The sequence below is a fragment of the Papio anubis genome, chromosome 1 (assembly GCF_008728515.1).
Source record: "Papio anubis isolate 15944 chromosome 1, Panubis1.0, whole genome shotgun sequence".
Taxonomy (NCBI): domain Eukaryota; kingdom Metazoa; phylum Chordata; class Mammalia; order Primates; family Cercopithecidae; genus Papio; species Papio anubis.
In genome coordinates, this window is record NC_044976.1 from 119249850 (window position 1) to 119394028 (window position 144179).

Genomic DNA, 144179 nt, shown 5'->3' on the forward strand with positions numbered 1-144179 from the left:
GGTTTGTTACATATGTATACATGTGCCATGTTGGTGTAGTGCACCCATCAACTCATCAGTACCCATCAACTTGTCATTTACATCAGGTATAACTCCCAGTGCCATCCCTCCCCCCTCCCCACTCCCCACAATAGGCCCAGGTGTGTGATGTTCCCCTTCCCGTGTCCAAGTGATCTTATTGTTCAATTCCCACCTATGAGTGAGTTCAGTTTCCATGTAGTTGTGCGATTTTGAGTTAGTTTCTTAATCCTGAGTTCTAATTTGATTGCACTGTGGTCTGAGAGACAGTTTGTTGTGATTTCTATTCTTTTACATTTGCTGAGGAGTGCTTTATTTTCAACTATGTGGTCTATTTTGGAGTAAGTGTGATGTGGTGCTGAGAAGAATGTATATTCTGTTGATTTGGGGTGGAGAGTTCTATAGATGTCTATTAGGTCTGCTTTCCTGGATATCCTTCTAAACTTTCTGTCTTGTTGATCTAATATTGACAGTGGGGTGTTAAAGTCTCCCATTATGTTTGTGTGGGAGTCTTTAAGTCTCTGTAGGTCTCTAAGGACTTGCTTTATGAATCTGGGTGCTCCTGTATTGGGTGCATATATATTTAGGATAGTTAGCTCTTCTTGTTGAATTGATCCCTTTACCGTTATATAATGGCCTGCTTTGTCTCTTTTGATCTTTGTTGATTTAAAGTCTGTTTTATCAGAGACTAGGATTGCAACCCCTGCTTTTTCTTTTTCTGCTTTCTGTTTGCTTGTTAGATCTTCCTCCATCCCTTTATTTTGAGCCTATGTGTGTCTCTGCACATGAGATGGGTCTCCTGAATGCAGCACACTTATGGGTCTTGACTCTTTATACAATTTTCCAGTCTGTGTCTTTTAATTGGGGCATTTAGCCCATTTATATTTAAGGTTAATATTGTTATGTGTGAATTTGATCCTGTCATTATGATGTTAGCTGGTTATTTTGCTCATTAGTTGATGCAGTTTCTTCCTAGCATCAATGGTCTTTACAATTTGGCATGTTTTTGCAGTGGCTGGTACCAGTTGTTCCTTTCCATGTTTAGTGCTTCCTTCAGGAGCTCTTGTAGGGCATGCCTGGTGGTGACAAAATCTCTCAGCATTTGCTTGTCTGTAAAAGATTTTATTTCTTCTTCACTTATGAAGCTTAGTTTGGCTGGATATGAAATTCTGGGTTGAAAATTCTTTTCTTTAAGAATGTTGAATATTGGCTCCCACTCTCTTCTGGCTCATAGAGTTTCTGCTGATAGATCTGCTGTTAATCTGATGGGCTTCCCTTTGTGGGTAACCTGACCTTTCTCTCTGGCTGCCCTTAATATTTTTTCCTTCATTTCAACCTTGGAAAATCTGACAATTATGTGTCTTGGGGTTGCTCTTCTCAAGGAGTATCTTTGTGGTGTTCTCTGTATTTCCTGAATTTGAATATTGGCCTCTCTTCCTAGGTAGGGAAAGTTCTCCTGGATAATATCCTGCAGACTGTTTTCCAACTTGGTTCCATTCTCCCCGTCACTTTCAGGTCCACCAATCAGATGTAGATTTGGTCTTTTCACATAGTCCCATATTTCTTGGAGGCTTTGTTCATTTCTTTTTACTCTTTTTTCTCTAAACTTCTCTTTTCGCTTCATTTCATTCATTTGATCTTCAATCACTGTTACCCTTTCTTCCACTTGATCGAATCAGCTGTTGAAGCTTGTGCACGCATCACGTAGTTCTCATGTTATGGTTTTCAGCTCCATGAGGTCATTTAAGGTCTTCTCTACACTATTTATTGTAGTTAGCCATTCGTCTAATCTTTTTTCAAGGATTTAGCTTCCTTGCGATGGGTTTGAATATCCTCCTTTTCCTCAGAGAAGTTTGTTATTACCAACCTTCTGAAGTCTACTTTTGCCAGTTCATCAAAGCCATTCTCCATCCAGCTTTGTTCCATTGCTGGCGAGGAGCTGCAATCCTTTGGAGAAGAGGCACTCTGGTTTTTAGAATTTTCAGCTTTTCTGCTCTGGTTTCTCCCCATCTTTGTGGTTTTATCTACCTTTGGTCTTTGATGTTGGTGACCTACAGATGGGGTTTTGGTGTGGATGTCCTTTTTGTTGATGTTGATGCTATTCCTTTCTGTTTGTTAGTTTTCCTTCTGAGAGTCAGAACCCTCAGCTGCAGGTCTGTTGGAGTTTGCTGTAGGTCCACTCCAGACTCTGTTTGCCTGAGTATCACCAGCAGAGGCTTCAGAACAGCAAATATTGGAGAACAACAAATTTTGCTGCCTGATCCTTCCTCTGGAAGCTTCATCCCAGAGAGGCACCCACCTTTATGAAGTGTCAGTTGGCCCCTGCTGGGAGGTGATCAGGCTACTCGGGGGTCAGGGACCCACTTGAGGAGGCAGTCTGTCTGTTCTCCGAGCTCAACCATTGTGCTGGGAGAACCACTGCTCTCTTAGCTGTCAGACAGGGACGTTTAAGTCTGCAGAAGTTTCTGCTGCCTTTTGTACAGCTATGCCCTGCCCCCAGAGGTGGAGCCTACAGAGACACAGGCCTTGCTGAGCTGTGGTGGGCTCCCTTGAGTTGAAGCTTCCCGGCCACTTTGTTTACCTACTCAAGCCTCAGTAATGGCAGGTGCCCCTCCCCCTGCTAGGCTGCTGCCTTGCAGGTGGATCTCAGACTGCTGCACCAGCAGTGAGGAAGGCTGTGTGGGTGTGGGACCTCCGAGCCAGGCACGGGATATAATCTCCTGGTGTGTCATTTGCTAAGACCATTGGAAAAGCACAGTATTTGGGCAGGAATGTCTCGTTTTTCCAGGTATGGTCTTCGGTGAAGGTACAAGTTCCCTTGGCTAGGAAAGGGAAATCCCCCGACCCCTTGTGCTTCCCGGGTGAGGCGATGCCTCGCCCTGGTTCTGCTCACCTTCCATGACCTGCACACACTGTCCAACCAGTCCCAGTGAGATGAACTACGTACCTCAGTTGGAAATGTAGAAATCACCCATCTTCTGTGTCGATCACACTGGGAGCTGCAGACCAGAGCTGTTCCTATTCGGCCATCTTGGAACAGAATCCTTTTTTTTAATTAAAAGGAAAAAAAAGGAAGAAAAGCAGCACTCCAGGGAGCCAGTTCACTGTGGTGTACTGGTCTAGATTTTAATTGATACTGGATGGCAGTGAGTGTGAGACTCTTCTCTCTAACAAGTCTTAAATCTAAGTATCTGTTTCCCTGTAAGTGCAGGACCCTAACCCACAATGGGCCATAGCACTATTTGTAGGGTGATTTGAGTTGGTTCCCCAAGCTCTGCCAACCCAGTGTTCTTTTAATTCTGACCTGGCTCCAGGGATTTCTGCCCACAGCCTGGGATGCTCTCTCCTCTCCTTCCTGTCAATCTTTTTTTTTTTTTTTGGTATGGAGTTTCGCTTTTGTTGCCCAGGCTGGAGTGCAATGGAGCAATCTCAGCTCACTGCAACCTCTGCCTCCCAGATTCAAGCAATTCTCCTGCCTCAGCCTCCCAAGTAGCTGGAATAACAAGTGCCTGCCACCATGCTTGGCTAATTTTTGTATTTTTATTTTAGACAGGGTTTTACCATGTTGGCCAGGATGGTCTGGTCTTGAACTCCTGACCTCAGGTGATCTGTCCACCTTGGCCTTCGAAATTACTGGGATTACAGGCTTGAGCCACTGCACCTGCCCCCTGTCAATCTTTAAAATTCCGTCTTATTCATCTCTTCTCATTGAGAGTGACCACTCCTTCCTTACCATCTATGTAATTTTGGGTGAGTTCCTTGTCCTTTCAAATCCTTACTTTCCTCAACCATAAAAGAGGTCTGAGCTGGGCACAGTGGCTCATGCCTGTAATCCTTGAGTCCAGGAATTCAATACCAGCCTGGGTAACATAGTGAGAACTCATCTCTGCAAAAAGTAAATTTAAAAAAACTGGCCAGGTGTGACACACACCTAAAGTCCTAGCTAATTGGGAGTCTGAGGCAGGAGGATTGCTTGAGCCCAGCAGTTCAAGGCTGCAGTGAACCAAGATTGCACCACTGCACTCAAGCCTGGGCAACAGAGCAAGACCCTGTCTCTAAAGAAATGGGTGAGGTCTGTATCTGTGTCATGTTTTGGAGAGTACATGAGAGATCATATGTGAATCCTCTAGCACAGTGTGCCTGGCAAATAGGAGGCAACTTATAAATCTTAGTTCTCCATCCCTCTCTCTTCCCTTCTCCTTTAACACAATATGGTGTTTATACTTAAAGACTTGTTAAATCTGGTGCTGTACGTATTTCATATATGATTTCTCTTTATAAAGAGACTATTGTCTTCAATTCTTTAAGCCTCTCCTCCTCTCAAATTATAGATCATAGTGCTATGGACATAGTAGGAATGCAGTGCCTATGGAATGAGTGATTCCAATTGGAATGTCATGAAAAGGAGGAGTAGAACAGGATCCTCATGGCAGTCCCTTAAATCTGTGGCAGGACCCCGTTGCCAAGGGCCCCTCGTGCCATTCTCCAAAAGCTATTTCCCCTGTCAGAGTAGGACAGAGAGAGACAGAGAAAGTGAAAGTGACAGCAAGAGAGAGAGAGGGTGGGGGAGAGAGAAGCAACGTAGTGGGTAGGAGGTAGGGGGAAGCTGGAACAGTCTTTTATTTCTCCTCACTCAACTTCAGTAAATAACTCAAATATTTTAATAGCCCAATTTTCTCAGTTCTCTTATAATTTAATTTGAGGACTTTGGTAATGCAGTGTTAGTACAATAAGGATTTTTTCTTAAATAAAGAGAAGCTTTGTATTTGAATGAAAATCACGTACAGAAGGAATCTAAGTTTTTAAGGAAATCTTTTTATTGTAGTACATTTCTCAAACATTAGTCAAACACTCCCTCTGCCACTTTCTCACCAACCTCCCCCAGTGCCACCTAAAGAGACTTGAAAATAACTCATGATGTTTAGGGAAAATCAGCAGGCTATTTAACTTTTCCTAGATGGGTCATAATACATTTTAAAAAAAAAGAAATATTCTCCCCCTCAGTTTATGGAACAAAGGGGAGGTAGGGAGAGCCTAGGGTGGAGGAGCTAAGTCAGTCTTCCTGTTTAGGGAGCTCAAGCATATCAAAGCATGTCGGAGTATGCAGGGTAGCCTGCCACTGGTTCTGTTTGAATAGGGGCTTAATGAGCCTCAAGGGAGATGGGACCAATTGGAGCTAATAATTGCCTGCTGTAATAATTGTAGATAGTAAGAGAGATCCCATTTAAAAAAATTATCCTTTAAGTTCTAGGGTACATCTGCACAACGTGCAGGTTTGTTACATATGTATACATGTGCCATGTTATTGTGCTGCACCCATTAACTCGTCATTTACATTAGGTATATCTCCTAATGCTATCCCTCCCCCTTCCCCTCACCCCACAACAGGCCCCGGTGTGTGATGTTTCCCCACCCTCTGTCCAAGTGTTCTCATTCAATTCCCACCTATGAGTGAGAACATGCGGCGTTTGGTTTTGTAATAGTTTGCTAACCATCATTCCGATCCATCATTCTGAGAGATGCCTTTTAAAGTTCCACACTGAAACATTTTACCTGGAGGGAAGGGACAGATAAGTGTACCAACTCAATTTAGGGACACTGGGTATAAGCGGAGGAATGATTGTGAATATAACATTGAGTGATGATATACAACATAGTATGTCCTCCTGGAAAAGCCTCAAGGGATTCTCTGTCTTTGCTGATTCTGACCACTTTGGGCACCTTTGAACCACTTCGAAAGTTGTGTAAGCTCCATTCAATCCAGATCCCTCTCTATAAGAAAAGTATCTTTTTACCTTGGAACCTTATGAAGATGGCTGAATTAATTAAGAATAATGGAGCCCACATTCTGGAGTTAGAACTTTATATCTTTACCATATGGCTAAGTCACACATAAATGCATACACAAATTATATATATAAAGGATATAAAGTAGACATGCTAAAGAACTGATAAAAATCCTTAGGTCTGGTAAAAGAATTACCCGTGTTCTGGTCAAATTCATAATTCTCTTATTCTAGTTCTATAGATTCCCGTCTGTGTGCCATGCCATTTTTTCTAAACAACAGGCTATGCTGAGGTATGTTTTTCTTCTCCTTGGACTTTTATTTTCTATTTTTCTTATGTATTGGCTAGAGGTTCATTTTATATGCAGTTTTTATCAGTATATTGCCAGGAAAATCTTTGACTTCCTCCAATAAGCAAAGATAAATAATTAGACAAGAAGTGCCATAGCCTTCTATCACTACATCTACTCTCCTACAATATCTGTCCCATATACCCTGCCTTTCTGCTTCTAACACAGATGAACCCTCTGTCTCCTCTCTAAGTCTGACTCTTCTGCCTCTGTCTTCAATCCCATCCCCTTTCACCTACTCAAGGATATTGCTTAGCAGTTTTCCTTATCTTTGTCTCTGTATCATCTATCATCACTGCATCATTCTCATTAGCATGCCCACATGCTATTATTTCTCCCATCTAAAAAATAAATCTTTTCTTGACCCCACTTTCTTGTGTAGCTGCATCTGATTTCTCTTTTCTTCTTTACAGCAAAACTCCTTGAAAGAGTGGCTGCCTTCAATTCCTTTTTTCTGTTATGTTGTAAATCCACTCCAAGCAGGCGTTCATCTCCATCATTTCACTGAAACTACTTTTGTCAAGGTCAACAATGACTTCTTTGGAGCTCAATCCAATAGCCATTTCTCATGATCGGCCACTGTCCTTCCCTTCATGACCTCTTCAGACTTATCTCTGACTTCTCTCCCTCCTTTCTTCACTGCAGCACGCTGTCCTTACTGTTCCTCAAATCTAGGCAGGCTGTCTACTCAGGCCTTTGCACTGGCTTTTTCCTTTGCCTGGGATGCTTTCCCCTGGATATGTGCATGCCTAGCTCCCAGACCTCTTTTAAATCACTGCTCATATCACCTTTTAAGTGAGCACCACTCTGATCATCCAATTTAAAATTTCACCCCCCACCCCACCTTGTTGTCACTCCTGGTCCCTTTTGTATTCATTAACTATTGCTGTGTAGCATATTACCCTCAAACTTAATAGCTTAAATAACAACAGATATTCATTATCTTGCACAGTTTCTGTGGGTTAGGAATTAGGGAGTGCTTTAGCTGAATGGTTCTGGCTTGGGATCTCTTATCAGGTTACAGTCACATGTCAGCCAGGATAGAGGATTGGCTTCCAAGATGGCTTATTCACATGGCTGTTGGCAGAAGGCCTCAGTTCTGCCCACACAGACCTCTCCCAAGAATGCTTGGGTGTGCTTCATGACATGGCAGCTGGCTTCCCCCAGAACAAGCAATCCAAGACAGCTAGGCAGAAGCTACAATATCTTTTAAAATCTAGCCTTGGAAGTCATACACCATTACTTCTGCCATATCCTATTGGTGTCCGTCTCACAGGCCAGCTCCATTAAATGTGGGAAGAAATACAAGGTGTGTTTCCAGGAGGTGAGGAACTGGGGGCCATCTTGGAGGTTGGCTACCACATCTTTGCTTGATTTTCTCCATAGTCCTTATCACCTTCTAATACATTATACAAGTTATTTATTTAAGATTGTAAACCAAAAATATCTGAGACAGGTCTCAATGAATTTAGAAAGTTTTCTTTGCCATGGTTAAGGATGTGTGCCTGGGAGGCAGCTCTGTGCCTTTCTCCAAAGATGACTTTGAGGGCTTCCATATTTAGGGGAAAGGGCAGCTTTTGGGGAAAGAGGAAGAAAATTCTTAAAGGTGTGGGTAGATAAGAGACAAACAGTTGTATTCTTTTGATTTTTTGAGCAGTCTTTCACCGAATACAAAATTTACACATGATGAGGGGGGTGGGTAGAAGAAGAGTCTAGCTCAGTGAATCTGCATTTTTACATCAGAGGAAGCAATCAGATATGCATTTGTCTCAGGTGAGCAGAGGGATGACTTAGAGTTCTGTCCTTTGTCCCGCCTGTGAGGATAAGCTGTCAATTTACATTGTCAAGGTAAAACTCAACAGAACCCTTTTAGGGTAAAGATCTTGAGGCTCACAAGGAATTTCGTAGTGGCCGAATCATGAAGGAAGTATGTGGCTTTTTTATCTTTGTAACTCTCTTATTTAGGAATAAAATGGGAGGCAGGTTTGCCTGATGCAGTTCCCAGCTTGACTTTTCCCTTTGGCTTAGTGATCTTGGGATCCTGAGATTTATTTTTCTTTCACAGGATGTTTATTTTTGGTTTCCTTGTTACTGGAGAGGGGTCCCAGTCCAGACCCCAAGAGAGGGTTCTTGGATCTCACTCAAGAAAGAATTCGAGGCAAATCTGTAGAGTAAGATGAAAGCAAGTTTGTTAAGAAAGTAAAGGAGGGAAGAATGGCTGCTCCATAGGCAGAGCAGCCCCAAGGGCTGCTGGTTGCCCATTTATATGGTTATTTCTTGATTATATGCTAAACAGGGGGTGGACCTAACAATTGGTGACATCAGCAGGATAAGATGAGTGGGTCTTCAGACCCTTAGGGCTCCCGGGTCAGCTATGTGGCCACAGCATGGGCTGTGGTACCCAGTGGCAGTGGTGCTGCTTGGATGGGCCCCGGTGGAAATGTGAGAGGCAACGGACAGGTCCGCCGTGAGTATGGAGAAGGCGCTGAAGTACCTGGAGGTGCACAACACCAATGAGGAACATGCCTTTGCCAGCAGAGTCAGATGGGCGTTTGTGACTGTGCTGCAGGAAGTGCATGCCCAGTCCCTGTGGGACACAGCGCAGGGAAGAAGAAGAACCTCTGTGGCAGGCTTGCCCAGGGGTCTGTCAGAAGGGTGACGGGCCCCAAGGGTGAGCCCAGGGACCCCCCCTTATTGTGGTGGAACACATTTTCTATGCTTCCTGTGCCCCTGCTGAGTTGCGGGAGTTCAGCAAGTAATGTCGGCAGTCATGTACAGACTTAGTATAAGTCATTTGGGAGAAGGACGTTGCTGTGCAACCCAGTCCCACCCAAGCGTTCCAGTTCAAAATTACCTGCTGCAGTCAGGCGAAAGTGTAAAGCCTTTTCTGTTTGATAAGAGAACTGGCCAAAGTGCCCAGCTCTTGGGGGACACTGGACAACCAAAGGCCATATGTGAACTTGGCAATCCACTGGTCCCCGAACCCAGATAAGTTTCTGGGCAAAGCTGCATTCATTGACGGTTATGGGGGCCAGTCAGTGAAAGTGAAACCTGTGTCTTTGCATCTTGGCATTGGCCGCTCAGTTCCCTGCCTATATACTCTGCATGTCTCTCCCACACCTGAATATATTCTGGGAGTGGACATTTTGCATGGTCTGGACTTGCACACCATGGCTGGAGAATTCAGACTCCGAGTTTGTATAGTAAAGCTAATACTGTGGGGACATACACATCACCAGTCCCAAGCTCTGCCACAACCCCAACAGGTTACTTCTACTCATCAATACTGTTTGCCAGGGGAGCAGACAGAGATAACCAAGACTACTAAGAAGTTAGAGGAGGTGCAAATAGTGTGTGGCACCGACAGCCCCTACAATTCTCCAGTATGGCCAATCAGAAAGCCTGATGGGACTTGGCAGATGACAGTGGATTATCGGGAACTGAATAAGGTGACACTCCCTCTGCACGCAGCTGTACCCTCCATCACAGATCTGATGGACTGCTTGACAGTGGAACAGGGATGGTGCCACTGTGTGGTGGACTTGGCCAGTGCATTCCTCTTAATTGACATTGCTCCAGAGAGCCAGGAACAGTTTGCCTTCATAGGAAGGTGACAATAGACTTTCACAGTGTTGCTGCCAGGCTATATGCCTAGCCCTACCGTGTGCCATGGCCTTACTGATGATGTTATATTAACCTCTGATTCTCTTACAGGTTTAGAAGGGATAACACCCCTCTTTCCTGGGATTGGGATGGTGCGGATGAGACAGCCTTCCTGGTAGCCGAGCGGACTATTTAGCAGACACAAACCCTATGGGTAGTTAGCCAAGGGTGCCCATTTGAGCTAAATGTACGTGTGACCACAGATAGTTTCAGTTAGAGCCTATAGCAGCACACGGAGCGCCTGAGAACGCCAACAGGCTTTTGGTGCCAGCTGTGGAAGGGAGCTGAGTTCTGGTATTCCTTAATATAGAAGCAGTAATAGCAGGATGGGTGCATTCATGGGTAACAACCCTTTGGACTGGGAAAGCAGTTAGCAATTACATATGCTGCCCTTTGGGCTCATAAGAGTGTGGCAGGACGGGCTACAGTCATCGTCTGGGTGACTTACCCAATAGTGGGATGGGTGCATTCATGGGTAACCACCCCTGCCAGACAGGGATGGCACAGACATTCACTTTAGTGAAGTGGGGTATCTACTTGGAATAGCAGAGTACGCTGAGTACAAGTCCCTTAGCAGCAGAGTTACAAGAGGTTTTAGGGCCTGTAGTCCCAATGCGAGATAAGGCCATGGGGCCTGAGGCACCCCTAGACCCTGAGCCATCACCATTTAAGGAAGGGTGACCTCCCATTCCTGATAGGGCATGGTACATAGCTAGGTCTAGCCAGGGTGCTACTGCTGCCTGGACTGCTGGTGCAGTCCAGCCTAGTTCTGACACCAATATGGTTTGAAACCAGGTGTAGACAGAGTAGCTAATGAGCAGAACTCAGGGCAATGTAAATGGTAATCACCAAGGAGGTGACACCTAAGGTAGTCTGCACCAATAGCTGGGTAGTTTATCAGGGCCTATGTATGTAATGGGCCTGTGTGCCCAGAAGCCTATGTTTATGTATCAGGCTTGTGTATCAGGCCTGTGTGCCCAGGCTTATGTGTCAAGTCTATGTGTGTATATTGGGCCTGCATGCCTAAAGCTTATGTGCCAGGCTTATGTGTCAAGCATGTGTGTATGTATCAGGCCTGTGGGCTGAAAGCTTATGTGTCAGACCTGTGAGTCTGGGTTAGGGCCTATGTGCCAAACCTATGTATTGGACCTATGTGTCCAAAATCTATGTCTCCCTCAGCTTAGGGGGTGGAGTGTAAAGTACATGGATGTGCTTTGGTCAACAATAGACTGAGGCAGACATCTGGAACAGAATGACTCAGCAGGTTTAGGGCACAGATGCATACTCCACTTCTTTTTTATTATTATACTTCAAGCTCTAGGGTATGTGCACAACGTGCAGGTTTGTTACATAGGTATACATGTGCCATGTGCGTGTGCTGCACCCATTAACTCGTCATTTACATTAGGTATGTCTCCTAATGCTATCCCTCCTCCCTCCCCCCTTCCCCCGCCCCCCCACGACAGGCCACGGTTTGTGATGTTCCCCTTCCTGTGTCCTAGTGTTCTCATTGTTCAGTTCCCACCTATGAGTGAGAACATGCAGTGTTTGGTTTTTTGTCCTTGCGATAGTTTGCTGAGAATGATGGTTTCCAGCTTCATCCATGCCCCTACAAAGGACATGAACTCATCCTTTTTAATGGCTGCACAGTATTCCATGATGTATATGTGCCACATTATCTTAATCCAGTCTATCATTGATGGACATTTGGGTTGGTTCCAAGTCTTTGCTATTGTGAATAGTGTCACAATAAACATACGTGTGCATGTGTCTTTATAGCAGCACGATTTATAATCCTTTGGGTATATACCCAGTAATAGGATGGCTGGGTCAAATGGTATTTCTAGTTCTAGATCCTTGAGGAATCACCACACTGTCTTCCACAATGGTTGAACTAGTTTACAGTCCCACCAACAGTGTGTAAAAGTGTTCCTATTTCTCCACATCCTCTCCAGCATCTGTTGTTTCCTGACTTTTTAATGATCACCGTTCTAACTGGTGTGAGATGGTATCTCATTGTGGTTTTGATTTGCATTTCTCTGATGAGCAGTGATGATGAGCATTTTTTCATGTGTCTGTTGGCTGCATAAATGTCTTCTTTTGAGAAGTGTCTGATCATATCCTTTGCCTACTTTTTGATGGGGTTGTCTGTTTTTTCTTCTAAGTTTGTTTGAGTTCTTTCTAGATTCTGGATATTAGCCCTTTGTCAGATGGGTAGATTGCAAAAATTTTCTCCCATTCTGTAGGTTGCCTGTTCACACTGATGGGAGTTTCTTTTGCTGTGCAGAAGCTCTTTAGTTTAATTAGATCCCATTTGTCTATTATGGCTTTTGTTGCCCTTGCTTTTGGTGTTTTAGTCATGAAGTCCTTGCCCATGCCTATGTCCTGAGTGGTATTGCCTAGGTTTCCTTCTAGGGTTTTTGTGGTTTTAGGTCTAACATTTAAGTCTTTAATCCATCTTGAATTAATTTTCGTGTAAGGAGTAAGGAAAGGATCCAGTTGCAGCTTTCTACATATGGCTAGCCAGTTTTCCCAGCACCATTTATTAAATAGGGAATCCTTTCCCCATTTCTTGTTTTTATCATGTTTGTCAAAGATCAGACAGTTGTAGATGTGTGGTGTTATTTCTGAGGCCTCTGTTCTTTTCCATTGGTCTATATCTCTGTTTTGGTACCAGTAACATGCTGTTTTGGTTACTGTAGCCTTGTAGTATAGTTTGAAGTCAGGTAGCATGATGCCTCCAGCTTTGTTCTTTTGGCTTAGGATTGTCTTGGCAATGTGGGCTCTTTTGTGGTTCTATATGAACTTCAAAGTACTTTTTTCCAATTCTGTGAAGAAAGTCATTGGTAGTTTGATGGGGATGGCATTGAATCTATAAATTACCTTGGGCAGTGTGGCCATTTTCATGATATTGATTCTTCCTATCCATGAGCATGGAATGTTATTCCGTTTGTTTGTGTCATCTTTTATTTCGTTGAACAGTAGCTTGTAGTTCTCCTTGAAGAAGTCCTTCACATCCCTTGTAAGTTGCATTCCTAGGTATTTTATTCTCTTTGAAGCAATTGTGAATGGGAGTTCACTCATGATTTGGCTTTCTGTTTGTCTGTTATTGCTGTATAAGAATGTTTGTGATTTTTGCACATTGATTTTGTATTCTGAGACTTTGCTGAAGTTGCTTATCAGCTTAAGGAGATTTTGGGCTGAGACAATGGGGTTTTCTAAATATACAATCATGTCATCTGCAAACAGGAATAATTTGACTTCCTCTTTTCCTAATTGGATACCCTTTATTTCTTTCTCTTGCCTGATCGCCCTGGCCAGAACTTCCAACACTATGTTGAATAGGAGTGGTGAGAGAGGGCATCCCTGTCTTGTGCCAGTTTTCAAAGGGAATACTTCTCATTTTTGCCCATTCAGTATGATATTGGCTGTGGGTTTGTCATAAATAGCTCCTATTATTTTGAGATACGTCCCATCAATACCTAATTTATTGAGAGTTTTTAGCATGAAGGGCTGTTGAATTTTGTCAAAGGCCTTTTCTGCATCTATTGAGATAATCATGTGTTTTTTTTCTTTGGTTCTGTTTATATGCTGGATTACGTTTATTGATTTGCATATGTTGAACCAGTCTTGCATCCCAGGGATGAAGCCAACTTGATCATGGTGGATAAGCTTTTTGATGTGCTGCTGGATTCAGCTTGCCAGTATTTTATTGAGGATTTTTGCATCGATGTTCATCAGAGATATTGGTCTAAAATTCTCTTTTTTTGTTTTGTCTCTGCCAGGTTTTGGTATCAGGGTGATGTTGGCCTCATAAAATGAGTTAGGGAGGATTCCCTCTTTTTCTATTGATTGGAATTGTTTCATAAGAAATGGTACCAGCTCCTCCTTGTACCTCTGGTAGAATTTGGCTGTGAATCCATCTGGTCCTGGACTTTTTTTGGTTGGTAGGCTATTAATTATTGCCTCAATTTCAGAGCCTGTTATTGGTCTATTTAGGGATTCAACTTCTTCCTCGTTTAGTCTTGGGAGGGTGTATGTGTCCAGGAATTTATCCATTTCTTCTAGATTTTCTAGTTTATTTGCATAGAGGTGTTTATAGTATTCTCTGATAGTAGTTTGTATTTCTGTGGGATCAGCGGTGATATCCCCTTTATCATTTTTTTATTGTATCTGTTGGATTCTTCTCTCTTTTCTTCTTTATTAGTCTTGCTAGCGGTCTATCGATTTTGTTGATCTTTTCAAAAAACCAACTCCTGGGTTCTTTGATTTTTTAAAGGGTTTTTTGTGTCTCTATCTCCTTCAGTTCTGCTCTGATCTTAGTTATTTCTTGCCTTCTGCTAGCTTTTGAATGTGTTTGCTCTTGCTTCTCTAGTTCTTTTGATTGTGATTTTAGAGTGTCAGTTTTAGATCTTTCCAGCTTTCTCTTGCGGGCATTTAGTGCTATAAATTTCCCTCTACACACTGCTTTAAATGTGTCCCAGAGATTCTGGTATGTTGTGTCTTTGTTCTCGTTGTTTTCAAAGAACATCTTTATTTCTGCCTTATTTTGTTATGTACCCAGTAGTCATTCAGGAGCAGGTTGTCCAGTTTCCATGTAGTTGAGCAGTTTGAGTGAGTTTCTTAATCCTGAGTTCTAGTTAGACCGCACTGTGGTCTGAGAGACAGTTTGTTATAATTTCTGTTCTTGTACATTTGCTGAGGAGTGCTTTACTTCCAACTATGTGATCAATTTTGGAATAAGTGTGATGTGGTGCTGAGAAGAATATATATTCTGTTGATTTGGGGTGGAGAGTTCTGTAGATGTCTATTAGGTCTGCTTGGTGCAGAGCTGAGTTCAATTCCTGGATATCCTTGTTAACTTTCTGTCTCGTTGATCTGTCTAATGTTGACAGTGGGCTGTTAAAGTCTCCCATTATTATTGTATGGGAGTCTAAGTCTCTTTGTAGGTCTCTAAGGACTTGCTTTATGAATCTGGGTGCTCCCGTATTGGATGCATATATATTTAGGATAGTTAGCTCTTCTTGTTGAATTGATCTCTTTACCATTATGTAATGGCCTTCTTTGTCTCTTTTGATCTTTGTTGGTTTAAAGTCTGTTTTATCAGAGAGTAGGATTGCAACCCCTGCTTTTTTTTGTTTTCCATTTGCTTGGTAGATTTTCCTCCATCCCTTTATTTTGAGCCTATGTGTGTCTCTGCACGTAAGATGGGTTTCCTGAATACCTCACACTGATGGGTCTTGACTCTTTGTACAATTTTCCAGTCTGTGTCTTTTTATTGGAGCATTTAGCCCATTTACATTTAAGGTTAATATTGTTATTTGTGAATTTGATCCTGTCATTATGATGTTAGGTGGTTATTTTGCTCGTTAGTTGTTGCAGTTTCTTCCTAGCATCAATGGTCTTTACAATTTGGCATGTTTTTACAGTGGCTGGTACCAGTTGTTCCTTTACATATTTAGTGCTTCCTTCAGGATCTCTTGTAGGGCAGGCCTGGTGGTGACAAAATCTCTCAGCATTTGCTTGTCTGTAAAGGATTTTATTTCTCCTTCACTTATGAAACTTAGTTTGGCTGGATATGAAATTCTGGGTTGAAAATTCTTTTCTTTAAGAATGTTGAATATTGGGCCCCACTCTCTTCTGGCTCATAGAGTTTCTGCTGAGAGATCTACTGTTAGTCTGATGGGCTTCCCTTTGTGGGTAACCTGACCTTTCTCTCTGGCTGCCCTTAACATTTTTTCCTTCATTTCAACTTTGGTGAATCTGACTATTATGTGTCTTGGAGTTGCTCTTCTCAAGGAGTATCTTTGTGGCGTTCTGTGTATTTCCTCAATTTGAATGTTGGCCTGCCTTGCCAGGTTGGGGAAGTTCTCCTGGATAATATCCTGCAGACTGTTTTCCAACTTGGTTCCATTCTCCCTGTCACTTTCAGGTCCACCAATCAGACATAGATTTGGTCTTTTCACATAGTCCCATATTTCTTGGAGGCTTTGTTCATTTCTTTTTGCTCTTTTTTCTCTAAACTTCTCTTTTCACTTCATTTCATTCATTTGATCTTCCATCACTGATACCCTTTCTTCCACTTGATCGAATCAGCTACTGAAGCTTGTGCATTCATCATGTCGTTCTTGTGCCATGGTTTTCAGCTCCATCAGGTCATTTAAGGACTTCTTTACATTGGTTATTCCAGTTAGCCATTCGTCTAATCTTTTTTCAAGGTTTTTAGCTTCTTTGTGATGGTTCGAACTTCCTCCTTTAGCTTGGAGAAGTTTGATCGTCTGACGCCTACTTCTATGAACTTGTCAAAGTCATTTTCCATCCAGCTTTGTTTCTTTGCTGGTGAGGAGCTGCATTCCTTTGGAGGGGGAGAGGCGCTCTGATTTTTAGAATTTTCAGCTTTTCTGCTGTTTTTCCCCATCTTTGTGGTTGTATCTACCTTTGGTCTTTGATGATGGTGATGTACAGATGGAGTTTTGGTGTGGCTGTCTTTTCTGTTTGTTAGTTTTCCTTCTAACAGTCAGGACCCTCAGCTGCAGGTCTGTTGGAGTTTGCTGGAGGTCCACTCCAGACCCTGTTTGCCTGGGTATCAGCAGTGAAGGCTGCAGAACAGCAAATATTGCTGAACAGCAAATGTTGCTGCCTGATCATTCCTCTGGAAGCTTCATCTCAGAGGGGTACCTGGCGGTGTGGGCTGTCTGTCTGCCCCTACTGAGGGGTGCCTCCCAGTTAGGCTCCTCAGGGACCCACTTGAGGAGTCAGTCTGTCTGTTCTCAGATCTCAAACTCTGTGCTGGGAGAACCACTACTCTCTTCAAAGCTGTCACACAGGGACATTTAAGTCTGCAGAGGTTTCTGCTGCCGTTTGTTCAGCTATGCACTGCCCCCAGAGGTGGAGTCTACAGAGGCAAGCAGGCCTCTTTGAGCTGAGGTGGGCTCCACCCAGTTAGAGCTTCCTGGGCGGCTTTGTTTACCTACTCAAACCACAGCAATGGCGGGTGCCCCTACCCCAGCCTCACTGCCGCCTTGCTGTTCAATCTCAGACTGCTGTGCTAGCGAGGTTCCATGTGTGTGGGACCCTCTGAGCCAGGTGTGGGATACAATCTCCTGGTGTGCTGTTTGCTAAGACCATTGGAAAAGCACAGTATTAGGGTGAGAGTGACTCAATTTTCCAGGTCTGTCACAGCTTCCCTTGGCTAGGAAAGGGAATTCCCTGACCCCTTGCACTTCCCAGGTGAGGCAGTGCCTCGCCCTGCTTCGGCTCATGCTCACTGGGCTGCACTCACTGTCCTGCACCCACTGTCTGACAAGCCCCAGTGAGATGAACCCGGTACCTCAGTTGGAAATGCAGAAATCACCCATCTTCTGCCTACTCCACTTTTTATACAACCTGTTTGCATAAGTTCATACTTGCCTTGGAGCCACTATTATTTGAAAAGGTATAACTGCCCTGCTGATGCTGTGCATGGGGAACATGGATTGGCTCAGCTTCTGGACATAGGTCGACATGCCTCTGCAAACTGGTGCCCAGAGAGAGAGAGAGAGAGCCAAAGCTGTCTGTCTTGCAGGCAGGCAGGGGAGAGCCAGGAACTGGCTTGTGCCCAGAGAAAGAAAGAGTTAAGATACTGACCCTGAAGACAAAGGAGAGCTGGCTGCACAGCTATGCATGGGAGTGGTTGACTCAAGCAGCCATAACAAAGCAAACAGTGTAAGAGAGCTGCTGATGAGAGAGCTACTGAATAAAGCCATATTTCACCTACCTATGGCCCCCACAAGTGTTCTTCCAGCTATCCACCCGCTCCCCTTGCATAGGCTGGACCCTGAACCCAGATCTAACAGATACAAAAACAAATTTTCCCTCATTGGAACCACCACCACCAACACACACATAAAGTTAGAGTCATTTTTTGTTTGTGTTTTTTTGGACCATTTTGTGCCCAGTATATACAAAAATAATAGAGTCAGAGGCGTTTGAACCAGAGCAACTCCATTTTGAATAGGGGCTAGGTAAAATAAGGCTGAGACCTACTGGGCTGCGGTCCCAGGAGGTTAAGGCATTCTTAGTTACACGATGAGACAGGAGGTTGGCACAAGATGTAGGTCACAAAGACCATGCTGATAAAACAGGTTGCAGTAAAGATGCCAGCCGAAACCCACCAAAACCAAGATGGTGATGAGTGTGATCTCTGGTCATCCTCACTGCTCATTATATGCTAATTATAATGCATCAGTATGCTAAACGACACGCCCACCAGCACTGTGACAGTTTACAAATATTGTACAATGTCAGGAAGTTACCCTCTATGGTCTAAAAAGGGGAGGAACCCTCAGTTCTGGGAATTACCCATCCCTTTTCTAGAAAACTCAGGAAAAATTTACCTTTTGTTTAGCATATAATCAAGAAGTAACAATAAGTATAAGCTACTGAGTGGCCCATGCTGCTGCTCTGCCTATGGAGTATCCATTTTCTATTCCTTTACTTTCTTAATAAACTTGCTATCACTCTACTCTGTGGACCCACCATTAATTCTTTCTTGTGTGAGATCCAAGAACCAAGAGCTCCCTCCTGGGTTCTGGATCGGGACCCATTTCTGGTAACAGCGAGGTCTCACCCACAGTGTCTTCTGGCCCTGCCAGGCCCTCCAGCTAAGCAGGGAATTATACTAAGCAGGAGGAGCAAGTCAGCAAAGAAGCTCTGGAGCTAGGGCTGCTGTAAGGGCTCTAGGGGCACATGGCGGCTCTATGCTGTGGCCTAAGAGAGGCATTTTTAACATCTGGGTGGTGACCCTGCTGCCCTCAGAGTTCAGGAATTACTGAGAGGAGAAGCAGCACCTGTTCCCTGGGTCTCTGCAGTGGCAGCAGCTGAGGTGGTAATGGGTGTGCTGATGCCTGAGGAAGTGGGAATCCCAGCTGAGGGAGTGGTCAAGCGCTGGCAGCAGCTGTGAAGGGCAGGGTCCCAACTGGTTAAGGAGAGAGCCCTTCTCTGCCTTCACAGTAATCCCTTCACCTGTGCTCTTGGGCCCATCCTGACTTTTCCTCACAGACTCTTGCTTCAGCCATTTCCCCCACTCATTCCAGGCTTCCTCCTATTCCATGGTCTTTCCCTCCTCAGCCCGCAAACATGCTTTGCTCTCCCCTTTTCTAAAAACCTCTTCTGTCTGCTGGGACGCCTTCTCTTAGGTCTTAGTCATCCCTCAAACAAAACAAACATACAAAACCATACTCTTCTACCATTTAGTCCTGTTTCCAACCAACAGCTATAGTTGCATTTGTCTTTCCTTAGCAGACATATTAAATGAGCTATCCACATACCTGGCATTCCTCGGCAATTTACTCACTTATGAATTTATGCAATAAGCAATGTATTGAGGACCTACTATGAATAATAGACTGGGAATAGAGGATAGATTATGGGTTCTTCCCTCAGAGGAGTTCTCTGCCTAATAGAGGACATACATGGGTTAAATTTACAGTATAATGTGATAAGTACAGCAAAGAAGGGAAGTACAGTGTTCAGAGGTATAATAACACAAAAGAGAGAGTCACTGAGTAGAGAGAAGAGAGGCAGAAATCGAAGATGGTTTCCTGAGGGATGTGGAGTCTGAACTAGATTTCAAAGGACAACAGGAGAATGTAGGGGAAAACACAGTATCTTGGAAGCTGAATAAGAGATATCAGTCAACTTCATCAACTACCACAGAGAGATGACATAAAATGAGGAAAACACACATATAAATTGGCAGCATGGAGATCATTATGGGACTTTGCCAATACAATCAAAATAGAGAGGATGGGAATGATTGCAATGGGATGAGAAGCAAACAAGGTATGAGAAGGTAGAAAAGGTTTTGGCAGAAGCCTAGCTGAGATGGGAGAGCATTGTAAGGCAGCAGCTAGAGAGAAGTGCAGAGTGGGAGGAGAACTGCCAAGGTTGAGAGAGAGAGAGTGACATACCAGTTGCCAGCCTCTTAGTGTTGGCGCAAGGATTCAGTGAGTTAATACATGTAGAGTGCTAACACAATGCCCAGCACACACTCAGTAGATGATGTGGCCAGAATGCAAATTCTCATGCTTGGGTGCTAATCCCATGCTGATTTCATTGCATCAGGAAGGCCTGGGGGAAAATTTCCGCATTCAGAGAGTTCTTGGGTAATGGGGAGAGATGAAAGAGATTGGGCAGTGCCATTTGAGGCCACTCAGAGGTCTTATGACTCATTCAGGAGACAAGGCTCTGCGCTTCCTATGTTCTGACAGGGTCAAAGTTTCCCTCACCAATTCTCCCCACATGGCTTCTTAGCCAGAGTTCTTCAAAGAGGCTGATTGCGAACCACCTTATCTCACGACAGCCCCCCAGACATCCCTGCATGCCTCCCAGCAGAATATTTCAGGTGGGCAGCTTAGCCATCAGGGGAGGGGACTGGAGCTGCCTAGGACAGCTAAGCTCCAGTCCTTGCAGTTCTGTTGGCTGCCCAGTGAGCGGAGGAGGGGATGGAGGGGGGGAACGTCCTTAGGGAGAAGGGTTGGCTGAAGCTCTCAGGCAGGACATCACCACAGGAGGCCGTGATCACACTGACTGAAGGAAGTAGCAGGTACCACTCAGTCCCTGATCTGGGGACAGTCTCAGAAGGGAACAGGCTCATGAGTCAGATTCTAAAGAATTGCTGGATTGTCTGAAATAATGGAAATAGAATTTTTTCCACTTGGGATAGCAAGTTCCACCAAGAGAGGAAATAACTTATAAATGATTAACATTGGCATAAATTAATATTTCTGATTGCAGGATCTTGTCACATGGAAGGCCCTGTAGGATTTGGAGAGGGGAGAAAGGGAAAAAAGAGATAAATACTCTTGAGTAGGGCACCCTGCTAGTGAGAGAGCAAGCCTGTTGGGTGGCAGGGATTGAAGTGGGGATGGTGGGATGAAATCTATGAGGGCTCAGTGGGCTCCTAGAATCCTAGGAATATGGAGGATCTGAGGGGAAAGAGAATACATTGGTTGAGAACATACCATGTACCAAGTACTCAGCTAAGCAGAGTGGATACCACAATGAGTAAATCTAAGTTCCTGACCTTCAGGAATCTACAGTCTGAGACTGAGGGGAAAAAGGCACGTTTCAGTAGAAGGTGTGAACCACTGTGGTGGTTACAAGCATGGACGCTGAGCCAGGCTGCTTGCATCTGAATCCCAGTTCTGCCACTTATTAGTTGTATGGCTTTGGGCGAGAGTCTTAACCTCTCTGTTTCCATTTCTCCATCTATAAAATAGAGATAATAGTAGTACCTCATCATAGGGTTGCTGTGAGGAAAGAATAAGTTAATATGCATATAAAGTACCTCAACCAGTGCCTGGAATAAAACAAACACTATTGCAGGATCCTCCAACTCCCCCGACTTTTTCTCTGGTCCTGCCAGGAAACACAGAGCACCTGCTCCACTCTCCCAGCCAGATACATGTTCTCTCCTGCAGGCTTGAACCCAAGTGGGGCCCTTGAACATTTTCAGGCACTGATAAAGGTGTTTAAGTTTTTGCCCAAAACACCGAAAGAGACTAGCCCCAGCCCCGAGTCAAACTCCTTAAACCCTCATATAAGCTCCATACCCTGACCTCCTCATTGCAGATGTACCTAGGTAAGACGTCCCTTGTGTCACTGTCCTTCGGGAGGATGCTCTTTGGCCCCCTCTGTAATACAGTTCACCTGATACGGTAAATGCTTTTAACTAATCACCTTGGCATTTTCGTACTTCTTTCTTTGGAATCCGAGCTGGCCCCATCCCGGAATCATTTGGGGAAGTCCCTTGCAGGAACTCCCCTGCCCCTGCTTTTGGGTGACTCCAGCTGTGGGTTCAGCCACAGAGGCTGACATCAGGTTTTGTCACAGAGGCAGGCATCAGGTACTATGGGAGAGGTGACCATGGAAATCTCAAGAGGCAAATTTGTCCCCTACACAACCGGGAGTTTTTCTGTGCCTTTGCCTTTGTTTCCCTTTTTCTTTCCTAGGTCTCTACCAAATCACTTGCTTCCTCACCCCACCCCGCAGGGCCAGTGATATGCCATCACAAGCCAGTGCAGTCAGTGCCTGACACTCTCAATGCCCCTTTGATAAGGAAGGCCTTGCCTCCAGGAAACAAAAGCTGTCTTGATCTTTTATTCCTGTCCAGTGTACTTTCCTTCAGCTGTCTCCATTAGTCATGCACACTGTCCACTTGAGCCCCAGTTCTGAGGTCCTTTGCCTGGGACACTTGCAGTTCTCACACAGTCTGGGCAGTGGGTGTCGCTGGTCTCCAGCTTTTCCTGCTCTTGGCGATCTGCAGTGGTCTCCTTCCTCCTGGGTGCAGTGTGCTCTGGTTCCCTGAGCCATCCAGGGATGTTAGGAAGATCAGGAACCAAAGGCAGATTGAGGGAAGGAAACAGAATGTCTTAGGGCTCTTTAGAAGCCCTAAGAGCACAAGCCTAGGAGATATGGATCCGGCTCACCCTGACTGCCTCTAGCTTGTCGGGTGACCCAGCACCTCACTCCACCTCCGTCTCCTTTCCTAGATATAAAGTGAGAGGGTTGGATGAGGTCAGTAGTTTGCAAACTTTTCTCTACCATGGAACTCCTTTACTATTTCTCTTTGCATGGACTTTATGTTTGAAAAGATTTGATTCTGCTCAAAACACTCTGCCATTTAAATTATTTTTCCATTTTTAAAAATGTATTTTTATTGTGTATATTTAAGGTAAACAACATGATGTTTTGATATACATATACATAGTAAAATGATTATTACAGTCAAACAAATTAGTATATCCACCACTCTCCATAGTTACCCCCACCCTTTTTTTGTGGTAAGAGCCCCTAAAATCTACTCTCAACAAATTTTCAGTATACGGTAAAATAATGCGTTATTACTATAGTCCTCATGCTGTACATTAGGTCTCTTAGTCATTCTACCGAACTGCAAATTTGTACCCTTTGACCTGCTTCTTCCCATTTCCTCCCTCCCCACTCCTGGTAACCACTCATCTACTGTTTCTATTTTTTTGACTTAAAATATTTTTTAGGTTCTGTATATAAGTAAAAGTATACAGTATTTTTCTATGTCTGTCTTATTTTACTTAGCATAATGCCCTCCACATTTATCCATATTGTCACAAATGGCAATATCTTCTTTTAAAGACAGAATAATACTCCATTGTGCGTGTGTGTGTGTGTGTGTGTGTGTGTGTGTGTGTGTATCCATTTAAAAAATCCATTCATCCATCAATGAGCACTTAAGTTGTTTCCATATCTTGGCTCTTGTGAATGAACATGGGAGTGCAGCTATCCCTATGAGGTGCTGATTGCCTTTCCCTTGTGTATATACTCAACAGATGGGTCATTTTCCATCCTTTATTACTCAAAGACTTAAATCAGCAAGAGAAAGGAATTTTGTAACACAGAATTGACAGAACCTTAACTAAAACAAATATAAATAAGCCTGCCTTTTCAAAAGCTTTTGTATAGTTGCTAGTAAATAGATGATTTCCACTAGACTTTTTTGAAATATTGAAAATAGCACTGGCTCTCCCATTGCCCCTTTAGTGTAAACCTGAGCATCTAAGGTCTCTGGGCTGGAACAATTTCACCGGATGATTTCTCACGTCCCTTCCACTGCAAAAATGTTCTAAATCTATGATCTCCTTGTGTCAATAGTGAGTTGAAGTGATCTGGAGGTTGGAGGTCCATACAAAAGTGGCATGTTGGGGCTGGCTGCAACTCTGTGTTCAGTACAATCTACCTTCCTCCATTTTGATGCTATCATTCAAAATTGGGGTTACTTTCACCGGGGTTGAGTTGAAGTCTATCTTTACTGAGTTTATGAAACAAGTTTACCACAGTAAATATGTCAAAACTCCCAGTAGGCTGGATGTGGTAGCTCACGCCTGTAATCCCAGAACTTTGAGAGGCCGAGATGAAAGGATTGCTTGAGCTCAGGAGTTCAAGACCAGCCTGGGCAACATAGTAAGACCCCATCTCTACAAAACAAACAAACAAAACAAACAACAACAACAACAACAAAAAGCAAAACTCTCAGTAGCTTGCGAGGGTTGTTGGTAATGACATGGGAAGCACAGCATTTTCTAGCATTTAACCTCTCCAGCCTCATGTATGTACCTATGAAAATGAGATCCCAATAATGTATCATTTTTGCCATCTGAAATATTTTAACTTCCTTGGAAATTTTATAGCACTGACAAAACCACATATTAATTGATCCCATCTATTTTGAGCGAGGAGCTGTGCTAGGCATTGCTGGGAGGGCTACTGAAGTATATAAGGTAAGCTTAACTGAATTTTTACAAAAACATTTTTTAGCAGATAAATCTTTGCAAATCGTATGCATTACAGAGGTTTTGTTGTCATTCTCGCTTCTAGGGAAACACACAAAGAGATGGAGCAGTAAACAGAGAATCAAAGGGATCTGGGGGAGGTAAAGTCGGCTTGCTGTTGCCAGGGAAGCAGACCTAACAACGAAGTTAGGACAGTCGGCTTCTGCTGTGTGAGGCTGGGGTCCACTTCCACTGTACCGGCTGGGCATCATTAGTTAGTAGAGATATAAAAATATGCTGAATGCAGACCAGAAATGATTCAACAAATCCATGAAAGAAATATTTATTACATACCTACCATATGCCAAGCATGTATAGGAATACAATGGCAAATAAGTCATGGTCCTTGTCTTCAAGGAGTTCTGAAACCAAAGAAGTCACGTAGGGAAATACACATCCCTGGGTGAAAAGTGCCACAGGAATACCAAGCCACACAGGGAAGGGAATGGCTAATTCTGTTTTGGGTTACTGGGGCCACCTCACAGAGGAAGTGACATTGAGGCTGGGCCTTGAAGTAAGTTTTAGCCTAATTACAAAGGGCTTCGAAGGCATGGAGAGCCATATAACAAACTTGTGAGCACTCATTATCAGACGTGGCTGGACTTGAAGAGTGGGGAAAGGTGAAAACGAAGAGAAACTAATACTGGGCCAGAGTGAGAAAAATCTGGCACTGTTACAAGCCATCACTTTACTTAAAATAAAAACATTTATTTTCCCCAGGGTTCAGTGGGGTGCGGTTCTCAGGTGACTATTTAGCCAATGATTGGACAGGTATTCAGTAATCATGAAAAACAAGTTGTTATTTTAGATATTAATAGATAACAGGTAAGAAGTTCTATTTACAAGCATTTTAAATTTGTCTTAAAAAATAATCTTAGAATTTCTATAAATCACCTATTTTTAGTTATGTAAGGCATAAAAGTATTTTTTTAAATTGAATATGCTTCCAATATGCCACAGGAATAGGTTTGATTTGACAAACAGATTTGTCAAGTAGACAAAGGACAAATATTTTCATTTTATACAAACAATTTATGCTGTAAATATATTAATTATTGTTCATAGCTATATGAATTAGTGTTCATAGCTATATGTTGCTCTCTCAAGGCATTGGTCTTGTTAAGCATAGGGGAAAAACAAGATTAATTTTGTTTACAATAAAATATATGAATAAATAAAATCTTTGAATGTTTTATGGTTAACTATTACATTCTGATTAAAAGATATATGTTGAGCTGTCTATAGGAAGTTAAAGTAAAGGAGACTAGATTGTGGGATGTGGGATGTGAGAGTGTGTGTATGTAGAAAAGGGAGGAAGTTGGACAGAGATACATTAAGAAGAGAGACTGGGAATAGTTTCTGGAAAGTTATTTTGTGCAAGCAAATGACAATTAAAAAGCTAAACGAAGAAAGATACCAAAGAGGGAAGATTTTATGAGTTACAGAAATGAAGAAATGAAAGAAAATTTTAGCAATTTAAGAAAGAATGCAATTAAATATACATGAAACATGCATAAGTGTGTGTCTATGGTAGATGTAGTACGCAAAATATACATTACTGAAAGTGTGTACCTATGCAATAATTATTTATTAAGCACTTGTTATGTGCCAGGAACACACATGGCTATTTCTTCCTTTCTTGGCATTTTTACTGGATTTCTATGTATTTGACAAAGAAAAGCTGTAGAACTTTCTACAATGATTTGAACTTTCTTCCACTATATAATAATTGCATGGGGATATATTTTTAAATATGTCAAGTCAGAGCCCAGGTGGAACTATGGGTGAGTTTTCCCAAAATAACCAATGGCTGTCAATTTTGTGAGTGAGTAGTGCCTTTTTTTCCTGTCTCAGTCCAGAGCACTCTCTCAGAATTAAATTCTGAAAGATGTCATGTTATTTATGTATTCATTTTTTAGTTTCTATTGGACCTCAGGTTTTGTGAATTGAGTTGAGCACACTCCTCAGTTCATGGCTCCCTATAATTATTGTCTTATTTGGGAACCTTTTAAAGTTTTTCCCTTTATCCCCTCTCGACCCTTCTCCCTTGCCCATAGGTTCCTACTCCTGTGTTTTTAATGTATGTTCTTTTTATTCACTTTCCATACATTTATTACATAGAGGCGGTCTAGGTTGGAGGAGCTGAACTGTAACCTCAAAGGAGGTCAGAACTGTGGGCTCGCTGCCTTTTATCCCTTTTGAGGCTGGAGGATCAAAGGTTAGAGATAAAGTTGTTTAGAGAAGGATCAAATGTTAGAGATAAAGGTGCTTTCGACACTTTCAGCCCTATCTATATAGATTCCACCACCACCCAGTAAGACAGCTGCGGTGGGACTGGAGTCCAGCCAGTGGAAAGGGGGTTGCAGTTTCACTTTGAAGCAAAAGGTTTGGTAATTGGCAATATTCTTCTTTCTAGATATCTTCCCGGATTGTTATCGTAATGGTCCCTGTTGGGTGGGACGAAATAAACTTTTTTTATTGATACATAATATTTATACATATTTATGGGACACGTGTGAAATGTTCTGGCATGCATACAATGTGTAATGATCAAATGTGGGTATGTAGAATATCCGTTACCTCCAACATTTGCCATTTCTTTCTGTTGGGAACATTTCAAATCTTCTCTTCTAGCTACTTTGAAATATACAATATACTATTGTCACCTATTGGCACTCCATTGTGCTATCAAACACTAGAACTTTCCTTCTATCTGACTGTATATTTGTATCTATTAACCAATCTTTCTTAATCTCCCTCCACCCACCTACTCCCCAACCCCTGGCCTCATCCCTCCAACCCCTGCTCCACTTCCCAGCCTCTGGTATCTATCATTCTACTCTGTACCTCCATGAGACCAAATCAACTTTTTTAGCTCTCATATATGAGCAAGTACATGCAATATTTATCTTTCTGTGCCTGGTTTATTTTGCTTGACATACTAACATCCAACTGTATCCATGTTGCTGCAAATGACATGACTTCATTCTTGTTTTTTTGTGGCTAAATAGTATTCCATTGTGCATACATACCACTTTTTTTATCCATTCACTCACTGGTGAACATTTAGGCTGATTTCATATTTTGGCTATTGGGAATAGTGCTGCAATAAACATCAGGGTGCAGATAACACTTTAATATGCTGATTTCCTTTCCTTTGGATAAATGCCCAGTAGGAGTATTGCTGGATTGTATTGCAATAGAGGATTGCTCTATTTTTAATATTTGAGAAATCTCTATACTGTCTTCTGTAGTGGCTGTACTAATTTACATTCCCATCAACAGTGTATAAGGTTTCTCTTTTCTCCACATCCTTGCCAGCATCTATTTCTTGTCTTTTTAACAATAGCTATTCTAACTGGGGTAAGATGATATGTCATTGTGGTTTGAATTTGCATTTCCCTGATGATTATTAATACTGAGAATTTTTCATATATCTGTTGGCCACTTATTTTATTTTTTGGAGAAGTATCTGTTTTTGTCCTTTATCTGCTTTTTAGTGGAACTATTTTTCTTTTAACCGTTGAGTTGTTTCAGTTGCCAAATGAATAGTTTGTGAATATTTTTTCCCATTCAACAGATTGTCTCTTCACTCTGCTTGCTGTTTCCTTTGCTGTGCAGATGCTTTTTAGGTTAATATAGTCCCATTGTCTATTTTTGGTTTTGCTGCCTATGCTTTTGAGGTATTAGCCATAAAATCTTTGCCTAGACTAATGTCTTGAAGTGTTTCCCCTATGTTTCTTCTTGTAGTTTTATAGTTTTGGATCTTAAGTGTAAGTCTAGAATTCACCTAATTTTTTTTTTTAATATGATGAGATATAGGGGTCTAGTTTCATTCTTCTGCATATAGATATCCAATTTTCCCAGTACCTTATTGAAGAGGGTCACATTTCCCTAATGTACATTCTTGTTGCCTTTTTCAAAAATCAGTTGACTATAAATATGTGGATTTACTTCTGGGATCTCTATTCTGTTTCACTGATCTGTGTGTCTGTTTTCATACTAATACCATGCTGTTTTGGTTGCTATGTCTTTGTAATACATTTTGAAGTCAGGCGGTGTGATGCCTTCAGCTTTGTTCTTTTTGCTCAGGATTGCTTTGGCTATTCAGGCTCTTTTTTTGGTTCCATACAAATTTTAAAATTATTTTTTCTATTTCTATGAAAAAATGGCATTGGTATTTTAATAGGGATTGCATTGAATCTGTAGATTGCTTTGGGTAGTATGGACATTTTAACAATATTAATTATTCTGACCCATGAGCATAAGATGTTTTTTCATTTGTTTGTGTCCTCTTCAATTTATTTCATCAGTGTTTTGTAATTTTCCTTGTAGAAGTCTTTCATTTCTTTGGTTAAATTTATTCCTCGGTATTTTTAAAAGGCTATTGTAAATGAGATTGCCTTTTTTATTTCTTTCTCAGCTAGTTCATTTTTGGTGTATAGAAATGCTACTGATTTTTGTATGTTGATTTTGTACCCTGAAACTTTACCGAATTTATTTGTCAGATCTAAGAGTGCTTTGGTGGAGTCTTTAGGTTTTTCTGAATATAAGATCGCATTATCCACAAACAGGGACAATTTGACCTCTCTTTTTCCAATTTAGATGTCTTTGGCTTCTTTCTCTTGCCTTAACTGCTCTGGCTAGGACTTTCAGTACTATGTTGCATAAGAGTGGTGAAAATAAGCATCCTTGTCTTGTTCCAGTTCTTAGAGGAAAGGTTTTCAGCTTTTCCTCATTTAGTATGATGTTACCTGTGGGATTGTCATATATGGCCTTTATTGTGTTGAGGTGTGTTTATTCTATGCCTAGTTTGTTGAGCTTTTTTATAATGAAGGGATCTTGGATTTTATCAAATGTTTTTCAACATATGCTGAGATGATCATATGAAGGTTTTTGTCCTTCATTCTGTTTATGTGCTGTATCACGTTAATTGATTTGCATATGTTGAACCATCCTTGCATCTCTGGAATAAACCCCATTTGATCATGGTGTACTATCTTTTTCATATGCTGTTGGATTTGGTTTGCTGGGGATTTTCACCTGTATGTTTATCAGGGATATTGGCCTGTAGTTTTCTTTTTCTGTTGTGCCCTTGGCTGGTTTTGGTGTCAGGATAATGCTGGTCTCATAGAATAAGTTAGGGAAAATTCCCTCCTTTTAAATTTGTTTTGAATACCTTGAAGAGAATTGGTATTAGTTCTTCTTTTAAAGTTTGGCAGAATTCAGCAGTGAAGCCATCCAGTCCTGGGCTTTTTCTTTTTGGGGAGACTTTTTATTACTGATTCAATGCTCGTTATTGGTCTATTTAGGTTTTCTATTTGTTTCTGATTCAATCTTGGCAGGTTGTAAGTATCTAGGAATTTACCAATTTCCTCTAGGTTTTCTAGTTTTTCAGTGTATAGTTGTTTATAACAGTCTCTGATGATCTTTTTTAGTTCTGTGATATCATCAGTTGTAATGTCTCCTTTTTCATTTCTGATTTTGTTTGAGTCTTCTTTTTTCTTGGTTAGTCTAACTAGCAGTTTATTGATTTTGTTTATCTCTTCAAAAAAACAGCTTTTTGTTTCGTTAATTTTTGTGGGTTTTTTTTTTTTTGTCTCTATTTCATTTAGTTCTGCTCTGGTCTTTATTATTTCTTTCCATCTACTGATTTTGGGTTTGATTTGTTCTTGCTTTTCTAATACCTTGAAGTGCATGGTTAGATTGTTTATTTGAAATCTTTCTACTTTTCTGATGTAGGCATTTATTACTATAAAGTTCTATCTTAGCATTGCTTTTGTTGTGTTCCATAGATTTTGGTATGTTGTGCTTAAATTTTTATATATTTCAAGAAATTTTGTGATTTCCTTCCCAATTTCTTTCTTGAACCAGTGGTCATTCAGGAACATGTTATTTTGTTTCCATTTGTTTGTACAGTTTCCAAAGTTCCTTTTGTTATTAATTTATAGTTTTACTCTACTGTGGTACAAGTTGGTCTCGAACTCCTGACCTCATGTGATCCGCCCACCTTGGCCTCCCAAAGTGCTGGGATTACAGGCGTGAACCAGCATGTCTGGCCAGATTTGCATTTCTCTAATGATCAGTGGTGTTGAACTTTCTTTCATATGCTCGTTGGATGCATGTCTGTCTTCTTTTGAAATGTGTCTGTTCCAAAAAAACCCCCTTTTCAGTGGGTTTTTTTTGTTTTTTTTTCTTGTATATTTGTTTAAGTTCCATAAGGATTCTGGATATTAGACCTTTGTCAGATGCATAGTTTGCAAAAATTTTCTCCCATTCTGTAGGTTGTCTGTTTATTGATAGTTTCTTTTGCTGTGCAGAATCTCTTTAGTTTGATAAGGCCCCATTTGTCAATTTTTTTTCTGCAGAATAAACATTGCTCTTATCAGCACATGGAACATTCTCCAGGATAAACCATATGTCAGTACACAAAATGAGTTTCAACAAATTTTAAAATATTGAAATCACAGCCAGGCGCGGTGGCTCACTCCTGTAATCCTAGCATTTTGGGAGGCCGAGGTGGGCAGATTACCGGAGGTCAGCAGTTTGAGACCAGCCTGGCCAACATGGTGAAACCCTGTCTCTACTAAAAATACAAAAATTAGTCAGGCGTGGTGGCGGGTGCCTGTAATCCCAGGTACTCGAGAGGCTGAGGCAGGAAAATCACTTGAACTTGGGGCTTCATACATCGTTGATGGGAGTGTAAATTAGTTCAACCATTGTGGAAAGCATTGTGGCAATTCCTTAAAGAGCTAAAAGCAGAACTACTATTCAATCCAGCAATCTCATTACTGGGTATAAAGCCAAAGGAATATAAATCATTCTATCATAAAGACATATGTATGCATGGATTCACTGCAGCACTATTCACAATAGCAAAGACATGGAATCAACCTAATGCCTATCAAGAATAGATTGGATAAAGAAAATGTGGTACATATGCACCTGGAATACTGTGCAGCCATAAAAAAGAATGAGATTATATCCTTTGCAGGAACATGGATGGAGCTGGAGGCCATTGTCCTTAGCAAACTAACAGTAACAGAAAATCAAATACCACATATTCTAACTTATAAGTGGGAGCTAAATGATGAGAACACATGGACACATAGAGGGAAACAACAGACACTGTGCCTACTGGATGGTGGAGGATGGGAGTAGGGAGGGGATCGGGAAAAATAACTAATGGGTGCTAGCCTTAATACCTGGGTGATGAAACAATCTGTATAACAAACCCCCATGACACAGGTTTACCTATATAACAAACCTGCATATGTACCCCTGCCCTTAAAAGTTAAAAAAAATGTGTGAATGTCCGTTAGGTCCATTTGGCTTAAAGCGCAGTTTAAATCCAATGTTTCTTTGCTGATTTTCTGTCCAGATGATCTGTCCAATGCTGAGAGTAGACCATTGAAATTGCCAACTATTACCATATTACAGTCTATCTCTCCCTTTAGATCTAATAATATTTGCTTTATATATCTGGGTGCTCTGGTGTCATATATGTTTAGAATGATCTGTTTTGTTTTGTTTTGTTTTGTTTCTTACAGTTTTTTTTTAACATGCTTTGTGGAATAGTCAATCTTTTTACTGTTTTGACTTAAAGTCTGTTTTATCTGATATAAGTATAGGTACTCTTACTTGCTTTTGATTTCCATTTGCTTGGGATATATTTTTCTATCCTTTTACTTTCAGTCTGTATGTATCTTTACAGGTGACATGAGTTTCTTGTAGGCAACATATGATTGGGTTATGAATTTTTACTTATTCATGGGAAATTTTATCTTTTGAGTTTTAATTTAATCCATTTACATTTATGGTTATTATTGGCAGATGATGACTATCTCTGTCATTTTAATAATTGTTTTCTTACTGATTTGTATATCCTTTGTTTCTTTTTTTCTCTTATTGTTTATCATTGTGGTTTGGTGGTTTTCTGGAGTGGTAACATTTGAGTCCTTTTTCTCATTTATGTGTCTGCTCTACCAGTGAATTTTATAATTTTGTGTTTTCGTGATGATAGATATTGTTCTTTCATTTCCAGGTATAGGGCTCCCTTAAACAGAAGATGAACTTTTATAGATTAGTATTTAATAAGACTCAAAGCTTGACAAAAGCCATGTGACCACCCCATAATCTGTGTAACATGCGCCTATGATCTCCTGGGCTTACTTGTGTATCTGCAACACATGTCTACTGAGATCCTTTCCAGAGAAGTTCTAAAGAACCATCACATTATTACTTCACATGTGTGGTGTCCTTACACTGCATATAACAGCTAGAACATGTACGGATAAGACATAGAAACAGAAGCAGAAAGGGGGAGGGGGGACTGAGCAAGGCATGCAAGGCATAGTCTTTAAACTCTGACTCAGTCAATTTTTTATCGAGTCATTTTTTAATCTGAGTTTTCAGCTCTATCAACATTCCAGGGGGCACTGGGGACAGCCACTTTGACTCTTGGAAACTAGGCTGAGGGTGTGGTTGCTGTGGCAGCTGCTGTCAGAGTGTGACTGGATGGAGCACAGTCTCAGCTGTACTTGTGGTGACAGGGAGACGATCATGGCTCCCACCCACCTCCCTATCCTGACTGCTTCCTACTCACTAAGCATACTAACAAAAAACCTTACCTCAAAGCCTCCTGGAATAGGTGAGGGAGATGGAAGAAACCACAGGAGGAGAGGGTGAAGAAGGGAGTAAGGAGGGTTTACATCTTACATGCAAAATGTTACTTGTGCTGCAATATCCAGTGCTGTTTCTGGCACTGAACCTACAAGTAGCCCATGCCTACAGACTAAATAGGCATCTATGAGAATAAATACAGAAGTGACTTGGGCAGGATGGTGCTATTTGGAACCTTTCCATTTATACATATATATATATAATTATATATATATATAATTTTTTTTTTTTTTTTTTTGAGACAGGGTCTTCCTATGTTGTCCAGGCTGGTCTCGAACACCTGGGCTCAAAAGATACTCCTCCCTCAGCCTCCAAAAGTGCTAGAATTACAGGTGTGAGCCACCACACCCATCCTTCCATAATTTCTTGTTGTTCAGAGTCATGTAATGCTGGGTAGGGGCCCAGCTTTGCCCTCTTGGGGTACCTCAGACTGCCATGCAGAACTTAGTAACCATCTATGGCCTGCTACATGTAAGGTCCTCTCTGGACCACAAGACTCATATGAGATCACAGTAAATGCCTTCCTGGCCTGAAACAATAGCTTAGAACATTTTTCCATTTTATTCACTGAGGAGCACTTTTTATCAACTATGCAATTAAGTGCACCTTTATTTTTATTTTTTTAATTAAACTTTAAATTCTGGGGTACATGTGCAGAATGAGAAGTTTTGTTACATAGGTATACGTGTGCCATGGGGGTTTGCTGCACCCATCAACCTGTCACCTACCTTAGGCATTTCTCCTAATGCTATCCCTCCCCTAGGCCCCCACCCCCGATAGGCCTCAGTGTGTGATGTTCCCCTCCTTGTGTCCATGTGTCCTGGTTGTTGAACTCCCACTTATGAGTGAGAACATGCGGAAGTGCACCTTTATTGTTAAATCAGTTTTAGGATTTCACATACAAAATCCACTGACCTAGATGAACATTACCAAATCCCACCTCCTCTATTTATAAGCTATGAGACTGTCAGCAAGTCACTTAACTTATCTAAGCCTCAGTTTCCTCATTTGTAAAATGCAAATATTTATAATATTAGTCAACCCACCTTAGAAGGTTGTTGTAAGGATTAAATGAAATTATTCAAGTGACATGCTCAGTACTCGGCCTGATATATTCATTGCTTAATAAATGTTATCTCCCATTATGATTTTCACTCACAGCTGTTTTATGCTTTAAAACAGATAACACATTTGACACATGATTTTTCTGTCAGAGTGGTTGCTATGGTGGGCAATCTTGTGAATGTGCTGTGCAGAGAGGTGTTGTAATCAAGTGGACCACAAGGAAAATCGACCAGTCAGCGCTTAGTAAGGCCTTTCTTATAGGAAAGTGCGCCAGGATGTGTGGGCTCACATCAGTAATAGAATGCCATAACTGAATAGTGGTAGTTGATAGGACATTTCTAAAAATGGCACCAAGTAATTTAAAAACAAATAACCCATCAATGGCAAACAATTGCAAAAATATTTTTTTTAACTTATTGCAAAAATATCTGCAAGTGGGAGTGGGTGGAACATGTACATACAACCTAAACCAGAGCATTTGAAGGCACAAAGGTGGCACCTGGGGGAAAGCTCTTGTTTCACGAGGAATTTCTGCTGAGAATCCCTGCTCTCTACAGCTTCCTACTGGGTGAGACCAAAGGGCTCCCAGCATTGCTCTGGCAGGCACGTGGGGATGTTTCTGGTGCTGTCCCATGCAAACACGTCTTCTTTGAAGACTGCTTCAAAGTCTTCAAAGACTGGCCCTCTTTGCTTGAGTAAGAAGGGCAAGCATGTCTTCTGCTGCCTGTCCAAAATATCAGCTTCAGGGGTAGAAAAAAAAGGAAAAATGGGTCAAGTGTTACATAGGCCCCACAGCTCCTTAGGCTGGTGGGCTAGTGGAATTCGGGCTATCTCGGGATCCTGCCATCACACATCCTGGCTCCTGTATTACCTTATTGTACTACTAAGTTTGAAGAGGAGAGTAAGAGGCAGTTGGGAATAGAAGAAGCAGAAGTCGCTTCCATTTGTATGACTTTTTACAATTTATAAAGATTTCATAAGCATGTCCTCATTTGAACCTCCCAACGACCCTGGGAGCTGGGGAGACATGATCATTCCCACTAAACAAATGAAGAAACTGAACTCAGATGAAGTGACCTGCTCCATGGAAGATCTGGGTTCATAGCCTGGTCTTGCCACACATTTTGTATAGCCAGAGGCAAGTCTTCAGTGTCCGTCTCCTCCTCTATAAAGTGTGCAGCTTCGATTAGTTCACCTTAAGTGATCTTTTCAGTTCTTACACTCTCCAATTCAACAAATTAAGTAAATAGACCCTTCCCAGCCTGCAAATCTTGCTCAGTGAATGCCCATTCCACACAAATGACCATTCCAGCCAAGGACTCGCATCCCTGAAGCAAGGAAACATTCACACTCGCCTCTCCTCCTTGCTGCTGGGGACACTTAGGCACCCACTTCAAACACTAGAAACTTCAGGAACTCTCCTCCCCTGCCATTTATACTGGCTGAGGGCACATTCTGCCACTACAGGGGCCCTGTGCAGGGGAGAGGACCTTTAAGCGTATGGCCAGGGCTGTACTTGGAGGAAATGGTATTCATACTGGAATGCAAAATGACTTTTTCTGTTGGAATCAGATTTTAAAAGCTGCTTGAGTTCTATAATGTTAAGATGCTATAGTTAGTTACGTTATGAGTTAAATTGGCTCCTCGCTCCTCTGCAATAGACTAGAAACCTCACTTTCCTATTCATAGGTTTCTCCAAAGTAAACATTTTAAGTTTCCTGTGGTTCAGGAACACAGCCTGTCTGTCTACTGCACATTATCCTGACTTGTACTTAACCATCTTTCTTACCTTTCAGGGTTGTATCACCCAGAGTCTCTGGTCCAGAGCCAGGCACGTAAGCATGCTCAGTAAATTATCTCAGATGGCTGCTTTTCCCCCTGTATAACCATTTGCCTCCCTTGCTAAGTTCCTGTGTTCCTCCATTCCTCACAGACTAAGCAGCAGTGTGTTCACCTCAGATTGATTCAGAGTCGAGTAAAGGGACTAAGGCAGTGTGGTGGATGATGTCCTAATATTTTGATATCAACACCATGCTCTGCCCCAAATCGCCAGCCTGGCTCCACTGTTAGACACAACACTGGGCTGAGAGGGGTGTGGAGGATTCTTGGCCTATCAAGGTGGCATTTCTTATCTAGTGATAACCTACCATAGAACAAGGAGTAGAAATTGTGTGGGTCTTGAAAGATCAGGATGTCCTAGGCTCAGGATGGTTGCTCTTAGTGTTTGGATATCTGTAGAACTATTCCAAAAAGGTTTTTATAAACTCCAATATGAGAAACCCATCAAGTATTTCTTTTGTCAACTCTATTTTTGCCTTCTAAGAGCACGCAACATAATAGGAGAAACAGACATTTATAAATAACTTTGATACTGGGCAGACAGATAAGTGCTAGGGTAGGTACATGATATACAAATACAGTGGCTTGAGAGACTATTTCAAACTAGAAGATCTTAAAAGGAGTTTTGAAGGACATGAGATTAGAACCAGGCCTTAAAGAGTAACAGATCTTCAACAGAAGACCCTGGGAGACGGCAAGGGAGGTTGCAGAGAGGAAGGAGAATGGGTGGAGGACCCAAAATGAGTCAGCCAGAGAGGTGGGGCCTGGAGAAGGACAGGTGCATGAAGGATCATGCTGGAAAGGAGGCTGTGGTATAACGGTGGAGGGCTTTGAAAGACAGGCTTAGGAGTTTGAACTTTACTCCGTAAGGACACATTGAAGGAGCTGAAGGAGGGAGTGCTGGGATAGGCCAAGTTGTGTTTCAGGAAGATCATGACAGCATCAGCGTGGAGGATGGACTCATATTGGGTGATGGAAGGTGGGTGCCAGGAATAAGGTTGAGTGAAAGCCTAGGTGGAATGTTTGGGGCATCTAAACCTAGACAGGGGCAGTGACATCCAGGCTTCCCATACTGACCTTCAAGGGCCCATTACCTGGATCCTTCATGGCTTCCTCTCCAATGTCATCTGCAAATGCTAACACTGTAACCATTTAGTCCCATTTTGGTCACATCAAACTGCTCATGGTCTCTGGCTCTGCCTGGGTTCCTAGCCCAGAGGGCCCCTCTCTTCTCAGCTGAGGTCAACCTGACCCCCCATCTCCACCTATACTCATACCTACAGGGCTTGTATGCTCAGTTTGGCTCAGCTCCCTTGGTGCCATACTGATATGAGCTAGGAAGATCTGCCCCATGTATAGTTTATTTCCAGGTCCTGGCCCTCTTCAGTGTGTCCCAGCCTGCTGGGTCTCACACTGCTCTGCCCTGAGCTATGACAGAAGGGATTTTAGTAGTTCATCCAGGCCCACAGAAAGGAGAGACAGAGATGGAACAGAGTGGGTGGGAACAGAGTGGGTGAGGCTCAGCTACCCACCTTTCCCTGCCTCACAATTGAATTAGGACTGTTCAATCAGCACTGGCCAGTTCTGTGCATGAGCTTATAGGAGACCGTATTCGCAGAGCTTATTACAAAAAGGCTTTAAATGCACCAACCTAGACCAACTTCTTTTCAATGCAAAAATGGAAGATAGGGTTGGAAAGATTTGTTCTTTCTCTTTGCTTCCTGGTCAGGCGCCTACAGGGGCCCAGGGGCAGGAGCTTAAGTGTGAGGGAATAGGAACCTTGTCCCAAGGCTTTGGAATTTCCATTCAGTCTGTTTCTGGGTACAGCAGTTGTTCAGTGCAACTTATTTTGAGAAACTCTATAATCCTTGACTCAGAAGGTGGTGGCTTTGTGAATCTATATTGAGCAGGAGGTGGTAAAGCAACCCAGTAGAGCCAAGACAGGGCTGTGGTATGTGGTGGTATTAGGGATGGGGGTGGGATGGAAGGCTTGGCCAGCCTTCCTTCAGGGCAGCTGGGACAGGAAAACAACCTTCATGCTGCCACCAGGTGTCCATTCTCCCCTTGCAATAGTCCTGTGAGGTACTTTTTATTTTCAGAAGTCAAACTGAAAGTACTTCCTAAAGCACCTGCTCCTGACAAACAATGTCTGTTTCAGGATTTATTTTTAGCCAATTTTAGCTGCCAACCAACCCTGCTCCACCTTTGGCAAAGACATTAAAAAGCTACGGATTAAAGTGGGATCAGGCATCAGGCTCCAGGGTTTACCTTATCAGAGGGAAACACCTAGAACTGGCATATTCCCTTCTCTCCCACATTCTACAGGGATAGTCAGCCTTTCCCTTGCTTGGCCAAAAGAAAGTGTGGCTACTTACACAGAAGAGTGGTAGCTGCTTACAGAGTTCCTCTCCCTATTGACTGTCAGTGGTGGAGCTGCCCCAATCTGATTGCACGCAGTAAGCAAGCCCTCCTTTACCTCATTTCCCCCATTGTGTGTCTTCTGCTTCTCCTAGTCTTAGACACACACCACGTTTATTCACTCAGTGAGAGCTGGGAATGGGCCAACCAGGCAGTTTTCCAAAGTGCCAACCTATGATAGTTGCTAAAGCATTACTGTGCTCTAAAACATCACTGAATGTAGTTAAATGAAGAATAGCTTTACCAGAACATCTGTCAAGGAGAACACTAAATTCATTTCATCTATTCACTAAATAAATGTCAATTTGTGCCTATTCCATTCGCTCATTCATTCAATAGATACTTGTTTAGCACCTTAAATGATTATGTGCTAGACACTGGTCTGGTGTAGGCATTGGGATGTGGTAATAAGCAAGATAGACAAAGTCTTTGCCATGTTAGAACTTATATCCTAATAGGTAGATAGTCAATATACAAGGATCTTGGGTCAAGTTCTTCACAAACAGACACTGAGATGATTTGGGTTTAGTAATCTGTCATGAAATCGAAATTAAAGGTTATAAAGGGAGTAAAGAAATATGGGACCTGGCCGGGCGCGGTGGCTCAAGCCTGTAATCCCAGCACTTTGGGAGGCCGAGACGGGCGGATCACGAGGTCAGGAGATCGAGACCATCCTGGCTAACACAGTGAAACCCCGTCTCTACTAAAAATACAAAAACTTAGCCGGGCGAGGTGGCGGGCGCCTGTAGTCCCAGCTACTCGGGAGGCTGAGGCAGGAGAATGGCGTAAACCCGGGAGGCGGAGCTTGCAGTGAGCTGAGATCCGGCCACTGCACTCCAGCCTGGGTGACAGAGCGAGACTCCGTCTCAAAAAAAAAAAAAAAAAAGAAATATGGGACCTTGTGGGACTGGAAAAGCTGAAACTTCTGGGCCTCAAACAATGGGACTTAAGGTGCAAAGTATATTTGGGCAACAAAGGTTCATTAAGATTTCACAGTTATACAGGAGGACTCAGGCTATGACAAAGATCAGCTTCAAATTATTACCTCCATACTGAACGCTGTGGCCAGATGGTCATAGGGTAGCCTCAGATGAGTTGAGAGAGGCATAAGGGTGAGGAAACAAAGAAATAGAATAGTGCCAAGACATGTATCTAGGAAAGACTTTTGGGCTACTGGCACATGCAATTGACTGGAAGCAAATAGATTAGAAGCCTACTGTCTTTGAGAGAATTGTGTTGGCAGATAAATCATAATCCTGGCTAAAATAAACAATCAAAAAATACCCTGAAATATAAAACAGCTCTCAGGGCTCCAAATTTGCACCAGCAGGGAGCAGGCTGTGAATGTTGTGTAGTTCCAAGGAAGGCCAACTCAATGATGCTCATTTCAGATGAGGCCATGGAAGAAAATGGACACGGAAGAATCTTCTAAAGGTGGAGCCAGGTACCAGGGAGAATAATGGACAAGGAAATTCCCCCAGAGATCAGAATTAAGATCTAATCCAGAAATTTCCCCTCATATTGGCGCAGGTGGTTTTTACTGTGTCTATTCAAGCAAGATTTCATCATTGTGGTGGACAAGAGACTGCTCTGTAGCTCCCATTCTTCCCTTTCTGAAAGAGGATTTTAGAATGTCCTGTACTGTTCCTGTTTCTACCTCCATGTTGTATTTTTGGTGATGATTAGTGGAACACAGATAGTTGTTTTGAGTTTCTAAGTCACCAGACCATAGGGAGGTAGATCCAGACTTGCCAAAAAGAACTGCACATCTCTCAGAGATCCTAGACTTTGAGCTGGATGTGGTGGCTGAGTGGGATTTTTTATTTCTTGGTGTGTGTTTATATTCTAAGTGTTTAAGTAGGGGAAGAAACGTGTCCAATGATATTTGTTGACCAATTTTGTATTTTTTTTTTTTTGTAGAGATGGGGTTTTGCCATGTTGCCTAGGCTGACCTCTAACTCCTAGGCTCAAGCCATCCGCCCGCCTTGGCCTCTCAAAGTGCTGGGATTACAAGTGTGAGCCACCATGCTCAGCTTGTCATGGAGTCTAACATGTAATTGTTTCTAGCATCACCATAATGCTAAACCAAATGCATAATTACCATAATGCATTTGCCTGGCAAACAGATAACATTAGATCTAGATGACTAGCTGTTCGCCAAATATTCATACAGAATTGACATTGGGATTGACTGTTTCCCAGCATCCCTTCCATTTGTGTAACTAGCTATCCCCAATGGAATATGAGTAGAAGTGATGTGTATCACTTCCAGGCTTTGATTTTTAAGAAGCTGATGGGGATTATCCACATTCTCTTCTCCTGTCTGTCATCTGAATGCTGAGAATGCTGAGCTTCTAAGGAATACTAGAGCCAAAATATGGCCCCTAAACACCACATGAAGGGACACTGCAAATCAGAAACATACACTTTGGACAATTTACATGAACAAGAAATAAATTTTCATTTTGTTAAACCACTGAATTTTGTTGTTGTTGTTGTTACAGCATTATGGTAATTATGCAGTTGGTTTAGCATTTTGGTGATGCTTGAAACAATTACATGTAAGACTCCATGACAGGCTGGGCATGGTGGCTCACGCCTGTAATCCCAGCACTTTGAGAGGCCAAGGCAGGCTGATGGCTTGAGCCTAGAAGTTATAGATCAGCTTGGGCAACAGGGCAAAACCCCCCCTCTACAAAAAAAAAAAAAAAAAAAAAAAAAAAATAGCTAGGTATGGTGGTGCACACCTATAGTCCCAGCTACTAGGGAGGCTGAGGTGGGAAGACTGACTGAGCCCAGGAGGTCAAGGCTACAGTGAGTTGTGGTGGTGCCACTGTACTCCAGCCGGGGTGACAGAGTGAGACTCTGTCTCAAAAACAAAACAAAAGATTCCATGATGGTGAATCAAGCATTTGTTAAGCCTGTAAATGATGTTCCTGACAGAAGCATGGTGGACAGAGAAGGCAAATCCATATCCAGATAAATATCTGCTCCAATGAGAATCAAATTGTTGCCTCCTCCATGAAAAGGAATCTAATGTAATCAACCTTCCAGACAAGTGCTAGACTGAGACCTCTAGGCCATGGTACTAGACTAAGGTTTCAAGATTAGTCACTGCCTCTAAGAAATTGAATACTCAGCAGTAGTGTGGTCAGATCAGCCTCAGTAAAGGAAAGTACTTGTTGAGCTTATCTATGATCATAATCCTACCACCATGGTGATGTTCACAAACTCACTGAGAAAAATACTGGGGTGAGTCGGAAAGAGGTTGACTGACATTCATAAGGCATGAAATCTTGTACACTATTTGAGAGTCTCCTGCACTGTGGACACCTTTGGGAGAACATTACCATGGAATAAATATGTTTTCACTCATTATGATTAGTTTGCTTATGTACATTTTCCCCAAAACTCCTTGTCACTAATCCATGAAGTCCATTCCTTCCAAGTTCCTGACTGCTTGAGCAAACCATTAGCCCTTGTCCATGAACTGGCTCAGATCCAGACCTCAGGTCATTTGTCCTTCCACACAAAGTTCACCATGACAAATACCACTCAAAGCTCTGAATAGTGGAAGGATTTCCCTTCTCTACCATCCTGCAGGGTCACCCCTAAAGTAGAGCTGTAACAGCAGTCCACTTACTGCTGGTGCCAGAATATTATACAAATCCCACCTGTAAACCAGATTATTTTAGGCTGGCATTGCAGGTAGGAGATGATGCAATTGAAATGAGCTCCCTGATTTCACAGGAGATGGTTGGATCCTGGAGTGGAAGAGGCAACACTTAGCCACCAGAGGTAGGGCAGGCATGGTTACCATAAAGAACATCAGGGCCGGAGCGGAATCAGCAGGTTTGACCCACAGGACTCACTGGAAGTATTAACCTGATTATGGGTCCCTACGAGCAACATAGAGGGGCAGCTCAGTAAATTCTTTCTTTGCCTGGGTAATCAAAGAAACTGGAGGTCTGACAAACGTAAGCCTGACACAAATCACCACGGTAGAGAATCTAGACCAGAATCAATTCAAAGACCCAGAGCTCCTTGAATAAAAGAAAGGCTGGGCCGGGATTGGTGGCTCACACCTGTAATCCCAGAACTTTGGGAAGCCGAGGCAGGTGGATCACGAGGCCAGGAGTTCAAGACCAGCCTGGCCAACATGGCGAAACCCCGTCCTTAATCAAAATACAAAAAGTAGCCAGGTGTGGTGGCAGGCACCTGTAATTCCAGTTACTTGGGAGGCTGAGGCAGGAGAATCGCTTGAACCCAGGAGGCGGCGGTTACAGGGAGCCAAAATCATGCCATTGCATTCCAGCCTGGGCGACAAAAGCAAGACTCCATCTCAAAAAAAAAAAAGGCTGAAAACACTAGAGAAAGAACTCTGAGATAGTGTCACAAGCATGTACTACAAATCTTTCTATCCTTCCCCATGGAGGCCCTCCTACAGCCATTTCCCAAATAACTGTGCACCCGGGGAGGGGAAATTCACAGACCTTCTCAGAGATTATTGAACACTAGCTCTAAGCTAAATCCTGAGGACACAGAACATCACTGTAACACACCAGTCAGAATGGGGGGATTTGGGGAATGGGTGTTGTGACTTAGAGACTTTTATTTTTTCACTCTCTCAAGGGTATTAAGGTAGGTGGCTTTAGCTCAGGCTTCCTGCCTGACCAAGATAGTGAGGAGGAAATACATGGAATTTACATCTAAGTCCTTATCACAGTAGTCCCAGTAGGTCCACAAACACATCCTATAGTTTCCCCCCAAGTTCCGGAGTGTATATTGGTAATAAAGATACCAAAACAGTAATAGAATCTTCATGTTTCTCCCTGACCTGTAGAATGAGGACTATCACAGTAGAAAGAAAGTAGAATCCTTGGAATTACCCAACCAAAATAGTGGACCAAAGCAATGCCCTATTTATGGTAGAATCACAGAGATTAGAACCACCATCAAAGTCTTGAAAGAGGCAAGAAGGGTGACCTCCACTATATTCCCATTTACTAGGACAAAGTTAAGGGGTAAATAAGTGGGGTTCCACATGATCCATACATTCCAACATTCCTGTCTCCTTAAATCATTGGATTCCTTCCTCTACATTATACCAAAGAATTACCATTGTTGCCAATGAGAAATCTGCTGTACTTTTTTGTCTCTTCCATAACTTTTAGAAATTTTTACTATTTTTAATGTTTTACAGTTTATCTATAGTGTGGAGCTTAGAAATCTATCATTTAACACTTGATGAGCTTTATGAAACTAGATACTAATTTCTTTCTTCAGTTCTAGAAATATTTCCACCATTCTATCTTCAATTATTGACTCTTTCCCATTCCCTTAATTCTCTCTTGAAACTCTTGTTAGACTATATTAGAGTGTCCCCCTGTCTTTCAATTTTTCTTTCAGGTTTTCTATCTTTTAATTCATTGTGCTGAAACTCTAAGAAAATTTCATCAGTTCTACTTCTCAAGTCACTCATTTTCTCTTCAGTTCTGTCAAATCTTAATTTTAACCACTTCATATTTTAATGCTGTTATTTTTCATTTTAAAGATATACTTGTGTTTTTATCTCCATGTTCTTGCTTCATAAATCCTGTTTTTCTTCTGTGGGTGCTACTCCATCCTTTATTTCTTTAAGAATTTTCAACGTATTTTAGTCTTTTTTTCAGATTTTTCTGTTATTTGTATTTTCTCAGGTGTGATTTTCCAGTTGGTTGTATATGGTGACTCATGGTGCTGACTTTCCTCAAATGCTTTGTCAAGCTCAAATTTTGAGCTTGTCTTCCATGGCAGTTTTTAACAGCTTTATTAAGATATACTTCATATACCACACAAATCACCCATTTGAAGTATAATTCAATGGCTCTCAGAATATGTAAATATCTGTGAATCTACCACCACAATCAATTTTTCATGACCCCTTCCATGACTTTTTATCCCACATGTACCCCTGGACTATGATGGCCTCACTGTATATAGCACATTTGCAGTTTCGATGCCCAGCACCAAAGTAGGGATTTTGTTTGAAGCTTGGCTCAAGACTCAGCCTCTGAGAAAATAGAATACTGAGCTCTGAACTCACCACAAAGGTCTATGCCTGAGTATTATGCAGGTGACTTTTCCTTCTTAGCCTCTGGTAGGCACCTTGTTTTTGTGTGCAATTCCAGAAAAGAGAACGGAGCTATTCCAACTTCCTTCTTTAGGTATCCACTTATTCAGGGGTTCTGGGTCAGGCCCTTTGCCAATAATAGGACTCCCAACTAAAACGCTGGCCTCTACCCTTGCTTGGGTGTTGAAACTATGGCCTTGATGATGCTTATGTATTTCCTCTTCCCATGGATCATGATGTTCCAGTCTTTGCCTGTGACTGTAAGTTCTTTCCATATATTTTTTTCTCCTTTTCTTAAGGATAGAAACTTTATTTTTGGTCCATGAAGACATCTCTTCCTAGCGTTTTATGTATGGATGGAGTTTTAAATACTTGATTTATCATATTGTATTAGTCCATTTCATACTGCTATAAAGAAGTGCCTGAGACTGGGTAATTTATAAAGGAAAAGGTTTAATTGACTCACAGCTTAGCATAGCAGGGGAGGCCTCCGGAAACTCACAATCATGATGAAGGGGAAGGGGAAGCAAGGCATCTTCTTCACAAGGTGGCAGGAAGGAGAAGTGCTGAGCAAAGAGGGAAGAGCGCCTTATAAAACTATCAGATCTCATGAGAACTCATTCACTGTCACAAGAACAGCATGAGGGAACCGCCCTCATGATTCAATTACCTCCGCCTGGTCTCTCCCTTGACACATGGGGATTTATGGGGATTACTGGAATCACAATTCAAGATGAGATTTGAGTGGGGACACAAAGCCTAACCATATCACATATATAATGTGGAACAGAAGTGTGAGGTTCAGCCTGTGCTCAATCCACCCCTGTGCTGTAGAATTGGTAAATGCTCTTTTAAACAATCTTCCAGCTGTCCCCTCAGGTGCTCAGGGTACTCATCTTGTCCTTGACTCCCCAGGATGTTTCCACTGGAGTACCCCATACTTTGAGCCATCATCCCTACAAGATAGGCTCTCTGGAAGCAAAATGTGTTCGCAGTTTTGATGCAAGGCCCTCTACAGAGCTAAAGGACCAATCTTACGTCTCCAGTACACTTACAGGTCAGAACTATTCCTGTCCTTTAACCCTGCTTCTGTAGCATGGGAAACTGTGTGCAGGGGACCTCATAGCAGGCTGCTGTCTATCTTCATCTACACATCCTTCTCTCTGGCCTGCTAAGATAGAAGGAGCACAGAGAATCTCATTAAAGCTGCACCTGTGATGGGACAGAACATCAAACTAGGAAGGAGACATGGGATTATAACTGATTCTATCACTAACTAGCTCTGAGGCCTTGGGAAAACCACTTTGTTGTCTCAGCTTCTAAAATGGGAATCACGATAACAGCAGTTTATTATGGCAAATTGCTGTCCATTTCATTCCTGCAGCAAGTATTTCAGAGACAGCCTGCCCTGTGGAATGAACTGGGTTCTGGTCTCATCTCTGTCACCAACTCTAACTCACTGGGTGACTTTGGGCAACTCACACAAGATGGAAACTGTAGGAGCAAAGATTTCAACTAAAAGAAAACTAAAACATTTCTAACAGAGCTACCTAATGATAAGCTGGGCTGTACTGGGAAATGGCATAAGCATATCTAATATTTATTCAGCAATCACTTTACTAAGCTATTATACTAAGTGCTTTACGTGCCTTGCTTCATTTAATCTTCACAGTAATCCTATGTGTTAGATACTTTTACAGATGAGGAAACAAGCTCAAAGAGGTTAAGTAGCAAGGCTAAGATCTGGCCCCAAGATCCATGAAACCAGGCTGAGTACACTTAACCACTCTGCTGCTTTGCCAATGGAAATGCTCAGAAGAAGCTGGAAGACCATTGCCAGGCGGTGGAGAGATCATAGCAATTAGATTAGGCTAGATGACTGCTCAGCCCTGAGATTCTAGGACTCTTGCTCCTTCCAGGCTCAGTTTCCTGGAAAATAAGAGTTAAATGTGATTGCTAGTGGGGGCTCCTCACCATTATGAAATCCTATGACTCATGTGCTAGGGACAGAGGGCAACAGAAAAGTAGTGTCAGATGTACTCTCTGATGTCCCAGAGTATAGTCGGGAGGGCAAGTCATGCACACAACCCCCATGGCCCAGCGCTCTGTTGTATGGGAAGGGAAAGTCAGTGGGGTGGATGGCAAGTGTTGGAAGGAATGAGCATGGGGGCTTGGAATGGCAGGGTCTAAGTAGGTGCCAGGGAAAGGAAGCAGAAAGTGCATGTTTGAAAAGCCAGAGGTGTTTCCCTTTGAAAGCTTAGCTGCTACACAGAGCAGCTCTATCCATGACGTGACAGCTCCCAGACCCAGCTGTCAGAGGGCGCCTTTCACTCTCTCTAACCAGCTGAAGTGCCCTGGCTGTCCTGAACTCAACACCTCCACACTCTCAGCTCTCCTGCCTGAGCCCGACATGGGAGGCAGAGCGAAAGGCCACCATCATTTTAGCTGCCCCCTCCCACTCCCAGAGAACCCACTGGGTTAAAGGCTGCTATACATGTTAAAATAGGGACCTCAACATGTGTGAGTATGTGTGTAGTAATTTTTTATTTTCCTAAAATCTTGGGACTATTGTAGGGGGTAGGGAAGAAGACAGACAAGTTAGTGACAGGGAAGTCCTTGATTAACTGTTTCTTTCCACACTTTAATTTCCTTTCCCATCAAAAATTCAAATAAAACTGGGGGGCCGTCACAGTTTGTCAGCGGTGGTGGGAGGATGGGAGATAGGATGTCTTGGAAACATAGGGGGATATAGGGACATGATAGTAGCAACAAACTTGGATATTTCCCAAGCAGGACCTTCAGAGCCACTGTCTGGGGAGGAAAGCTCTTTGGATAAAGCATTGTGTCTGTTGGAAAGTGGTCATATTTTCATGCTCAGTGTAAGTTTCCATTGGTGCTATATTTCACCACACACAGGCGGCACAAGGAGAGGAAGAACATGCCCTTTTGGAAACTAGTTTGCAGATAAAGTGAATCGGCAAAAGACAAAGTAGAATCCAGAAAAATAAGAAAGAACAACTTCAGTTCAACATGGCAGATGTTTTCCAGCATCTCTTGCCTGCTAACGTTGTCCTAAATGTTGCAGGGCACAAGGTCTTGGAGGTAAAGATCTATCCAGGTAGACAAGACTCACACACAGGAAACCACAGGAATTTTAAAAAATCCCTGTAAATGCTGGAAAGAATGCTATCAAATGTCAGAATGTTTTCCCTACACACATATACTTGTTCTAGCAGTGAAGGATAGCTGCTAACCTTGATGCTCCAGGCTTAGTCGGAATGTCATATGATTGTAGAGTGAGGAAAGCTACATTTCAAACAGGAATCATTGGCTCAGTCTGGATTCTCCAGGAAGCAGAGCCTGAGGCAAAGGCTGATGTACTAACACATCAATAGGGTGTATAGTTTTAGGGGCAACAATAGGGAATGAGGTGAGAAAGGCAGGTAAGGAGGCAGAGTCAATAGGCAGATGTGTCTTCAAGCAGGACACTGCTAAGTGTCGCTGGCTGCTCAAACCACAGGACCGCACCCTTGAGAAGCCCTATCACCCAGATCTCAGAACCACCAGGGGAGTGGGACAGGGAAGGAGACAAGGCTTCTGCCTCCCGCTGATCAGAGGTTTGCCATGTGTTGCATTAGGCTCACACTTCAAGGTTGCCCATGTGTTGGGGAAAGTACTGAGCAGGGTTCTACCACTGCTTCCTTAGGAAATCATGGGGGAAGTCAGATGCAGTCAGCTGCGCCCATGTGAAATCGATCCACATGGTTTCCAGACGGCTGGAAGAAGAGGCAGGTGAGGTGGAGAGGATCTGTAGTAAAGCAGAGAAGAGTCTACTACACCCATGATCCCTCTACTGCATAATAATTGCCTGACCATAGCTTTCCTCTCTGAATCGCCAGGTCCTGGCGCTGTATGAGGCATACAGCAGGCCTGCATCTTATGTTTGCTAAATAAGTGAATGGAATACATTTTGTTGAATAAATGGTCACAGAGACCTGAAGCCTCTTAGTCATTCCTGACTTCTTCCTACCACCATCTCCCACTCCTTACCTGACCAGTCACCAAGTCCTACTGCCTGTGTCCCCAGCTCATGCTGACCCCTCTCCCAGCCTCCGCAGTCTGCCCTGTCTCACGTGCTGCGACTATGAAGTGTAACTCTGAAGTGTAGCCCCGATCATCCCACTCCCAACACACAGGGAAACTCAACAGGTCGCTACCACTACAGAGTGAAAGTGTCCAGCGTCTCCCATTGCACATCCCACCTCTTGGCCTCACTCCCTCAGGGCTTCTCCCAGCTCCTGGAACACACCAGTTCTACATTGATTCTGTTGCTGGTGTGTGTTTGTTTGTTTTAATTTGTGCCATTTTCTTCCACTGGAAAGTCTTCTCCTCTGACATAGGAAAACTTATTCCTCTTTCAAAGGCAATTTCAAGTGCCACCAACTCTGTGAAGCCCTTCCTGAGCTCTTCCTCCTCCCCAGGTTCTCCCCTTCCTCTGAAGACCTTCAGTGCCATTTTTTCCTCTTACCACACTGAGCACTGCTCCCTGGTAATATGGCATTGTTCCCCTCCTCTACAAGGTCCTGAGTGGTTGAGGGCAGGCTTCTCTCTTACTGATATCCTCCCAAACGGTGCCTGCCCGTGGCCCTGACGTGGTGTGCAGTGGGCGCTCACCACACTGGGATGTGTAAGAAGAGTTCATGGGAGAAACCATACCTCCCAATTCACTCTAGTGCTCCGCCATTCCCAGAGGCTGCAGCTGGTGGGCCATCTGCTGTCACACAGTTGGCTGCCAGGACCCTGGCATGGGCACCTCCTGCTAACCATATCCCATTTAAGGGTGACAGTCTGAGCCCAAACAAAACAATTTTCCCAGGCATGAGGATTGCAGAAACTGAAAGGCAGCTCCTGGCAGCCACCCCAGGGGAACACCAAATTTAGCCCAAAAGTTGAATATAAGTGTATTTTAAGTGTGTTAATTTCAAAAATAGCATCTTTACATTAAAATAGTTTACAAAATTAAGAGAATTAAAGCACCCCCACCAATCCACCAAATTGCTTTCATTTTTGTTTGTTTCCCTCAAGTCTTTGCTCTTATAAATGCCTTTTTTTTTTTTTTGAGATAGGGGTCTTGCTATGTTGTCCAGGCTGCCCTAGGACTCCTGGGCTCAAGTGATCCTCCCACCTCAGCTTCCCAAATAACTGGTACTATAGATGTGCAATGGGATACCACACCAAGCATGAATGCCTAATTTTACACATCATAATCATGCTACACATACAATTTTGTGTCTTGCCTTTTTACTTAAGAATATATGATGAGCACTTAAGAGAAGTATAAGGCAGGTTCGAATCCCAGTCCTACTGCCTAGTCGCTGTGCAAGTTACTGAATCTAAGTCTCAGTTTCCTTATCTGTAAAATGGGGTCAAATAACCTCATAGGATTACTGTAAGGATGAAATAGCAATTCATAAAATCTCTTAGCACAATGCCCAGAAAACAGCAAGCACTTAATAATTGAAGGTGTATTTCATTATTACTATTAAAATATGCAAGGGTTTTTAAATTGACTTTTCCCCAGTCAACTACACCCTACACAAGTTTTTATAATGGTTTCAAATGTGCAATTTTACCTCAAACCTTTGTAAATGTAAACCCCTCCAGGTTATATTTTATCACATTGAAAGACAAGTCCCAGGAAGGTATAAAATAACTTTCTACCCTTCCCTGAATCCCCCTGTTGACTGAAGAGCAGCTGCTGCTGGAGGGGATTTAGCCTTGGCCAGGCTGCAGAGCCCAGGGCAATGAACACTCCTGAAAGGATCCTGCATGGTTCTCACTTTCTCTGAGAAACCCTTTGTTCCCAAGTACATGCACACAGTCCCATAAGGGCCTTGAATCCGGGTAATGGAAAATTCAGTCAAGTTGAAGGGACTGACGGGGCTTGAGTCTTGTTTCCAAGCCATGGCCTCCCCGGGGCTGTGCTACCCTTAGCTGAAGGTGGTGATAGATAAAGAAAAGCATTAGCCTCCATCCCCCATATCATCTCCCCACCCGCTGGCTTGAGGAGGTGCTTAGAAGTCTCACAGTTGTCATTCCTTTGGTTTAAGGCTTTGAAGGTACTGTATCTATAAACATCATATATATTGCCACCCATAACTTGACTCAGTTCATTCATCCACACCTCTGTAATTCTGATAATGGGCCCCACAAGAGTACAAGAGCCTGCTTGTACTCTATCCAAGACGCTGTCCTAGTGCCTTGCTTAGCAACCCAGCTACTAGGATGAAGCTCCACTCTGCCCATGTCAGACTCCCTTCCCTGAGTCTGGAAGTCCAGCTCCAAATCCAGATCAGGGTCTGGAGCCTTACTGCCAGCTGAGACATGTCCCCAACAGTGCCTGCCTGCCTGTCTGGTGTCTTACACAACTTCCGTGGCCTGGCTTCCCTGCTATGTCCTCCTCCACCCTCTGCATTCCCCACTTCTCTGTGTACTTGATGTTTTGCTGCTTTGACTTTCCTGATGCTAAGGCTACTCTGGGCCATGCCCTGCTGACTCTCTCCCAGTGCCTTTGGATATAGTCTTCTTCCAACAAGCCTGGACTGGACTCCCTTCTGTACCCGAGCACCCCTGCCTCCCCTCTCCAGTCGTACCCCATGGAATAGGCCAAAGTGTGTTATCAGAATTGATACTAGTGGATTCTGACAGTCTTCCTGATCATGAAAAAAAAAAAAATAGGGCTTTTAGAACTTAACATATATTTTCTTGTTTTAATTCAGATCTTTTACATATGCTCCTTTTGCTTCCTTGAGTGAAAAGATTTCAGTCTTTTGAATTTTTTGTAGAAAGAGGTATGTGTGTTTTGCTACAGTTGGTGCCAAACTGTGCTGTTTTAGTTACTGCTTGAATTCTGTCTTTCAAAAATGTTGGACCAAAGTGAGATAAGGGAAAGCTGTATTCTGGAATTTTCTGGAAGGAATTTAGATTTACTCACCTGGGTTCTTCCCCTGCGCATCAGTGCCTGGCTTCTAAACTGTCACATCTCAGCTTCAATGTTACCTCCTCAGAAAGGACTTTCTGCTGCCCTATCTGAATACTAGAATCTCTCAGCCCACCTTTGTTAACCCCTTGTTTCTTTCATGACACTTGTCACAATTTAAATTATTTTATTTATCCCTGGGTGTAGTGAATCACACCTGTAATCCTAGCACTTTGGGAGGCTGAGGCGAGCATATCACTTGAGGCCAGGAGTTTGAGACCGGCCTTGCCAACATGGCAAAACTCCATCTCTACTAAAAATGGTGGTGCATGCCTGTAATCCCAGCTACTTGGGAGGCTGAGGCACAAGAATCGCTTGAACCCAGGAGGCGGAGTTTGCAGTGAGCCAAGATCGCACCACTGCACTCCAGCCTGGGCAACACAGTGAGCCCTGTCACACACACACACACACACACACACACACACACACACACACAAAATTATTTTATTTGTTTATTTGTGTTAGAGTGCCTTCCCCACCAGACTGTAAGATCCAAAAAGCAGGAACCATGTCTGGTTTCTAAAATTATACTCCTAAAGCCTAACAGAATGCATAGCTGAAAATAGCTGGTCAGTAATTCTTTGTTGAGTGACAGTATTTTCCACTTGAAACAACAATAAAAAACTATAGATCCTACCTATCTCTGATGACCATCAAGTGACCAATGAAAGGAAAAATCCCTAATCATATTCTACTTAAAAATCTAGGATTTAAAAAAATCTGTTTATTATCAAGGACCAATTGCAGGGGCTTCCAGAACTTCCTGAGGATTGGGACATGGGCAGCTCCCTCCAGCCTCGCTGTTTTCCTGATTTCCACATCATGACAGCAATCCTTCAAGATGCCTGCAAGATGCCTACTGTCCTTGTTCTTCTGTTTTTTTCTCTGGTATCGCAATTTGCTATTAGGAAAAAATCTGAAACCCATTCATACTATGATTTTACATAGGAGTATTATTAGCATTTAACCACTTAAACACTTGAGCCATTGGAATGAAACATTCTGGTAGACATTCTGTTCTTATCTGGCACTGGAGGAAGCAATTTAAGGAAATGGGCCTAAAGGGGCCTGCAACTCGGAGTGTGTTCACTCTATTACCAACCAGATTATGCTCTTTAGTGATGAAGCTTTAGAAGGGAGGGAGAAAGAAAGAAAATGAGAGTAGACATACATGAAGTTGAAATCTTACTATAAGTTCCTTAGTTTTTGCAGTCCGGCATAAAATGAACTGTTAAATGTTAATGACTATGTTTTAAAACTGATTTTTATTTTTCTAGGAGAAAAAAAATGGGTTCCAGGTGCTTTCTTTAGTTGGACTACCACGGTATCTCTGGGTGAAGCACCTTATCCTCAGACAGAGGCCAGGGGTACTCCTAAGTCTCCATATTGGTGTCATAATATGCGTTCTATGATCTCTTTGCAAGACCCTTTTAAAAAAGCTTTCCTGCCCTGGTAAAGAAGACTGATTGGTAGGTAAGATTACACTTCTGTCTGTCTTTCCTAATCTTCTCTCGGAAATGACACCCATTTGTTGGTGAAAGGCTAGGTGGTCGGTCCCTTCACCCTTTGTTTGCAGCAACAGTTATTTCTCTTCTTCCAAATAGATGAAATATCAATCAGGGAGCCAGTGAGAAGCAGCCCCACTCTCAGGGAACTCTTCTGGGCGTCAGTTTACGTATCTGTAAAATGGTAATACAAAGACCTTTTTCACAGACTCATCCTTGGGGTCTATACTTCTCTAAAGCCTTCTCATTTTTTAGGTCCAGGTCAGGTCTCCCCTCTTTTCTGTGTAGTTTGTTAGTTTTTTGTTTTGTTTGTTTTTTATGTATCACCTCCTGGAGCCTATGGTTCCTAGAACTGATGATACATTAATTCCTGTTTAATTCTATTCTAATTGTTAGAATAGAATAATGTGAGTTAATCTGATCACATTAGGCAGATTGTGGGCTTGATAAAGAGAAGTTTTGGAATCATCCCTCAACATCCCATTTCCAAATACTGTGTATTCAAAACAATAACAAAAATAATCAGATAATAACAATTACCATGTAATGACTGTTATTTCCCAAGCACTCTGCTGAACTCTTTACAGTCAACTCAGATAACAGCCCTATGAGGTAATTAACAGCTCAGTTAACAGCCCATGAGGTAGATATTAACGGGGCCCAGTTTACAGATGAAGAAACCAAGGCTCAGAGATTGTCTTGCTGGAGTCCAGATGTAAGTTAGCAACTGGAATTTTAACCCTTGCATGCCTGACTTCAAAGCTCTTTGCATTACTGGCTTACTGATGGGTACAGTCCAAGCGCTCCCTTCCCCACCAAGTCTGCCATCCTCTTGTAGTCACAGCATGAAATGGACAACAAAAGAGAGACAGATGTAGAGATAGATTTTATTTAGACAAATGACACATTTTACTTAATTTTTCCTTTCTAAAACCCTCACCATCAAAGATTGATCCCACAGAACTTCCAATTCAAGAACGCTCATTTCATAAAACATTTCAGAGATAGAAGGAGAGAAAATATTAATGCTAGGCAATAGATTAAAAGGTGTCCCCTCCAGGGACCTGGGATGATTAGACATTCCTTCCTAAATGGCATCCTAGTCACTTTCCTCCACTTGCCCACTCCCATTTTTCTTTCCACCCAACAATAGCATCCAAGTATCAGCAGAGGGCCCAGAGACGGGCAGGTGAGTCAGAGGTTGAACCTCCTGAGCCTTTAGCCTCCTCTGTCCCAACCTCTCGTGCCTATCTGTTTAGGTTAATAACACCAAGACAGTGAGGCTTAGCCCCTCTGCGAGGCAGCCGGAGAGGAGAGCAGGAAGACACAAGTTTCTCTGTGGTTTCCTTTCCTTATTTCAGGACTCCCCTAGCCTTTACCCATCCTATCAGCACACACACACACACACACACACACACACACGTGCATTTTAATAATGCAATAATCTCTCTATAAGTCTCAGTATCCAACAATTCTGAGCATCCTTTACCTTCATCCAAAACAACAGTAACCCATTATGGATCCAGTGAATACAGAAACAAGGCCAGTCCCTGGAGAAGGCAAGGCTTTTCTACAGCCCCCACTTGGCAGTCTCATTAGGGGCACTAGGGAGACATAGGAATCTCTGTGCTCTTTAAATAAAGGCCTTGCCAAGAGAGCTGGAGATTCCCCTACTATTTCCATGCCCCTGCTAAAGCCTCCAGGAGAGGGAGATCTGGGGGCCTCCATAGCTGTTATCACACCTTCTCTTGGCACTAAGTTGGCAGTCAGCAAAGGAAGTAAATAGGAGGGGAATATAGTTTTCCAGTGTTTTCTCTCCTATTTTATTTTCATCTTCACAGCAGAATTTTTTTTCCACAAGGGGAATCTGAGAAGTACAATGCTTTCTTTGTTTTAACAAGGCCTGGGGAAATTCCACTGGCCTCAGTGGCTGGGGATCTGGTCAGGGTTCGAGAGAGGACAACGGCTTCTTGGATATCCCTGTCGATAAGGCCTTCAGGGAATGGCTGGGTGAACAGCCAAGGGAGAAAGGGAAGGGATGGTTTCTATCATTGGATTGAACTGTAAAGGAGCTGCAGGATGACAGATGTTGGCAGGAATTCCAGTGGAGTTTGTGTGTACAGTGACTCCCTAGCAGAGCTGACATCTTCACAGGCTAGGTGTACACCCTGGCAGAAGGAAAGGTTGCAACATCACCAAGGTGGGGCATTTGCCAAAGGTATATACCAAGGCATTTGTAAAGTTGAGGCTGCTGGTAAAGTTCCAAGAAACCCTTTTTAAGACTGAGTAGAGGGAGGAGAAGCCAAAGGTAACCCAAAGCCATCTCACCACTACTCTGAGGAATGGTCCATGGAGATAACAGACTCAAGGAGCACATATAATGCAAGTTCCTTGATTCATGCTCTCTGTTGGCTGGGAACTTTGAGCTCTTCCTTGGAGGAGGGAGGGTGATCAGGTCAAGGAGGTAGGAACTTAAAGAATGCATCTGGTATGTTGCTGGTATGTAGAGAGAGAGTCATTCTATCCCTCTGGCTATCCCTTCCAGGCCAGCTTTTGCCATGCTTCCCTTCCCTCCCTCTACCCTGTTTCATGAGTAACCTGAAAGGCTTCATATACTGGGTAGAGGGTGGGGAGGGAACTGCAGTCTGGGTGGATAGTCATGTCTCTTACTATCCCAGAGCCCTGATTACAGTTTCTAGAATTAATGAGCAATGTCATTGAGACCCAGGGTCCAAAGGAGCCAAGCAGTGATGACAGTGAGAAAGCATCAGTTCGGAAGAGAGATATCTTTCCTCTCTCAGCCTCCTTTGTTCCCACCTGGTCCTGGTCCTCCCATAAAGGAGGGTCACACAGATAGGTCATCTGACCTGGCCTTGCTGCTGGCCTTACTAAGACGTCGCTTGTCGCTATGATAGCCATGGGGAAGGCGGTGACCTGGTGAGACTCCATTGGGCACCTCAGGCTTCTGGCCATAACGAACCTGGATGAAACCTTCCCCAGGAGTCTGCTCCTGACCTCGCACTTGCTCAGTGGCCAGGTTGTCTGTGTTTTGTTGGGAGGCCATATTATTGCTGAAGGGATTGAAGAATTTTCCCCCAGGGCCATTCTCCAGGCACTGATTAAAGTCGGGGGGTGGTGTGCAACTCTGGACCATGCTCACAGAGGGGCCAGAAAGCTGGCACTTAGCCACGTGCTGCCGCGGCTTGACAAATCGCTGTCTAATCTTCTTCCAGCCCAGGTGGTAGAGCTCAGCTAGGCTAAGGAGGAGGGACAGTGCAGCCACAGCCAGCATAAAGACAATGAAGACGTTCTTCTCTGTGGGCCGGGATACGTAACAGTTGACCGGGTGGGGACAGGGACTCCTGCGGCAGACGTGCAGGGTGGTCAGGAAGATTCCGTAGATGAGGTACTGGCCCACAATGAAGCCCACCTCCATGGTGGTGCGGATCAGGATGCTGCACACATAGGTGTTGAGCAGAGAGCCCTGGAGGACAATCCTTCCATTCCCTTCCTCCCAGCAGGACAGTTCTGCTTTCTCAGCCACCGGGTACTCGTAAGAGCCAGAGCGCTGGACCTCTTTGGCCCTCTCGGCCTCCCGTAGCTTGCGCTTCTCCTGCATGCGCACAGTGTGCATGGCGTGGCCCATGTACACCAGAGAGGGCGTGGAGACGAAGATGATCTGGAGCACCCAGTAGCGAATGTGGGAGATGGGGAAAGCTTGGTCGTAGCAGACGTTCTGGCAGCCAGGCTGAATCGTATCACACCGGAAATCAGCCTGCTCATCCCCCCAGGAAGACTCAGCAGCTGTGCCCAGCACGAGCATCCGGAATATGAAAAGGACAGTGAGCCAGACCTTGCCTACTACGGTCGAGTGCTTGTGTACTTCCTCCAGGAATTCTCCCAGGAAGCTCCAATCGCCCATCTTGGCACAGCCAGGTCACAGATGGCAAATCTTCTGCAAATGGGGGAGAGAGAAAGAGAGAAAAGGAGAAGGATGTTCTGTGAAGGTCTGGAAGGTCTATCATGTTCTGGGATTCCACTGATCCATCCAGTGGGTTCGTTAAGACAATGCAACTTAGAAGTCAAAGCAACCAAAGAAAAGCTCTCTCTCATTTCCCAGCAAAAATAAAAAGAAAGAGAAGATTCAAAGTAACCATATTAGCAAAATTAGAGCATGGCTCCCACACTTTAACGGATCTAGAAATCGAGGTGTGTTACAATATGGATTCTGCTCTTGCCCCAGTAATTCTACTTCAGGAGGTCTGGGATGGCCCCCAGGAATCTGGATTTACAACAAGTGGCCCAAGTGGTTCTGATGTAGGCAGCGAGGGACCGCACCTGGAGAAACACGATTATTAAAAAGAACACAGGATTGGGATCTGCAAATGTGACTGGGCATTTACCTCACTGAGTCTGTTTCTTCATTTATCAGACAGGGGTGGGAATAGCTACACCAGAGAATTCTGAGGATTAAGTGATATGAGGTATGTGACATTCTGAAAATCATTCCACAACTGTTCCAAATGTTTAAATGGCTGTTGGATGGAAAAGGAATATTTTTATGGCTCCAGAGGGCAGAACTAGGTGGAGGAGGAAAGAGTGAGGATGCAGTCGGCAAATTTGGCCCCTCAGGAAGCACTCTGCAAAAATCAGAACCGTCCAGCATAGACCAGCTGTGTTGGGAGGTGGCAAACAAAAAGTGTGCTTTGGTCACACCAGCTAACCGTATCACAGATAAGTGCTCACTTCCTCTGGCTGGTAAGGCAAAGTTGATCTCCCATGCCTCAGTGCAACACAGCCATTCCAACCACACAGCTCAGCTCGCCCTGCTGCTAAGTTTCTGTGTCTCACTTAAGTAAGGTTCTCACACACACATCTATCCAGCCTTATGTCCAGAATAAATGTCTCAAAACTTTATGTCCCTTACAAAATCCTCCCTCATCTGGCACTTGTCTGCTTTTCCAGCCTCTTCCTGCCTGTCCACATGAGTTCCTTTTGTCCAGCCATGCTAAGTCTTTCCAAATGCCCTCCTTCTGTACCTCTACATGTCCCCTCACTCCTAGCTGAATCCCATTTACCTTTCAAAACTTAACCCAGTCATTGCCTCCTCCAACCCTCCCTCTTCCCTGAAGCTGAGCCTCTTCAGCTCCTGTGATGGTCCCCAGGACACTTACTTGTCTCCCAGTGCTTGCCGCCTTGTGTTGTAATCCTCTGCCTGTCTGTGTTCTCCCAGTAGGGACTGTTTGAAAATGGGGACTGTCTTCTCTTCTGTATCACCAGAGCCTGGCCCACAGTAGGTGTTTAATACATGTTAGTTGAGTGAAGGAAGGAGGGGCTAACAGGCACTGTTGTTTCCTACCCAATAGAAAACCAATTCCCTGTTTCTTGCCTGCCTCCCATTGGCAGGGTGAAAAAGCCAGGTATTGCTTTCTCAATCTCCTCTGCAGTTAGTTCTGGTAGGTGAGGTATGGGGAGAATCTAAAGTAGAGGGAATGCTCCAGAAAAGGTTTTTCTACCTCCCAGTAAATGAAGAGAGCCTCACTCACAGTGCTCCTATCCCCCTGTGACAAGAGGGAACCTCACTCACAGTGCTCCCATCCCCTGGTGAACAGGAGGGAGCCTACTCACAGTGCTCCCATCCCCCAGTGAATAGGAGTGAGCTCCGCTTGCCCCCACCGCTTCCTGCCTGTGGACAGAGTTGTATGAACCAAGATGTCTAAAGCTGTCCAGAGAATCTCAGAAATGTCAACCAGTGCCCTGAGGCCTCTGAAGCAACTCTTGAGGCTCCCTACCTCCAGAATTCTTACTTAGTAAATAATATATGTTCTTACAGTGTAAGTCTCTAATCATTCCTAACCAACAGGATGACAAAGATCTCGGAGGGAATGGAGCATAAGTATTCCTTTCTTAGAATCATAAAACCTCAGATTTGCGTGGGACTTTAGAGGTTTGTCAAATTCAAAATTGACCTTCATATCTTTGCTGCCAACATGCTCCTGGTTTCTGTCTGAACATTCTTCAGCCTTGTGGGGAAAGATGGGGTCAGGGTGGTGCATTTTATAGTCCAGGCTTCCTCAGCTCTTGAGTTGATTGTTGCCTTGACAGGGACCAACCTCCTGGCCCTGTCTTCTCTCAGACCCCAGGTTCCCCACCTTGAGAGTATACAGAGTCCCTGGGAATGAGGGAGTTCCTGAGTGAGCAGAAAGGGTCTTATCTCTGCTCCTCTCTATATCGAAGACCCATCCATGTATTGAGGCCTTTCCTGTCATTTGTGATCAGACATCTGCCCCATTTCCTTAGGTGGCGAAGCACCCCCTCTTTCAGCCTCCAAATGTGGAAAATTGTGGAGCGTGTGCTCAAAAGGAAAATGGCTGATTAGATAAGAGTTTGAATTGTCTGTCCTCTCTTCTGGGCACATATACAGTGTTCAGCATCTTCAGGGTCAGCCACACACGTGCAGTGACTGAGCTATGGTGAGTGTCTGAGAAAAAGAAGGAGGGAGAGAAGGGGAGAAATAAAAAGAAGAGAAGAAAAGGCAAGGACAAGGGGGAGTTGGAAATGGAGAAAAAGACTATGTAAAGGTTAAGAAAAGACAGATGCGGGAGTTAACTTACTGAGGTTTGACAAATTTCTATTACCATCTGCTGGGCTTAGATAAATGATTCAATCTGTGTTTCACTTTCCTCACCTGCAAAATGGACATACTATTAACTCATAGAGTGCTATGAAATGAAGCATACAAAGCACTTAACACAGTGTTCAGCAAATAAGAACTGAATCAAAGGTAGCCATTACTAGCAATGAGAGCGGTGGGGGAGGATGAGAGGTAGAAGAAGGAGGGAGAAAGAGAAATTAGAAAGTAGAGAAAGGTGCATTACAAAGGAGAAAAGAAATGGAAGCAAGAGTAGAAGGGGAGGAAATGAGAAGAAAATGGAAATAGAAAGGAAACAAAAAGAAACAAAGGTCATATTCTTCCAGGATTTGGGGCAAGTTTTCCACACTCAGTCCCTGAAGACTTCTCCCTTGATCTCACTCTGTCACTCATTCCTTGCAAGTCCCCAAGGAAGTATAAAAATAGTTCCAGAAAGGGTCAAAGAATGTGACCCTTTGGTCTAGTCTGCCAAGAGGCTTGACTGCTGACTCCTTCAGTGCTGTCCAAGGAATTCCACCTGGAAGAGGTAAATCACAGGTACAAGAAAGGAACACCTTGGAAAACCAGAAAGGCAGTATTAGGAAGGACGTCTTATTGGCAGGGAACAAGAGATACTATCTGAGGAGGTATGGGGGTGAGGCAGACCTCCTGGGCCCAGGCAGAGGAAATAGGGTGAAGGGTTTTTCATGTATGACTTCCTGCTGACGCTCAGGCAAGGTCAGAGAAACTTAAAATTGCTGCCGTGTACCAGATGCTCAGTTTAGAATGTGAAAGGTCTCTGACTGTAGTTACTTTTCCAGCTACGTTGGCTCCCTTTGGATACCCCTATCTCAGCCACGGAAATTTGTAGATTAGATACTCAGTGAGTTTACTGGGCGTATAGCATATAAACTACTTTGTAGATTATTATCTGCTTCTTGGCAGGAAGTGTGTTAGGAGGGGCATAGGAAGCTGCCCATGCCATGAATAAATGCTATCAAACACAATGGCAATTTACCTCACTGCTTTAGCAGTTCTCCTCACTGGCTTCCTACCACTTAGAAAGTCTAAGCTGCTTAACTTGCCATATGAAACCCTGTACAGTCTCATGCTGTCGTTTTTCCGCTTTTCCACTCACACACTCAATACTTAAGCTACACAGTTTCCCATGTACATATACACATCTCACCATTTCTCACCCACGTATCTTGGCTTCTTACGTTCCCTCTGCCTAGAATGTCCTTTTTTTCATTCATTTAATAAGTTTATTGAGTGACTACAGGGTGCCAGCCATCATTCTAGACAACGAGGGTACAGCAGGAAGGAGGGGAAACAAACAAGGATTCCCTGCCTTCACTGAGTGTAACTGTCTTTATACCCCTTAATTAACAGCAGACAGTAAATACATAATTTCAATAAAACATGATGCGTGTTAACATTAAAGAAGTATAAGGTGTTATGGGAATGTGGGGCAGGAGCCCGAATCTGGTTTATGGGTTTTGGGGAGAGTCCTAGGGAATTGTGTTCTAAAGCCCTCTGCCACTGATACAAGTTCTGAAATCAGCAAGGCAAAAAGAGATGGTCCCTAGAACCTGGAAGAGAACCATCCCAACTCTAAAGGTTCTTCACTCCCGAACCTCCAACATCCTCTTTCAACATGTCCTATCCTGGGATAAAGCAAAATTTGGAGGGGCCACTAGGGAACTTGTTTGGCAATAGTAACATGATGCTAGATAAGAGGAAGAGGGCCAGAGGAAGGATTTTGTGTATAGTGAGCATAAATCATTTTCTGCTTTTATTTTGTGAACTATATGGCCAAATGGCCAGAAATAAAACTCAGGCACCTACATTCTTAATCCAGTGTTCCTTTTTTTTTTTTTTTTTTTTTTTTTTGAGATGAAGTCTTGCTTTGTCACCCAGGCTGGAGTGCAGTGGCACCATCTCAGCTCACTGCAACCTCTGCCTGCCAGTTTCAGGCAATTTTCCCTGCCTTAGCCTCTGGAGTAGCTGGGATTAGAGGCGTGTGCCACCATGCCCGGTTAATTTTTGTATTTTTAGTAGAGAAGGGGTTTCACCATGTTGGCCAGGCTGGTCTCAAATTCCTGACCTCAGTTGGTCCTCCCGCCTTGGCCTCCCAAAGTGCTGGGATTACAAACGTGTGCCACCGCGCCCAGCCCAGTGCTCCTTCTTGTGGTGACATTGTAGTCTCCCTACACGGCCAATGTTTTTCAAAAATCATTTCAGAGCAACCCGGATTAATCATAAACTCATAGCCAGAACCTTTTCCGCTGACTCCGCAAATCTACAGCAAAATGGAGAAGTCTTCTAAAATTGACCTCAGCCCTCTTTGGTGTCTCCTGAACTCCAGAAGACTCTAAATTACCATCCAGCATGCAGGATGCATTCTCACACTTGGTTATATATTTCCTTAGACTTGTTTTCTAAACATTTGTCTGTCAGTCAACCTGCAGATACTTTGCTGAGTCCCCTTTATGTGCTCACCACTGTTCTGAGTAATGAGAACAGTCCCGAAGAGGTGCAAGGCCTGACACACACTGGGCACTCAATGATGTCTATTAAATTAATAAAATTGGCAGGGCGTGGTAGCTCATACCTGTAATTCCAGCACTTTGGAAGGCCAAGACGGGCAGATCATCTGAGGTCAGGAGTTTAAGACCAGTCTAGCCAACATGGCGAAACCCCATCTCGAATAAAATTCAAAAATTGGCCCAGTATGGTGGTGGGCAGCTGTAATCCCAGCTACTCAGGAGGCTGAGGCAGGAGAGTCACTTGAATCTGGGCGGTGGAGGTTGCAATGAGCTGAGATCATGCCAGTGCACTCTGCCTGGGCAACAGAGTGAGACTCCGTCTCAAAAAAAAAAAAAAAAAAGAAAGAAAAATTAATAAAATCAGGCATGATTCCTTCTGTCAAGTATTTAACAGCTTTTTCTCTCAAATGGGTATTATGCTTCTCAAAGTTAAAAGCCCTATGTCTTCTACTTTGTATTCTTATTGCATCAGGTTCTCTCATTTGGTACACAATAAATGCTTTCTTAATGATTGAAGAAAATGTTTGGCTAGCAGAAATATTGAAAAGAGGTCCTAAGGAGGCTCAAATCTTTCTTCTTAAGGTCAGCAGTAAAAATAAAACCTCACAATAAGTAAATAAAAATAAAAGCTTACATACTGTTCAAAATGTGCTTCTACATTCTCTTGTTGGTTCCAAGAGAGCAGGTTCATATTTGTTCTGTTCAAGACCGAATACCTTCAGAATGTTATAGACATTCAATTTTTATTGTTGAATGAATGAATCCTCATAACCACTCTGTGGGGTGATTGTTATTGCCTGTGTTTTGCAGAGGAGGAAACATATAAAAGTGATTCGTTCGAAGAAACAATTAATGGAGGAAGAACCAGGGCTTCATTCCAGAGTTTCTGTTCAAGTCTGGTGCATGCCAGAAAGTTTCATTCCGTCTTCCCTCCAAGAGTGGAGCTCATCAATTTTTAGACCTTCGAGAGGACTTCCCAGTGGAGATAACTCCTGTGGAGGAGTTAGGGGTATGTGATGTTTGTAGGGGTGTGGAGTGGGTGGAGGAGTTACAGAAGAGATGAGGGGATTTCAGACAAAAGCAAGATTGCATGAACAAATTCATTGAAATGAAAGCCAGCATGGTTTTAGAGTACAATGAGCAGAGCATGGAGGGAGAGTGCAGAGCAGGCAGAAACAGATTGTGGAGGGCTTTAACAGCCATGCCTAGGAGTTTGGAGTTATTCTCAACTCACATGATAGGCCATGCTTGGTCCATGATTTGCTCCTGAGGGCCTAATCTGAAGCCTCTAAATGTGGTTGGGGATGTAAAGGACTGCACAATTAGTAACGTCCATGCTTGTAGCAGTCTTTTAGTAGTAGCTGCAGCATCAACTAGGTAGGCTGCCGATGACAGGTACCTCCCAGCACACTTGCTGTGACTGCACTCTCGTCTCTCCTGCTTAAGAAGGTATATTGCTAGTGAGTGAGGTGCTACCACAGGGATGCCTTGAAAATTCTCTTCTTTCTATTGATTCCCATTCTGTCCCATGGAGCCACACATCATAGCCCTTCTAATATAGTATTTTACAATAATTTCTGTGTCCCCCAAGTCAGCAGCCGGGCCTTGGGCTGAACACACCTTTGAGGTCTCACACACCTGAGAATTAGTTGCTCTACAAGCCATGTATTCTCTCTCCCACTCAACCCTGAGCTCTTTGAAAACAAACTGCTTTTCTGTTCATCACTGTATTCGCCTCCTGAAATTCCCCCCACCCCAAACCCCTTAGTGCTCAACACCACACCCTGCACAGTGTGGTATGTACTTTATAAAAACAACAATGGATGAATTGAGAGCATTTAAGTCTCTTAAAACACCTAATGCCAAATTGATCCAGGCAATTCTTTACCAGTTGCTGAAGAAAAGGATGAGAAGGCACACAGAGGCCAAGCAACACGTTGGGGCCATGCTGCACGTCAGTGGAGGGGCCTCCCTGGGAAGCTGGCATAGGGACACCTGCCCAATGACGATGGTGACCAGAACACCAGGCAGATGGAAGCCACTGAGTCTTTCTTCTACCTGTGACAGAACCATTCTCTCAGCAGGACTGAATGTGTCTCAAGCAGAAATGCCATCACCGTGGACTACTCCCTCACTGCCTCCTGCCCTCATAGTACTGGGGAACTTATCCAAGCTTGTCAAAATTAGATGACAAGACCACTCCACAGAGTCTGAGTCTAATTCTGGACGACGACACATGTTCTGGACAGTATCTAACAAATCTCTGGTTCTCAATAAAGGTTATTATTCATAGTAATAATAACAACCCCCTGGGCCCATGCCGTAATTCCACTCGCCATACAGTGGAATGTGGCGCAGGGCAGAGTTCACTTGCTTCCCAATTAAGAGAATTCTGTTGTGAAAGGACCCAAAGGGCCTCACTTAAAGGCTGCCTGAGAAATAGTATCATGTCAGGGCAGTTTAGTTCAGAAAGTGTTTATCGAGCCCCTCCGTCATGCCAGACATCAAGGCAGCTTTATAAAGCAAAGCACCAAGCAGAATCTTCATGTCAGAACTCTTTTGTACCTTATTCATTTGTGTACATTTTTTTCTGATTTCCTCTCACCCCAATAATTTCTCCTTAAAACGGATATGTAGGGAGAATTACATGAGAGAGTGGTCTTGATCCTCAGCGACTTCAGTAATCTTTGTCATCCTTTGATATTCCCAACTACACCTAGTTTACCCAGTTACACACAAAAAAAGAATTTGGATATAGGTGATAATAATAATAATAGAAATAACACTCACTGACAACTTTCTATGTGCCAGACACTCTATAAGTGTCTTTCTATATCTGTTTTCATTTGCTTCTCACATCAACCTGAGGAAGTGGGGAGTATTCTTTTTTTTTTTTTTTTTTTTTGAGACAGGGTCTCACTTTGTCACCCAGGCTGGAGTGCAGTGACACAATCACAGCTCACTGGAGCCTTGACCTCCTGGACTCAGATGATCCTCCCACCTCAGCCTCCCAAGTAGCCAGGACCACAGGTGTGCACCACCACACCCAGCTAATTTTTTGTATTTTTTTTTTTAAAGAGATGGGATTTTGTCCTGTTGCCCAGGCTCGTCTCAAACTCTTGGGCTCAGGCGATCTACCCACTTCGGCCTCCAAAGGACTAGGATTACAGGCATGAGCCACCATGCATGGCGTCTCATCTTTTTTTACAGGGCTCAGAGAGGGTAACTTGAGCAAGATCACACTGCTAGTAAGAGGTGGAGATGGAGTCAAACCCAGCTCCTAGCTCATCTGGCAGCAGTGTCCCTGCCTTAACAGTTGTGCTAAACTCTATCTAAATCACCTAAAGTTTCTTGTTTGGGAAATCCTAGCCAGTCAAAGGCTGGCCACTTTTATATAAGATGATTGAAGAGGGAATGTTCGTTGAGATCATTGTTCGGATAGGAAGTTGATTGTAAGCGATTGGTGCTAATTCTTACATTTAGGATTTTCATTCTTTCCCTGATTTATGTTTGGGGAAACTACTTCAGCCTCAGGAGAAATGATTAGGCACATGATATAACTGTAGCTACTGAGTTGGGCAGTGTGGGCACCTTCCTCAGAAATGGAAGTCCACTGAGGGCCAGCATCCCTGAACCTTGCTCACTGTAGAGGGGAAAGGAAGATAGAGATAAGAGGGGAGAAGAGATGAGCGAGATGAAGTACTCACTTCAGTCTTCCTCCTACTCCAGCCAGTGTTACCAATGGCAGATAATTAACTCCTTTTTAAATTTAATTATTTTATTCTGACAAGAACAGATGGGTCCACTCAGCGACACCCTGCTGGCAGACAGTTGTTTCAAAGCCAAGGAAGTAGAAGGGAGTAAAGTGAAGAAAGATTTGTGCTAGGATAAATAATTTTCTTAAACCATTGGAAGAAAAAATGTTTACAAAAAGTGAATGAAAGGGAGTAGTAAATGGAGATATTAAGTTACAACAAAATATTGGGAGGTCCTTCTTAATTACTCCAAGGGGGTTACTTAGTACGCATGCAATTAATTGCTAATGAAAATTCTATTATAATACCCACATTTCTTTATTATTTCTCCCATTTGTCACAGATTTATAGTGCAGTAGAGCTGACCGGAATGTAGAGATCAATCAAACTCAACTCCTTATTTTTAAACAAGATGACAAGGGTCCGGGGAAGTTAAGAATAGTGATAACAACACTAACTTGAGTATTTCCGATGTGTGAAGCCCTTTATAACTATACTTTCTAACCCTCCCATTAATCCTGCAAGGAAAGTAGTATTGCCCCATTTCACAGATGAGAAAACTGAGGCTCAGAGGCTAAGTACTTGTACTAAGTGCCACAACTGGCAAATGCTGCATAAAGTGTTTGAATCCAGCTAGCCTAACTCTAAAGCCCACATCCTCTCTATGTCTCTGACGAGAAAGAAAATCAAGGACTAGGACTGATAGACGATGGTAAGCCTGTGCCCAGAACTCCAGTCTCTTAACTCTGAGAGCAGGACTTTTCCCACATTACCTTGCCTCATAAGAGACCCAGGGTTTTTCCTTTTAGCTTCTGGCTTACTGGCTGGCCATCTCTTACATATGCTGTTCCTAGAATTAATTATTACACTGGGGCCCTCAGCCCACAGTAGTCAGGATTCCCAGACTCTTTGGCCTCTGCCATCATTTGGCCAGAATTCACATATAGAAAGTTATTTCCTTTTTTAGCCAGCAAGTGTTCTTGGCTGCAGCAGCGTCTACTGCCCGGTTCTTGGCTGGCCAAACAGCGGGCTCTGGTGTTCCACTGATGTGAAATCATAACAAGAACAACAGAAACAGCAATTGTTAGGTGGAGGAACTTCCGGTCTCTAAGGAATAATAGGGCTAGAACCCTGCTTGCATTACTCTCTAGTGGTGTAACCCTAGGCAAGTCACTTATCCTCCCTATTTCTAACTCATCTAACAAATGGGAATGTTTACTCATGGGGATAACATAATATGTGGACATGTGGAGGCACCTAGAACAGTATCTGGCACATAGGCACTCAATAATATTAGTTCCTTGTTTTCTTTTCTGACATTTGCAGTAAAAACTCCTCTCAGACATGTTCCAACTAGCCAACTTGATGCAGAATCTGATAGTGCCTCAGGCTGGTTAGTGACACAGCAAGGACCCTCACGTGGCACAGGTACAAGAGGGTAACTGTCAAGAGATGGGAAAAATACAGACAATGGAAAGTATAGTAATTAGTCTATAAATTAGTTATTTCACTAGGCATCCAGACCTCCTGGGTCAAGCTGGAGAAGCAGGGAGGTGTAGGGCCTACTCAAATTAAGCCACTCTCATTCCTGTTTCAAGTCCAGCCTGCCTCCTAATGTGTTTTTAACTCAAGCTTTTAGGCCTGAAGTTGGACTCTACATGGCTCCATATTATAAAATGTATGCCTCATGGGATGCCTCTCTTCTGAGACGCTGCAGCACTCTTGAATCTGATCACCAAGCAGAAGGCACACTCACAATGAGAGGTTTGAAGCAGGCTCATTTCTACTTGGAAGAGAAAGGGGGGGTTGTCTACTCCATGATCTGAGGGTAAGGGACATCTGGATCCCTAGCCACCTCTGTCGTCTCCTGAGGTTCTGAATCATGGAGTTGTCAGATTGGAGTACGATTCTGGAAATCCCCTGTGAAAATGCAATGTTATCATTTCATGAAGAGAGCTCTTTTCTGGTTCCAGCTGTTTCTTGGTGATTACCTAGACAAGATATTTCCCCTCCCTGAGCCTCACTTTGCTCACATGTGAAACAAAAGAGTTGAGGCTCTTCCATCTCTAAGTTAGAACATCTGGGGAGTCTATGACTTGCCCAGCTGTGATAGTATGGCAAGTTAGTGGCAAAGCCAAGAAGCAAGTCCAGAGTTTCTGACTTCCAGCTTAGAGGACAGCAGAAGGAGTCCTAGAAGAAAAAAAATCTGTGGTCATAAAAACCCAGCAATACCTCCTCGGAAGTATATGTCATGGGAAGCCTTTCTAGTTGATAGCCATTTAAAATACTTTATTTAATCCTCATAAAACCTTATGAAGAAGATATTTATTAGCATCTTTGGCAGATGAAGAAACTGAGTGTAAGAGACATTAAATAATTTTCCCAAGGTCACGTAGCTAAAATCCTAGCCAAATGTGACTCCAAATGCCCAGGTTCTTCCTTCAGCCGTACCCCTCAATGAGATAAACTCTAAGATCCCTCTGTGATTTTTTCAATGCCTCTGATTCTGTGACCTCCTGACTCTCAGTGGGCTGTTGAATACTAAACTTTACTTGCCCATTATTTGCTAATATATCAGAAACAATTTATTCTCAAAGTGGCATCAAGCTGGCATCACCAGGAGCCAGCAGCTTGCAACAATAGGAAGGAAGTCAGCTTCCTTTCCAGGAACCCTGAAACTTTCCAGGAAAATGGTCATCTCTCCCCTTTGTCCAGCTCAATCCTTGAGCCCAGGTTGGTGCTTATGGGAGTTCGTTCACACAGACAGCTACTGGAATCTTGAGTTCTTCCCTAGGACAGGGGGCAGAGCTTTGACCTTGGGTTTCCCCGGCCCTGAAGATGGTAGGTCATCCAGTTCCTGTCCTGATTGATCCACATAGACAGGTCCCCTGTCCTAAGAGGTGGGGTCAGCCAGTACCCGAGAGACCAGGCGGCACTGTGGCAGCACCCTGCACTGCCTGTGGCCCACGAACAGCCAGTGCAGACGATGAAGAGCAGGTGGGCAGGTGGGAGTCAATACCAACAAATAGAATCGTAGAGACGCTCAAGTGGAAAAATCAGGGAGACTCAGGGAGAGATGGAGGCTGGGAAAATACAGCCAGGGAGATGGAGGTTAGAAGAGCCCTTGGTATGAGTGAGCAGGGCAGGGTGCTCTCCCAGCTCAATCAGCCCTGACTCACTGTGTCGTCTCCTACAAGTCATGCCCTTCTCTAGTCCTTGTTCTCCTTATTTGTTGAAGAAGGAGGCTGGTAATGGAAGAGACCTCTTTAAGTTCTAATGTTCTCAAACCTTAGGCAGTACTAGGAGAGGGGACGGGAGTGAGGCAGTTAAGATATAAGAACAGTGACCAGCTTCAGGAGTCCAGCAAGCACACCTCTGGGGTTCCAAGGCAGAGACAAAGTGGGGCTGCCTGATTCTGTGACTGCTGTGGCTCTGTGGACGTCACATGTGTGGGTGAGGGATGCTCAGAGAGTGCTGGGTTGGAAGTCACAGAATCCCCTCCTGGTACTCTCTGCTCTGCAGGCTGTGGTCACTGGGACTCCTCACCGGCCGGTGCTGAGTGAGGAAAAGGCTTGGAGGGACAGCCAGGGGAGCAGGCTCCAAACAGCTCTGCTGCCCCGGGCAACCTGGCAGGAAGGTAGAAAGTTCAGAGCTGTCCCTAGAGAGTAGTGAATCAAGGACTGGGCTGGGCTGTGACTCTGGGGACAGTGGGTGGAGGGGATGGAGGCTACTTGGCTTGCTGATGTGAAAGTCAGGTTAGAAGACCTCTAAATACCAGCTGATGTCCCCAGCCATGAGCCACAGCACCAGGCAGTCAGAGGCGCTGCACCTCCACACGCTCCCCTTGGTCTCTTCTCTCCAATTTTGCTGGTTCCAGGTCTCCTGACTCCCTGTTCGGTGCTCTCTCCATTGCCCTGCCTCCCCCCACAGCCAGCTGGACCTCTTTGTGCCAGAGCCTTTTTCCAGAAACAGCAACCCCAGTGATTTGCTGGGGAGTGAGAACCAGGAATCCCTCTATTATAATGGAATACTGCGAGGGAGAATAAGGAAAAAACTTAGCAACAGAGCAAGATGAGAAATCCTTGGGTTGAGCCTCCCTTTTTCAGTGGTTCTGAGCTGCCTTTGAGCCTCTGGAATCACAGCCTTACACACCGTTACTGCTGTATAGAACCAGAGGGAACCTTCCACTACAAATTCCCCATTTTATAGATGAGGAAACCGAGGCCCAGCATGGGGATGTGTCTGTTACAAGGCCTCCCAGCCCCTGAGTTTGGGCTCTTTCACTACCTGCTCAGAAGAAAGGTCCAGGAAAAAGCTAACAGAATCTTTGTGCCCCGTGGTCTTCTACTTCACACCGCGAGTGGAAAGGAGACCTTTGGTGGGCGCTTTCCTGGGCTTCCTAACTGGTTTCACACGCCTCTTTCCTCTGGCTGCAAGTGGCAGCCTGGATCTCTCAAATGCGGCCACTGCACAGCGGGGACATGATACTCTGCAGGAAACTAAGCAGGGAATATTTTTAAACCATCCAACATGCCTTAGGGAGGAAAAAAAAAGCAGAACAGTCCCCTAGATGCTTCGAAAAGCATTTTGAAAAAAGATTCCATGCCTAGCAGAAGCATCGTAAAACAGTGTTGGTTTTACTTTTAAAGGGCCAATTCCCTCTAAGAAAAGTTCTTAGGAATGGACTGGTGACCCACTTCTAAGATGCCCCCAGAGGACTGAACTCCACAAGAGTAGGCTGGAACCCCAAGGGCCCTCCACTCACAATTCTCCAGCTCCCTCTAAATCAAAGAAGTAATTTATCTGCTGCTTCGCTAAACCTTCCTTTTTAATATATCCAAACCTCACTATCACAGGAAATAGTGAGAGGGGTAGGGAATAAACTCACAGGTAGAAAGAAAGAGCTTTCTTTTTATCCAGCCCAGAATCCAAGTTCCCCTCTTCTGGCTACTTCATATCCACTTGTAGTTTTAGTTGTTCAAATTCAAGTCTACTCTTACCTGCTTCTTTTCCTCCTCCCTGGACTTTCCTTCCGTTGGCTTCTTCACACACTGGCTGCTGCTTCTCCAACTGCCCTCGCTCTTTGCTCTTGAGCCTGTCAGTTGTTCCTCTTCCACCCTCTTTTTAATCGTATCTGTCGCCTTCCCTCCTCCCACTTCTTCCTACTCTTTCTCTCTCCACCCCTTTTCCCCTCTGAATCCCTCCCTCCCCTTGTGCTCTTAGAGTCTTTGCTCTAAAAGTCTTCTTCCCTCTACCTTCTTGTAGCCTCAGCTCACTGTGCTCCCCCTCCTTGGCCCCCAAGGAGGCAGAGCCCCCTTCTCCCTGCGGCCCTCCCCCGTCTGTCTGCCTGTCATCCTTGTCCTCACGGCAGTCCTCCACATTGCCTCTCCCCCGGGCCGGGCCGCTGGTGCACCACCTCCCTAGGTCTCTTCCTGCCCACCCCTCTGCTGCGTCGCCTCAGACTTCCCAGGCCATGGCTTTCCTGGAGCATCAGCAGGAAAATTGGCACTGCCTGAGAGATCCCTCTTCCCATCCTTTTCCCATCATCAGAAAAAAAGAGGGTGTTCACTCACGTAACAAGCCTTTTTTTTGGGATTTCCACTGTGCTCATACCAAAGAACTGAGCATCAGCCAGCACAGGAAAACACGGTCTCACAAGTCACAACCATCTAGCACCCAGAATAGGCACCAGGACTAACCTGAAAGGAAAGAAGTGCTAACCTCCCAGCTCCAAAAGTGGAGGGCATTCCTCACTCCCAGAATCATACTCTCTCCCCTTCTCCTCTGAAGAGAGGTGAGCCACTTCTATGCATCAGGCACTGGGTTAGAGACTTCATATATATGTTGCCTATTTTTATCTCAATCATTCTCATTTCCAATTCTATAAGGTAGACCTTTTCTGCATTTTACATTTGAGGAAACTGAGGTTCAGAGAAATTAAGTAACATGATTATGGTGACCCAGTGTGTAAAGTAAGTGGTAGAATCAGGATGAGAAGTTTTCACCAATGCCAACGTTTACCTTATTGCTCCTTCCATGAAAGCAAACAGGTCTCCCAGCTGGAATTGAATTGATGAAAGTAAGGTTGGCTCTTGTTAGATCACAGGTGACCAAATTCAGAAACTGGGGTATCTCTTCCCTCAAACCCTCCCACTCTCCAACTTCTCCCCCAGACTCCTCAATTTAAACACTTAGCCATGGACCCAGTTGGAATGAGGTAAGTGTCAACAACAGAGGTCACTATCAGTGGACTGAAATCAGACAAAACAATGACTAAGAGCCCACAGATTATGAGAGCTAAAGAAAACTTCAGTGATCATCTGGAACAGCCAGGGAAACTGAGGCCCAGAGAAAAGGCCACTTGTCAATGTCATATACAGTAGTAGGTGGCAGAGGCAGGGCAGGAAGCCAGAACGGTCCTTTTGCTCCACATCATCACCTGAAACATGCCTTTCCCACAAAGCACCGGTCACAAGCATTCCAAGACTCTACAAAGATGTTTCCTTAATGGGCTATATTTTTTCATGGGTGAAGAGCTTAGGATCAGCAAGAGGGAAAAGAGCAGGGGGCTGAATTTCCAGTTTCTAGGGAGGCAACAACCCTGGTGAAAGCAAATGCAGGATTCTTGATTCCTTAGCCAGAGTTTACCCCACTTTTATGCAGCATCAGAGCAGATTCTGGAGCCAGCCTGACTGGGTTTGAATCCTGACTCTGCCACTTACTAGCTGTGTGACATTGGACAAGTTAACCTCTATGCATCTCAGTTTCCTCAACTGTAAATTGGGAATATTATGTACTTCACAGGGCTGTCATGAGGACTAACTAGGATATGAAAGGCACATAGAATGGTTGGGAACACGGAGGTACTGTAGATGTGGCTGCAAAATAATACAATACAATACAATACAATACAATACAATACAATACAATACAATACAATACAATTACAATACAATACACAATACTATACCTACCTCCTCCCTGCCCGTACTTGCCATGGCTGTACCAAAGTCCTGTGATGGAATTCAGCATATGAAACCAATAGCAAACCCTGCTTCTCCAAAACAGATTAGTTTCACCAGTTTCACACTGTGACTTTGCCCCTACATCTCAGCTTCTCTACAAGAGCAGGGGACACCTAGCAACATCTTGTTATCTCCATCCAGGAGGTAGCCAGTTAAAGAACCCATAAAGTCTCAACTGGGAGATGGTCTGAAAGTGGGGAAGGTTTAGTGGAATGTACACTCCTAGATCACTGGGCTGCCAGAGGAGAGATGATCTCGGGCAGGCCTGGAGATGACAGGAGAATGCCGTTTTCCTCTGAATGTGCAGAAGGGAAGAGCTGCCCAGATACAGACACACTAACGACCCTGGAGAGAGAGCAGGGTATACAAGGTAAATTTTCCCTTCGTGCTTGGCTGACAGAGAACTAAAGCAGTGAAGAAACTGGATGGGTTGTTAGGGGAAGTCCAGGAAGTTTGCTTCAGGGCTGGGAGAAGGCTGAGGTCTCTGACTGGGATCATCCCAAGTCAACGAGGTCAAACAGCTCTCCAGCCGGGACCGTTCAGCATGGCTTCCAGGACAGCTATGTTGCTTCAGCAAGGCCTTCAGAAATGTGGTTTATTCCTCACCTGGCTCAGGCACCCAGAATAGGCACCAGAACTAACCTGAAAGTTAACTAACAAAAGTTAAAAAAAAAAAAAAAAAAGGTCATTTGGGCTGTGGATGTGAGGTGATTCTCTAAAGGGACTGAAACTGGCGATCACCACATAGCTAAGAAGCACCCCAAAAGCAGGTGTTCAATGCACCAGAGAAAAGGACAGGACAAGGGCCAAGGGTGGGAACTGAGGTTCTGCCATCACCTCCCCTTCTTCCTCACATTTCACACAAGAAACGGTCTTAGAAAAGAGTGTCAAAGTCTGTTCCACACATTACAAAATATGGAGGACTCAGAGAGGAGTTAGAGAGGAAGCCCAAACCAGTCAAAGAATTAGTAAATCATACCTGAAAGGAAAGGCTGTAGAGGTGGGATTGCAAAATAAACTTTATTCAACATTTAATATGTGCCAAGCATTGTACCAGGTACATTTCACATTCCTTTACTTTGAGAAAAAAGACAGAAAAATGACCTTATAAAGACCTTCTCAACAACTATAATCAGGGTCTCATCTCAACAAGAATCATTGGCTACTCCTATGGGCCCAGCCTATTCTATGTGAGAAACAAGGGCCCTCCTTGTCCATAAGGAGCTGATGTTCTAGTTGTAGAAAAGAGCTGTTGAGAGAAAACAATTAGTATAAAGGGTAGTATCCTATATGTATGTGTGCCAGTGATGATAAAGTGCTAAATTATGTGAGAAAAAAATCATTTGGGAAACAGCTTCATACAGAGTGAGCTCTTTGTTGTGCTATAATGAAGGGGAAGAAAAAGCAATGTTTTTTATATTATTTATTTATTTTAATTTCAACTTTTATTTTTAATTCAGGGGGGTACCTGTGCAGGTTTGTTAGCTGGGTATATTGCATGATGCTAAGGCTTGGAATACAGTTGATCCTGTCACACAGGTAGTGGGTATAGTAACCGACAGTTTTTCAACCTTTGCCTCTCTCCTTCCCTCCTCCTTCAATGCAATAGACACTATTACCCCCTAGGGTCTATTGTTGCCATCTTTATGTCCATGAGTACACAATGTTTAACTCCCACTTAGAAGTTAGAACATGCGGTATTTGGTTTTCTGTTCTTGTATTAATTTGCTTAGGACAATGGCCTCCAGCTGCATCCATGTTGCTGCAATAGACATGATTTTGTTCTTTTTTTATGGCTGCGAGGAACATTTATCGAAGGCCTTCTATGTACCAGGTATTTTCACCTCACAACACTGTCAGATAGACAGTATGTTATTATTTCCATTTCATGGAAAAGAAAATTCAGACTCAGAGAAGTAAAGTAACTTTCCCAAGATTACTCAATAAGTACAGAAAAGGTTCACCTGGTGTGAAAGATTAGGCACTTTTTCCCCATGGCTGTAGAAGAAATTCTCATGAAACCTACTGGCCTGGTAAGACGGGCGGGCACAGGGCCCTCCAGGTAGGAGCAAACAGACCTGCAGATAGGACAAGAAGAACGGACTCTAACCCTAGCAGAAGAGATTGTATTCAGACCTGATTATGAAAGTGGTTCAGCACGGTCACTGATTTCCAGGATGAAGCACCATCACCTTCTTTACAAGTCTTTTAAAACTGGCATACTGCAAATTGCTTCTTTTTTTATTCTCTCTAGAGGCAAGGGGGCAAATGAGGAGATCTTCCAGTGTCTTCTCTACCCAATGAATCTCCGACTCTACAAGTTTCCTTCCCAAGACACTGTGGTCCAGGGCTGCCTCCCCTATCGCCTACATGATAATATGTGCAAATTATTTGTCAGTATCTAATTGCAAGAATGGTGAGTCCTCTGTGCCTCATTGGAGGGCATAAATGGGTAATTGGAGCCATGGTTAGTGGGCTGAGGTCACACTTTTCTGATGGTTAACATGCAGACACCACAGGCATAAGCCGTCCCGTTTAAGACTTTTACTGGCTAAAAAGGGCAAGAACACTGTTTCAAGAAGCAGAAAGCAAAAGAAACACAGACTTCCTTGCTCCTGCTGTTTTGATCTATGAGCCTACTCTCATCATATCTCAAGTTTTAATCCCAAAGACAAGGTCAAGATCATGTCTACACTTCTTAGGCTTAAGGCAAATGGAATCCTCAGGGATCCCAGGCTTAAGAACTCTTGTGATGGGCTTGGAACAATAGCCTCCATGGACATGAGAAGAGGAGAGGGAATCCACTACCAGCCCTGCCGAATTCTCTCCCACTGAAGTCAGGGCATGAAGGCAACAGCTGGGTGCAGTTTCACTTGAGCTCTGAGAGTCCCAGGACTGGGGATTTTATTCTACAGCAAAAAATGAGACCTTGGCCTGGGAGATCTTGGGATGGTATTTGCCCTCTAGATCCAGACAGAAATCTCTGAAAGCAAGAAGACTGAGAGCCTCATATTTTGGTCTGATTATAAGCAAGGTCTAGAGTTTGTAGTGCATCCCTGGTACATATTCCTCCCTCCTCTAACAACTTATGCATCCTTGATCCACCCCACCTACCTACCTCACAATACTAAAAAGGTCTTGCTTTTCCTTTATTTTGAAAGGTGTTTCAGACATGTCCAAGGTATAGTATTAGGTGGTCTATTGGAAAAAAAAAAAAAAAAGTCATAAGACACAAGATCAAGAAACTTTCTGCCAAATATGTTGTTAACCAGACACCCTCAGACCCTCAAATACCTCACTCTGAAATAGAGGTATTTCCTTGTGTGTAAAAGTGGGGTACAACACCCTGTATCTGTCCTGATAATTTAGCCATTGATGTTCAAAGCCTAATTCAATAATGATATGGTTAGGCTTTGTGTCCCTACCCAAATCTCATCTTGAATTATAATGCCCGTCATCCCCATGTGTCAAAGGAGAGACCAGGTGGAGGGAATTGAATCATCAGGGCAGTTTTCCCCGTGCTGTTCTTGTGATAGTGAGTTCTCATGAGACCTGATGGTTTTATAAGGGGCTCTTCCTCCTTTGCTCAGCACTTCTCCTTCTTGCCACCATGTGAAGAAGGTGCTTTGCTTCCCCTCACCTTCCGCCATGATTGTAAGTTCCTGAGGCCTCGCTAGCCATGTTGAACTGTGATTCAATTAAAATGCTTTCCTTTATAAATTGCTCAGTCTCAGGCAGTTCTTTATGGCAGTATGAAAATGTACTAATACAAATAACAAAGGTTTTACATTTCCTCCCAAATTAGTATCTAGAGCCAAAGTTAGCTCCTAGGGTCAAGACATTATACAGGATTAGAGGCATTTAGGAGATTACAACTTTTCCCTGGTTTTTCAAAGATTAGTCGCATGTCCAGTCAGCTGAATACACAAGGTAGAATGGACAGGACTTGAGGCAAATAACTTTGTGGTTAAGAGTACTCAGGTTCAGATTTTGGCTCCACTACTTGGCAGCAATGTGACCCTCAATTTCTATATCCTTCTTGCTTTAAAAATGAGTATCATAATAGTAGTTTTGGGTTGGCTATGAAGATTGAGTGAGATATATGTCATATTTGGCATGTAGTGAGTGCTAAATATTCTCTATCATATATATAAATACAATATATACCTCTCTATATATACGTAGCTAGATATACAGAGAGATAGACATATAGATACAATGAATCACCCCATTTATTCTGAAGATAAAAATTAAATTATAAATGGGAGAGTACTCTGAAAGGAGATAAGGTTTTACAATGCAAACATGGGTTCTGATGATTATAGCTCTAACTATTGTGCCCACCTTCATTGCCTTGTTATGCCCAGACCGTTTGTTCCCCAAAGAAGACCACCAGAGTCCAGTGTCAAAGCCAAGCGGCAAGGATCTTTACTACAAGTTCGAACCTGGTCCCTCCATTCCACAGTATACAAGAGGGCCCCGAACAATGCGAGCGTTTGCTTTTTATAGCCCGAAAATTGCAGGGGAACAAAGAAATTCTTTTGGCTCCCGCGCTTTCAGTAACCTTAAACGGCTGTCCCTTTATCGGAGACTTTCCAGGTGGTGTTTGTACTGGGCTCAGGGAGATTGAGAGATATATGGCGATATGTGGTGGAATGGGAGGATGGGATGTGTTTGTATGGTGGTATGTGGTGGGATGGGAGGATGGGATGTGTTTGTACTAGGCTCAGGGAGTTTTGAGCCCGGGGCTGAGGAATGTGCCCAGCTCCTTTCAGCCTCCTTTGAGCAAGGCCACCAGATATAGCCAAGCAGGTTGGGCAATGCACACATCCGAAGGCACCACTCACATATAACCTTCCCTTTGTACCTGAGAGCACATGGCAACTGCTCTTCCAGGTAAGCCTGTACTTCCCACACAGCTGTTCCTCCCAGAGTCTCAGGAACAGCACCCGCTCTGTAGAGCCATTCATTCACTCATTAGTCCTTAATTCAGTGAAGGTATACTGAGAACATACTCTGTGCAAGGACTGGGCATACAAAGATAAATGAAATGCAAGTTCTGCCCTGAAGCTCCCAGTGTCTGGGGAAAGTCCTGTGCACCAAGAAGTAGAATGCAATGTAGTGAGTGCTAGAGTGCATTTATGTAAAGAGACTAGAGGATTGCCAACTTTCCTTCTATGTGGCAGTGGTCATGGACAGGGGTAGTGTCAGGATTCACAGAAGCAAATATGAGAAAAGTCTAACTCTCTTAAAAAAAATAGTTCTCATAAACACCATTTTTAAAAGTCAAGAAAAAGTCAATGGGGTACAGTCTCTTCAGAGAAATCCAGTGGGGATCTTTTGTTGTGGCAGGAAGGGACTCGACTAAGAACCTCTAGCAGAGGCACCTCTGGTAGAAGGAAGGTGCAAAAATAGCTCCCCTAAAACCAGCCCAGACCAGAAGAAAGGATAGGGATTTATCACTCATACAGTAAATTTCAAACGTAGATTCTTATCTAACGTGAAGATTCCTTTCTCAGGAGATAGACCAAATTCCCTTCTCAGGGAATAGACCAAAGCCCGCCAGCTTTAGACAGATGGCTTCTCTTTGCATCTTTATAGCCTCTTTGAGAGAGGTGAACTTGGAGTCAGGAGATCTGAGACGGAATTTTAACCTTGTCCATTTGTTGTTTTGTGATCTCAGGCAAGTCAATAAGCCTCAACTGTGTTGTCTGTAAAATGGTCATAATAAGATGGTCTTCACAAATTTGTTCTTTGGACACCAAACACCTTAGTTATTGTCATATGCTCTGGGATAGAGGTGAGATCTTAGGAGGGAGGCAGAGGCAGCACCGACGTCCCTCCATTCACAAACAGGGTCTGCCCACCATCCTTTAAGGAGGCTCTGCAGCTTGTTAATAAAGGAGATCTTGCCCCTAGAGCATTATGCTCCTGAGCTGGCCAACTCAGCCCTCCCCTGGCTCCAGCGCCTTCATTTGTAAAGAAGGAATTCTGAGGCTATCAAAAAGGAAGTCAAATTGTTTTCGGAAAACAATAGCAAAGTAACTACAAGTCATTAGCTTCCTCTTTGGGGCCTGAAGTCAAGCTTGCCTGGGTAGCTGAAAGGACTGGTAGCACTGTTTACTTAAAGACCTCTGGACAGGACCCATAAATTAATTCCTGTGCATGACTTTCTGGAATGAGAGGAGGTGAGTCATGGAAGTGGGAGGATGCCTAAGAGTAGAGATTTCTGTTTCTTAGGACACAGCTAAATCTCTGATGCTGGCCTTGCCTTTTCTGGTCCTCTGGGTGAAAGTTTCATTTGGATATGTACGTGCAGCTAACAGACATCTGCTGTCTGAGATGGCTCTTAATGAGTTTTTTTCCTAGAGCAAAAAAAAAAAAAAACAAAAAAAACCCCACAAAAATCTGTTTCCTGCAGGTCTCCTGAACCGCCTCGAGGAAGCCAAATGCTTCTGAGACAGGTGCTGTAGAAATTACCTTTTGAACAGGAATTTCCTCAGTAACAGGAGCAGACCAAAGCTGGGAATTGCAAAATTCATGACTCCTTAGAGGATTGTCTCAGTGCCATGCAGATATCAAGGAATCACAGATACCAGGACACTGGAGCTTGAAGAGAAACTGAAGATCAAGTGGACCAGATGAGAACACTGAGGCCCAGAGTAGGCAAGCAACTTGTCTAAGGCCAGGAGCAGAAGCCAGATCTCCCAAAGAATCAGGAAACCTGGGGACTTCCCTGAGGGTAGAATGGGCCAGTTATTAATCATAGATACTCCTATGATGCTGTTAGGGCACTTAGCTGAAAGTCCCTGGAGCTTAAATTACTAAAAACTAGAGAAAAGGCATGGTTTCTTGACCTCTCTGCATCCTGGAATAACTTGTATCCAAAAGCTACAGATGATTCTAGACCCTAAAGTTTTCTGAGAGGAGATGCAAAACTTCTGCTTGAGCTGTTTTTAAACATCTTTGGCAAAATCATGAGGATCTGTTGAGCTTAATGATTTGAAATTTAGTCCAAAGATGATCAGTATTACCTGCCTGGACCCCTAGAAGATTTTTGGTGGGCTTCATGGAGCATAGAAACCCCTGGGTTCATCTTAAAGCTTTAGGGGAAGAGGGACCATAGTCTTGATCCATTCATAAAGCACTCTTGACCCAAAAAAGGTCAAAGGTCACTGTTCTAGGTATAGGAGGTCAAAAAAGGTTATTTCACATCAACCTCTAAAGTAATTGAAACAACCACCAAAAAGGCCAATATGTTCTATCCCTTCCCAACCTAGAAACCTCTTATCAAACAGGTTGAAATCTGTTCCATAGGCATAATGCCACTGCTCAGTTCAGAGTCTTCACCTGTCAAATATAAAAAGGTCTTCTGAGATAAGCATGCTTATTCCTTCCTTTCGTAACTTTCCCGAACTCACACAGCTAGCCAATACTGGCACCTCTCATCATGCCTAGTCCAGTATTATTTCTGCCATCTCAGAAGGTTTTTAAGGATTTATTAAGCACCATTTCTAGATGGTCCTGAAATGGTCCCAAATGCTAGAGGAGCTATAGGATTACGGGAACTGTCCCTGAACTCAATACATTTGTAAATGTGGTAGGTAAATGAGTGCATGCCCCTGAAATGAAGAATTATTTCCTTAATGCCTTTCCCAACAGTGTGGACAAGGGAAGCGAGACTGGCAGAGTGCTGGGGAGGACATGAGCCCTGGCATAACTGCCCCATCCCTGGGCAGCTCCAGCAAGCTTGACAATCAGTGAGCAGTAATATTCATTCAGTAACTAGGTGCCAATTTCTAAGATCCCCCCCAATCTTGAAACCCCTTTGACTGTGTGCTGGGTTAACAAATAAAGCATAAGCCAAAAGACTTGTTCACCAGTTTGTAATCTACTGCAAAATAATAGAGTTTTCCAAATAATTAGTGAATAAAGGGCAGGGGGGCAAGTGAGCAGGTCTCCAAACTGAAAATACTTGCATCCTAAAAGCTTCAATGTAAATTGGTGGTGTGGAATTTGGAGCATGTTTTCCCATAGAAATAATGTTATAAAGGGTAATTAGCTTCCCAGGAAGCCCATAAAAGCTTATTTCAGGCATAATGTTGCTCAACTATGGTGTTGAGAGTTCTAGAGATGCTAACAACCTAGTTAACATCGTCTCTGGATGGGAGAGAATGATGCCAAGTTCTGGCTGGGGACTCCAGGAATATATCTCCCTCTGAAGGATTTCAGATTCAAGAGTCTCCACCCCACACCTGCACCGAGGATGGCATCTTCCTGCCTCCCTCCCTTCATGGGGAAGAGAAATAATATTTATTGATCACCTAACTTTATTAATGCAAGGATTGATCCACTCAGCATGGTCCCTTTCATAAACTAATATCCGACACTAACCACAGACAGAAAGCTTTATATTTTTCAAGCTGTTCCAGTCTTTTCCTAATTACAAAAAGTGATAGTGTATTATTGTAAAAATGTAGGTAATATAGAAAAGTCTAAACATGAGATAAAATCACCTGTAAGTACTATTAAAATACTGAGAGCTTTCTACCACATTTTTATACTTATAAATTTTTTTTAAAAATTGGAATCGTATTATGAACACTTTTTGGTAACCTGCTTTTTTTCACTTAACGATATGTCAGGGACGTTTTCTATGCCAATAGAAATACATCTTCTTCACCTTTTTAATGATTATCAGGAGTGTAGTCAAAGAGAATGGCACCCAAAGGCAATGTAATGTGTTTGTATCTTTTCTTTCCATAAGGATGTTACCACTGCACTAGAATTATCAAAGACTAGCATCTGTGCAGAACTCTTTAGACTACTGTCAGGGTATATATATCACCTCCACCCTTTGCTAAGTCCTTGGGTTACACAGTTTCCTACTCTTGGATTTACCAAAATTCATTTAATGCCCTATTATTGAGCACTTCAATTCTGGGTGACTATAAATATCACCATATTGAATGTAAGTGGTGCCCTTTTAATTTCTTAGACAAAGCAACTTGCTGGTAACATGTTTCTTTCTCTGCCCCAAATAAGTTACTCCATGTAATTCTGAGCTGTCCTTTCAAAGCCTTGCGAACAGCTCATGGGAAAAAGCAGAATTTCTAAACAAAACAATTCAAAACAAAACAAAAAGTACTAGCTTCCTCCATTCAACCAACCCGTTCTCCACCATACACATAAGATGCAAAAGGAAGTGTGCTGAGTGAGTGGTGAAACACTAGGGCAGATAAGAACAAACTTGACAGGTTCGGAGAAAACCCCTCATGAATCTTGGGAGATTTCTATGGGTAAATGGGGTAAAGGTTCAGATCCTGAAGGGCTAAACCAAACTTTGCAAAAGCTCACCACCACCATGAGCCTGATGCCCCAGAACAGCCACCGCTGTGCCTCATGCCTCCAGTCCTGCTCTAGTTTCTGTGAACTCACACACAACCCTGGGATTGAAGTACCAGCTCTGCCTGTGGTGGGAAGGACGTGTGTAACTGACAAAAGCTGATGAGGCAGAGAGGGACCAGGGAAATGCAGGAATCAGGGTCTCAGGACACATGAGCTCAGGTCCTATCTCTAACACTTAAAGAATTGAGTGCCCTTGGGTTAAGCTATATCAACTGTGCCTTCTACTTTTAAATTTTAATGTCTCTATGATTCTAAGTAATTGGTTATCTCCATACCAAGCCGAAGCTTGGAAGAAGTTGAAATTTGTCTTAAGTGCCCAACTGTATTTACACTTGTAGCTCCTCCCTTTCTTTACCCATATAGCACTCTGGGGAGCATGGGAGATGTTCTTAGGCCATTTTTTATTCCAGGTGGTGCCACTGTATTGAAAACTTAAGGGTATTCCAAATAAGGAAAATACAAACAAGCAACACTTGGAGGTGTGTTTCAGTTAGGATGCTACCAGCCATCAGTAACAGAAAACCCCGCTGGAGTCAACCACACTGACCACTACACTGTGGGAATGCACAGGGGGTGTCAAAGTTAATGGATGGCCCACTTATAGCTGATCCATTTATTTATTCATTTATCCATCTATCCACTGATTTTAAAAACCCACTGAGTTTGGGATTGTGCTAGGAACTAGATATACTAGTGATTCAGACACAGCATCTGAATTACGAAATCAAAACCTAGGAATTTTATAAATATCAATGCTCCCAGGCCCCTCTGAGAGCTGAGTGATGTCACCAACTTAGAATCCCACAAGACTAGCTGGAGACCTAGTTGGAATAAAAATGCTGCCTTGTTTTAGACCATCAAGTCTATGATAACACTGCAATTTCCAAGAAGTCTATCTGGATTGAGGGAGCTGAGCAATGCATGCTGACGTGGCCTGTGAAAGGGATTGAGGTGGAGCTCTGATCTCAGGAGAGTATAGAATGGAAACCAGAAACTAGGAACCATGGACATCTGCATCTATTCACCCTCCATACAAGGGGGTGTAGGGAGTTCCCATTTACCTCCAGGTCTGGTTTACGAACTGTGGGCCTGCACGCAGCCTAATCATGATGGTTGATGCTCCAGGGGACCTGAATGGGCAGGGACCATGACAGGTGGCTGCAAACAGATAATACAGAGCTAACAGAGAATGCCAGGCAGTGGTCTAAGTGCTTAGCAGAGTTTGCTCATTTAACCCTTACAAAATCCTTGGAGATAAGAATTAGTATCCATATTTAACATAGGAAAAAATCAAGAACGGAAATCTTACCCAAGCTGATCAGTGGTAGAGCTGGTATTTGAATCCAGGCAGTCTAGTTTCAATATCTGTGCACTTAACCACAAAATAAATTATATGACTATGTGAGAAGTGCTACAATAGAGCTACGATCAGAATGCTGTGGGAACTAAGAAAGGAAGGAAATGCCAGGAAAGGCTCCACAGAGGAGATGGCATTTGTGATATGTCTTGAAAAATAAGTAGAAGTTTCAGACAGAGAACTGGAAGTGGGAGAAGTACATCCCAGGCACCACGGGACAGATGGGCAATGGCACTTTGGAAGACTACTGGGTAGTTCTTTTGCAGGGCAGGTGAGCCCCAAATGTGGGGTCTTAGCTCAGGAAGGTTTTTGGTTTTGCTCAAGAAAGAATTCAAGAGTGAGCCAGTGGTAGAATAAAATAGCTTTATGGAGGTGGCAGTGTTACAGCTCTGTGACGGCTCCTGCAGAATGGGGCTACCCCACAGGCAGAGTGCGCTGACAGCAGCAGCTCAGGGCAGTTCTACAGTCATATTTATACTCACTTTTACTTACATACAAATTAAGGAGCAGGTTATTTAAGAGATTTTTAGAAAGAGAGTGATAACTTCTGGGTCATTGCCATGGAAAGGGGCAGTAACTTCTGGGTGTTGCCATGGCAGTGGTAAACTAGTATGGCATGTCTTACAGAGCAGTGCTTCCCATGCCTCTTCCCTGTTTCAGCCAGTCTTTGATCTGGTCCAGAGTCAAGTTCTCCCACCTAACTCAATTCTACACAGCTGGACCAAAAAGTATGTGTGAGCTTGGTTTGCGAAGAAACCTGAGTTTGGGGCCAGATTGTTAAGAACTTTGTAAACCACATTAATTTGTTCTGCAGGCAGCAGGGAGCCAAGTAAGGGGATGAGTCAGAATCCTCCTCCAATTTTCAGGGATTCCCAGGGTGGTTCCTCAGTTTGCCTGTCCTGGATCACACCCAGTGCTAAGTAAAATCATTTTTCTCTGGCCACTTGTTTCTTGCTTTTAGTCTCTTCAGCATTGCAGGTAGAGCCCAGGGCTGGGTAACTTTACTTCTACTGACTTGGAAAGTGAAGGATGCATAGTTGCTTAAAGGCAGAGCATGGGCCGGGCGCGGTGGCTCAAGCCTGTAATCCCAGCACTTTGGGAGGCCGAGACGGGCGGATCACGAGGTCAGGAGATCGAGACCATCCTGGCTAACACAGTGAAACCCCGTCTCTATTAAGAAATACAAAAAACTAGCCGGGCGTGATGGCGGGCGCCTGTAGTCCCAGCTACTCGGGAGGCTGAGGCCGGAGAATGGCGTGAACCCGGGAGGCGGAGCTTGCAGTGAGCTGAGATCCGGCCACTGCACTCCAGCCTGGGTGACAGAGCGAGACTCCGTCTCAAAAAAAAAAAAAAAAAAAAAAAGGCAGAGCATGGCAGGACACTCTACTAATGTTTCACCTCAGAATCTTGGACCATTCTTTCACCTGGGAGCCCTGAATTCAAGAAAATCCAAATGGAGACCAGGAAAAAAGGGGATGCTGTTGTATGGAGATAGTGAAACCAAGACTGAGGGGCCATTTTCAAGGGATGCTGACTCAGTAAACGTTCTTTGGCAGCAAGCACCAGAAACCAACTGTAACTACTCTAAGCTGAAAAAGAAAAGGAAGAGCAAGAAGTGAAGAGGGGGATGAGGAGGAGGACAGGAACAAAAAGGGGAAGAAAGGTGAAGAGATTTCTGTAAAATCTCTGCAAGAATCTGTAAGAATAAGCCCCTCAGTTAGAAGCTCCCTTGGGCTTCAAAAACATTAGAATGAATAGATATAACCAGACTCCCTAAGACATGACTCTTCCAATGTATCAGTCTATTAGCTTTTTCTCCAGGACACACCTGCAGTCTTACCAAACGATGAGTCTTTCACTAAGCTGTGGCTCTTCATCCAAAAGTTCCCCTACTCATAAGCAGAAAGTCTTTAGGTCCAAGGGCTCTCAGGCCTCCTGCTTCTAGGTGTCTGTGGTGATCGTTGAGAAAGGGGCCACTGGAGGCCCTGCGGCCTCAAGGGCAAACCGATATAGTCATAGGAATAATAAAACAGCAACAGAAGCCTTCAGAACAAGCACATCACAAAAAACTCTGAACTCAACTCACATGGAAGTTGCACCACTTGGTGGCTGTGTGATTCTAGGCAAGTCCCTTAATGTCTCCAAGCCTTAATGTTCTCATGTATAAAAAGGGTACCCCTTTTTGTAAACTGCGACGTGCCAGGCAAGTGATGTTATTATCAACCAAACTCTTGCTCTCCATGCAGTGAAGCCTCTTCCTATGAGTGGAAATTATTCAGCCTTGTCATTGGCATGTCAAGAACCAGACAGCTTAGCGCAGAGTCATGCCGTGGGTCTGGGGAAGGACAAGCCAAGTGCAGGAAGTGTGTCTGGTCAGTTTCTGCACAACCCTGGATGGAATGGGCCAGGGGAAGGGGAAATGGTTTTCCCCCTGCATTCTGCCTCTATACCTTCCTGTGCCATCCTCCGGACCCTAGGCTCTATCCTCAGGCCTGGGCAGTGGGATAGGCTTCAAGACTCTGGAGGGTCTAGGGCTGGGTGAGGTGGGTAAACCTGAACACAAAACCTTATAAAATGCTTGTTTGTGTTTGAGTAAACTAAAGAGGCAGGAAAGTTGAAGACAGGTTTGGATCTTTCCAAGAAGGGCTTGGCCTCACAGGGAAGAGGTCTCCAGATGGGTCGGGGGAAGCAGGGCATATCGAGCCTGGAGGAAAGAGGGACATGAATATGGCATCTTGGTTTTCAAAAAGCTGACATGACGAGGAAGATTTTACTTATTTTGCGCAGCTCAAAAGGATGGAACTGGGATCTGAATGAGGACGGGGAGGAAGAGGGCTCACGTTAACTTACTCTTATCAGGCACTGTTCTTCACAAATATTATGACATGTAATCCTCACAACAATACCATGAAGTGGTTACTATTATTATCCTCTGTTTTACAGATGAGGAAACCAAGGCACAGAGGTTAAACAACGTGTCCCAGCCACATAGCAAGTAAACAATTGAGCCAGGCTCCAAACTCAAACCTTCTGGCGTCAGAGTCCTATAAAGATTTTTTTCCCCTAATGTGAGGAAGTACTTTCTAAGAATAAGAGTTTACCAATTAAAAATGGGATGCTGTTTTATGAAGATATTTAAACCAAGGCTGAGGGGTCATTTTCAAGGGATGCTGACTCGGTAAAAGTTCTTTGGCAGCAAGCATCAGAAACCAACTGTAACTACTTTAAGATAAAAAAGAAAAAGAAGGAAGAGGAAGAAGAGAAGAGGGCGTTGAGGGAGGAGGACAGGAAGCAAAAGGAGAAGACAGGTGAAGAGGAAAGTGAGGAGGAGGAAGAGGCAAAAAGGGGGGCATTTGTTGAAAGTGGGGTGCAGAAAAAATAAACAACTAAGATTCAAATTCAAGAAGGACCAGAAACAAGGACTGCCCTAGGATCCAGGGAGCGGGAACTGATTAACCGTTTCTTTAGGGCACAATTACCCAAATAAATCAGCTCTAATGGATTTCTGTCTTTTTGTCATTCTGTTTAAGATTCAAATTCCAGGGAAAGAACATTCCCTTGGCCTAGCCTTGGGAAAGATTGACAATAAAAATCACTAATATTTATGGTGTTTATTCTCTACCAGCCACTGTTCTAAGCACCACATCTGCATGTATTTTCTTCTCACAGACACTTTATGAGGTAGCTACTATTACAGTTACGAAACTGAGACAGAATTTGAGCTGTCATTCAACTTGAGGCAGTATGGTTGCCACCATGTTTGTTCTAATATCAAAATGGAAAGGATAGGCTCCCTAAGGCAATATGTTGATGTTGATGAAGAAGGGGAATGGATGCTAAGAGATAAAACCCACAGATGCTCTCTCAGGGTTTGGTCTTGCTAGAGGGGAAAGAGAGGACTCCGGAGGTGTCTTCTGACCCAGGAATTCTACATTCTAGTTTCCATCCTAACCCTCTTGGTTATTGCAAGGAGAAGATGAAACAAAGCAAGGAGGCCGGGTGTGGTGGCTCACATCTGTAATCCCAGTACTTTGGGAGGCTAAGGCTGGAAGATTGTTTGATTCCAGGAGTTCGAGATTAGCCTGGGCAACATGGTGAAACCCCATCTTTACCAAAAGTAAAATTTAAAAAAATAGCTGAGCACGGTGGCATGTGCCTGTGGTCCCGGCTACTCAGGAGGCTGAGGTGAGAGGATTGCTTGAGCCCGGGAGGTGGAGGTTGCAGTGCACTGAGATTGCACTAATGTTCTCCAGCCTAGGCAAAAGTGAGACCCTGTTTCAAAAAGAAAAAGAGAAAAGAAAAAAATCAAGGAGAAAAAGACAACAGAAAAGATATAACAAAGGACTGGATACAACAGAAACATAGGAGAACAAATAGTTCCTGAACAGGATACAGCCAAATGACAAAGTTCTGAGAGAAAAAAAAAAATGCCTATAAAAGTATAACTTGAAAGACAACAAGAAAAAGATTCCAAGTCCTGTAAAAGTTTGAGAATGAAGTAAATTGAAGAAAAGCAGAGAGGTCCATTTCTCACAAATAGTGAAAACCTGATGTGAAACTCTACTACAAGAGGCTGCAACCTGTCATGATTCACAGTGCGAGTTTGGAGCGGGGCTGCCAGAATTAAATCCTGCCTCCAGCACCTCCAGCTGTGTCACTTTGAAAGCGTTACATGACCTCTCTGTGCCTCAGTCTCCTTGTCTGTAAGATTTTAATAATGCCTAATTATTAAATTAACAATTTAATAGTTATTAATAATTGTTAATAGTGTCAGAGGAGTGTTGAGAGGGTAAAAGATGTGTGAGAAGTCTTAAGCACAGTGCCTGGCACATAGCAAGTGCTTACTAAACGTTAGCTACGCGGCCACTGTATGTGAGCTCCTACAAGCCCAACATGGTCTTGGGACAGGCCGACAGGTTGAGTGCCTGGAAGAAGCCCCCCTTGGGGAATCATAAACAGAGACCCCAGAACAGCAGAGATCTGGTTTCTGCATGGGAAGTCAGGAAAGCGGCACCACCTGTTGGTGGTGGACCAACAGGTGTGGGTCCTCAGCAGAGAGATGATCAGGTGAGGAGAGGAAAAGCTTCCCAGGAGTCGAGAGTCTGGATAGTGGAATACCAGAGATGAAGCTCTGGAAAAACATTCTACCTAAAATGTAATTGTAAGAACTCTTCTTTGTAGGCCTCTCAGAGAAACCCTTTGAAATCTCCAAGGAGTCAGAGAACAGGGCCCTGGGTTTGCAATTAAGAGCTCTGGGTTCTGGCTTCTGCTGATGCTAGTAGGCTCTGGGTCCTTTCAGGGTCTCAATTTCCTTGTCTGAAAAAGTGGGCGTAATGATATCTACCTCAAATCACTGAAGTGAAGATTAAATGAGGAATGTCTGTAAAGCACCTGGAACATAGAGGGTACTGAATAAATGATAACTTTCCTTACACTTACACTCCCACTCACTGTTACAAAACAATGCATAGAACAGGGTGTCCCCGGAGTCAGAAGAATGAAGTAAGTGCATGCTTGTCAAATTCATCAACTTCCAGAAAGTTCCATGTGTTCTAGTGAATCCATATGTGATATAGTTTGGAATGTTTGGACCCTCTAAATCTCATGTTGAAATGTAATTCCCAATGTTAGAGGTGGGACCTGGTTGGGAGGTGTTTAAATCATGGGGTTGAATCCCTCATGAATAGCTTGGTGCCATCCTTGTGGTAATGAGTGAGTTCTCACTTTATGAGTTCAGATGAGATCAGGCTCTTTAAAAGAGCCTGGAATGAGCCAGACACGGTGGCTCACACCTGTAATCCCAGCACTTTGGGAGGCTGAGGCAGATGGATCACGAGGTCGGGAGTTCGAGACCAGCTGGACCAACATGGTGAAACCCTGTTTCTACTAAAAATACAAAAATTAGCCAAGCATAGTGGCACATGCCTGTAATCTCAGCTACTCAGGAGGCTGAGGCAGGAAAACTGCTTGAACCCAGGAGGCGGAGGTTGCAGTAAGCTGAGATCAGGCCATTGCACTCCAGTCTAGGGGACAGAGTGAGACTCCATCAGAGAGAGAAAAAAAAAAAAAGAGCCTGGAACTTCCTCCTCTCGCTTTTGCTCTTTCTCTCTTGCCATTTAACATGTTGGTTCCACTTTGCCTTCCACCATGGTTGTCAGTTGCCTGAGGCTTTCATCAGAAGTAGATGCCAGCACTATGCTTCATGTCCAACCTACAGAACTGTGAGCCAAATAAACCTCTTTTCTTTATAAATTACCCAGGATCACATATTCCTTTATAGCAATGCAAACAGACTAACACAGTGTCCTTAGCCATTCTCACAATCTGGAATGATCTCTCCACTCCATTCCATCCTACCTTGATCTATTCCCTATCTAGCAAACATCTTTTATCTTTCAAGGCCAAGCTCAAATATCATGTCCTCAAGGAATTGAGGAACTTCCTCAGCATGTGACTTGTTCTTCAGTTTTGTACTGATTCCCCTGTACTTTGTGATGTAATTAGTTCTTGAAGACAGAAAGAATATCTTACTCACCTTGGTGTTAGTCTAGGCTGCATTGCACATTCCTTTGTGACACTTTACTTTTATGGGGTTATGGGCAGCATCGTACCCCCGGATTTGTATCTCCATCTGAATTAACACTTAATCCCTTCATTGAGGCCTCAATCAATACTCCCCAAGAAAGAAGGAGGGGATTATCTAGTTTGGAAACCTGGGTACAAGGACTAAGCATGCAGGGCCAACTTACCCATGAAGCACAGTAGCTAGAGTCCACAATACTATTAAAGGCCCACACATTTGTAATATTTTTCATGGAAGAAGGAGCCCGTGAAACCAACAGTGCCTATGACCCACAAAAGTCACACAGCTCTGTGGGCATAAGTAGCTCATCCTTTTCTCCCCTTCCTCCTAGGGAGCCACCTGCCTACAGGAAACAAGGAGCATTTAGCCCACTCCTCCAGGCTCAGCATTCGACAGGGGCATGACCATGTCCAGTGTTGCTGAGTAACTGGGAAGAGAAGCCCACTGTTGCTGCACACCCTACACCAAGCCTTCAAACAGTCCCATCAGTAATCAAGGTGATATACTGACTTTTTTCTGACTGGCTCCTATGTCTATCTCTCTCATTTTTTCTAACTTAGGCAGAGAATGGGGATGCCATTTGTCAGGCCCCCTGAAATCATATTGTTGATCCTCTAAATGACCTTATCAACTACGTACAATCTTTATCTGACAGATGAAGACACTGATGAACAGAAAGGTTAAAGAATTTACTCAAGGTCAATCATCCAACAAATGAGTTTAGAACCCAAACTTTTGGACCCTGAGTTAAAGCTCCTTCCCCCCACTACCCTATAAAGTAGGGGCTCAATAAACGTGTGTTGAAATGAATCAAAATGGTAAGAGAATATTGCCAGGCAGCACAAAGCTTGGATGAAATTTTTCAAAATTTTTGCTGGTGATTTTAAGCTTCAGATGAAGTCTTTGACATTTACCATTCTCTTAATAAACACTTTATAAAACTCCAAATCCATGTTTCTGCCTTGAAGGATCACCATCAGTTGGAATATATTTTTACACTATCCTCTGCCATCTTTGAAGGAGGAAAGGATTAGGGAAAAAATGCTTTATTTACCAGTGTACTTAGAATGAAAATATCATGTTTAACTTCCATGGAGACAGACTGAAATATGAATAGTCATGTAGTTTTTTGAAATTAAATTTCTATTCCAGGAGGCCAACACTCAAGATTAGTCCTTTCTACCACCTCTGGCTTTCAAACTTCCACATTAAGAATTGGGAAGTAAAAATGCTTTGGGAATGAAACTGGATGAATGGACATATTTGTGCCAGTATTCTGGGGGCACTCTTTTTCCTCTCAAAAGCCCAGTAGATCACTTGTCATGTTTAGAATCTTCAAATATTTGCCAAAAGAAATGTTTTGGGGAGAAAACAATCTCCCACTCTCCTTGCCGAGATGGAATTCCATGATTGTTGGGCAAGATGAAGTAAACGATTTTCAGGAGAATCGCTGTTTTCCACATTGAATTGACATGCATTTCTGCCTCACCTGGTTCCTACACACCAACCCCAACTAATGTTAAGCTTAGAGTCACTGAAATGCCTGCTGCACCTTAACAGCAAAGATTCGGACAAGATAGTGAATAAGCAAGTTTATGATTTTTTTTAAGAGAATGATTTCTTAGACTTCTGTTCACAAAATATTCTAGCATGTGGTTTCACAAATACAGGTGAATCATCTGGCCAGCCTAGGTTAGCTCTCTGCTGTCAGTGCTGTAAATCTTTCATTCTCTTTCACTAATGTTTCACACATGGAATTAACTCTTCTTTGTCCTCCTGTCCTGTTATACAATAGAAGGTCCACATCTTATTCACAACTTTAAGTCTAGTGTGTGGCTGTGTAGAACACAGATTAAGAGCATGGGTTCAAGGGCACGATGGACCTGGATTTGAATTCAACCGAGCAACTTTTTGTGTGACTTAGAGGTAGTCACACCATATTACTCAGTTTTCTCATCTGTAAATAGATAATAGTTCTTACTTCATAGAACTGTTGTGAAGATTAATTCATTCATATATGTAAAGCATTTAGCTTGTCCCGGCAGTAAATATTCACTACTATTATTGCATTAAGTGCTAAAGAGTATTTCAAGTAGAATTTTTAAAATAAGAGTGAGCCTAGGCACAGGGAATGCATCAAACTGGCCTCATTAGGGAGAATTCTCCAGCCAACTGCGATACTGCCTGACTGGGTTCTGGGAGGTCCTCACCTGAAACCACAAGGGGTAAATGAGCAGATCGTAAGCAGCCGTGGAGGCACCAGCTCTTAAGATGTTAGCCCTCATCTCCCCAGAGCAGTGGGAACTGAGTCATGCTGAGACTCTGTTCCCAAGAAGAAACTGATTCAGAGCAAAGGAGACAAGCTCCACTGTGGAGGAAGTGTGCCCAGGTCCCTCACCTGCCCCGGACATGCCGGCTGGGAGGCTATCAGCTCAGAGCCCGCACCAGCTTCCTCTGCTATTGTTCAGCACACACCATTCTCCTGATAACCCGACTGTGGGAACCACTGCCCAGACGCCAGGCTAACACAGAGGCACGACTACAGCTGGGAAGGGTCTCTCCTTCATAGGAGGACTGAGCTCTGTAGGGGGTTGTGTTGGAGAAGACTGAGAAGGGGCAATCGAAGGCCTAAATGTAGCCCAGTGTTAAGCATATTGAAACACCCAGTACCAATCTGGTGAATTGAATAGTTTCACAAAACTAAGGAAAATTAATAGTCTGCACAAAAAAGTGTTCATTCAAGTGTTAAAGTACTTAATTGTTCTCAAAAAACCAAATTATCCCCATTCTGAACATTTTCTGGACTTTCCCAATTGTAGTTAGTCTTCTGGGACATTGAAGGAGGTCAAAATTCAGTTATGGAACAAAAATATCTAAGCATTGTATTTAAAAACATGTGTTAGAGGTTTATTACCTTAGGAGATTTTTAAATATTATTTATCTATTAAATTTAGTTGTTGCATTAGACATTTTGCTCATTTTTCCCTTTAATAATTATATCTTTATACCACTATCTGAATTTGTGTCTTTACTCTTTTTCACCATGAAAAAAAGGGCTTTTTCTTTTGATTATATAAATAGTTGATACTCAGTGTAAAAAAAAAGTTCAACCATAAAAAAAAACATGAAGTTAAAAAGCCACCAAAAATGCCACTACCCTGATATAAATACCATTTTCAGTCAGTTATTGTATCTATGTAATCCACATATCTAGATCTATGTTCATATAGACATATAGGCACATGAGACTTTTTACAGAAGCTGTGCATTTTAAAAATTATGAACCCTTTTTCCAGTGCAGTGTCCAGGTATTTCTGACACAAGGATCCAGGAAATAGGTTGGTATCTGATCTGTATCTTAGATTTGTCTGCCTATATATAACTAGATATAGAGTATAATAAAATATCTATAAGTAGATAGATGTTTATATGGCCAGCTATATACAGCTCCCTAGAGATCAGCTTATATGATGTATTTTTATTTGACATTCTAGTATGAATTCTTAAATTATCAACCAATCATTATGTACATATGATAAATATGACACATTTGTTCCTTCAAAAGTTTAATATATTATTTGTGATTTGTTATTTTGAAGGTTATCCTGGCATATGTCAAGGCATGTGGTGGCTATGGCATCTGTCAGAACCTAAGATCAGGAGACTTTATGATGATCAGGTTCTAAACCTATGAGGGTGTTTGAAATTCAAAATCCTGAGACTGCCCACAGCTAAAAGTAAATCAGAACCCAAGACACGCTAAAAAAAAAATGTCAGCTCTGAAAGGAACTTGGTGACCACCTGCTCCAAATCACTCATTTTAGAGATGATGACAGTGGGATCCAGTGAGGCGGACGATGTGTCCAGAGTCACAGAGCAATCGGTGGCTGAATGTATACTAAAATCTGCTTTCCCAAATCATCATGCCACCTCTTTCCATCAGATTTTGTTTCCCATTACATGTCACCTAAGCCAGAGCCATTTTCCCTTTTTTCCAAATCACAATTGCTCAGAGACAACTGGCATCTGTCTAATTCAGACATTTTCAGAAATTGAGTCAAATGTAGACACAGGGAAAGCAGAGTCCCTGAGAATTCAGATTGCATTACATCTAGGAAGATAGAGCAGAAGGAATAATAATAATTATTATTATTATAGCAAGTACGTTTAGCACTTACGATGTTTCAAACAGTATTCAACTACTTTATGTATATATGCTACTTTACACGTATATATAAATTTATGTAAGTGATACATATACGTCATTTGACCCTCACAACAGCTCAATGAAATAACTACCATTATTATTCTCTCTTTTCAGGGGAGGAAACTGAGGCACACAGAAGTTAGGTGACTTTCCAAGATTATATAACTCGTGAGTAACAGAGCCAGGATTATGGAGTCAGCACTCCAGCCCCAGAGTCCAGCCTCTGGACCAATACACCACATACTGTCTCACAGAACGAGGAACTCGGACAAATTATAGTAATGCCGCCGAAACATCAGAAGCAACATCAACGTCATTGAGATAATTAACCGAACCTTGTCTCTGTCACCTCACACACCCTGGTGGGACTGCCACATAGAAGCCAGGCAATTCTAGGGCAATTCCTGGAAGCTTTCTGTGTTTACCTTGCTTAGTTCTGCAACTCCTGGCTAAAGTTTCCGTAACTGGTTTTTGTCCTTTGTTCTTTGTTTAGCATTTTATTATAAAAAATCCCAAACCGATGAAAAAGTAGTCAAAATAATAAAATAATCCCCATATACCCAGTTATCTATCTTCAACAATTATCAACAAATGTTAGCCCGTGTTTTTTTAAAATTCATTTATTCAATTTCTTCAGCCCTCTAAAATATGTTTTAATATATTGCATAATATACTTAATGTATTAATATCATCATACATTTTATAATTTATAGGCAAGTAAACATACATATATTAGAGGGCATGTTCAAACATATGACACTTTAAAAAGAATGGCTATTAGTGGGTTTGGGGTTTGGCCAACGTGTCACTACAGAAATACAGTCAGAATGCCTGGGTTCAGGCCCTGGCTCCACTGCTTACTAGCTTAGTGACCTGCAGAAGTCACTTCACTTCCCTGAGCCTTGCTGTTCTCATCTGTGCAGTGGGGATAGTAATGCTACCCACTCAGGGTTGTCGTGTTGATCAAATGAGATCAGGGATGTGAGACTTTACAAAGAGCAAAGAGACACATAAAGGTGAGCAAGAAATCAGATTAACACAGGTGGGGTGGCTATGGCACTGGTGTTGAAAGCTGAAATCCAGAGTCAGGAAGGCCAATCAGAGGATCACACCAAGAGTGAGAGGAGAGGCACCAGGTGGAGAACCAATTGCTAACTGAAGTAACCTGGGTAGGCTTTTGTGTCCTCTTTGTCCCTCCTGGGTACTTGAGGTGGCTGCAGTCACAGCTGGGCGCAGGACCCCGTCAGGCTGAGAACTGAAGGCTGAGCCTTATTTTGTCTTCTTAGCCTCGCCACTTCTTTTTCTTTTCTCTTTTTTTCTTTTTTGCAGCTTATTTGGATGTCTTCTCTGGCTGACATTACCCAGAAATCTTAGGTGAGGAATTCCCTCCTCCAGCCCTGGCCTACTAGCTGGGCTATCCCCAGGTCACCTTGCCAGCCAAACGGAATTGAGAGACAGCCCTTCTGTTCCAGACACTGGGGGTTCTAGTGTTTAAATCACATTGATAATGTTTGCCAACTATCCTCTGAGCACTGTGCCTACTCCCTGGCTAAGGACATGGCAAAGGTACGACTGCCGCCTATAGTAAGTGGAATCAAGATGGCACCAGGGCTGGTTTCTGTGGCCAGTGGAAAGAACACGAGCACATTGCCCTCTCTTGGTGGCCACACTGCCACTCAGATGACACCCAGCCCTGCCACCGCTGCCCATGCCCTCCCCCAGCTTCCTCAGGAGGATGAGTACTGTCTGATCTCTACCCCCAGAGTCCAAGAGTCCCCAGCCAAGCCCACCATTAACTTGGGGTTGCTCATCTCTGTTTTAAGGGGTCCTTGTCCCTTTGGAGGAGACAGAATGAGACAAATGCAGTGTCTCTGAATAATCACAAGTAAGAGGAACAAATAAACACAGACAGGCCAGCTGCCACAGCACATGGAAACTAAGAGTAACTGAACTTGTACACATTTTATAAACCACTTGGAGAATATTTTTACATTGGGATATTTCTGCCCCATAGTCACCCTCGGGACTTTACTCATCGACATGCCTGACGCCTGAGAATGGCAACTTTCCAAGTAGACTTATGCGCTGGGGTCACAAAGGTCACATACTCTGTACGTTTCCCCGGTGATCAAGGCCTGCAGAAACTAAAACGGCTGCAACAAGACCCCAGGGTGCTGCCCTGGTATATGGGCTCAGGGCTTTGGGTGGCCCATTCTTGCCATATTGGGGTATGCGATTTCTCTGCAACCCCAAATTGGGATAAGTGTATATCCTTCAAGTATGAGGATGATAGCTGGGGCTATTTGATTCATGTCCCTGTAATTGCAGGTATTATTCTTATCTGCATGTGTACTCATTTGATGTATATTTATATCTCAGTTCCTGAGAAATTATCAGGCTCAGTGCAGACATGACAGATGGAAAAAACAGTCTTTAGGACTGAAAGGATTAGAAGCTGCTCATAGCATGTGTCACAGTTTAAAACTGTATAATTTTAAAGTGCCATTTTCTTTATTCTCACCAGAAAATAGTAATTATATTTGAGAAGCAATGCTCAGCAGTACATTTATTGAGCAACTATGGTGTTATAGAGTGTTTAGCAGGGTTAACAAGACACAGTCCAGCCTTTGAGGAGTTCACAGTCTAGTGGTATAAACAGGTGAACCTGTCATTTCAATACAGAAAGGAAAAAAAAATACTTAAAATACTATTATAAAGTGTCGTGAGCACCAGGATAGAGTGACCAAGTGTGTGCAGAGCAGGATTTGGGCATCGGGGAAGACTTTGCAAAGCAGCTGATGATTAAGGGCAGACACGGTGGGGCAGGAGGGGGAGTGGGCGTGAGGACACTCCCGGCAACAGGAACCTCTTGTGCAAATGTATCCTGGTGATCTGGCGCCTCAAGCAGCTGGGACGCTGATTCAGTGCAGGAGTGATAAGAAATGAGGTGAGGGGTGCTGGCAGAGACCAGATGGACAAGGGACGATCTGCAGTGATGGGGCCAAGGGCTAGTATGTGGTACTTTACTGCTTCCCATCTCTAGCAACTACCCCCCCAAACCAAATAAACGGTGCACGCTTGCCCTGCTAACGCAGCCTCATGGTATCTCTCCTTGGTTCCCTCATCCTTCCTATCAGATTGCCACCCTTAAACCTCTTCAACATAGAAATTCTGGAATTGCCTCTGCTTCTATGCCTCACTGGGGAGTTTCCTCTAGTATGTGATGGTAGCCACAACATTTTCAGCAAAGGAGGGATATGATAATAGCCAATAAATCTATCCCCAACAAACCACTCGTGGAAGATTTTGGAAATCAGGAGCTTCAGGGAAGCCACTGGTTCCTGGGTACCTTAATGAAAGTTTTTTTTTTTTTTTTTTAAAGTGCCCCTCCTTCAAGATGCTTTATTCCTGGATGTCAGAAAACTACCATAATATACTATTTTAATTGAAAGACTTTTCCACCACCTACCAGAAAATCTTCCTAAATATACAAATCTAGCATATCTAAAATGTGACTAGAACCCCTTACATGTGGCATTTTGTGCAGTGTATAACCTGCACAACCATACACAGCAATTCTACTTCAAAGAAAGGCTTCTCTGCTTTCCTAAAAATGAGGCTCTGGGAGCTGACTGAGATGCAGTGGGGTGCAGGCCTGGAGAAAGGGACCCTGCCAACTGGTCCTGTAAAAACAAAATTAACGCAAACTACCCTTTGTTCTCTCTGACATCACCAGGTACTGAGTAGAGCTGAGGCTGGGGCCTGGTAACAAGTCTTCCCTAGAGGCTTCTACTCCCTGCCTGCCCTCATCTCCGCCCCCTACCCAGGCTGCCCATGACCTCTGGAAGACAACTTCTTCTTCTGTGGTGTTTGCTCAAATGTCACCATCTTAGGGAGGCATTCTTGACCACCTTGCTTAAAATTTCAAACCCCAGCAACCCTCCTCCCAACTTCTCCTGCTTTATACACTTTTTGACACACCCTATATTTAGTTGGTTTATTATTACCTGTCTGTCTCCACTAGAATGTGAGCTCCATTAATGTAAGGGTTTGTTTCAATTCACTGCTGGACCTGCAGCCCTAAGAAGAGTGCCTGGCACATGTAAGACAGTCAAATAGTAGCTGAATGAATTAATCATCTTGCTTTTGGCCACTTCCTTCCGTGTTTCTGAGGCCCACCCTCTTGGTTCTGTTGACTGTGGAAGTTCTGTTCTTCTGACTCACACAGTGTGACCTTCCCAAGACCCTGAACCTCCCTGTGCCTCCATCAGAGTTTTGTTCCCTGGAGTAAGGTGTTGGGCCTTATTAAAAAGTCTCTGGAAGGAGATAGTGCATTAATTTAAAGTCCATTATCAATTTGTGTGAATTGATTGATGAGATTCCTTCTCACCATAATATGACTTCACAATGGCTATTTAGTGAGTAGGAATTATAATTCCCTATTTTATAGATACGGAAATGTTCAGAAACATTAAGGAACATGCCCAAGGTCCCACAAATGGAAAGTATTGAAGTCAAGACTCAAATGCAGAACCATCTAAGCCCAAGGCCTAGAGTCAGCTGGCTGTGTAGCCATTCTCAACAGTGGTACAGCCAAGTGAATAGTTACTACGGTTGGCTCACAGCAGAAATTTATAGTCAACATTAACCAAGGGGACTCCATTTCTCTCTTGCTATTAGACACAATTCCAGTGAAAAATCCTTTTCGTCAAGGCAGATGGTTTCCTACCTGGGGAATTGCAAGCAGGGAAACCAAAACAGAATCTGTCACTGTTTAACTTGGACGTAAGAAAAAGATGGGACAGAATAAATTTCAGCCATTGAGATACTCCTTTGAATAGATTTGTTTTTCTCTCTTCCGTGAAGTGACAAAGTAGACAGTTGTACCATGAATTGTACCGGATTCCCTAATACTTAGCCGTTCGTTAAGTGTTTTAAAAAATTAGAGACAGGTAGATTCAGAACAGGGCACACTAGCCTTGAAGAAATGGTCCTGAGTGGGGCACTGTGGATGGCTGTGTAAGGGACAGCACCAGGCACCTAAGCCAAGTTCATTTATTCATCTAACAACGGTAGAGGACCTACTATGCTCTAGTTTAACCACAGCATATACATATACAAGAAAATGCCTTGTTAAAAATCAAGTGGTGCTCAAATTGAACTACAGAATCAGGACTGAAATAGTTGCAGGGCCCACAGGGCCAGATCCAACACCTAGAAAGTTAAGCAAACATGCAAAGAATGTATTTTATCCTTGCTAGAGGATGAGAACTGTGTATGGTTTACTGTGTGGTAAATGGCAAACATATATAGGGGCAAACGTCTCACAGTAAGCCCCTCATGGTGACTCACAGCACCTCCTTCGTAAGAAATTGACGACAACTTCTAACCAGCGGTGCCCCAGTGACCATCTCTGGTTTGGTGGATCCAGATTTCGTTTCCCTTTTTCTTCCCCAGATTCTGCTGATCCTTTCCTGTGTCCTACACTATCTTTTTCTCAAGCACTACCCAGGGGAGAGGTCACTTCCTTGTGTCATGGATTCATTACTGTTTTCAGTAAAGTCCAGCATCTTCACCTACAGTTTGGTCTGACAGCACCCCGAGTACAGAGAATGTATCCTCACCACAAATAAGGTTTTCATCTCTTCCAATACATGTGGTGAACCATTTGCCAGCATCCCTTAATCATCCCTCAGCTGCCTGCCTTCTGCCTGCATGTTCTGCGTCATCCTACCTGTAATGTGGCCGTGGGGACAGGGACTGTAGGGCTGTTCTTTTTGGCAAAAAGACTGACCAGTAGGTTTATTGGTGCTGAAAATGGATTCCATAACTGGAACATAAACTCTATGTGATCACCATACCCACCGACTGAGACCACATGAAGCTTTATTTGTTTTACCATTTCATGCCCAATACTGTGTGGCCCAAGCAGGCTGTACGCTGAGCCCTGGAAATGCAAAGACAAATAAGACTCATCCCAGCCGGGCGCGGTGGCTCACGTCTGTAATCCCAGCGCTTTGGGAGGCCAAGGAGGGTGGATCACAGGAGGCCAAGGTCGGGAGTTCGAGACCAGCCTGACCAACATGGAGACACCCCGTCTCTACTGAAAATACAAAATTAGCTGGGCGTGGTGGCACATGCTTGTAATCCCAGCTACTCGGGAGGCTGAGGCAGGAGAATTGCTTGAACCCGGGAGGCAGAGGTTGCAGTGAGCCAAGATGGTGCCATTGCTCTCCAGCCTAGTCAACAAGAGCGAAACTCTGTCTCAAAACAAAACAAAACAAAACCGAAAAGACAAATAAGACTCATTCCTACCCTCAAGGAGCCCTGCATTTAGTTGGGGAGACACAGAGTGAATGGGTGACAATTGAACATGATAAGGGCTATCACAGAGCCAAGAAGGGAGGATTCATTGCTTGAAGGAGTTTAAGGAAAGGCCTGAACAAGGGATAACAATGAAAAAGCTTTAAGGCCGGGTGAGGTGGCTCACGCCTGTAATCCCAGCACTTTGGGAGGCCGAGATGGGCGGATCACCTGAGGTCGAGAGTTCGAGACCAGCCTGACCAACATGGAGAAACCCCGTCTCTACTAAAAATACAAAATTAGCAGGGAGTGGTGGTACATGCCTATAATCCCCGCTACTCGGGAGGCTGGAGCAGGAGAATCACTTGTACCCGGGAGGTGGAGGTTGCGGTGAGCTGAGATAGTGCCATTGCACTCTAGCCTGGACAATAAGACTGGAACTCCGTCTCAAAAATAAAAGGAAAAAGCTTTGAAATGGAAGGGCTTTTAAGACTAGCTTCTCTCAACAGTACAGTTCTGCCTAAGACGTCCAAGCCGGTTGCTGTTTTAGCAAGGAGTTTTAGCTTCTGCCCTCTCTAAGCTCCCTGTATGCTCAGCATTCAGAGGCAACACAAACTCTTCTAGGGCTCCATTCCCTAATATCCCTGACATATGTATGCCTTTAGTGATTCTTAGGTGATCAGATGGCAAAGTCAGGAATGCAGACATGAAAATACATTAAATGCGTTTCCCAGTGTGGGAATATCTCCATGAGACGGAGAGCCGACTGAGCAAGCATCAGGACAACTTGGTTCTCAACACACGCTTGGAAAGCTGACAAAAATTACTTCGAGCCACGGAGTGATTCTCAAACCAGGATTAAAAGCCGCAGTGACCATGTATGGCCAGTCTCCATCCGAATCTGGTTTTGTCAAAGGACACAGGTCTAAATTCCAGTATTCTTAAGACAAAAGAGCTAAGTGAATGGGAGTAACTATTCGTTTCCTCTGCTTTCCTGTAGGGAACCGGGAAATTGGAATTCGTCTGGGAAACTAGCTATGCTCCAGAGCTATGTTTTCTCTCTGAGAAAGTCAATTCACCTACGTGAGATTAGCTTTCACGTTCTATGTTGGAGACTGGTGCTCTCTCTTACCTACTTTATAGTATTTAATGAGAATTCCTAGACAGTAGGTTAAGCAAAAGTTTATATGAAGCATTTATGATGAGAAATTATGAAAATCAATGTTTATCAGCCGTTTATCTCCATCCTCTATCCGTGGTGTGAATGCTGGATATGGAAGCAGCCCTGTGGGTTTAGACAAGCTCTGCCGCTACCTGTCTGTGTAAGCAAGTTAGTTAACATCTTCGTTTCTCGGTTCCTTCATCACGGAGGTGGCAATAACATTACCGCTTACCTAGTATTTGGTGTTTTAGGAATTCATTCATGTATTCATTCTGCAGACATTTATTGAGCACCTACTAAGTGCTATACAACGAGAGGCAGTATTATTTTCAGGTTAAAAGGATGAACTCTGGAACCAGAATACCTGGGTTCCAGATTCACCACTTACTAGCTGTGTGACTTTAGGCAAGTCATTTAACCCCTCTATACCTGTTTTCTCATTCATAACATGAAGATAACAATAGTACCTGCTTCGTGGAGTTGCTATAAAAATTAAATTTCTTAACATAAGCTTAGAATAGGGCCTGGAACACAACACTACATAAATATTAGATATTTTTCCAGGTACTATACTCCTGGTTGGAACTTATTAAGTGGGAAGCAAAAAAAAAAAAAAAAAAAAATCATAGATAGGTAAATTATTTAATACATTAGAAGCTGGTAAGTACTAGAGTGGGGAAATAGAGAAAAAACAAGATTGAGTGTACCGGGGTGGACTGCAGTCTTTTACATAATGCTCAGGGTAGGCCTCATTGAGGAGACATTGGAGCAAAAACTGGAGGGGGGCAAGGAAGTGAGTCAGGCATGTATCTGGAAGAAGAGTGTTGGAGCAGCCAGACCAACCAGTACAAGAGCCCTAACATGGGTGTGGGCCTGGCATGTTTGAGAAGTAGTAAGGAAGGCAGTGTAGCTGGAGCCCAGTAATGGAGGAGGAGGAAAAGAGGAGAAAATGAAGTCAGAAAGGTAACAGCACCAGATGACATCAGCCATTGTGAGGACTTTGGCTTTTACACTCAGAGGAGTAGAGAGCCATTGCAGGACTTTGAGCAGAGGACCCACATGGTCTGACTTATACTTTTTAAAAAGACCTATTTGGCTACTATGTTGATAATAGACTGTAGAGAGAAGAGTGGAAGCAGAAAGAACAGTTAGGAAGCTGTTGCAATAATCCAAGGAAGCAATAGCAAACATGGTAGCAGTGGGGTGGTGAGAAGTGGTCAGATTCCAGACATGTTTTGAAGGCAGTGCAAACAGAATTTGCTGAAGGACCAGATGTGGAGTATAAGGGAAAGAAGGTGGGGAGAAAAAGATGACTCCACAGAAAAATACAGTTGCCATCAATTACGATGGGGAACTCTGAGGGTGGATCAGAGGGATGAGTTGAGATATTGATTAGATATGGATACGTTAGGTAGGTTGTTGGATATGTAAGTTCAGGAAAAAGGTTTTTAAGTCATGACAGTAGGCCGGGCTCAGTGGCTCACGCCTGTAATCCCAGCACTTTGGGAGGCTGAGGCTGGTGGATCACCTGAGGTCAGGAGTTGAAGATCAGCCTGACCAACATGGCAAAAGCCCGTCCCCACTTAAAAAAAAAAAAAATTAGCTGGGTGTGGTGGTGGTGAGCACCTATAATCCCAGCTACTTGGGAGGCTGAGGCAGGAGAATCACTTGAACCCGGGAGGCAGGGGTTGCAGTGAGCCAAGATTGTGCCACTGCACTCCAGCCTGGGCAACAGAGTGAGACTCTGCCTCAAAAAAATAAATGAATAAAAATAAAAAAATAAATACAAAGTCATATTAGTGAATGAAGTCACCAAAGATGCAAATATAAATAGAAAAGAGGGGAAAGGACCAAGCCCCAGTTCACATTAATATTAAGAGATGAGGAGGAAGTGGAGGAACTCTCAAAGGAGACTAAAAGGAGGGAACCCCAAAGAGGATAGACCAGTGTAGAAAGTCGAGTGTAGCCCTATAGGTCATTTTAAGTAAGAAGACAACTGAGAACTAACCACGTGATCTAGCAATGTGGAGACCCTGGGATTAACTGACATAACACATGAGGTTTGGTAAAAGGTGTGCTCCGGAAATGTTAGTGATTATCATTACCTTCATCAATAGGCTTTATTAAGCACCCAGTTATATCAGCATCCCTGCTCCCATCTGTCTGACACCAAAGGATAAGAAGCCTGGGTTTGCATGAGTGCAGCTAGATTTAGTAAGCACTGGACAGAGAGGAAAATCAAGCTGGAGTCTCTCAGGGAAAGTGGGGAAGACTGAACCCAAAGAACTGGAAGGAGGAACCTGAGTAAAGTCAAGTGAAGGGTCAGGGGAGACTGGGTCAGATCAAGGACAAATTGGGTGTGAGCTAGGATGGCCGTAGTTGATCTCAGCAAATACCTAGTTTGGCCTCTGTGGCCTTTCTGGATGGGTGGGGGCAGGGTTCCTACAGGACTGGGTAGTTTTAAAGGTCCAGAGGCAGGCAGATAGTGTAGACACAGTCCTCCCCAGTTCTCCCTCTCTTAAGACAAAAAAAAATAAATGTATAGAGTCCCATTATATGGCTCATTATACGTGACTTGTCTTTGGCCAAGTCATGTGTGTGCCTGAAAATAACAATTACTAACCCAAAGGCACCCCGCACCATGAAGCTCCTCCTGGTCTCTTTTCTGATACTAAGTTATGAAGGACTGATAGCCTCAGGAATATATATCTATGGTCAGCCTGCACGGTGGAATGTTGGCACTGGAAGCTGTTCCCTACCCTCTAAATCCTGCTCATGGTCCCCGCCTCACCTCTAAAATCTTTTCCCACATTTTGACTGTCATCTGCCTTGATTTTGCTAAGACTTGACCTCCTCTTTGTCCAAACAATTACAATTATAGTACCTTCCTTACAAGGTGGTTATAAGGATCAAGTGATGTAATGGGCGTGTATATGGTGCCTAGCAAAGTGCTGGGCATAGAAAAGTGTCAGGAAATATTTGTTGGTGTTGTGGGTTAATCCCTTGTTAGGATTCAGATGTGCCTGAAAAGAGTAATGCTTTAAACCTGCCCCCTAGAATAAAGGAAGTTCATCAGAAAAGGCTTTGATAAACTCTGGGGTCAGGGTGGGAGCACACATGAAGAAATGGGGAAAAGGGTATAAGGAGACCGGGGGCTTCAAAAACAAACTCATCATATGGCCTGTTGCAACATGTGGGCCTGACCAAAACAATCCTATACACAGGCGCTCTCTTATCTTCCTTAGCATTGCAAACTATTGCGGTAATACCAGGCCCTCAGGCATCACATCTGCTCTGTCTCTCTAGACCATCTCCAGCCACTACCTTCACCTGACTTACAATTCAGCTAAACTCAACTACTGTGTCTTTGCTGGGGCTGTCTCCTTCCTGCCTCTTCCTCAAATGGCTCCCACTTAGCATTCAAGACTCAGCTCATGTGTCTGAAAACCTTTTAATTCATTTCTCCCAACCTAAGCATTGAGCCCTCCTCTGAGTGACTATGAGCCTATACTTACTTATTGTATAGAGCTTAGCACTTTTAATATTAGTTGGTGCAAAAGTAATTGTGCTTTTGGACCGTGAATTTTAAACATTATAACTAGGCTCAAACACATCTTTATTAATTAAAATAAGAACATTACAATCAACACATTTTTGCCAAAGAGAAATAAGTTTGTTTATTCCTGTAGCATAAAAAGTCTGTGCTTTGGGATTCAACGAACTCTTGGAAAGCATTTTCTGCATCCTTCTGATTGTGGAAGCATTTCCTCTGCAAAAAGTTGTCAAAATGCTTGAAGAAGCAGTAGTCAGTTGGCAAGAGGTCAGGTGAATATGGCGGATGAGGCAATACTTCAAAGCCCAATTTGTTTAACTTTTGAAGCATTGGTTGTGCAACCTGCAGTCGGGGGTTGTCATGGAGAGGAATTTGGCCCTTTCTGTTGACCGATGCCAGCTGCAGGCATTGCAGTTTTCAGTGCATCTCATCAATTTCCTGAGAATAGTTCTGAGATGTAATGGTTTCTGGGATTCAGAAAGCTGTAGTGGATCAGACTGGCAGCAGACCACCAAACAGTGACCATGACCTTTTTTTTGGTGCAGGTTTGGCTTTGGGAGGTGGTTTGGAGCTTCTTCTCCATCCACACTGAGTTGTCATCACCGATTGTCTTTATTTGGATTTTATATATCCACTTTTCGAAGCATGTCGCAACCTGATCGAGAAATGGTTTGTTGTTGTTGCACAGAATAAAACAACAGTTCACAATGACAATTTTTAAAATTTTCACTCAGCTTATGAGACACCCACTTATCAAGCTTTTTCACCTTTCTAATTTGCTTCAAACGCCAAATGACCACAGAATGGTCAACATTGAGCTCTTCAGCAACTTCTCGTGTAGTTGTAAGAGGATTGGCTTTGATGATTGCTCTCAGTTGGTCGTTGTCAACTTCCAATGGCTGGACACTATGCTCCTCATCTTCAAGGCTCTCACCTCCTTTGCAAAACTTCTTGAACCAACACTGCACTGCATGTTCATTAGCAGTTCCTAGCCAAATGTGTTGCTGATGTTGTGAGTTGTCTCCATGGCTTTACGACCTATTTTGAACTCAAATAAGAAAGTCATTTGAATTTGCTTTTTGTCTAACATCATTTCCACAGAGAAAAAGCAAGTAATAAGTCATTAGCGCAAAAAAAAAAAAAAAAAGCAAGACGTGCACATTAAAGCGATATATAACATAACCACATTATTTAAGAATGTATTCCAATATCAAATGGCCAATTTCAACAATGCAAAAACCACAATTAAGTTTGCACCAAGCTAATAACATGCCACCTCCCACTAGGTTTTATGGTTCTTCAGCAATGTATCTGATACCTCTCACTCTGTACAGTGTACAGTCCCTATACAGTGGCTGCCACATAGTAGGTGCTCACTAAATGTGGCAGTATACACATGTACAGAGCTAGGCAAAAACTGGTGTATTTTGGAATGAATAATGCAGAGGAAATAGCCAGGCAATTTTCATGTATGTTTAGAAATAATCAGATAAGAGAGACCAAACTTTCTCTTTTATCATTCCAGAAAGATTTCACAGAAAAGGTCACTTTCAACAGCTATTTGGAAGAAAATGAGAGACAAAAAGAGCACTTTCAGCAGTGGAATGGAGTGGAGCAGAGTGGGGTTGGAAGGAGGGAGGAGAGAGGAATGGAGTCTCCTGGGCTCGTGGAGCCACAGCAGGAAAGAGAAGTCCAATTACACACAGGGAATTTGAAGTTAGCATAAGGACTTCGTTTTCTTTTCTTTTTTTTTTTTTTTGAGACGGAGTCTCGCTTTGTCGCCCAGGCTGGAGTGCAGTGGCGCGATCTCGGCTTACTGCAAGCTCCGCCTCCCCGGTTCACGCCATTCTCCTGCCTCAGCCTCCGAGTAGCTAGGACTACAGGCGCCCGCCACCTCGCCCGGCTAATTTTTTGTATTTTTAGTAGAGACGGGGTTTCACCGTGTTAGCCAGGATGGTCTCGATCTCCCGAACTCGTGATCCACCCGCCTCGGCCTCCCAAAGTGCTGGGATTACAGGCATGAGCCACCGCGACCGGCCAGGACTTCGTTTTCTATTCCTCTTCTGTTGGATCACGTTAAAAAGAAAGAAAGTGGCACATGACATAACAGTTGGGGAGTCAAATAGACTCCCCAACATTTGAACTTTGTCTGTTTTTGGTTTTTTATAATCCTATGCAAGTTGCTTGACTTTGCTGGACCTAAGCTTCCTCATCTACAAAACTGGAATGACCCACAGCACAGGTAATGAGGTAACATTTGAAAGTTCTTAGCACAGAATCTGACTTGATTAGTCAGATTTTGCTGCAGCAACATGTAACTCCCAAATCTGAGTGGCTTACAAACACAAACATTTATTTCTTGAGGGCTGTGCATTGGCTTTGGCTCTGGTGGTCTCCACAGATCTCCATTTATCTTTTCATCCAGCGGCAACCCATGGCAACGAGATGGCCATTGTCTGAGATAAGCTGTTTTCACTGTGGAGCACAGGCTCTGAAGGGGACACAGCCAAACCACACCAGCTTATTAGCATCTTCAGCTCTGCCATGGCATAGGGCATGTCTGCTCATACTCCACTTGACAAGGTAAGTCCCATGGCCCAGCCCAAGGCCAATAGGGATGTCTTCTCCACCTCCAGAGGAGTGCAGCCATCAGGGAGTGCACACATCATTGTCAACAAGTAAAGCTGCCTCCCACACGTGGCGTTTCATTGGCCACTGCTCCTGAGTCAGTAAATATGTTCCTAGATACCTAGAGATGCAAGCGGCCCAGGAGAAGGATGGGACGGTTATGTCCAAGGAGGCAAAAGGAAATGCACACCTGTGTCAAAACCTATTCCCACCGCCACAAACCTCTTCTATTGCTCCAAATTCCCAGCTTTGGAAAAAAAATGGGTGAAAAAGAACTGATTTTTTTATAGGAGTTCATGATAACAGTTCCTTTATCTCTTACTCTCTTCTTCCTGTTCACCTCTCACCAACCAATCTGGCCTCCTTGGCATTTTTTGAAACATTAAACGTGCTGCCAACTCAGGGCCTTTGCACATATTCTTCCACCTGCTTGAATAAGCTGCCCCAACAACTGCATGACCCCATCTCTTACTTTGTCAGGTCTCTGCTCAAATGTCACCTTGTCCAAAACGCCTCCTCTGACCAATCTATATAAAATAACCAGCCTCTGCCCCAACCACCCCTTGTTATCCTTAACCTGATTTACTGTTCCCCATAGCACTTATAGTCGGGCATATTATCTATGTACTTACTTTGTTGTTATTAATTATCTGTCTCCCTCATTTAGAATATAAGCTCTGCCAGAGCAAGGAATTACTACTCACCGCTGTCTCACCAGCACCTAGAATGGTGAATGATACATAACAGGTAGTCATTAAATATTTGTGGAATTAATTAATTGAGCAAACATGCACCATGACTTTATAGAAATGAATCTTATTTTAATCTTCACAGGAACTATACAAATATACATACATGTGGTATTGCCAAGCCCCATTGGATGGGTACGAATCCTTAAGTGAAAGAATTAAAATAACTCACCCAAGATCATACAGCACAGGGCTGCCCACACTGCCAACACTATAAGGAGGGGTAGGCAGGGCAAAGACTCTCCCTGCAGCTAGTAGCTGAGACACAGCATTGCTGCTTCTCCTTCCCAAGACGGAGGCAGCGTGGAAGATGCCTTGTACCCTGCAGGACCAGCAGAGCCCTGTGCTCTGGCCACCCTGCCTCCCAGGAAGGTGCCGGGTAGAGAACAGGACATCCTCCCCCTGGAGGAAGGGAGGTTAGGACTGGGGAGAGGGAGGAAGGGAGACACTGGTCTGCTTTTTGTGACCATGACCGGCAGAAAGAGGGCTAGCCCGGAGCACGTCAGTAGCACCTTGTTCACTTTTAACGCTTCCTCACCACCTCTTCTTCTGTGTGCGCCATCTCTGATAACATGCCACAGCCAGCATAATCTCTTCAGGGTGTCTCTCAGCCCTCCTGCCCTGCTACAGCCTTTCCTCTGCCCAGCTCCAAGTATTCTACTTGCAAAATTAGTAAACCAAAACCACCCTGCATTTGCAGAGACTTCAGAGATGAGTCTCTGCAAATGTCTCCACAGACAAAGGCCATGAAGAGGCTGTATGTGTCCTTTACCCTCACTGACAGCACTTGCTTCTGGACTCAGAGGGAGCCCCAGGGAATGCCCCAGCCACCTTCCACCTGTTTCAAGGCTTTCCCATCCAAGGTCACTGGCAGTAAGAATTTGTTCGTCCCTTTTACTTTCCCATCATACCCAATGCCCACCCCCCACCCCGCAGTGCCTTTCCCTTGTCAGTAGCCACCAACAGAAAATTACAGAAACAGAAGATCATCACTCTTCAATTATTTATTCAACGCATGTGTGTAAAACACCACCGTAATACTGTCCTATGTGTCTGCAGAGCTGACAGTGTCGAGCCCCCACTAGACAACCTCATGCCCTTCCTCAGATGTCACTCTACAGGAAGCTGCTCACCCAGCCCATACACAGAGACTAGCGAGATGACCCTGGGGTAAACTCCAGATCAGTGTGTCTCTTGTGCTGATTTTTAACTTCAGATGAACTTGCAGGACGAAGGGAGCCTGCAGGGGGAATGATCTCCAAGAACCACCAACCCCTCCAGGAGTCACCATTTAAGGGCTTGAGAATGGCCCTCTCTTCCCCTGCTAACTGTCCTTTGATCCTCTAGAACACTTTTTCAAACACAACAAATCACAGTTCATTAGTGAGACATGAAATCAATTTAGTGAGCTGAAATCACCATTTTTATACTAAAAGGGAAATGAAAATAGTTTTCACTGCACAAAGTAAAGGTGAGTATTGTTTTATAAAACTTGTGTTTCGGTTGTGTGTGTGTGTGTGTGTAATGTATTCTGGGTGGAGTATTGAGTGTATTTTTTGCTGTGGTTATGACACAGAATTTACCCATCAAAGAAAAGCACCTAATATAAGCTGTGGCAGAGGGCTTTCCAAAGCCGGTTGTCCTACCCACTCAACAAGGACAAGCTTGGGGTTCATGAGTCATGGGATGTGAACTGTGAGGAGCTGACAGTCGCCTTAGCTCGTGGGTATCAGGGCATCTGCAAAGGAGTTTGATTTGAGAGTGGGACTGATCAGAGGATTCAACAGTCCTAAAAGAAAAGGATTCTTGCTGCTAACAGTAGGGACAAAACTGAGACTAAAGGTAGCAGAACAGACAAAGGGTCTGGTGCATGGATTGCTCCAAGGAGGAAGGTTAAAGTAGGCTGTCAGTATTTAATGTTAATACAAAGCACCTACCTAGGTGCTGTGGAGTTCAGAGGAACAAGATAGATCCTGGCCTTACTGAGCCCACATCACAGTAAGGTTGAAAACCAAGCAGATCTGAACCAGTAATGGGTCTACGTGTGCAAAACAGCATGTTAATCAAGAGTAGACCTCATGAGTATCAAGTATAAGAGTAGTAAGCAGCCAGAAGCAGAGAGAGTGTGAGCAAACTCACAGGGGAACTTGAGCAAGACACTAAGGGATAAGTCTGAATAGTGGGGTGGGAAAGGCATTTAAAATCCAATACCCAGAGAAATTGAGTCAAGGTGGGAGCGCCAAGCCAACGTGATGTGCTCTTGAGCTTACACCAATATTAGCCTAGCCAGAGCAGAGGGAGTCTGTCTATAGCCTTGCTTCGTAGGGTGAGGCAAGATTATGAAGGGTCGAGAAAATGGATGTGATATTATAAATAAAATAAAAATCTAACATAACCCAAATGTCAGCTTCAGGCACCCTGCCACTTGAGATCCAGATAAGATTGGCTCGAATCTCCATTCCACATCCTGTGGAAAGTTCAATGCCCTCCCCAAGATGTCTGCATTCTCTCAGAGCAGTTACATTTTTGTGGCCTCCTCCGGTTCTGGAATTAGTTCTGTTGTTAGTGATCTCACCTTTCAGTGTGTGTAGCCCTCTTCTTACCCAGTCCTTTGAGTGAGACTCCCTTGAAACTCAATCTCTTTCCTTGATCTACTTACACACGCATACATAGACACACATACACACCACAAATTTTACAAGGCCTTTGCTGACATTTTGAGAAAAATGAAGAAGGGAGCTTTTACCCAGAAGCAATGGAAACAGCTTAAAATTCAATATTAAAAAGTCTGTGTCCTTAACAGATAGCTTCTTCCCTAATAGGAATTCTGATGCCAGCTATGAAGATAATAGTTGGGTTTATTATTATTATTATTATTATTATTATTATTATTATTATTATACTGCTTCACCAAGAAATGTTACAGAAGAAGAGTGGTAGCCATAAATGACAGAGTAGGAGATTGGGGACTAAGTGCAGAGGAGGAATGAAAGAAAGGAAACAAAAAAGAGGGTGTGGAAATGATTTTGAGGTTTAAAACATTGTCAAAGGAAGGAAGAAAAACAGAGGTTAAGGAAATTAAACCAAGTCACATTGCCCTGACTTGTATTTACTAAACTGATGCTTTGAAATTCAGGTCCGAGGCTGGTAGGAGGAAGGAGTTTGGAGAAAGGGGCCATGTAGAATGACACACATAGAGGTTAGACCTTCAGCCAGAGAGGAACATGAAGCATCTGAATTCTAGCCTGAATACTGGTCCTAACTTGCAGTATAATCTTATTTAACTCACTTCCTTTTCTGGGACTCAGTTTCTTACCCACATAGCAAGAAAGTCAGATTAGTGACCCTTTCCCATAAATTCCATCATCATCTGTTTATTTTTATTGTCTTTGCAAACTTAATATTAATAACTGAAGGAGCCACAGGAAAGAGTTCAGTAATTGTGAGTGGAGGGCAAGAGGGATATCGAAACTTCTGAAACATGAGTAGGATTGGAGATGTTAGACTAGTTGACTAGGACATTAGCTAAAAAGTTATACAGTTATTCTAATAGAGTTGTATTTTAATAGAGAAAGATGATCGTTAGCAGAAACACATACTAACTGTTCTGAGACTCAGCTCTCCAAGACGGCCCGGTAGGTGGGCCCACACCAACATGAACAGTCCTCTGTTATTCTAGTGTGTCCTATCCCAACTTTGGACATCATATCTACAAAAGAAAAATATACCCACTAAATTCTGTCTTGATAAACCTACCTTCCAAAGAAGAAGTGTTTCTCAGAGTGTGCGCAGTTTGTCCTCAGGATGCTCTGAAAATAAATGAAAAACAAAGGGGAACCCTTGTGGGAAACCAGCATATGCCACCCCAATATATGACTGTAGGAGACCAGAATATGTCACCCCAAAATACGACTATGGGGAACATAATATGCACCCCAAAATATGACTATGGCAGAAAAGAGTATCTACCCCCAAATATGCCTTTTTGGCATAAGGATTATTTTGAGCTGATTATTTTGAGAAACTTCAGACACAGGAGAAATTCTGAAAACAGAACAGAAGTTACCATTTTATAAGGGAAATTTATACCTATAACCCTCCATTTGTAAGGGTGTCTTTCTCTCAGTATAAGGAAGAGAACGCTGACTAAATCACAAGAGACTTATCAATGGAGAAGACATTGACTTTAATCAGCATAACCAATCTTACCCTTGTTTCCCATGCTTCTCCTGGGCATCTCCTCATAACCAGGCTTTCCCACACCTTTCTTTGTTTTAACAGATAATGGTATTTAAGTCTGTTCTGAGATTAACTCATTTCTCTGGGTATCTCCCAGAGATATACATGAGGTATACAGGTTACTAAACTTCTGTTTCTTTTTCTCTTATTATTCTGTCTTTTTTTTTTTCTTTTTACAGGAGTCTTTCTCATCTAAAAACTATGAAGGATAGAAAGAAAAACATTTCCCCCTCGCCACAACATGTACTTGTGTTGAGTCTTGCTGAACTTCCCACACATTCTGTGCTCATGGGACATTGCAGATGTTATATGTAAATAGGGTAACAGAAGGGCAGAGACACATATTCCTGTCTGCTCATGGACCTGCTCCATTTTCCCATCAGATTCCACTTATCAAACAAAAGTTCAAAGATAAAATTAGGAATAATTTCAAGATGGTCAGATCAGCGTACTAAGCCAAGGAAAGGGTTCTTCTGAGCGCAGGGTCCTATGTGACTGCACATGTCTCTGCCCATGGAGCCAGCCCTGGAAAAGGGTTCATCAATCACATAAATGTCTCTCCCTCTGCTGGCCATTATTGTGCTATATTTGGCACATATAATGTGCAGAGATATGGCAGCCGTCTTCCAACCATGAGGGGAACCAGCCTGAGGACAAATCTGACATAAGGGAAGAAGGAAAGAATGGTGTCTCAGTTCATTTTGTGCTGCTGTAACAGAATATCAATTCCTGGGTAATGTATAAGGAACAGAAATTTATTTCTCACAATTCTGAGGCTGAGAAGTCTAAGATCAAGAGGGCGGCATCAGGCATGGACCTTCTTGCAGTGTTATCCCATAGCAGAAGGCAGAAGGGCAAGAGAAAGTGAGAGAGAACAAGAGAGGGTTAACCCACTTTTAATATAACCACCCATCCTCTCCATAACAAACCCACTCCCACAGTAATGATATAAATTCATGTGTAAGGGCAGAGCCCTCATGACCTAATCACCTTTTAAAAGTCCCACCTCTCAAAAGTCCCACCTCCCAACACTGTTGCATTGGGGATTAAGTTTCTAACATATGAACTTTGGGGGACAGATTTGAACCATAGCATTCTTCCCCCAAGCCCCAAAATTCATGTCCTTCTTTACATGCAAAATACATTTATTTCATCCCAATATCCCCAAAGTCTTAACTCATTCCAGCATCAGCTCAAAAGTCCAAAGTCCAGAGTTTCATCTAAACTGATTATCAGTGAGACTGAAGGCACAATTCATCCCAAAGCAAATTCTTCCAGCTGTGAGCCTGTAAAATTAAACGTATTATCTACTTCCAATATACAATGGTGGGACAAGCATATAATAGACATTCCTATTCCAAAAGGGAGAAATAGGCAAGAAGCAAGGAGTAACTGGTCCTAACTAACTCTAAAACCCAACAGGGAAAACAACAGTAAGTCTTAAAGTTGGAGAATAATCTCCTTTGACTGCAAATCCTGAATCCTGGGCACACTGGGGTGGAGGTTAAGCCCCCATGACCCCAGGCAGCCCTGCCCCCTCAACTTTGCTGGGCTCAGCCAAGCTTCATCTCTCTCAAGTTGGAGTCTGGTGCCTGTGGCAATCCCAGCCTCGGTTACACCAAAGCACCCAAGCAGTGATATTCTGTTATAGCAGCACAAAATGAATGGAGACACCAATTTTGGAGTCTTGGTGGTAGTCTTGTTCCCTCAGCTCCAGTAAGTATTTCCACAGTGGGGGTTTTCTGTGGTGGCCTCGTTCCCATGGCTTCACTAGTCATTGCCTAGATAGGGATTCTCTGTGGCAGCTTCACTCCTGCAGCAAGTTTCTGCCTGAGTCCCCAGGCTGTCCACAACATCCTTTGAAATCTCAGTGGAGGCTGCCATGGCCCCACAGCTCATGCACTCTTTGTGTCTGCAGAGTTAGCACCACATGGGCACCACCAAGGCTTACGGCTTGTGCTCTCTGGAGCTGGAGCACGAGCCACATCTGGGCCTACATTGACCAAGGCTAGAGTGGCCAAGGAGCACTGTGCCAGAATGTGGGGAGCAGAATCCCAAGGCAACCCTGAGCAGAGAGTTCATCGAGGGCACTCAAGGCTCATCCCCGCAAATCATTCTGCCCTCTTAGAGTTTTGGGCCTGTGATGGAAGAGACAGCCTTGGAGATCTCTGAAATACCTTTGGGGTCATTCTCCCATTGTCTCAATGAATAGCATCTGGATTCCTTCCATCCGTAATCATCTCCTTATCAAATAGTTGCTTGTCTGCATCCTTGGTGTCCTCTCATAAACATGCTTCTTTATTCTTTACATGGATAGAAATTTTTTAAAAAATTTTTATATTCTGCCTCCTTTCTGATCATAAATTCCATCTTTAAACTGTTTGTCTCATTTTTCATTTTACTGCAAGGGGCCAAAAGAAGCTATGCAGCACCTTTGATGCTTTGGTGCTTAGATATTTCTTCTGTAAGATATCCTAGTTTATTGCTCTTAAATTCTGCCTTCCATAAAGCCCTTGGGCATGGATACAATTCAGCCAAATTCTTTGTCATTCTGTAACAAGGATGACCTTTACTCCAGTTTCCAATAACTTGTCTCTCATTTCTGTCTGAGACCTCATCAAAATGGCCTTTACTGTCCATATTTCTACCAACTTTCAGATCATGACCACTTAAGTAATCCCTAAGAAGACAGGCTCTCCCTACAGCTCTTGTCTTCTTCATAGCTCCCACCAGAATCACCCTTAATGCTCAATTTATGACAATATAGGCTTTTTCTAGCCTGTTCCTCCAAATTCTTCCAGCCTCTGCCCATTACTCAGTTCCAAAGTCACTTTGACATTTTCAGGTATTTGTTATAGCAACAGCCCCACTGCTTGGTACCAATTTTGTGTCTTAGTTCATTATGTGCTGCTATAACAGAATCCTACAGTCTGAGCAATTTATAATGGACAGAAATTTATTTCTCATAGTTCTGGAGACTGAGAAGTCTAAGATCAAGGGGCCAGCATCTGACAATGCAAGAGAGAGCAAGAGAGGGCTGAACTCGCTTTTATAACAACCCGCTCTCTCAATAACAAACCCACTCCTACAATAATGACAAAAATCCATTCATGAGGGCAGAGCCCTCTTGACCTAGTCACCTCTTAAAGGTTCCACCTCTAAACATTGTTGCATTGGGGATTAAGTGTCCAACACATGAACTTTGGGGGATATCTTGAAATCATAGCAGAGGTGTCTTTGGAGAGGTTGAGTCTCTGAATTAATCAGTTCCTGTAGCCACTATCAGTTGAGTTTTCTCTTATTTGTAGCTGAAAACATCCAAATTTGGCCCCATCCCAGAAATCTATATTTTTAACTAGCTCCCTAGGTGACTCTGATGCAGGTAGTCTAGAAACCATATTTTGAGAAACTCAGCTCTAAAATGATGGCAAACATCTCAGCTGTATCAGAAAAACCATGTTTCCACGAGATGGATTACCTCGATTGATTCAAGTGGATGCCTCAAATGCACAGTTCTTACTTGTTTTGACTATCAATACTGCCTTTGTACAAAGTTCCACATACCCTCTACACTTAAGAATTTCTTTTTTTAAACTTATCTGTGATTGGTTAACATCCTGGGAACTAAATAGCTGAAAATCTTCGTTTTATATATATTTACTTCATGTTATCCCTCCAGGGTGATATGGGAAGATTTATTGACTTCCTTAGTATCTCATGGAGAAACTGCATGGTGTAAAATGTTTTTAGAATCTCGGGACTCTCCAGGGGCTCACCCAATCACTCAATACCCATGCATTGATCTAAATAAAGAATAGGCGGCAGCGGCTGCTGTTCTTGCAAAGTAGGGTCACACTGCCTAACTTCCCCTCCAGAGAAAACAGGGGCCCAGCTCTGACCTGCCTCTCCTCATAGAGCTTAGATCGGGCAAGGGAACAGAAGCAGCTGCAGCAGGGAGTATGGAGTAACTGGGGAAGAGAAATCATTCAGGGCTAAAATAGCGCCTGAAACTCAGAGACAGTCCAATTAAAATGTCCAATTCACAGTGATCTGAAAAGAAAGACCAGGCCAAGGAAAAGAACAGGTCATAACCAGGGTCAGTAAGAGAGAGAGAGGGAACTGGAAGTAGAGAGGGATACAACCAATTTCCCTTTAGGGATGCCTGTGGCTTTCCATGGAAGAGAAAGAATGATTGGTGACGTTAAGTTGGTTTGTTGTGGAGAAAGAAACACCACAAACTGCTTAGTACAGATTGAATAATCCTAATCCAAAACTGAAACTCCAAATGTTCCAAAATCTAAAACTTTATGATTGTCAACATGGTGCTTCAGGAAAATGCTCACTGGAGCATTTCAGACTTTGAATTTTCAGATTAGGGATGCTTAACTGGTAAGTATAATGCAAACATTTCAAAATTCAAAAAGACCTGAAATCCAAAGCACTTTTGGTCACAAGCACTTCAAATAAGGGATACTTAACCTGTAAATGCATTTGTCTCTCAGCAAATTGGTAACAAGTAGAGGCTCAAATCTCCTATATAGTATATTATAGATATACTCCTATATAGTATAATATTATAGATATACTCCTATATAGTATAATATACCTATATAGTATATTATAGATATTGCTGCAAGGGGCAGAAGGAATGGATAAAAAATTATTTTACAGTTGTACATAGTCCTCCATAATGCACTGTCTTACACTATTATCTTACTGCATCGTGGAGAAGAATCGTCGGCATCTCTCAAGGGGATTATAGCTCCCTGAAGGCAAGGGCCATGTTTTATATTTGTATCACCACTTTATGGTGAATTTACATCTCCACAAGTTGAATGGAACTGATTTGAGCTATGCCATTTCCCAAAGGAGTCATTTGATTTAGAAAGCAATAAATGAAACCAGGGCCCTCCCTCTGTAGAGGAAAGCCAGCAGGCACGTCCATAGACGTTGCATCGGGAAATGGGAGAACTGATTTCATCCTACCCAAATGCTGTGTTTTAGGCCATTATCCTTTTGCAATGAACATGGGTGAGAAGATATTAATATTTCTCCTCTTCCTTCTCTATCTTCTTAGTCTCATCTCAAAAAGTCTCTCTTGAAACTCCTCCTTCCATAAGGCTTGCATTTCCGCCACTGGAGACTTGTTCCTTTGAATTAAGTATAGCCCTCTTGAGGCCAAAGTTTTAAAATGTAAATACCTCTGGGAAAAGTAACACATTACATCTCTATTACTTTTATATCAATGCATTTAACCCAGGCTTTTCTCCTCATGGAAAGGACTAGGCTCCTCCGGGGGCTGAGAATGATGAAAACGGAGGAAAGCAATGATGCCCAGAGAAGAACAGATGTATGGGACAGGGAAGAATGGTACTCAGGTAAAAGTCAGCCTCTGTTTCAATCTCACTGAGGTCTGGCCCTGAATAAAACCAATAATAATAATCACAGTAGCTTTTATTGCTCATTATGTGAGACTCATTTCTTCATGGTAAAACTCCTTTACAAAGCTCATTACAAATAACTCCTTACAAAGGACTATTATCCCTTTGTAATTAAAACAATATATTGCATCCTTCACTTGGGATTCCTCTGAAACAGCATGGATAGTACACAATGGCACTCTGAAAGCTTTTATTTAGTTCCTCTTGAGTCAAAGCAGAAGCTTCCAGGAAAGATTTATCAGGCTAAGTCTAGAGAGTTATCTCAAATAACTTACACGCAAGATATGGGAACTGTGGGGGAGATTCAAAGCTCCCTTTATGGTGTGAAGAAGGTGCAAATGGAAGATCATCTCCAAAGCTCTCATGAAGCCAATGACATATCACCTGTGGATTTACTGGGGAAAGAGTGAGAACGGTGGTGTGAGCAGAGAATGAGGGCTTATCTCTTCTAAGCAAGCTAACCTTTCCCTGACTTCTTTTTTTTTTTTTCACTAGAAAAATGTATTTTTTAAATAGGTATGCTTTGTATAAGAGAAATTTTGAACTTTTGAAATCCACTGTTTGTTGTTTTCAAAGGGTACTAATAGCGGGCCTCAGCGTCCTTATTGATAACTCGGATTAATAATGCCCACCTCAGAGGGCAGAAGTGAGGATCAAATGAAGTTGCATGGGAAGCACCTGGCCAGAGCCAGGCACAAGGGAGAGGCTCCACGGATATTTGTTAGGTCCCTTTCCAACTTCTCTCGACCTGACTGTAACCCCAGAGCTTGCTCCGGGAAGCCACTGTGTCAAAACTCCTAGATCCCATTTCTAACTTCTACTCTCCCTTAAACTACATTGCTGACAAGAAGCTGCCTCTTCTAGGTGCAAATTAAAAGGGTTTTGATTTCCTAACTCTCTCATAACCAAATTTTCCAAAACCAAAGACTGGATGCATGGTCTCACCATATGGAAGGGTTTTTTTTCTTTTCATATATGTTAATTTATGAAAGGCAAATATAATTAAGGGAAAATAATTAAGGCAAAATATAATTAAGGCAAAATAAATAAGATACATTCAGGTACGTATTTAAAGAACTATCTTTTTAAACAATGAAATTACATCAAAAGAAAGAAAACTCAGCAAAAAGTCCTTGATTATTTGACATTGGGACTGTTGGAAACAGCATAGTCATCACAGACACCTTCTTCATTTGCTGATCACTAAGGGTTTTCAGAGTTGTTGCCAACGATGTTATGTCCCATTCGGTCATGGGCTGACCTTTCTTTGCCAAGCAGCCTGGAACATTTTAGTCCTTTGTTGCGTGTGTTGCCATTTCCTCAGACCCACAGATCTTACGACATACACTCTGGGTGTTGCTGAGCTGAGATGCCTGGAAAGTGATCAGTATGTCCAAGTGATGTGAATGGAGGGAGAATCCTCCAAAAATAGAAACATAAACAGATGTAAGGTTGAGAAATAAGTCAAATTGCCATATCATTATTTTGTTTGGGTAGTTTAATGCTGTGGCTCATTTTTATCTCATTTCTTACATCCTTTAGCCAAAGCAGAAAGACTGGTTATCCCCATTCCCCTCTCCCCTACCTTCCTACCATCTCAGAGACAGGCTGCTTGAGGGCAAGGACTGTGCCTTCCAATAAACAATTCAACTAGCAGATGCTCACTGAGTGAAAGTCACAGTTAATTACTTAATAAATCTGGCATTGAAGTCCAGACTGTGTGACCTGCACAATTGTTTCCCTTTAGTTAACACCATTCTTCATAGAGCTAATGAATGCCCAAATCCACTGAGAATTCTCTAGAGCTTTCCCTTCTTCCACAAATGGAATGGCTCCAGCTTGGCCAGGCTAAGAAGCACAGTGACACCCATTTCAGCTGGCTTACTTCTCAAATTCTCCTCAATTGCTGGATAAGTCTTATCTATAGCCATGGCCAGACCTTGACAAACTGTACGTCTAGCAAAATTGCGTGTCTCAAACACATGTGCCCTTTTTTTTTTTTCCTCCTACATCTTCTCACCATCACTGGCTTCCCCCTCCCCTACTTTCATTTTCATCGCTACAGTGCCCAAGCTTTCACCTGTCTTTATCAGAATTAACTCTTAGGGGGTTAAGAATGGTATGAAAAATATGTATCAGTTAGCATCAGTTAAAGAGGACAGCCAACTCCTGCCTCTGAATACTATATTCCAGCCCCTCAATTAACCATTTCCCTCCTTTTTAGCCCTGCTCCATTTCTCAGATCCATCCTGAGAGGCTGAGCATGTATTTGCACAAGCACAGGCTTTAGAGTCCAGCTATGTGACGTCGAACATGTCATATTATCTTTCAGCAAAATGGGAACAATAAATATCTACCTCTTGGGGTTACTATGAGGAGTGAGATAATACGTATAAAGAGCTTAGTACCAGACCTGAAACATAGTAAGTACTCAGTAAATGGTTGCTGTTATTATTACTTTTCCCACCCCAATCTGGTACTTAATTTTGATCACTCTCTCCATATACCTGCAGGTCTTTAAGGATCTTAACTAATCTATCTTTGCCCCGTGTACAGTGCCTCATGTCTAGCAAAAGGTAGGTGCTTAGTAAATGCTGAGTGAAGGAACAGGACCAACACTCTGCCTTAGATAGAGTGGGGCTGACTCCTGGGCTCCTGCATTGTTCCCTGAGTTGTAGCTCCTCTTGAATTGGGCTTCTGATTAAACTTTATTCTAGTTTCCCAGTTCTCCAGAGAGGACTAAACATTTTCTGCACCAGGGACACTAGATGCCTGTTCCTGAGTCACATTTCAGGATGAGGCTAAAGCCCAGGAATAATCCCAGGCATCAATTCTCTGCCCCAGGTTCTACATGGTCCAACTGCTGAGGAATAGCTTGAAGTTCAATACTCTTCATCTCCATCAGCACTTCTCCCACCAATGTGGACAACTGCCATTTTTCTAAACCTTACATAAAATGTGAATAAAAGTTTTTTGTTGTTGTTTTGTTTTTTGACACAGAGTCTTGCTCTGTCGCCCAGGCTGGAGTGCAGTGGCACAATCTCGGCTCACTGAAACCTCCACCCGCCAGGTTCAAGCGATTCTCCTGCTTCAGCCTCCTGCTGGGACTACAGGTGTGCACCACCATGCCTGGCTAATTTTTATATATTTTAGTAGAGACAAGGTTTCAGTATGTTGGCCAGGCTGGTCTCGAACTCCTGACCTCAGGTGATCCGCCCGCCTCAGCCTCCCAAAATGATGAGATTACAGGCGTGAGCCACCGCGCCCAGCCTAAAAGTTTATTTTTAAAGTACTGCTTTGTTGATTGATCTATGCTATTCAATCTAAGTAAAAACAGAGTGCTTGCTATGTATGCAAAAGCAGCTTCAAGACAAGAATCCTAACACCCACTCTGTCTTTGTCTTTTCCGGCTGCTATAACAAAATGCCATCGATTGCATGGCTTATACACAACAAAAATTAATTTCTCACAGTTCTGGAGGCTGAGGTCCAACATCAAGGCACCAGGAGATTCAGTGTCTGGTGACTGTGTTCTCACTGTGTTCTCACATGGCAGGCAGTCCAAGGCAACTCTCCAGGGCCTCTTTCATAAGAATATGAATATGAATCCAGTTCAGGAGGGCTCCATCTTCATGACCTAATCATCTCCCAAAGCCCCAGCTCCTCACACCAGCACATTGGTGATTAGATTTCAACATGAGTTTGGGGAGGACACAAACATTCAGACCACAGCACCCTCCAATCTGATTCTTGTCCCTAAGTGCTACCCCAGTATGGAAATTCTAGAGCCACCACTAACCCTGTCCCCTGGTCACTGATAGACGATTTCTGCTAAACTTGGAAACTTGGGCTAAACTTGGGCTGCAGCAGCTCCCCAAGCACTGCCCTGCTCTAAGTCTGGACAGGTGGAGGGGATGTTCTTTTTTTTTTTTTTTTTTTTTTCCGTCCAGCCATGGGAAAACCACCCTAACCTTGGATCTTGCTTCCCTTTGACCAGCTATTGATCCCCAGTCACTCTCATCTTCCCAGGCCTTGTCCAGTGTATAAAGGAGTGAGTGAAAACAACTGTGAAGGGTCTCCCAGCCTGATTGATGTATTCCTATACCAAGGGCCTCTTCCAGGTAGTGGATTTAATTCAGCCAGAAATGGCCTTTTCAAAGCCAAAAAAGCCTCTTCCAGGCAGCCAGAGGAGGTCTCCCTCAGCGTGACGTCTGACACTTCCTTTCCTGCAGTGCAGCTCTCGTTGCCTGAAATGCCCTCCCTGAGTCAATCACCCTGTGTCACGTGCCTCAGCACTCAGGGCTCTGCACACGTGCTGTGGACATTTCATTATTTTAATAATAAAACATAAATGACCTCAGCATAGGGACAACAGCAACCAGTCAATGGCTGCAAAATCGTTCCTACAATTTCATATTAACATTCTGTCATCAGTGACAGTAATGATGAAGGCATCCATTTAAAAAAAAAAAAAAAAAAGGACAGACTTAGCCCTGGGAAGATGGATCATTATCTCTGCTAATTACTTCTGTGCCTTTGTTTAACCATTCCCCAGTCCAGAAGGCTTTGCCCCCACCCCCATTCCCATCAATTAAAGCCTTACTCATCCTTGAAGGTCCAACTCAAATGCCACTTTCCCCAAGAAGCCTTTCCTAGTCCTCCAGTTAGAATTAATTGCCTCCTGCTCAATGTTCCTGTGATGTTTATTGTATAATATTCCCATGTCATTATATTAAAATGTTATCTATGTATTACATAATATATATTATGCAGTATTCCTATATCATTATTATAAAAATGGTACCATAAAGGTATATGGAAGATGATTAGCACACTGAGCAGCCTATAACTCGGCCTCAATAAAAAGGAACTATTTTAAGATTATGAATAACTTTATATCTGCCCCATAGGTCAGGCTCTAAATGTACATAGTTAGAAAGAAACTAACTTCTTTGACATTGTGAATCACAAAATCCAGCTGTTCTGAAAACAAACCTGAAAGAAAATGTAGGTATGAGGCATACCCCATGTTCCTTCATATGCTGGCCTAAACACTTCACTTTGTCCAAAAGATGTCAAGTCTCAGAATGAAACAGGCCCTACTAACCTAACCAACACATCACACCACATAAGACACATAAAATCCTCTCTCCATCGTTCCAGCTATGCTCAAACCCACTTCCACCTGAGGCTACTCACTGAACTTTTAAGCAACTATAGCAACAAGCATCATAAAAATAGCTATCACATATTGAGTCTCTACGAGTAGTAGACCATATGCTAGATTCTTTAATATCCCAATTAATCCTCATGAAAACAAAAGGATAAATCTCTCAAAGTCACAGCTACTCAGTAGCATGTTGGAAATTCAAATCAAGATCTAGCTCCAAAGCCTATGCTCTTACCATTAGGTATTCCTGCTTCCTTAGTCATTGGAAAGGTTTCCTAAATTTTGTAATTTAGGTGGAAGCTGCAACTTTCACCCATGGTTGTGAGTTTTCCTCTTTGAGACCATCAAAACATATCTAATTCCCCTTCTACTTTACCAGCCTGTAAATAATTAAAAAGAGGTGGTGTGACTCCAAGACCTCTTATCTCTGGGCTAGACATCCTTCAGCTGTTGTCCCTCCTACAAAATGGCTCCAGATCACATCATGGTCTGGCCCCCATCTCTTTTTTTATTATTTTTATTTTCCATAAATTATTTTTAACTTATGGAATTATAATTCTATAATTTATAATTGCATAATTTAATTTATGGAATTTTAATTTTAAAAAAATAAATTATATTTATTTTTCCATAAATTATTGGGGTACAGGTGGTATTTGGTTACATAAGTAAGTTCGTTAGTGGTGATTTGGTGCATCCATCACCCAAGCAGTATACACTGCACCTTATTTGTAGTCTTATCCCTCACCCTCTTCCCACGCTTTCTCCCAAGTCCCCAAAGTCCATTGTATCATTCTTACGCCTTTGCGTCCTCATAGCTTAGCTTCTACATGTCATTGAGAACATATGATGTGTAGTTTTCCATTCCTGAGTTAATTCTCTTAGAATAATAATCTCCGATTTCATCCAGGTCACTGCAAATGCTGTGAATTCATTCCTTTTTATGGCTGAGTGGTATTCCATCGTATAAATTTACCATAGTTTCTTTATCCACTCGTTGGTTGATGGGCATTTGGGTTGGTTCCACGATTTTGTAGTTTTGAATTGTGCTGCTATAAACATGCATGTGCAAATATCTTTTTCATATCATGACCTCTTTACCTCTGAGTAGATACCCAGTAGTGGGATTGCTGGATCAAATGGTAGTTCTACTTTTAGTTTTTTAAGGAATCTCCACACTGTTTTCCATCACACTGTTTTCCATAGCCGCTGTACTAGTTTACATTCCCACCAGCAGTGTAGAAGTGTTCCCTGATCACCACACCCATGCCAACATCTACTGTTTTATTATTTTTTAATTATGGCCATTCTTGCAGGAGTAAGATAGGATCGCATTGTGGTTTTAACTTGTATTTCCCTGATCATTAGTGATGTTGAGTCTTTTTTCATATGTCTGTTGGCCATTTGTATATCTTCATTTGAGAATTGTCTATTCATGTCCTTAGCCCACTTTTTGATGGGATTGTTTGTTTTTTTTTCTTGCTGATTTGTTTGAGTTTGTTGTAGATTCTGGATATTAGTCCTTTGTTAGATGTATAGATTATGAAGATTTTCTCCTACTCTGTGGGTTGTCCGTTTACTCTGCTGATTGTTCCTTTTGCTGTGCAAAAGCTCTTTAGTTTAATTAGGTCCCCACTACTTACATTTGTTTTTGTTACATTTGCTTTTCAGTTCTTGGTCATGAAATCCTTGCTTAAGCCAATCTCTAGAAGGGTTTTTCCAATGTTATCTTCTAGAGTTTTTATAGTTTCAGGTCTTAGATTTAAGTCCTTAATCCATCTTGAGTTGCTATTTCTATAAGGTGAGAGATGAGGATCCAGTTTCATTCCCCGACATGTGGCTAGTCAATTATCCCAGCACCATTTGGTGAAAAGGGTGTCCTTTCCCCAACTTTATGCTTTGTTGAAGATCAGTTGGCTGTAAGTATTTGGGTTTATTTCTGGGTTCTCTATTCTGTTCCATTGGTCTATGTGCCTATTTTTATACCACCACCACACTGTTTTGGTGACTATGGCCTTATAGTATAGTTTGAAATCAGGTAATGTGACGCCTCCAGATTTGTTCTTTTTGCTTTGACCATGAGGGCTCTTTTTTTGGCTCCATATGAATTTTAGAATTTTTTTTTCTAATTCTGAAAAGAATTTTGATTGGGATTGCATGGAATTTGTAGATTGCTTTTGGAAGTATGGTCATTTTCACAATATTCATTCTACCCATCCATGAACAGGGGATGTGTTTCCATTTGTTTGTGTTGTTTATGATTTCTTTCAACAGTGTTTTGTTGTTTTCCTTGTAGAGGCTTTTTCACTCCTTGATTAGGTATATTCCTAAGGTGTTTGTTTGTTTTGCAGCTATTGTAAAATGGTTTGAGTTCTTGCTTTGATTCTCTGCTTGGTCGCTGTTAGTGTATATAAGAGCTACTGATTTGTGTACATTAATCTTGTATCCAGAAACTTTGCTGAATTCTTTTATCAGTTCAGGAGCTTTCTGGAGGAGTCTTTAGGATTTTCAAGGTAAATTATGGTATCATCAGCAAACAATAACAGCTTGACTTCCTCTTTACCGATTTGGATGCCCTTTGTTTCTTTCTCTTGTCTGATTGCTCTGGCTAGGACTTCCAGTACTATGTTGAAGAGATGTGATGAGAGTGGGCATCCTTGTATTGTTCCCGTTCTCAGAAGGAATGCTTCCAACTTTTCAATTCATAAAATGAATTCAGTATTATGTTGGCTGTGGGTTTGTCATAGATGGCTTTTATTACATTAAGTTATGTCCCTTGTTTTCTGATTTTGCTTAGGGTTTTAATCATAAAGGGATGCTGGGTTTTGTCAAATGCTTTCTCTGCATCTATTGAGATGATCATGTGATTTTGTTTTTAATTCTGTTTATGTGGTGTATCACATTTATTGGCTTGCATATGTTAAACCATCCCTGCATCCCTGGTATAAAACCACTTGATCATGGTGGATTATCTTTTTGATATGTTCTTGGATTTGGTTAGGTAGTATTTTGTTAAGAATTTTAGCATCAGCCCAGTGTGGTGGCTCATTCCTGTAACCCCAGCACTTTGGGAGGCCGAGGCAGGTGGATCACGAGGTCAGGAGTTCTAGACCATCCTGGTTAACATGATGAAACCCCGTCTCTACTAAAAATACAAAAAATTAGCCAGGCATGGCAAGCGCCTGTAGTCCCAGCTACTCAGGAGACTGAGGCAGGAGAATGGCATGAACCCAGGAGGCGGAGCTTGCAGTGAGCCGAGATGGTGCCACTGCACTCCATTCAGCCTGGGTGACAGAGCGAGACTCCGTCTAAAAAAAAAAGAATTTTAGCATCTATGTTCATCAAGGATATCGGTCTATAGTTTTCTTTTTTGGTTATGTCCTTTCCTGATTTTGGTATTAGGGTGATGCTGGCTTCATAAAATGAATTCAGGAGGGTTCCTTCTTTCTTTAACTTGTGAAATAGTGTCAAAAGGATTGGTACCAATTCTTCTTTGAATGTCTGGTATAATTCTGCTGTGACTCCATCTGGTCCTGGAATTTTTTTGGTTGGTAATTTTAAAATTACCATTTCAATCTCGCTGCTTGTTATTGTTCTGTTCAGGGTATCTAATTCTTCCTGATTTAAGCTAGGAGGGTTGTATTTTTCCAGGAATTTATCCATCTCTTCTAGGTTTTCTAGTTTATGTGCATAAAGGTGTTCATAGTAGCCTTGAATAATCTTTTGTATTTCAGGTGTGGTATCTCCTGTTTCGTTTCTCAGTGAGGCTATTCAGATTTTCTCTCTTCTTTTCTTGGTTAATCTTGCTAATGGTCTATCAATTTTATTTATCTTTTCAAAGAACCAGATTTTTATTTCATTTATCTTTTGTATTGTTTTTGTTGTTCTTTCAATTTCATTTAGTTCTGCTCTGATCTTGGTTATTTCCTTTCTTCTCCTGGGTTTGGGTTTGGTTTGTTCTTGTTTCTGTAGTTCCTTAAAGTATGGCTTTAGAATGTCAGTTTGTGCTCTTTCAGTCTTTTTTTTTTTTTCTTTTTCTTTTTTGTTGCCCAGGCTGGAGTGCAGTGGTGCAATCTCAGCTCACTGCAAGCTCTGCCTCCTGGGTTCACGCCATTCTCCTGCCTCAGCCTCCAGAGTAGCTGGAACTACAGGCGCCCGCCACCACATCCGGGTAATTTTTTTGTATTTTTAGTAGGGACGGGGTTTCACCGTGTTAGCCAGGATGGTCTCAATCTCCTGACCCCATGATCCACCCGCCTCCGCCTCCCAAAGTGCTGGGATTACAGGAGTGAGCCACCATGCCCAGCCTCTTTCAGTCTTTTTGATGTAGGCATTTAGGGCTATGAACTTTCCTCTTAGCACTGCCTTTGCTGTACCCCAGAGGTTTTGATAGATTGTGTCATTATTGTTATTTAGTTTAAAGAGTTTTTTAATTTCCATCTTGATTTTGTTTTTGACCCAATGCTCATTCAGGAGCAGGTTATTTAATTTCCATGTATTTGCATGGTTTTGAAGGTTCCTTTTGGAGTTAATTTCCAGTCTTACTCCACTGTGGTCTGAGAGAGTGTTTGATATAATTTCAATTTTCTTAAATTTATTGAGGCTCATTTTATGTCCTATCATATTGTCTATCTTGGAGAAATTTTCATGTGCTGTTGAATAGAATGTGTATTCTGCAGTTGTTGGATGAAACGTTCTGTATATATCTGTTAAGTCCATTTATTCCAAGATATAGTTTAAATCCATTGTTTCTTTGTTGACTTTCTGTCTTGATGACATGTCTAGTGCTGTCAGTGGAGTATTGAAGTCCCCCACTATTATTGTGTTGCTGTCTATCTCATTTCTTAGGTCTATTAGTAATTGTTTTATAAATTTGGGAGCTCCAGTGTTAGGTGCATATATGTTTAGGATTGTGATATTCTCCTGTTGGACAAAGCCTTTTACCATCATATAATGTCCCTCTTTGCCTCTTTTAACTGCTGTTACTTTAAAGTTTGTTTTGTCTGATATAAGAATAGCTACCCCTGCTCACTTTTGGTGTCCATTTGCAAGAGATGCCTTTTCCCACCCCTTTGCTTTAAGTGTATGTGAGTCCTTATGTATTAGGTGAGGCTCCTAAAGGCAGCAGATAGTGAGTTCTGCTGGTGAACTCACTCATTGGTGAGTTCTTATCCATTCTGTGGTTCTGTATCTTTCAAGTGAAGCATTTAGGGCATTTACATTCAATGTTAGTATTGAGATGTGAGGTACCATTCCATTCTTCATGCTATTTGTTGCCTGTGTACTTTGTTTTGTTTTATGTTTTTACTTTTTAACTTGTATTTTTGTCTCATAGGTCCTGTGTGATTTATGCTTTATAGAGTTTCTGTTTTGATGTGTCTCCAGGATTTATTTCTTTCAAGATTTAGAGTTCCTTTTAGAGGTTCTTTTTTATTTTTTTCTTTTGAGACAGAGTCTCACTCTGTCGCCCAGGCTGGAGTACAGTGGTGCGATCTCGGCTCACTGCAAGCTCCGCCTCCTGGGTTCACATTCTCCTGCCTCAGCCTCCCGAGTAGCTGGGACTACAGGCACCTGCCACCAAGCCTGACTAATTTTTTGTATTTTTAGTAGAGATGGGGTTTCACCATGTTAGCCAGGATGGTCTCAATCTCCTGACCTCGTGATCCTCCCGCCTTAGCCTCCCAAAGTGCTGGGATTACAGGCATGAGCCGCCGTGCCCGGGCAGCAGTTCTTATAATGGTGGCTTGGTAGTGGTGAATTCTCTCAGCATTTGTCTGAAAAAGACTATATCTTTCCTTTATATATGATGCTTGGTTTTGCTGGATACAAAGTTCTTGGCTGATAATTGTTTTGTTTGAGGAGGCTGAAGATAAGGCCCCGATCCCTTCTAGCTTGTAGGGTTTCTGCTGAGAAATTTGCTGTTAATATAATAGGTTTTCCTTTATAGGTTACCTGGTGCTTCTGTGTCACAGCTTTTAAGATTCTTTTCTTCATCTTAACTTTGGATAACCTGATAAAAATGTGCCTAGGTGATGATCTTTTTGCAATGAATTTCCCAGGTGTACTTTGTGCTTCCTGTATTTGGATGTCTAGGTCTGTAGCAAGGCTGGGGAAGTTTTCCCCCATTATTCCCCCAAATATGTTTTCCAAGTTTTTAGAATTCTCTTTCTCAGGAACACCGATTGTTCTTAGGTTTGGTCATTTAACATAATCCCAGACTGCTTGGAGGCTTTATTCATATTTTCTTATTCTTTTTTCTTTGACTTTGTTGGATTGGGTTAATTTGAAGACCTTGTCTTCAAGCTCTGAATTTCTTTCTTCTACTTGTTCAATTCTATCGCTGAGACTTTCCAGAGCATTTTACATTTCTATAAGTGTGTCCAATGTTTCCTTACATTTTCATTGTTTTCTCTTTAAGCTGTCTATTTCCTTGAATATTTCTCCCTTCACCTCTTGTATCGATTTTTGGATTTCCTTGCATTGAGCTTCACCTTTCTCTGGTGACTCGCCGATTAGCTTAATAACTAACCTCCTGATTTCTTTTTCAGGGAAATCAGGGATTTCTTCTTGGTTTAGATCCATTGCTGGTGAACTAGCGTGATTTTTTGGGGGGTGTTAAAGAGCCTGGTTTTGTCATATTACCAGAGTTGGTTTTCTGGTTCCTTCTCATTTGGGCAGCCTCTGTCAGAGGGAAGGTCTAGGGCTGAAGGCTGTTGTTCAGATTCTTTTTGTCCCACAGGATATTCCATCGATGTAGTACTCTCCCCCTTTTCCTATAAATGTGGCTTCCTGTGAGCTGAACTACAGTGATTGTTATCTCTCTTCTGGGTCTAGTCACCCAATAAGTCTGCCTGGCTCTGGGTTGGTACTGGGGGTTGTCTGCACAGAGTTCTGTGATGTGAACCATCAATGGTCTCTCAGCCGTGGATATCAGCGCCTGTTCCAGTGGAGGTGGCAATGGGGGGTGCAATGGACTCTGTGAGGGTTCTTAGCTTTATGGTTTAATGCTCTATTATTGTGCTGACTGGCCTCCTGCCGGGAGGTGGCACTTTCCAGAGAGCATCAACTGTGATAGTATGGAGAGGAACAAGCAGCGGACAGGTCCCTTTAACTCCCAAGATTATATGCCCTTTGTCTCCTGCTACCAGGGTGGGTAGGGAAGGACCATCAGGTGGGGGCAGGGCTAGGTGTGTCTGAGCTCAGACACTCCTTGGGCAGGTCTTGCTGCGGCTGCTGTGGGGGATGGGGGTGAAGTTCCCAGGTCAATGGAGTTGTGTACCTAGGAGGATTATGGCCACCTCTGCTGAATCATGCAGGTTGTCAGCGAAGTGGGGAAAGCTGGCAGTCACAGGCCTCACCCAGATTCCACACAAACTGAGGGGCCAGTCTCACTCCCACCATGCCCCCACTAACAGCTCTGAGTCTGTTTCCAGGCAGTGGGTGAGCCAGGCTTGAGAACTTGCCACAGGCTACCCACCTCCCAGCTGCAAAACAAAAGGGCTTGGTTCTTCCCTGACCTGTGGAGTCTGCACACCGGATTCGCACCCTCCCCTGAGTTCTGGCCAGGAGGCTTCTTGCCCTATTCAAATTGTTACAAAGTTCAGCTAGAGAGTTCCTTCTCCCTGTGGAGAAGGAAATGTTGAATCTGGGACATCGCTTCAGTCTGCTGAAATCTTTCTAAATCCTGATCTTGTCATCCAACCCTCTCAGCAAATTTGATCAGTATATTCTGTGAATCCATCCATGTCATTAATAAAAATGTTGACTGGGACCCTGCAGCAAATGACCAGAGACCTCCCATAAAGTTGACACAGATTCATTCATCATCAGTCTTCACATGTGATTGTTCAACCAGTTACATATCTACTTAACTGTTCTGAGCTCACAGGTCTACATCCTGCTGAAACTCACTAGCCCAGTAACCCCATCAACAAAGGAAATGGGTTTAGTGTGGCATAATTTGTTTCAAGTGAGTTCCTGTTATTTTATGAAGGTTCCTCTGGCAGGATGGATCCTAAATCCACATTGCTTCTGCTGATGGTGTTTGTACCTAAGCTGGGAGTTGTGGTAACATAATAAATCATCTATAATCACTTGCAGAACCCTAAGAAGCCAGGATTCCCAATTACCTACCCAATACAAAACAAAAAATACATATATGCAAAAGACCAGCTTAAAGTAAAACGGCAAAGTTTTTCTTTGGCTCTCTGACACGTTGCTCTCAGCCTTCCTCTATTGCACCATATCCTTTCTTTCCTACCCCATATAAATCCTGTGGCCCCATGAGACCCTCTGATTTCCCAAGGCTCCCCACCTTTGTACTTTATTTCATTCCTGCCCTCCCTTAAATGCTCTAAGCTCCAAAATGAACCCTTCCTGAACTCCTCCCTCCATTCTATTTTCTTAATGTACTGGTCTCAGATAGATAAGAAAAAAAACAACTGGACTGTAAGAATTCACACTAAAGTATGAATGATGAATTACCCTGCAAGAATGCAGGTATTTGTTAAATAGGAGCATAGTTAATCCCAAATAAGCTCTACTTAGTGGAATTACAAGCCCTGTGATAAAATCTGGGTGGAAAATTGCAAACAGAATTTGCCATTTCTTTTGCTGGGGGGCTTTTGTATTAGTCAAGGTTCTTGGATATAAGTAACAGAAACTTTCCCTGATTATCTTAATCAGAAATGAGATTGGAAAAGATGTCAGGTGTGTATATTCAGAACTGATAAGGAGGCTTGGAAGTCAGACAGAACCCAAGAAAGACTGGGCAGCTGAAACCTCATGTAGATCACACAACAAAAACATGCTGTCTAGAAAGCTGTGGCAGGCTCCACTGCTAATGGACCTTGACTCATACTGGACTCTAAATACTGAATCCCTAGGCACCTGACTCTCTCCTGCTTTAAACATTTTCAACTGTTCCTAAAATTCAAAGACCAGGCCCAAAGTGTCCATTGGTCAAGGCTGGGCTGCATAGCCACTCCTCAGTGCCAGGGAACAAGAGAAGAGTATTTTCTGTTCTTTGGCTTTCTTAATGAGAGAGTAATCCTCCTCACTCTTCCTCCTTCTTCTAGGATTCAGAAGTAGATTATCCAAGAGCATGAGAAATGTCTAGTATAACTCCTAGAGCTCCTTAAATTTTACGTGTACTTTTACTGAGAGTCTGATCCTGCATCTGCCCCTTCTAGAGCCATTTGTGGGGGTTGGGGTGAGCTTTCCACCTTCAAGAGTCATTATGGTAGACAACTGAGTACTGTATCTGTTTCTCGGTGGGTAGACCTAGGCAAACCTGTCCCCAGAGTCCAAGGAAGCCTCTCAGCTGCTAAAGAAAGAGGCTAACAAATCCAGTTTCTTAGAAAGAACAGTTATTTAATAGGAACTTAACAAACAGAAGCCATGTCTATGTCTCAGGCAGTGGCGTGACGAGATGGATGATCCTGCGCCATTACCCCCCAGACTGGGTGTTTATATACTGTAGAAGAGGGGCGCATGTGCTTCAGAGGGAATGGGTAGGAATTTGCCGTAAGAGCAGAATTTACAGTAAGTAGGAACTCACCCGTAAGGAACAAACCAAAAATCTTAGAGGCCTTCCCAGAAGAGGGGTCAATCAGAAGCCAAATGGCGAGTCAGCATCAAAGATAGAATTGCTTTGGCCTCCATAGTATCATCTGACACGTATCCCAAGCTCAGCAGCCAAGATCTTGACAAACTTTTTAAAAAAACTGTTGGAATATGCCACACATACAGAAAAGTGCACAGATCGTAAGTGCACTTTCACAAAGCAAAGTGAAATTTCACAAAGCAAACCTATCTTCTGAAGAAATATTACCAGCACCCCAGGTGCCCCCCATCTGTGTCAGTTACTACCTTCCCAAGGTGACCACTACCCTGGCACCTGGCACAGTTGATTTTTTTCTTTGCCTTCAAATTTTGAAAAATTGAATTGTATGGCATTTTCTCTTTTAGGGCTCGGTTCTTTCACTCAACATTCTGTTTGTGAGAGACATCCATATTGTATGTGGCTGTATTTGACCAACCACTTTAGAAAGATTGCTGTTGCACTAGCCGGCTGTCCCCAGGGGGCCTGGGATTTACTGACAATCATATACTGAGGTCAGCTTGGAAACGAAACTCTAGACATTTGTTAGATTCACAAGAAATTTGGCCAACCATGATTAGTTCTAGTGAACTTGAATATCACCCTTTTGTTATCCTGTGCTAAAACTAGGGAATTCTGAGTAATAATAGTAGGGATACAAATATAAGGAATCCCTCAGATTTACAAATGTGTCTCAAATGAGCTTAAAATGCTCTAAAATGTGTCCTCTTGGTTCCTAAAAATTCTTGCACCAGAAGCAAAATTCAACTTCCTAATAATTAAAGGACTTCATATTTGAAGTTTAGGGAGTTCTGGCCTTGTGACAGACAAGAACTCACCATTCACCTGGACATGCCCAAGTGAGTCATCTGTGTCCAGTGCAGTGGTCTCTAAACACATGGGTCATTTGGGATAAACTGGTAGTAGAGGAATCATGATAATGAGTGGAAAGTTACTGGTACAACTAGAGATAATGAAACTGGTTTACAAAGAGGTTGCTGATGGAGACAAGGGGAAGCATTAAGGGAGGGGCAGGCAGGACAAGGAATGCTAGATAATCAGACTAAAACATTTAAGCTCTTCCAAAAATGTTCTCCGGAAAAGCGATCTCCTTGGAGAAACAGGTTGAAGATTAAATTGCACCTCCCTGGGGGCACCCGCAGTCATACGATAGTGCGCTTGTGGGGTAGAGGGATCTGCAGGTGAGAAGCCAGAGGAAGAAAGACAGGGCTAGCAGGGCTTTATGAGGAGGCAGCATTCCTGGTTCTCAGCTGTTTGTTCTGTAAATGGAAGGAGCAAGTACTTTGCATTCCATAGGTGTCTGTGGATAAAGCCATCACTTTGCAAACCTCTGTTCTTAACTCAAACCAATAGGACAAAGAGCAGTTGCTGCATGTCTGCAAGCTGAGTAGTTTGAAGTTAGTGAAGAAGGCAGTGAGATGACAGTAGTCAGAGGGGAGTCAGAAGTCTGGTGCTGCTGGGGACCAAAGAAGCCATGAGGGGTCACACCTTGGTTCAGTGGGCTAGCCTTTCTCCAGGCGAAGGTATCTGTTTGTCTCTGCTTCTTATCTTCAGCCCAGCCCCAGACTCAATGTCCTTTATGGCTCTAGATGGTGATAGAGAAGGTGAGGCAAACAGGAAAAGCAGAAGGAGAAGAAGCAGAGAGAAGAAAGTGTCTGAGCCAAGAAGGAAAAGGTGAAAGAAGGCCAAGATGAGGGAGAGAAAGGATTGCAGGAAGGGAGCGGGGACGAGCATCTTAGTCCTGTGTTGACAATTCCCCCAAAACCCATGAATTTCCCCACGGTGTGAGTGAGAGATGAGGTGAAGCCATGAAAAGACATGGAGGGATAAGCAGGGAGAGGTTCTAGTGGGCTGGGAGCTAAAGCCCTGCTTCACACTGCACCGCAGCGTTCACTCACATTTGCCTTGTCACTCACTCTTAGCCTATTGAGAATTTTTTAAAACGAAACTTGATATTCAAAGTTAAGCAGTCTTCAAATCAGGTCAAGGGTCTCAACAATTATGTGCATCTGCATATATGAGGCACTGTTGTAACTTTCAGGAGATACGAAAACGAGACTAAAGAATGTCCTACCAAGGAGTGTAAGACAGATGATGTTAAGGGCCACAGGAGATATTAAATAATATGCTGAGAGTCAGCAAGGGGAGAGAACTCACCCAGTTGAAGGAGCCAGAGAAGCCTACCAAGAGGAAGGCATACTTAAGAAGAGCACTGAAAGATAAGGAATGGAATAAGTGTTCCAAGTAGAAGGAAACACCTCGGCTGGGCGAAGGGGCTCATGCCTATAATCCCAGTGCTTTGGGAGGCTGAGGCAGGAGGACTGATTGAGCCTGGGAGTTTGAGGCTGCAATGATCACACCACTGTACTCCAGCCTGTGCGACAGAGCAAAACCTTGTCTCTAAAAAATGAAAATAAAGAAGGAAATACCTTAAACCAAGACCCACAAATAAAAAAGTACTGGGCATGTTTTCAATATGACTGATGCTTCTGTGTAGTCAAAGGTATACGGAGATGAGGCTAGAAGGAAGAGAAGCCATGTCATAAAGGCATTTGAATGTCAGAGTTTGGATTTTACCTTGTAGGTAAACAGGAACCATGGAAAACTTTTCTGCAGGGAAGTTCTATGACCAAGTAGCATTTTAAGAAGAAGAATCTGGCAGCAATATACAGAAGTAAACATCATGACAAGGATTGAAGTAAAGGAATCCCATTAGAAGGCTACTAGAATAGACTAGGGGGAGTAATAACCTAAACTAAGCACGCGTGTGTGTGTGTGTATATATATATATATATATTGCTCTATTGCTCAGGCTGGAGCACAGTGGCATGATCATAGCTCCACAATCTTGGATTCATGAGCTCAAGCAATTCTCCCATCTCAGCCTCCCAAAGTGCTAGGAGTACAAGATGAGCCATTGTGGCCAACCCAGATACATATATTTTTAAATGTTTCATTGATGAAACTTACAGAACTTAGTTATTGATTGGATGTAGTTGATACAGGAAAGGAAGTCTTGATTCCAAGGTGTGTGTCCAGAGCTGATAGAAGTGTAATGGTGCCATTAACACAAATTTAAAAATCAGAAAAAAGCTCAGAAGTGTAGAGGGAGGGGAGGTCTTAGTTTTGGGATATATTGAAATGTCAGTAGAATATGTAGAGAAAATGTCTAGCCAGTAGTTAAAATACAGATAGTAAATGATTTGTGACTGAATATATAGACATAATGACTAGCTTCATAGTAATAGGAGTAGTAAAAATCACACAAAAAAATTGTAATGCTGAGTGTTCAGTCCCTGAGCAAGGAGTGGGGTAGTTTAAGGGAGGGGCTGTCACCATCCTTGCTGTCAAGTTAAACTGTTAACTAAATTCCCCCCAGTGCTACCTTGGCTTATGCCCAGGAATGATCAAAGATAGCTTGGAGATCAGAAGCAAGAAGAGTCAACTACGTCAGGTTTCTCTTAATGTTGTAATTATGAAAAGGTGGTCTCACAGGGACTTTGGATGAGAGAGTTTCTTTCTTTTTTTTTTTGAGATGGAGTCTCACTCTGTTGCTCAGGCTGGAGTACAGTGGTGTGGTCTCGGCTCACTGCAACCTCTGCCTCCCAGGTTCAGGCGATTCTCCTGCCTCAGCCTCCCAAGCAGCTGGGATTACAGGCAAGCAACACCATGTCTGGCTAATTTTTGTATTTTTTGTAGAGACAGGGTTTCGCCATGCTGGCCAGGCTGGTCTCAAACTCCTGACCTCAAGTGATCCACCCTCTTCGACCTCCCAAAGTGCTGGGATTCAAGGCATGAGCCGCTGTGCCCGGCCATGACGAGAGAGTTTCTAGTTGAGGGGCATTTACTGCCTGGTTTTGGAATGTTAACTGAAACTACCTCTATCAATGAAGGACATAAGATGATCCTGACACCTGAAATACCTATACTGTCTGGGATGGTGTCAGATAAACATGTTAATGAGAATGGCAGTTCCCAGAGTTCCATACTTAAATGGCAATGGTTTATATAGGATCATGCCGCCTGGGGAATGCCAGAAGGAGAGACTCACAGGCACGGATCCTCTTTTTCCCTAAAACTGACTCTAGAACTGGGTGAGGAGCTGCCAGATTCCATGGTTCCCAATAAACAGTTCCCTCACTGACAAAAAGCTATTGGATTTGTGGATGGCAGTTTCAAAGTGAAAGGCCCACCTCTTGTTTGGAAGGCTGCTCCTCTGATCATTTATCAGAATGAGCCTCCAGGCCCCACCCACACTCCTGGAGCTGGTGGGGCAGAGCCTGCTGAGGAACCAGTTCTTGGCCATCTTCACCCTGGAGGAGCTGCCCAAGGAGGTCTTCTGCCTGCTGTTCACAGAGGCCGTCAGCAGGAGACGCTGTGAGAGTCTAAAGGCCATGGCACTGGCCTGGCCCTTCCCCCGCCACCCTCTGGGGTCCCTGATGAAGACACCTCATCTGGAGACCTTGTGAGCTGTGCTGAAGGGACTTGATACGCTGGCTAGAAGGTTCGCCCCAGGAGGTGGAAACTTCAAGTGCTGGATTTGCGGGATGTTCATGAGAATTTCTGGACCATATGGTCTGGAGCCAGGGCCCTGTCCGTCTCCCCAGAGGCCATGAGTAAGAGGCAGACAGTGCAGGACTGTCCAAGGACAGGAGAGCACCAGCCCTTGAAGGTGTTCATAGACCTCTACGTAAAGGAAAATACCCTGGATGAATGTCTACGCTACCCTGTGGGTGGATCCACTACAGAAGAGGTTTAGTACACCTGTGTTGTAGGAAGGTACAGAATTACTCAATGCCCATTTCAAATTTCAGAAATTTATTGGGAAAGGTATACCCAGACAGCAGTATCCATGAGTTGGAAGTCTGGAAAAAGTGCTCACTGAATAGAACAGGAAAGTTTGCCCCTTACCTGAGCCAGATGAGCAATCTTCACAAACTCTTTTTAGCCTTCGGTTATGGGTGTGAGTTATACATGCGCGGCCAACAGCAGTTCATTCCTGACTTGGACTCTCCATTCGTCTGCCTGGAGCCCCCAGACACTTTATATAAGAAAGGTCAATAATATTAAAGAGCACCTGGAGCACCTGCCCAGGTGCCTCAAGAACCCCTTGGAGGCCTTTACATTCTGTCATGCTTACCTAGCTGACCGGGACATGCAGTGTCAGTACCCAAGCCTCAGTCAACTAAAGCAGCTGCATCTGATTCATATGCAAGTGTGGACCACCAATCTTGAGCCCCTTGGAGCTCTGCTAGAGAAAGCTGCTGCTACTCTCGAGACCCTCCTCTTAGAGGACTGTCGGATCCAGGACTCCCAACACCGGGTCATCCTGCCTGCCCTGAGCCGCTGCTCCCAGCTCACCACCTTCTACTTTCACGGAAATGAGACCTCCGTGAATGCTCTGAAAGTCCTATTGCGTCACATAGGCGGGCTGAGCAAGTTAAGACTGGAGACAGATCCTGCCCCTCTGGAGAGTCTTGACAACAGGTGTCATGTCAATTGGGAGATCATCGCCCCAATTCGGGCTGAGCTGATGGGTACACTCAGGGAAGTAAGGCAGCCCAAGAGGATCTTCTTTGGCCCTGCCCCCTGCCCTACCTGTGGCTCATGGCCATCTGAGAAACTGGAGCTCCGTCTTTGCTCCTAGGGAAGGCCTGGTTAGTGGGGTGGATAAGCTGTGTCCCAGACACTTGGGCACTAAACTCTAGGACATAGGTACATTTTTTTTCTTTTTTTCTTTTTGAGACAGAGTCTCACTCTGTCACTCAGACTGAAGTGCAGTGGCACAATCTCAGCTCACTGCAACCTATGCCTCCAAGGTTCAAGTGATTCTCCTGCTTCAGCCTCCCGAGTAGCTGGTGTTATGGGCATGTGCCACCATGCCCAACTAATTTTTGTATTTTTAGCAGAGACAGGGTTTCACAATGTCGGCGAGGCTGGTCTCGAACTCCTGACCCCGCCTCTGCCTTCCACAGTGCCAGGTTTACAGGCATGAGCAGCCAGGCCCAGTCAGGTGCATCTTAAAGGAAGCACAGAACGAGTGTGTTTCAGGCACATGCTCAATGTGAGTAGAAAAACAAAGGTGACTAAGCAGGGGGCAGTACTGGGTGAAAATGCTGACTTGGCATCAATGAGGCCTTCAGGGACCTGTGTCCTACAGTCAGAAATAGAACCTGAAGTTCTAGAGTGATGCAGGAGTTACCGCCGCAAGGATGGTTATTAAAAAATGTCAAAAATAAATGGAACCTGAATGGAAAAAAAATTGTAATTCTAACACATAGCTGAGACAAGGACTTAGGCTAAGATAATTAGGCTAATATATATATATATAAAATTTTTTTAAAAAGCCCTGTAAATTAAATGCTGTTTGTCTTTATCTGTTTTGCATTGCTAGAACAGAATATCTGAGACTGGATATAAAGAAAAGAGGCTTATTTGGCTCACAATTCTGTGAGCTGGGAGGTCCGAGATTAGGCAGCTGCATCTGTTGAGGGCCTCAGGCTGCTTCCACTCATGACTGTAAGTGGAAGGGGAGCAGACATGTGCAAAGAGGTCACATGGCAAGAGAGGAAGCAAGAGAGAGAAACTGAGGAAGCCAGACTCTAAAAGCCCACTCTCACCAGAACTAATCCATCCCCACAAGAGGAAGAACTGACTCACCCCCACAGAGGGCATTAATCTATTTATGAGAGAGCTGCCCCTATGACCCAAACCTCCCAATAGATCCCACCTCCCAACACTGCCACATTGGGAATCAAATTCCAACACGAGTTTGGGCAGGGACAAACCACATCCAAACTATAGTACTGTTACTACCCATGCTTAGAGATGAACAGAACTAGGTTAGAGAGATTAGGTAAACGAGGATATGAAGCCAGGTATTCTGATTCCCAAAGACTGCACTCTTGGCCACCATGCTTTACTGCATGTGTAAGGGCTGTTTTGACAGCTAGTGTGCAGAGAACACATGAGTGGTGGGGAAGTGGACGCAGTGGGCAATGGAATGAAAAAGAACAAGAGAACAGAAGGCAGCAATGGCAGGACACAGGGGAACAGAAAGAAGACCTAAGCAAATGTGTAAGTCTGGGAAGATCCTGAAGAGAAGCCTAAGAAAGGCTAACTGGCACAGAAGGACCCAGGAGGAAGTTGGAAGGGATGGAATTAGAAGGCCTAGGAAGGAGTTAGCCTGGTCAAAGAAAAGAGAGACTTTTCTGGAACAAAGAAGGAGTAAGGTGAAAGTACCAAGGAATTCTGAGGAGAAGCTGAGAGATCTTAGGTAGGTAGCTGTCATGGTCAAATTTTATCCCCAAAAAGATGTTGAAGTCCTAACCTCCAGTATCTATGAATGGGACCTTATTTGGAAATGGGGTGTCTGCTGTTGATCAAGTCAACATGAGGCCAGTAGGTTGGGCCCTAATCCAATATGACTGTATCCTTATAAAAAGGGGAAAAAGGGACACTAAGACAGAGACATGGGGAGAATGCCATGTGAACCTGAAGGCAGAGATCAAGATGATATGCTTACAAGCCAAGGAATACCAAATATTGAAATTGTTCTTTTTTTTTTTTTTTTTTTTTTTTTGAGATAGAGTCTTGCTCTGTTGCCCAGGCTGGAGGGCAGTGGCATGATTTTGGTTCACTGCAACCTCCATCTCCCAGGTTCAAGCAATTTTCCTGCCTCAGCCTCTCAAGTAGCTGGGATTACAGGCACCCGCCAAAACACCGAGCTAATTTCTGTAGTTTTTTAGTAGAGAGAGGGATTCACCATGTTGGTCAGGTTGGTCCCGAACTCCTGAACTCAAGTGATCCACCTGCCTCAGCCTCCCAAAGTGCTGGGATTACAGGCATGAGCCACGGCGCCCAGCCCAGATACTGCATTTGAAATGCGATATTGAGAAGACATCCAGAAGCTAGAAGAGAGGCATGGAACAGATTCTCCCTCACAGCCCACAGAAGGAACACCTTTATCTTGGGCTTCTGGCCTCCAGAACTGTGACAAAAAATTTCTGTTGCTTAAGTTACCCACTTTGTGGCACTTTTTATTATGGCAGCCCTAGCAAACTAATACAGTGACCTTGACTTTCTCAAGAAATAGGCAACTTGTTCCCCATATCACATAGCTTCTGTAAAGAAAGACTTCTGGCTCGGTCCAGGGCCAACCCAGGTGTGGTTGGTGGAGATAATATTATAAGTGCAGCACTTGGGCCAGAGCTTAGGAGAAATCAAATGGGAAAAGTCTTTTTCCCTTCTCCCTCCAGGGCCTCAAACAGCAACTGATTTCCTCATCCAGCTTGACCCTCCAAGGTGTCCTGGGAACAGGGTGCAGGAGTGCAAGGTGGGCACGCTCCCTGAACTGAGCTGTGAGGAACCTGACTTGCTTTGGTCAAGGATAGGCCGAGGTAAACATTCAGAGTGACTCAGCAAGTTTAGAGCGCAGGTGTATAACTCCACTTGTTGTCATAGCCATGTAGACATAACATAGAGAAGCTCACCACCATAGCCATAACATAGGGAAGGCTCATCACTTGGCTCTAAGCCACTATTGTCTATAAAAAGTATAATTGCTTTGCCAACACTGTAGAGGCACACTGATGCCCAGAGAAAGAGAGAGAACCAAAGTTGTCCGTCTTTGCAGATGGACAGAGGGGAGCCAGGATACAGCTTGGCTCACTCATGTCCAGATAGGGAAAGAGTTAAGCTGCTGACCCTGAAGGCAAGGGAGAGCCGGCCACACAGTTGTGTGTGGGTACCACTGAACTAACCAGCTGAGACAGGGTGGACAGTGTGAGAAAGTTGTTGATGAGAGTTGATGCTGAATAAAATCATCTTTCACCTGCCTACAGCCCCCCAAGTGTTCTTTCTGCTCATCCACCCACTCCCTTCAGACTGCAACATGACATTTGGTATAGTCGTGAGCCTGACATAAGCATAACTGAGGCAGGCAGATGTAAGGCCTGAGTGTGCAAAGGGCCTCTCTAGGGTGGAATTTACACCTATGACCAGGCACTGGTACATCTAGCTCACCCTGGATGTCACTATTAGCATAGCTCACTTGGCATTTGAGGTTACATTAGATCCCTTGAAGTATTGTTGTGATGCTGGCATTTTTTTTTTTTTTTTTTTCATTGAGGAGAAAAAGGAGGAATTCATTTTTATTTTCACAAGGTCTCCAGAAGCCTGGGTTGGCGCAGATGGGAACATGCAGCTGACATTGAAGCCTGTGGGAGGGTGGAAAGGAGCCCTACTGGGGATAACACGCCCCCGGCCCCCACTTAGCTTTCACTCCTATGTCGGTGGTCTATGAGTCTTTTGTCCCCAGTAGCCCTACTGGTCAGGGACTGTGTCTCATTTTTTTTGATGGCCCCACAGTGCCTAACCTAGCACCTGACACATAGTCACTCCCCAGTGAATATAGAGCAGTGGCTCAATAGCTTCTTCAATATTAGAACAATAATGAATGTTTCCATGTTTCCCATTCCAAAAGCAGATTTAGAATACTGACACCCGTTTAGAAGCAGGATCGAAGCCCACAGCATAAGGGCTGTTCTGACACTATTGATACCACCTATTCCAGCACACCACCTTCCAAGGTCAAAAGTGACTGTTCCCCTCCATTTCCCAGCTGTCCTGCCTGGGAAAAACAGGATTGGAACAGAACAGGAAGTATTAAGTAGGAAAACACTAGAAGTTAGAATTGTAAAATGTAGTAACACACTAGAAGCCTGAAGACTCCATAAACAGGCCTGACGGAAAGCTGGGGAGGAGGAGGGACAATTGTGAAAGAGAACAAAACACCAGGCGCTTGAAAAACTTTGGTTCCCTGACTAATCAGTGGAGTCAATAGAAAGACAGCCCAAGAGAGGAGCACATTGCGGGTAAAGTGGAAACGGAAACCAGGCCATTAAAAATATATAAAGAAGAGCCTTGCAAGGAAGTCTGTAATCTATAACAAAGACACATAACCCTGAACCTAAAATAAAAGTTTGAAAAAAAAAAAAAAAAAAAAAGACATGTGAAAGAGAGAAAGCCAGCTGAGGACTCACTAACAGCAATGACACCTCAGGTGCGGATAGCACTTTATAAGGTGCTTTCATGTATAACAACATAGAGAGTAAGGTAGGAGTTCGTATTTCCACTTTATAGAGTGGGGAGCTGAAGTTCAGAGAGGGTATATAATTTATGTACAGTCACACAGCTGGTAAGTGGCAGAGCCTGTTCTCTAGCACTCAGAATGGAAAAGGATTCAGTGAACAGGCTGAAAGAATTCTTTCTCTTCGTCTCACCAAGGGAGGTGGTAAATTTGTCACTAAAATAGACAAATAAATGTGTTCTCCCTACCACACAGCAGCAGCACAGCGTATCTAAGGCACGGTTTCTGGAGTCCAACAGACCTAGCCTCCAGCCGTAGCTCTTCTCCCTACTAATAAGAGACCATGAACAAGCTGTTTAATCTCTCGAAACTTAATTTCCACAAGTGAAAGACAGGAATAATACTAGAGTTATTCTGAGGGGGAAAAACATGATTATGTCTGTAATAAAATTGCTAATATTTATAAAGTGCTTAATTTTTTGAACAATAATGTGTTTTCTATTGAAAACGTAAAGTAAATTTTAAACTTTTCAGAAAGAAAATCATAACTCACTGAAGAGTGTGCTCATTTTGCTCCCAGTACACCAAAGGAAAGTCTGTATCAGGCAGTTCCACCATCAAAATACCACTGTGGTCTCCAAACATTAAAAGCAGAATTACTAGGGGTGGGCTGAAGCTAACCACCTGACCTTACCTGTGTACCATCTCCTGCAGTCATCACATTACCATGTCAAGTCACAACTAGCATTCGTTCCACCGATGAGGAAACTGAGGCCAACAGAGATTGAGTAACTTACCCAAGATCAGGGCAAATTTGCATTCAGGTTGATCTGACTCCCAATCCTATGTTCTAAATCAATGGATTTCCTGAATCAGTAAATTT

General features: G+C 43.3%; 1 protein-coding gene, 1 long non-coding RNA gene and 1 pseudogene across 5 annotated transcripts; 2 read left to right on the top strand and 1 right to left on the bottom strand.

The window, feature by feature from the left end:
• Positions 1-53692: 53692 nt before the first annotated feature.
• Positions 53693-71121, bottom strand: GJA5 (gap junction protein alpha 5). Of its 4 annotated transcripts, none has more exons than XM_009217440.3 (2): positions 70761-71121; positions 53693-56780 (listed from the first exon to the last, which is right to left on the bottom strand). In XM_009217440.3, exon 2 carries the CDS (start codon positions 56745-56747, stop codon positions 55671-55673), a length of 1077 nt encoding a protein of 358 aa, XP_009215704.1. In that variant the 5' UTR covers positions 56748-56780; positions 70761-71121; the 3' UTR covers positions 53693-55670. The 4 variants fall into 4 exon arrangements, 2 of the variants coding, with proteins under 2 accessions (XP_009215704.1, XP_009215709.1); XM_009217445.4 differs by lacking the exon at positions 70761-71121 and adding an exon at positions 62071-62118; XR_004178842.1 differs by lacking the exon at positions 53693-56780 and adding an exon at positions 62291-62325 and having other exon boundaries at positions 70761-70965.
• Positions 62936-94929, top strand: LOC108581314. The gene is made up of 3 exons (XR_004179149.1): positions 62936-63014; positions 90465-90630; positions 94455-94929. It is a non-coding gene; the product is annotated as an uncharacterized LOC108581314 (long non-coding RNA).
• Positions 94930-136921: 41992 nt separating this feature from the next.
• On the top strand, positions 136922-138977 carry LOC101018017 (annotated as a pseudogene).
• The last annotated feature ends 5202 nt before the right edge of the window (positions 138978-144179 follow it).

What these genes read in the sequence shown, in the direction of transcription:
- GJA5 (XM_009217440.3), bottom strand. Translation starts at nt 56,747, where the DNA reads ATGGGCGATTGGAGCTTCCTGGGAGAATTCCTGGAGGAAGTACACAAG.